The sequence below is a fragment of the Thamnophis elegans genome, chromosome 15 (genome assembly GCF_009769535.1).
Source record: "Thamnophis elegans isolate rThaEle1 chromosome 15, rThaEle1.pri, whole genome shotgun sequence".
Taxonomy (NCBI): domain Eukaryota; kingdom Metazoa; phylum Chordata; class Lepidosauria; order Squamata; family Colubridae; genus Thamnophis; species Thamnophis elegans.
The window spans coordinates 10,345,811-10,486,335 of NC_045555.1; the positions used below are offsets into that span (position 1 = coordinate 10,345,811).

The 140,525-nt window shown below is 46.9% G+C and overlaps 7 protein-coding genes across 12 annotated transcripts; 3 read left to right on the top strand and 4 right to left on the bottom strand.

The window, feature by feature from the left end:
- Positions 1–520: 520 nt before the first annotated feature.
- On the top strand, positions 521–6,011 carry LOC116518701 (natriuretic peptides A-like). The gene is made up of 3 exons (XM_032232216.1): positions 521–725; positions 2,785–3,049; positions 5,995–6,011. Exons 1-3 carry the CDS (start codon positions 606–608, stop codon positions 6,009–6,011), a joined length of 402 nt encoding a protein of 133 aa, XP_032088107.1. The 5' UTR covers positions 521–605.
- A 6,953-nt stretch (positions 6,012–12,964) lies between these two features.
- On the top strand, positions 12,965–19,228 carry LOC116518702 (natriuretic peptides A-like). The gene is made up of 3 exons (XM_032232217.1): positions 12,965–13,253; positions 18,160–18,393; positions 19,208–19,228. Exons 1-3 carry the CDS (start codon positions 13,146–13,148, stop codon positions 19,226–19,228), a joined length of 363 nt encoding a protein of 120 aa, XP_032088108.1. The 5' UTR covers positions 12,965–13,145.
- A 4,807-nt stretch (positions 19,229–24,035) lies between these two features.
- Positions 24,036–61,608, bottom strand: CLCN6 (chloride voltage-gated channel 6). The gene is made up of 23 exons (XM_032231794.1): positions 61,467–61,608; positions 60,695–60,754; positions 59,304–59,369; positions 55,563–55,628; positions 54,494–54,560; positions 54,188–54,294; positions 52,726–52,852; positions 52,561–52,628; positions 50,490–50,548; positions 49,119–49,251; positions 47,888–48,001; positions 45,876–46,042; positions 43,286–43,415; positions 40,568–40,697; positions 37,900–38,053; positions 37,613–37,772; positions 35,870–35,976; positions 35,576–35,762; positions 33,505–33,662; positions 31,918–32,074; positions 31,611–31,718; positions 30,162–30,287; positions 24,036–28,499 (listed from the first exon to the last, which is right to left on the bottom strand). The coding sequence occupies exons 1-23, from the start codon at positions 61,548–61,550 to the stop codon at positions 28,419–28,421; spliced, it is 2,616 nt and encodes an 871-aa protein (XP_032087685.1). The 5' UTR covers positions 61,551–61,608; the 3' UTR covers positions 24,036–28,418.
- A 5,270-nt stretch (positions 61,609–66,878) lies between these two features.
- On the top strand, positions 66,879–89,046 carry MTHFR (methylenetetrahydrofolate reductase). Of its 6 annotated transcripts, none has more exons than XM_032232027.1 (14): positions 66,879–66,997; positions 69,098–69,276; positions 69,623–69,838; positions 72,689–72,958; positions 73,528–73,766; positions 73,854–73,964; positions 77,148–77,341; positions 78,715–78,965; positions 79,865–79,999; positions 80,466–80,646; positions 84,276–84,458; positions 87,233–87,334; positions 88,106–88,225; positions 88,741–89,046. In XM_032232027.1, the coding sequence occupies exons 2-14, from the start codon at positions 69,245–69,247 to the stop codon at positions 88,954–88,956; spliced, it is 2,250 nt and encodes a 749-aa protein (XP_032087918.1). In that variant the 5' UTR covers positions 66,879–66,997; positions 69,098–69,244; the 3' UTR covers positions 88,957–89,046. The 6 variants fall into 6 exon arrangements, with proteins under 6 accessions (XP_032087918.1, XP_032087920.1, XP_032087919.1 ...); XM_032232029.1 differs by having other exon boundaries at positions 69,645–69,838; XM_032232028.1 differs by having other exon boundaries at positions 69,221–69,276.
- Positions 89,047–95,548: 6,502 nt separating this feature from the next.
- On the bottom strand, positions 95,549–99,516 carry LOC116518607. The gene is made up of 2 exons (XM_032232118.1): positions 96,890–99,516; positions 95,549–96,776 (listed from the first exon to the last, which is right to left on the bottom strand). The coding sequence occupies exon 1, from the start codon at positions 98,969–98,971 to the stop codon at positions 97,796–97,798; it is 1,176 nt and encodes a 391-aa protein (XP_032088009.1). The 5' UTR covers positions 98,972–99,516; the 3' UTR covers positions 95,549–96,776; positions 96,890–97,795.
- A 5,984-nt stretch (positions 99,517–105,500) lies between these two features.
- Positions 105,501–125,575, bottom strand: AGTRAP (angiotensin II receptor associated protein). The gene is made up of 5 exons (XM_032232361.1): positions 125,425–125,575; positions 112,931–112,965; positions 111,578–111,689; positions 108,936–109,131; positions 105,501–106,047 (listed from the first exon to the last, which is right to left on the bottom strand). The coding sequence occupies exons 1-5, from the start codon at positions 125,449–125,451 to the stop codon at positions 105,935–105,937; spliced, it is 483 nt and encodes a 160-aa protein (XP_032088252.1). The 5' UTR covers positions 125,452–125,575; the 3' UTR covers positions 105,501–105,934.
- Positions 125,576–128,457: 2,882 nt separating this feature from the next.
- DRAXIN (dorsal inhibitory axon guidance protein) lies at positions 128,458–139,199 on the bottom strand. The gene is made up of 7 exons (XM_032232218.1): positions 139,172–139,199; positions 136,185–136,622; positions 134,480–134,571; positions 134,273–134,390; positions 130,477–130,554; positions 130,245–130,334; positions 128,458–128,570 (listed from the first exon to the last, which is right to left on the bottom strand). Exons 1-7 carry the CDS (start codon positions 139,197–139,199, stop codon positions 128,458–128,460), a joined length of 957 nt encoding a protein of 318 aa, XP_032088109.1.
- Between the last annotated feature and the right edge of the window lie 1,326 nt (positions 139,200–140,525).

A 140,525-nucleotide genomic window follows, 5' to 3' on the forward strand; every position in this document is an offset into this window, starting at 1 on the left:
ACTCACAGGAGCTCACTCCGTTATGCGGTGCTAGGGATTCGAACTACCGCTACTGTCTTAGCCCCTGAGCCACCGCGTCCCTCAAATAGGCCATATATGGTAGCGATAAACAACGTTGGGACACTAAAATGTCTGCCTTCTTTTGTGCCTTTTCTATACAAGGAAGTTTTCTCCGGGAGGCCTTTTCTCCCATTTGGGAAAAATGAAACACCGTCGTCCCACAAAGGCCATGGACCTGAAATGGGCGGTGGGGGGAGGAAATGTGAAGAATGCCCAGCCGAGGATGGTTTGTAATCTCCACTTGTTGGTATCAACCCGGACATCCCAGCAACATGAAATCATTGACTTGTGACTTGCATGCCTCTCAAAACAGCCGCTTCCCCCGTGACACCTAATAAAGGGAATCTTCTCTTTTGGGAAAACATGGCATGCCAGCCCCGGCCCTGGAATGCGCTCCAGATAACCCAGGAAAGCAGAGCTGGCTTTCCGAAGGGTATATAAGAACTCGCGGGAGGGAAAAAGGCCAACAGAAGACCAAGGCGCCTTGGAAGAGAGAGAAGGTTAAGAAGCCCACTCTGAAAACAGCCGACTCTCGATCGCCAAGCATGGATGCTAAGGGTTCATTCCTCATCATGGTCACCTTGCTGTTTTTTCTCGGCTTCGAGCGTACGGCGGCTCACCCCATCCATAGCCTCAGCCCGGCCGAGGAGCTAGCTAACATGGAGGTAAGAGAAACACGCTTCTTGGGGTTCCCTGGACTTGGGGAATTATCCAGCAGGCCCTGGAAGTTATTTCGGCAGGAATTTTCTTTTGTCTGATATGGCGTAGGTATCTCCTGCTTGGGCAAGAAGACCTCCAAGGTCCCTACCAACTCTTCCTGTTATTCTGCCTCGCAGTAGCTGCAGGTCTCTTAGGTGAGAATCCTTTGCGGGGCTATGACGCCTAGAGGAATCCAGGTTCAGGAGCAGTTGACCCTAGAGGAGAGCAGTCGATTTAATACCCAGATTGGCCGACTCCATCGGAAGCAGGGAGTTGATGTGGGAAGGAGGTGTTCACCTTTGGCGGAAAAAGCCAGAGATAAAGAGATTGGACAAGCATTTTATCTGAAATGGAATAAGGACTCCTGCTAGAACAAGAGGGGTTGGGCTAGAAGACCTCCAAGGTCCCTTCTGACTCTGTTATTCTAAAGAAAGGACTGGCGTTGCTCTCAAGGACTCCAGGAAGCAGGACTAGCACCAGTGGTGGATTTCAAAAATTTTTGGAACCTCTTCTGTAGGTGTGGCCTGCTTTCCGGGTCCACTGGTGGAACCTCTTCTAACCGGTTCAGTAGATTTGACGAAGCGGTTCTACCGAACTGGTGCAAACTGGTAGGAACCCACCTCTGACTAGCACCAATGTTAAAGGTGTTGTAAAACATGGGGAGAAACTCCTGAAAAACACATGTTCTCTCCTTCCTTCAAATTACTTTAAGGCAGAGTGGGAGCATCGACAGTTAAGGATCCCAAACAGAGGAAAAGAGGGGGGGGGGGGTTTCTTATAAACAGGGGGAACAACGTTGGGGACAGTCAAATATGCCCCAAGAAGTGCCAGCTTCAGTTCTATTTTTCTCTAGTTTGCTTCAAAATGGCAAATTCCTGACTCTGCAGGGCAGTTTTAACTACCAGAATCAGAATAGAAAACTGCTGGAAGGGACCTTGGAGGCCTTCTAGTCCAACCCCCTGCTCAAGCAGGAGATGCTATACCATTTCAGACAAGTGGCTGTCCACTCTCTTCTTAAAAACCTCCAGTGATGGAGAGCCCAAAACTCCTGAAGGCAAGCTGTTCCACTAGTTAATGTCCTCACTGTTAGGAACTTTCTCCTTAATTCTAGGTTGCTTCTCTCCTTGATTAGTTTCCACCCATTGTTTCTTTTCTTGCCTTCTGGTGCTTTGGAAAATTGGTTGACCGCCTTCTCTTTGTGACAGTCCCCCAAATACTGGAATACTGCTATCATGTCCCCCCGCTAGTCCTTCTTTTCTCTAGACTGGCCATACCCAGTTCCTGCAACCGTTCTTGTGTTTTAGTCTCCAGGTCCTTAATCATCTTAGTTGCTCTTCTCTGCACTTTTTTTCCCCAAAGTCTCAACATCTTTTTTGTAATATGGTGACCAAAATTAGACATGGCATTCCAGGTGTGGCCTTACTGAGGCTTTATAAAGCGGCCTGAACGGCCATCTCTTGCTAAACTGAAATCAAATTTAGCAGGATAGAAAAACGTGGATGCTAGTATCCAGTGAGAATTCAATTTAAGGCGCCATTAGTTACCTTATCTAATAACTTATCTAGTCTTATCTACGGGACGTAGTGGCTTAGTGGCTAAGACACGCTGAGCTTGTCGATCAGAAAGGTCAGCAGTTTGGCGGGTCGAATCCCTGGCGCCGCGTAACGGAGTGAGCTCCCGTGACTTGTCCCAGCTTCTGTCAACCTAGCAGTTGGAAAGCACGTAAAAAATGCAAGTAGAAAAATAGGGACCACTAATTTTGGTGGGAAGGGAACAGCGTTCCCTGCGCCTTTGGCGTTGAGTCATGCCGGCCACATGACCACAGAGATGTCTTCGGACAGCGCTGGCTCTTCGGCTTTGGAACAGAGATTAGCACCGCCTCCTAAAGTCGGGAACGACTAGCACATGTGTGCGAGGGGAACCTTTACCTTAATGTTCTACAAAGACAATGGGTTGGTTTTCTTTGCAATAGACATGGCTGCCATATTCTGCAACTGACACAAACCTTCTCGGTTTCCATTCAAGGTTCTCCTGGAGAGGTTGGAGGAGAAAGTGGCCTTGATGGAGGACTTACAGGGCAACCCCGAAGACTCTGACACCCAGGGGGAGCGCCAGGCCGAAGAGGACCTGAACGATCAGCCCTTAGCCGATGATTTCCCCGTCTTCTCCGACCGAACGGCTCTGCTGAAACACATGAGGGGGATTCAGACAGCCAAAAGCATGAGGGAATCGAGCTGCTTCGGACGACGGTTGGACCGGATCGGATCCGTCAGTGGGATGGGATGCAAAGGTGAGTCCGATCCTATTTTCTTGATCCACGATTTAAGCCTATTCAAAGGAATCCCACCCCCTCATTTACGAGAAAAGAAAATACAGTTCCCTTCCCGGATTATAATAAAAAAGCTCACATCCTCCAAAATGAGTCAAGTTAATATTATTTTAAGCTGCCCAGAATTATCATCTGGCAAAGAATGGGCGGCTAATAAATTTTACAAATAAATAAATGTGAGTTTTGACCCATTTTATGATCACATTTGGTCATAAAATTGCCCTATTTTCCACACTTGCCACATTTGTTTAGTGAATCATTGCAGTTGTCAAATTAGTGATGGGGTTATTACTAACAATGGATGGAAACTAACCAAGGAGAGAAGCAACCTGGAATTAAGGAGAAGCTTCCTAACAGTGAGGACAATTAACCAGCGGAACAGCTTGCCACCAGAAGTTGTGTGTGTATGTGTGGGGGGGTGTTCATCACTGGAGATTTTTAAGAAGAGCCTGGATATATCATTTCAGTCACTTGTCTGAAATGATATATCATCTCCTGCTTGAACAGGGGGGCTGGACTAGAAGACCTTCAAGGTCCCTTCTGGCTCTATTCTGAATTTGCTTTAAAAAAATAAAGAATTATCTACAACCGCAGTATTTCAACACCCACGTTGGAGATAAAGTAGAAAAGTGAGCTTCCGTTTTACGTTCAGGATCTCATCACTACTCAGAAGTTGACCCTCACACCCAAATGCAAATATTAACTCTTTAAAGAGAAAGGGACACTCAAAAAACAAACAAACCAGGGTTATTTCAAGGGAATAAGCAGCTACGGAAATAGCTGTCAAAGCCCCAAATTAGCCCTGATCCGATTCAAAAGCTTTGTTTTTCTTTGCAAACTTTCACCTTTTGTCACAAGGACCTCCTGTGTTAAAAGCCACTTTTAAAACGATCCTCTTTCATGCCTCATTATTTTTACAAGGAAGTCTGTCTTTAATTTAGAAATGTAAGGAGGTTTTACACTTAGGCAGGAAAAAACCAAAGGTGCATAGTACAGATTAGGCGAGACCTGGCTCAAAACCGGCAATTGTGAGAGGGACCTTGGAGTCCTAGTGGACGATCCCTTAAACATGAGCCAGACGTGTGTGGCAGCAGCCAAAAAAACTAATGCAATCCTTGCTTGGACCACGTGAAGTATTAGTACCACTTTATAAAGCCTTAGTAAGGCCACATCTGGAATACTGCAACCAGTTTTATTCACCATGTTACAAAAAAGATGTTGAGACTTTGGAAAAAAGTGCAAATGAAGAACAATTAAGACGATTAAAGGCCTGGAGACTAAAACATATGAAGAACGCTTGCAGGAATTGGATATGGCAACTCTAGAGAAAAGAAGGACTAGGGGGGACATGATAGCAGTGTTCCAGTATTTGGGGGACTGCCACAAAGAGGAGGTGGTCAACTCATTTTCCAAGCACATGAGGCCAGGACAGGAAACGATGGGTGGAAACTAACCAAGGAGAGAAGCAATCTGGAATTAAGGAGAAACTTCCTAACAGTGAGGACAATTAACCAGTGGGACAGAAGTTGCCACCAGACGTTGTGGGTGCTCCATCGCTGGAGGTTTTTAAGAAGGGATGGACAGTCATTTGTCTGAAATGGTATAGGGTCTCCTGCTTGAGCAGGGGGTTGGACTAGAAGACCTCCAGGGTCCCTTTCGGCTCTATTCTGATTATGTCCCAGAGGTGCTTTTTCAAAAGAAAACGGCACTCTTTTCTTTTTTTTCCTTGAAAACATTTCACTTCTTACCCAAAAAGCTTCTTGTGATGTGATCCCCTGTTGCCACCATCTGACAAGCAAAGTCAATGGGCAAGTCTGATTCACTTAGCAACCGGGTTACTAATTCAACTACTGAGGATTCCCTTAACAATTGTGGCAAGAAAGATCGTAAAATGGGGCAAGGTTTCACTTAGCGTCAGAATAGAATAGAATAACAAGAGTTGGAAGGGACCTTGGAAATCTTCTAGTCCAACCCCCCGGCTCAAGCAGGAGACCTTATATCATTTCAGGCAGGTAGCTGGCTAGTCTTTTCTTGAAAACCTCTAGTGATGGAGCACCCATGATTTCTGGTGGCAGGCTGTTCCACTGGTGAATTGTCCTCACTGTTAGGAAGTTTCTCCTTAATTCCAGGTTGATTCTCTCTTTGATTATTTTCCATCCATTGTTTCTTGTCCTGCCCTCTGGTGCTTTGGAAAAGAGGTTGACCCCCTCTTCTTTGGGGCAGCCCCTCAAACACAGGAATACTGCTATCATGTCCCCACTAGTCCTTCTTTTCTCTAGACTAGCCAAACCCAAATCCTGCAGCCGCTCTTCGTATGTTTTAGTCTCCAGGCCTTTGGTCCTCTTAGTTGCTCTTCTCTGCCCTTTTCCCCAAAGTCTCAATATCTTTTTTGTAATGTGGTGCCATTAGCCTAACCTTAAACACTCAAAGAGCCACAAAGGTCCTCACCAGAATCCCGCCCCCATTCAATTCTGGAGCCAACCGGAAGTCCAGTTCCCCCACCATAGAGTCTCTCCTAGTGCGGCATCCTTTTTCTTCTGCTGACTGGAACTCCAGTTCCCCCACCATAGAGTCTCCTCCTAGCACAGCATCTTTTTTCTTCTGCCGACTGGAACTCCAGTCCCCCCCACCATAGAGTTTCCTCCTAGCGTGGCATCCTTTTTCCTTTATCTGTCCTAACCCAAAGCCCTATCAAACGTGGAGCCAACCAGCAACAGGGAGCCACAGCAGAGGGATGAAAGAGCCACATGTGGCTCCATAGCCATGGTTTGCTGACCCCTGTCCTATCCCTAGCCTAAAGCAAACGCTCCCTCTTCCTGGGACCACAAATACCCTCTTGACATGGTGTCATTCCCAAGAGTGGCTTTTTCCTCTCTTAACCAACTTTGTTTTTTGTTTGCTTTCAGGATCCAGAAGACACTAAAAGCCGCTCCTTCACGTGGGGTGTGAATTTCCAAAGATTTTTTCCAGCCTGTGGGCGCTAGGAGAGAGAGACAGAGAGAGAGCGAGAGAGCGCTCCCCCTATTTATTTATTTATTAACTTATTTATTACCTGCCTTTGTTTGCTTCCCCCCCTTTTCCCTTTTCAAAAAAAAAGAACAAAATTGTTTTCTTATTTTCAGCACAGAGAAACTTAGCCTGAAACGATCATTAAAACTACGATTATTTTACTCTGTTTTGTGGTGTGGGATTGCCTTGCACGCTTTCGACTCTCCTGCTCGCTTTGCATTTTAAAGACGTTTGTCTTATCTCTTTTCAAAACAAGACATTTGCACAGTCCAACTGCCTCAATCCACCTTCCCGAGGTCTCTATGGGTAGTCCTTGACTTACAACCAATTCTTCGGACGTCAGGGACGACTAAATTGATAATTTTAAATCCCGCGGACCACTAATATGATCTGCCTAATGACCGGCTGGGTGGGTGTGACTAAGTGTTCATGTGACTGGGGGCGTGGCCAATTTGGTGTCACTCACATTGAGGGGCGCCTCGCCGGTCTCTACTCGCCCCTCCTCGCCTTCCCGCCTGGGCTCCTTAGGGCCCCAATAGGAAGCAGTTGCTGGAGCTAAGCAGCCACCAGCAGAAAGAGTTGGCAAAACAGCTCAGTTCAAATTGGATCTGGTCGAGAAGAAGGCTCAGCAGAAGCATCTCACTGAGGATTAGGAGGATAGGCTTTCTAAGCAGAGGGAAGACCTGCGGGAGGGCAAGGCCAGGGATTGGCGCCTGGAGGCTCAGTGGGTTGAGATGGTCAACCAGTTCCAGGCCATGATGCAGTCCCACTGGAACGAGGCCCTCCGGCTCTTCGCCACCAGCGGCTCTTCCCTCCAGCCTTTGCCCAAAGCCCCCCACCAGGAGGCTGAAGCAGACCCCAAGTCGGAATTTCTGCCCACTCTGACCCCCACAAAAAGACCCCGAAGGGGGAGACTCTCTGCAGCAACACAAGCATTCATTGCACGTATCCGTCCCAGGGGCCGTAATTTGAGGACTCCTGTTTTAGTGCAATATAAAAATGCAAATAATGGTTCTGCGGACCACCAAAATATTCTCGCGGACCACCAGTTGGTGACCGATGATTTATTGACCGTTCAAAGTTACAACGGCCATGAAGAAAAGGGACTTAGGGCCAGTTTCACATAAGCTTTGTATCAGCCCCATGGCCACGTGATCAAAATTCAGACACTTGGCGCCAAATGTTGGCAATGTAATCAAATACCGGGCACATATTATCACATGTGGTGGACGTGTCGAAAAGCAAAAAGAATTATGGACAAAAGTGCATTTGAGGTTAGAAAAAAAGGTTAAGGCAGCATATAGATTACTGTATAAGCCAGAACTATTTTTATTAGGCATAGTACCAGAAAAATATGATAAATGGAATGTACCGTATTTTTCGGAGTATAAGACAGACGTTTTTCCCTCAAAAAAGAGGGTGAAAATCTGGGTGCGTCTTATACACTAAATACAACATTTTTGGCCTCCCGAAACCCCGCCCCCCTTTGCAAAAATGGCCGTGCATAGCCTTTAGGAGGCTTCCAGAGTGCTCCTAGGGGCTGGGGAGGGCAAAAATGAGCGGAAAATGGGCACATTTTTGCTCGTTTCTGCCCCTTCAGTCCCCCAGGAGCACTCTACAAACCTCCTAAAGGCAATGCATGCCCTTTCTTTGACAAAAAACAGTCCCGTTTTCCCAAAAAAACGGGTCATTTTTGGGAGGTCTGCAGAGTGCAAAACCTTTTTTTTTTAAATTTGCCTCTTCCAAATCTTGGTGCGTCTTATACTCCAAAAAATAGAGTATATTTAATATTACATGTTTTTGACAGCTGCAAGATATTGTATTTTCACAATACCTGAAAAAATGAGGAAACACCTATCAAAGAAGATATAATAAAAAAAAACCAATATTAAGACTGTGCAGAAATGGATAGACTAACACTGAGGATAAAAGGAAAAGAAGACACGGAATATTTTCGAATTTGGGACTTGTTCTTTCAATGGTTGGATAATAGAGGTAAAAACTAGGAACTGAAAAAGCAATATTACCTATGTAAACAAATTGTCCCAGACAATACGTTGTTAATCAAGCACTTATTGGGGCTGCCCCTGAAAAGTGTTCGGAGACTGCAACTAGTCCAGAATGCAGCCGCGCGAGCGATACTGGGTGTGCCAAGGTACACCCACATCACACCTATCCTCCGCGAGCTGCACTGGCTGCCCATTGGTCTCCGAACATGATTCAAGGTGCTGGTTATTACCTTTAAAGCCCTACATGGCCTAGGACCTGGGTACCTACGAGACCGTCTCCTGCCACATACCTCCCTTAGGCCAATAAGATCGCACAGGATGGGCCTTCTCCGGGTGCCTTCAGCAGGACAATGCCGGCTGGCGGCGCCTAGAAGTAGGGCCTTCTCTGTTGCCGCTCCGGCCATATGGAATGAGCTGCCCCCAGAGATCCGGGCCCTCCCCACTCTCATGGTCTTTCGCAAAGCCATTAAAACCTGGCTTTTCCAGCAGGCCTTCTGATTGGGTGTTGTTGCGTTCCTTTTTTAACTTCGTGTGTCCTATTGTTTTTGAGTTCCTTTAATTTCTTTTTATTCTGTAAGCCGCCCGGAGTCCTTCGGGATTGGGGGGCATAGAAATCTAATAAATTCAATTCAATTCAATTCAATTCAATTCAAAGAGAAAATATATAAAATATATAAGAAATTGGGGGGGGGATTCGGACCCTTGGCAATACTTATGACCGTTCCTGTGTCCTGGGGTCATGTGATCCTCTTTTGCAACCTATTGCCAAGGAAACTCAAGGGGGATGCCAGATTCATTTAACAATCAGGTTACCCACTTATCAACCGCAGGGATTCACTTAACAACTCTGGCAAGGAAGGTTGTAAGCAGGGGTGGGTTGCTGCCGGCATTGTTGCCGGTTCGCTGCGCGTGTGCTTTGCTGCTGATCCGCTGCGCGCACATGCACAGTTAACTGTAAATTGTTTTGCGCAAAATTACTAAAAAACATGCCAGCAATGGTAACGGCAACCGGGGAACGGGTTGGGGGGGGGGCGGGGGAAGGGGCGCGGCCAGACCAATGGTTATCCAACATCTTCTTAAAAACTTCCAGTGTTGGAACATTCATAACTTTAATCGATTGCTTTGTTTAAAGACAAAAACACAACTACTTTTGTTTCTACTTGGGAAACCACTTCTGGACTTTGTGCTCGAGGTGGGGGGAAAAATGAAACTTTGATTTTGGGTTTTAGGCAGTTGAGTTGCTAATTTGTTCCTCTTAACCCCCCCCCCCCAATCAAGGATTTAAGGCATCTAATTCCCCACCATCTCTCTATTCATTTTCCTCTGCTTCCGAAGTCTAAAATACAGGTAGTCCTCGATTTATGGCCACAACTGAGCCCAAGGTTAGTAACCGAGATATTTTTAAAAGTAAGTCTGGTCTCATTTTACAGCCTTTCTTGCCACAGTTGCAGGAATCGCCGCAGTGGTTCAGTCAGTCATACAGTTGTTAAGTGAATCGGGCTTTCCCCTTGACTTGGCTAGTCAGAAGGCTGCAAAAGGGGGTCACGTGACTCCAGGACACTGCAACCTGTCATAAGTATGAGTCGGTTGCCAAGTGTCCGAATTTTGATCACGTGAATCCCCGCCCCTGGATGCTGCAACGGTCGTAAGTGTGAAAAACGCTCATAAGTCACTTTTTTCAGTGCCTTTCTAAGTGTGAATGGTCATTAAACGAACTGTTGTAAGTCGGGGACTATCTCTCCTTCCTGATCCTTTGGGCCTATCACTGCAAAGGATGGATAAATGGATCCCAAACTACAAGGGGAGAAATCTGGGTGATTGGGGGGGGGGTGTCCTTGCCCCCAGCATCGGAGAGAGTCTGAAGTGATACAAGAATGCCGTGCCTACAACCCAAAATCAAAGATTCATTTTTTCTCCACCTTGAGCACAAAGTCCAGCAGTGGTTTCCCAAATAGAAACAAAAGTAGTTGTGTTTTTGTCTTTAATCAAAGCAATAGATTAAAGTTATGAATGTTCCAACACTGGTAGTTTTTAAGAAGATGTTGGATAACCATTTGTCTGAAGTGGGGGAGGGTTTCCTGCCTAAGCAGGGGGTTGGACTAGAAGACCTCCAAGGTCCCTTCCAACTTTGTTATTCTATTCTATTCTATTCTATTCTATTCTGGGGTGGGTTCCTGCCAGTTCTAACCTCTTCTATAGAAGAGGTTCCACAAATCTACAGTGCCGTTTAGAACCAGTTCCAGCTCCCTCCCCCCGCCCGTCCGCACATCATCAAGATGAAGAGTGAGAGGAGGAATTCTGGGAGTTGAAGTCCACAAATCTTAAAGCTGTCAACTTTGAACACCCCTGGGGGTTATTTTTCCTAAAAAGTTAGGGGTGCAAGGGTCTTGTAACTTGACAGCTTTAAGACTTGCGTGCTTCAAATGCCAGAGTTTCTGAGCCAACATTTTGGTTGCTAAGCAAGAGCGTTGTTAAGTGAGTTTCACCACATTTTACAAGTTGGCCATGCCCACCCAGTCACATGGCTGGAAAGCCACTCCCACAAAGCAGGCCACACCTACAGAAGAGGTTCTAAAAATTTTTTAAACCCACCACTGATTCTATTGTATTCTATTGTATTGTATTCTATTGAATATCAGTTGAATAGAACCATCTCTGCTAACTCCCATCAACTCCTGCAACCATTCGTCCATTGTGGGAATCAAAATGTAGGATGGTTGTTCTAGAAATGGCTAATTGATACTATTACCTAAAAGTAAAAAGTTGAGGTTTAATGTTATTATCATTTATTCTACTGCACCAAAGGGTGTGGGAAGTCAACAGCTTTTCTTTCTTTTTCTCTTTCTTCCTACATTTTTCCCTTCTCCTATCCTTCCGACTGCTTTGTTTGGCATTTTTGTACCTTATATTATTCATAAAATAAAAAAATAATTACACTTAGGCAAGAAAAACCAAAAGTACACATATAAACTGGGTGAAAGCAGCCTTAATAGCACACACTAAAATATGAAACAAATAACATATAAGTCTTCAACACAATATTACTAATACTTCAATTAGTAATGTATGAAGACACCGTTGTCTTCATACATACTAATTATATATTATTATTCTACTCAATATTTATATTTACATATATAACATCACATTCCATGTTCACAAATCCTAGTTATTTCTTCTTCCACATTTCGTTTCCAACCATTGGTAAAACCTATTCCATATATCATATTCTGACTCTCCTTTGTTTTTTAATTCTAGCATCAATTTATCCGTTTTTGGACAAACAAATATTTTTTTTATTATCTCCCTTTCTAAAGGTATATTTTCATTTTTCCACTGTTGAGCGTATACCATTCTTGCTGCCGTTATGATGTGTAATATTAAATATATTGACTCTTTACTACCGTCTTCGGTTACGATTCCTAGTAAAAATAGTTCTGGTTTAAATTCTAACCTTGGTTCCAATCATTGCTTCCAACCACATCCGGATCCCTCGCAAAAAACTCTTTTGCTTTTCTGCACTTCCACCACATGTGATAGTACCGTATTTTCACCCATATAACCCGCCCACGCAAATAACCCGCCCACGCATATAACCCGCGGGTTTTCCGGATCGTGTAAATATCTTCCGTATACCCCGCCCACGCATATAACCCGCCCACGCATATAACCCGCGACGAGTAAGAGAGAAGGGAAACAGCTGAGATGGGGGTGGAAGAAACGGAGAAACAAGCCTGCGCAAGCTGGGGAAGAGGAAAGGAACGGAGGAGAAGGAAACAGCTGAGATCGGGGTGGGGGAAGAAACGGAGAAACAAGCCTGCGCAAGCTGGGGAAGAGGAAAGGAACGGAGGAGAAGGAAACAGCTGAGATCGGGGTGGGGGAAGAAACGGAGAAACAAGCCTGCGCAAGCTGGGGAAGAGGAAAGGAACGGAGGAGAAGGAAACAGCTGAGATCGGGGTGGGGGAAGAAACGGAGAAACAAGCCTGTGCAAGCCTCCGATCGTGTAAAATATCTTCCGTATACCCCGCCCACGCATATAACCCGCAGGGGGGCGCTGTGCATGTAAAAACCGCATATAACCCGCGGGTTATATGGGTGAAAATACGGTATGTGCCTGGCATTTGGTTCCATTTGCTGTGAGACCTGAAAGCCATCTTTTCTTTTTGGACTTCAGCTCTGCCACACTTTCTACTGTGGGAAAAGAATTATGCAGAATTGGGTGAAGTGCAGCCATAACAACATTCTTTCTTAGAAAATCAAGGTCACTTTTGTTTCTGCACTTGGCCGGAGGTGGATGGGAGGACTCTGTCTTCATGGCAGTGGAAGATTGGGCTATGTGAGGGGACTTGTGGGTGTGGGGTCTTGAACTTTCAACTGGGTGGGAAAACCTGGAAGCTTCCAGATGTGGGTTTTCCCAGGTGTGCCAACATGACATCTCTAACATAGTGGAACTTTGAGGAAAGTCAAGCCTTGGAGTTTTATTTCATTGGGAGTGGGGGTTTTTTGGAACCCTGACATTTACAGCATTTCGGGGATACATTATTGAACATTTTGGCTTGTCGTGCTGGGGGAAGGTGCCACCATCTGCCATGGCTTGTGGCTGGGGTATCTAGGCAGGCCCATGTCCCCCAGCCAATTGGATTTTCCACTCCTAAAACCACCCCTCTCTCTGCCACAAGACTGTCTCCTAAAGCAGATACAAGAGGGATTTTTTAGAGCTTCTTTCACACCTAGGAAGTGTGAAAGCTCTCCAGACAAGGACCAAGGAATGTGTCTGTCACGGGTCCTCCGCTGGTGCTTTTACGGTCTCCCCGTTGGTCGGAAACCGCAGAAGAGTGCTTTCCGCCCCACGAAGATCACTTTAAAAGGGAATCTTCTCCTGGCTCCGGTGTCCGAGATCCTTTATCGAGTCAGGGCGATGGAATGTGGGGTTCATTCTTCAGGCATGAGCTTTGCCGCCCAAAAGATATAAAGATAGAGGGCGCGGAGTCGACACCACTGCAGGCAGAGGAAGGAGGAAGGCTAGGGTCCTGGAGAAGATGATGGATTCAAGGATTCCTTTCCTGCTCTCCCTGTTCCTTACGGCTCAGCTCCAAGGTCCATCTGGGGCCCAGCCCATCTCTTGGTCAGAACTAGCAGATTTCAAGGTAAGGACCATCTGGGGTTGGGTCAAACCTGGGAGAAGCCTTGGAGAACTTGGGGAGAACCTCAATGTTGGTGAACACTTGCTTGGCATACATCGTCAGTCTATAGACTGGTTCGGAGAACAGGTGATGGGAAGAGACATCTCTTGAAACGATACTCTAATTGGCTGTCACCTTCTAAATTCAATCAGAATAGAGCTGGAAGGGACCTTGGAGGTCTTCTAGTCCAACTCCCTGATCAAGCAGGAGACACTGTACCATTACAGTCAGGCGGTTGTCCAGTCTTTTCTTAAGAGCCTCCAATGATGAAGCACCTACAACTTCTGTTCCACTGGTTAATTGTCCTCACTATTAGGAAGTTTCTCCTTAATTCCAGGTTGATTCTCTCTTTGGGTAATTTCCATCCATTGCTTCTTGTCCTGCCCTCTGGTGCTTTGGAAAATAAATTATGGTGGCCCTTCAAATACTGGAATATCGCTATCACATCACCCCTGGTCCTTCTTTTCTCCAGTCTGGTCATACCAGTCTAGAAAAAAAGGTAATATTGATGAATAGGAGTCAATGCCCAATGCTACGATTTCTGTCTGGCCTTGAAAACCATGGACATACTTATTGGAACCCAGAAAGGATCTACTCCATGGGTTAGTCTCTAACAGGCCACAGAACTGTCTGTGATGCATGTGTGAATTGGCCCAAGATAAGGCATTCTAGCGCAGTTGAGAAAAAGACCATTCAGTTTGATCTCGCCTTGCTTTGAAGTCATCTTCTCAAGTCTCCAAATCTACTACTCAAAGGCAGTTGTAAATATATTTATTAGATCAATACAGACAGAGTTATGGGTTCATCAGACATACTCCTGTTCAGCAGCACTGAAAATCTGGCTACGACACCTTGGTAGGAGCCATCAAGAATCTCCTCTTTCCCGGGAGCATGTCAAAGAAATGATGGTTGCCTGGGCAAAAAATTTCGGTTACAATGTGGAAATTGGCTAAGTGGGAAAAACTTTGGATACTTAATCAGAAACTAACAATGGCTACAGCGTATAAAGAAAACCTTTATAAGATGTTCTATAGATGGCATCTCCCTCCAGCATGGCTCTCCAAAATGTTTAAAAATCTGGATCCAAATTGTTGGAAGTGTAAAAAAACACCAGGCACTTTTTATCATATGTGGTGGACGTGCAATGAGGCAAAAAATTATTGGAAAATGATTCAATCATGGTTAGAACAAATGGTGGGAGACCAAATCTTGTTTAAACCGGAAATTTTTCTCCTAGGTATAATACCAGAGGGGTATATGAAAGATAAACTTTATCTAATTATACATGTACTAACTGCGGCTCGCATAACATGCACAATATTGGAAAAAAGAAAATACACCATCAGAGCTAGATATCATCAGAAAAGTGTTGGCCTGTGCCAACACTAGGCTCACTCTTGAACTTAAAAATAAAGGGGAATCAGAATATTTTGAAGTCTGGAATAGATTTTATGACTGGTATAAGTCAACGTGACAAGACTGGAACAAACTGTATATACTGTGATTGGACAGAAGGAATGATAATGTAATTAGTAGGCTAATTGTTAATAGTTGTGACTAGCTGCATATACTGTGAATGTATAGTCACTCCGATTTCGCGGTACTGCATTGTTTTAAATGTAAAAATAATAAAAATATATTGAAAAAAAAAGAATCTCCTCTTTCCCAAACTATTGTATGAAACTGGAGGCTAAAACGTACAAAGGACAATTGCAGGAATTGGGTATGTCCAGGGCTCTGGAGCCGCATGTGGATCTTTCATCCCTCTGCTGCGGCTCCCTGTCGCTCAAAATATGTGATCCCCAACCGCCAATGTGCGGCACCCGCTGGCATGCGATTTATTGAACTTTTTGACCCTGGGTAGGCTAATCGTGGATAAATCCAAGAAAAGAAGAGTTCCAAAAGAAAACAAAATGTTCAATTCAACTACTAGTTGAACTAGTTCAACTACTAATTGTTCAACTACTAATTCAATGGCTAGTTTTGTGGCCACTCGGGAAATAGTCACGTTTTTGTGGCTCCCGGTATTTTCTTTTCTGTGGGAAACAGGTCTAAATGGCTCTTTGAGTGTTTAAGATTGCAGACCCCAAGTCTAATGTAAAGGGCTAGGCATGACTTGATAGCATCCTCCAATATTTGAGTGACTGCCCCAAAGGAGAGGAAGGGGGGGGGGGTCAACCTTTTCTCCAAAGCACCTAAAGGCAGGACGGGAAGCAATGGATGGAAACTCATCAAGAAGAGAAGCAACTTGGAATTAAGGTGAAACTTCTTGACAGTTGAGGGCAATCAATCAGTGGAATGGCTTAACTCCAGAATTTGTGTATGCTCCATCCTGGAGGCTTTTAAGAAGAGATTGGGCAACTATCTATCTGAAATAGTATATGGTTTCCTGCATGACCAGGGGTTCGACTAGAAGACCTCAGATTCTGTTATTCTGTTAAAACTAAGGAAATGAGCACAGCCAAACGCTGAAAACAAATGTTGACTTTTCACCGCAACTAGTAAATGGTCGAAATCATACCTGGACAGCTTTGTTTTTTTTCCCCCCTTGACATGCCTGTTCATACTCTAGAGTAGTGACTCCTAATCCTTTGGGCACCAGGGACCAATTCTGTGGAGAGAGATTTTTCTGTAGACCAGAGGGTAGTGGTGGTGTGGTTTCACATGCTCCCTTCATCCCACGGATGGGGCTTTGTGTCAGGCCTGCCGACATATTCCTTTTAGGATCTTTAGCCTGCCACACTCTCTATTATTTTACTATGCTGTTTCATTAGTGGGGTAATTGGGAGGAGGAAGAGTAAGGAGTAGAATGTGTTGTTGTCCTGGCCCCAAATTGCTGGAAGTGTAAAAAACACCCGGCACTTTTTATCATATGTGGTGGACGTGCAATGAGGCCAAAAGTTATTGGAAAACGATTCAATCATGGTTGGAACAAATGGTGGGAGACCAAATCTTGTTTAAACCAGAATTTTTTCTCCTAGGTATAATATCGGAGGGGTTTAAGAAAGATACACTTTATCTAATTATACATATACTTACTGCAGCGCGCATAACTTATGCACAATATTGGAAAAAAGAAAATACACCATCAGAGCTAGATATCATCAGAAAAGTGTTGGCCTGTGCGGAAGCCAGATAGGCTCACTCTTGAACTTAAAAATAAAGGGGAATCAGAATATTTTGAAGTCTGGAACAGATTTTATGATTGGTATAAGACAAGGTGACAAGACTGTATATATTGTGATTGGACAGTAGGATAGACAATGTATTAAGTAGGCTAATAGTTAATGGTTGAGACTAGCTGTATATAATGTGAATGTATGGTCACTTCGACTTTGTGGTACCGCATTGTTTTAAAGGTAAAAATAATAAAAATATATTCCCCCCACAAAAAAGAATGTGTTGTTGTCAAAATAAAACATTCCTTTCTAGAAGCCCAAGGTCATTCTTTGTCTCTGCACCTCTGCACCTGACCGGAACTAGATGGGTGGAAATGCCAGCGTGGCAGTGGGAGATTGGAACACTGACATTAACCCGAATCTGAAAACTTCCTGGGGTTCCCACCCAGTTGAAAGTTCATGATCAAGTCCATCACATGGTCCACAGCCACAAAAGTTACCAAGTTGGTAACGTTGTTGATAGGCCGCCACTATGAATTCCTCAGATTCATCATAGCTCCAAGAATGCAGGAATCAATTATCTTGGGGCTTGCATGGCTGGACAAGTGGGCACCTACAATAAAGTGGGAGGATGGCAGGGGTGGGTTCCTGCCAGTTCTAACCTCTTTTGTAGAAGAGGTTCCACAAATCTACAGTGCCGTTTAGAACCAGTTCCAGCTTCCTCCCCCCGCCCGTCCACACATCATCAAGATGAAGAGCGAGAGGAGGAATTCTGGGATTTGAAGTCCACAAATCTTAAAGCTGTCAAGTTTGAACACCCCTGGGGGTTTTTTTCCTAAAGGATTAGGAGTGCAAGGGTCATGTAACTTGACAACTTTAAGACTTGCACACTTCAATGCCAGAGTTCCTGAGCCAATGTGACTGGAGGAGGAATTCTGGGAGCTGAAGTCCCCAAGTCTTAAAGCTGTCAAGTTTGAACACCCCTGGGTTTTTTTTTCCTAAAGGGATGCAAGGGTCTTTTAACTTGACAGCTTTAAAACTTGCGTGCTTCAAAAGCCAGAGTTTCTGAGCCAACATTTTGGTTGCTAAGCAAGAGCGTTGTTAAATGAGTTTCACCATATTTTACAAGTTGGCCACGCCAACCCAGTCACATGGCTGGCAAGCCATTCCCACCCGGTCACATGGCCGGCAAGCCACTCCCACAAAGCAGGCCACACCTACAGAAGAGGTTCTAAAAAATTTTGAAACCTACCACTGGAGGATGGTGTTAGAAAATTGACTAGTGGCTTTCGGCCATTACCACCAGTGGAGCCAAAAGGCCACCCAAGAACATTGAACCCAACAGCCCAGACCGTCCGGAACCTGCAGTACCTGCAGCAGACACCAAACTCCCAGGGATCCAACAAGTACCAAAAGACTTGGCGGAGATGTTCAGTGAGGAAGATGGCAACTATCTTCCCCCTCACTGGTCTACAGATGTGCCAACATGTCTCTCTTAATAAATTAGAAGTTTGAGGAAAGTTCTGCCTTGGATTCTTGATTTAATTTTGGATGATATTTGGAACGCTGATACTTTGCTTGTTTGCGCGGCCCAGTTTCTGGCATGCTGCAGACCGCTGCCGGCCCACAGACTGGGGATTGGGGATCCCTGCCCTAATGGGAATACAGACAACCACTTCGGTAGAGACCGACTTTAATGGAAGAGTTTGCAAAATGTGTTATTTTTTGTTTCCCCCTTTTTTTGCTCTTAGGATCTTCTGCAACGGATTGAAAGTAAAGTGGCGTTGGCAGAAAAGGAAGAAACTGAACGAGATCCGGGTGACGCCAACGAGGAACCGGTGGGTGATGCCACCCAGCTCCTCTCGTCCTGGGAAGGCGAATACTCAAGACCCCCAAGCGACGGCACCAACTGGCAACCTCCCGAAAGAGCCCCAGCAGCAGCCGTGCGGAACAAACTGAGGGGCTTCTTCAACGCCCCCCGCAGGGTATCCAACTGCTTTGGACAACGGCTGGACAGAATAGGGTCAGTGAGCGGACTCGGCTGCAACAGAAGACACGTAAGTTGCAACGCGGGGAAGTCTGCGATGTTAGCTCCATTGCTGGGGGAAGAATCAGTTCAGCATTTGAAGCTCTGTGGGCTGGCAAAGCATCCAAATCATGGTCAAATGCCAACTCCCAAGAGGGCTTATCCCAAGAGAAGATAAATGGGAGTTAAGAAGCGGTCAAGAATGATGGACGGGGTCAAGTAATCTTCGGTAGTCCCTGGTTGTGAAGATGAGGTGGCTACTGGCGAGACTTGGGTGACTAGATTTGGATGGTCAGCCGCCAGCAAGAGCGGCCTTGTCTGTATTTCTGCCATCTGTTAGAAATGGTGTAGGGTCTCCTGCTTGGTCCTGGGGGTTGGACTAGATGACCTACAAGGTCCCTTCCAACTCTGTTAATCTGTTAAATCTGGGCTAAAGCTTTCAAGAAGAGACTAGACTGCCATCTGTCAGAAATGGTGTAGGGTCTCCTGCTTGTGGGGGGAGGATTGGACTAGATGACTTACAAGCTCCCTTCCAACTCTGTTAAATCTTATTATTCGTAGCACTGCTAAAGTAGTACTTATTATATTATTTTCATACAATAATTGTTTGGGGGTGGTGGTTGAACAATCTGAAACTCTTCAAAGGGGTCAAATGGGCAGAATTTGGTGGGGGGAGCGAGTCTAAATAAACAGAAATGAGTTATCTTAAAGGCGTTTGCATTTATAAATGTATTTCTAAGGGTCAGCTTTTTATGGGCATCTCTTCTTTCCAGATAAATGGAGAATTATCATAAGGAGGGAGAGAGACCTTGAAAAAGAGCTTCAAGAAAGGCAGGGTGGGGGGGAAATAGCCAGTTTTCTGCTTCATGTTTGATGCGACTATTCATGTGTTTTGATTTCTAAACTGCCGTACTCCTTACTGTAAACTAAACTAAACTCAAAATCTAACTTCAACACAGGAATGCAATTTCCAAACATTGGCTGGTAATCAAGGCAAATCATATTTGTTTTCCTTTATTTTTTTTTAACAGAAGTGAAACTTTGGAAGACATCACCTTGTAAGTCATCAAAGGTGTTTTTGTTTCATTATGACTTCAAGATTCTGCCTGCCAAGCGTGTGTCACACCGGAAAAATTTAATACACCGATCCTAGATTATCAGGATTTTTGCTCCAGCTGAAATATACCCCCACGGGGCAATTTTGAGCTCCAAGCAAGTCAAACACAGCATCTGTAAGCCAACCATTCAAGAATAGGAAACAAATCTAACATTTCCCCTTAATCATGTGAATGTAAATATGTACGTGCTTTTCTCTCTATGAATTTAATGTCCTGGATAGTTTGAAATCAGGAATTCTTAAATTCAGCACCAAGGACAGAGACGGGTGTGAATTCTTTCCACCCTGCCCAGTTTTTATCCATAAACAAGCTGGATACCCGTGCTTCGCTAAGAAACGATGTGATCAGGCCTGATAATTAATAGCAATAGCAATAGCAGTTAGACTTATATACCGCTTCATAGGGCTTTCAGCCCTCTCTAAGCAGTTTACAGAGTCAGCATATCGCCCCCACAGTCTGGGTCCTCATTTTACCCACCTCGGAAGGATGGAAGGCTGAGTCAACCCTGAGCCGGTGAGATTTGAACAGCCGAACTGCAGAACTGCAGTCAGCTGAAGTAGCCTGCAGTGCTGCATTTAACCACTGGGCCACCTCGGCTACTCAATTAATGAGTAGTTACGATCGGGGTTGATACATTTGACGCTTAAAGCTTGAAAATTAATGTAGAATGGGTAATTCCCTAGCATCAGAGCGTGTTAAAAGGCAACTGGCAGTTGGAACAGAATTCCTTTCAAGTGGGAAGGGTGGGGGGGTAGAATGTCTAACTCCTTAGCATCGACACATGTTAATATAATACAGTATAAAAAATACTTATGATCCAATGGTCTTTTCGAAAAATCCTTTCTTAGCGAGCACCTAGAAGCCAAGAGAAACATACATGCCAAATTTCAAGTTTGTAGGCTTTACATTTCTGGAGATTTTGTGATGAGTGAGTGGTATTTGAATTTTTTATACCGTATATAGATTAAGAGAGTGCAGCAATATCTTACTTTCTTCCCCATAAATAAAACCCACTGAAGTACAAAGATAGAGAGACTGCAAAGGGGAATAATATTGTTTCCCAAAATTACCCAGACCAAGAAAATCCCCCTAAAATGACTTGTTGCCAAAAAAAACTCTACTCAGATTTTGGGTTTGTGGGAAAATTTGAAAAAAACATTGTGCCTCCTCATTCTTTGAATTTTTAAAGGAATCGGTTTTGAGATAATTTTTTTCAACCCTTCAAGTTTGAACGGACGCATCAACAAGCATCGTGGAATTGTTAGGATACAGGGAGATATTTAATTATGGGTTCTATTTTATCTGCACGCAACAAAGGCTTTGTGGAACACCAGTATGATTAAACAAATAAGATTTTAATGACCCGTGTGTCTAGCTACCTTTCTTGGGTTTGTGTGTGTGTGTGTGTGTGTAAATTATTTATGTAACTCCACATTTCAACTGACTGTGGGGATTGCACAAAAAAAGTCATTCTAGTTTAAAGTTGTTTGCTGCTTCAGAGATATCACTAGGATTTTTTTTTTCCCAAGAAGGGAAAATTCCAGTTGGCCAAAATTGGCCAGAACTCCGGAACACCTGGGCTGCTGAGCAATTTCAACCAAACTTGGTACACTGATAATTTACTGTCTGGAAACAAATACTGTGGGGGTAAGACATCCCTAACACCCCTTGGTGTGTGTGCGTTGCAGCATAACTCTGGAACGCCTGGCCCGCTACAATGAAAAGGAATGAACTATATCTATAGTGTCAAATCACAGTATTTTTGACAGTGATAGGGTGCATTTTGAATTCAAGGCGTGTGTGTCTGTGTGTGTTCGTTCCAGCATTACTTTGACTTGACACTATAGATATAATTCATTCCTGTCTAATACAGGATTAGCATAAATAAATACCCTTACAACACAGGGTTATCAGCTGCTAAGAGGATAAAAACAGGAAAATTATAAAGGCAGGTGGGCATCTTTCCTGAAAAAAACCAACAAACCTCAAACCAACTATCTTTCTATTAAAAGTGCTTATTCAGGATGACAAATGACCCAGTGATTGTGCACATATAATACAGGAAACTCGACTACGGTAGTTTTAAGCCTGGTTATATTTTTTGTTTTTCCTGCATGGGAATTTAAGGCCTTGTGCAAACTTGGGTACGGATTGGTTTGTGATTTAAACACAAAGTGGGCGAGTTACGAATATCTTATGGACGTAACGTTCTCAAGAAGCGATGGGAGAGAAAGTTATTCACTGATGGAAAAACGACTGTTGTTGTTGTCTCTGGCTAATAGGTACATGGGAACTGAAGGCCAATGCAAAGCAGGCGGGGAGAAAAGTAAAGCAAGCCTGCATGTTCAAAAGCACTCTATCTTAGAATAGCATATCGTGGAAACTAAGAGAGAATGGTTACAACTCAATTTTTTTAAAGCATTCCAAGAAGCCTTTAAAGCAGGGGTTACAAACTCAAGGCCTGTGGGCCAGATGCGGCCCGCAGGGTGCTTAAATCCGGCCTGCAAGGCCAGCAGTGAAATATCAAAGGACCAGCCTGCTGTACCTCTGGTGCTAAAACGGGCTGCGTTTTACCCCTCCATGGCCTCCTGTAGCACTCTGCCGGGCGAAAAAGGGCCCAGAAACAGGTTGAAAATGGCTGGCAGAGTTCTGCAGGCGGCCATGGCAATGTTTCCTCTAAGCTGCGCACCTGCGCGGCTGCGCAGGTAACAAGAAAAGACCGTGCAGAAGTTTCAAACTGCAGCACAGTGTTTTTTTAATGTCTTTAAATGTGACTGAAAATATCCCCCCTCCCTCTCTTTTCTCTCTGCACCAAACTCTCTCCTCCATCTGGTGATTGGTGAAATCAAGGAAGAGTCTGTCCGGAGACCGATGCTGCTGCAGAAGAGAGAATTCCCATTGGTCCTCTGGGGCTTTGTCACTTCCTGGGAAAACTGGATTCGCTGATTGTAGCCTGCGTTTCTCTGCACATCCGGGGCTTCTCGGGCATTGTGTTGTCTGAAGTCTGGGCTCGGCAGTCTTTCTCCGATCCCTTCGCTTTGGGGAGAGAGGGAACCAGCGTGGAATTGGACTGCCTGAGCCAAAGGAGTCCACGGGATCTTGAGACTTGATTTTTGAGCAGTACCAATCCTTTCCACTCTTTCCTTTTCCTTTCTGTCCTTCTTCCATTTCCCTTTCCTTTCTCTTTTCCTTTCCTTTCTTCTATCCCATTTCCTTTCCTTTTTCCTTTCTCTTTTCCATTTCCTTTCCTTTCTTTTCCTTTCCTTTTTCCTTTCCCCCCTTCCTTCCCTTCCTTCCTTCCTGGGGGCCTGAGGGAGAGGGTGGGGACCCTTTTCCTCCTTGGCCCCTCCCCAACATCTGCTCTAATGGCAATTATGGCTAAAAAGATTTCAGGTGCTCAGGCAGGAAAATGTGCTGCTCAAACACTATACTTTTTCACACACGCTGAAAAAAAAAATAGAGGGAACATTGGGCCATGGAGGGTGAAAACGAGGTGCAAGGGTGGGAGGGGCAGGCACGGACCTCCCACGCTCTATTTTGGCTAGCAAGGTGCTGCAGGAAGCATCCACTCCGCCGCCCCCCCTCGCCGGCCCATGGAGAACTACAATGCTGATCTAGCCCTCGAAGAAATCCAGTTTGACACCCCTGCTTTAAATATCTCTGGAGATGAAAATGCTGGTTTCTGTATATATATATATCTAAACGTGTGTGTGTGTGTGTATTCCAGCCTAACTCTGGAACGCCTTGAACAATTTCAATCAAACTTGGTACACAGATGATTTACTCTCTGGAAACAAATACTGTGGGGGTAAGACACTCCTAACACCCCCCGAGGTGTGTGTTCTGTTAAGATACAGCCTGTTGTGCCTTAAAATGCCTTCTACTGTACTGCTGTAAAATGGCTTCTACTGTACAGCGCAGTGGAGTTGCCAAGGTAACGCCTTCACAGTAGTCCACAAGGGGACTCCCTCTGGTAGGGGGAAAATCCAGCATTAGAAATTACGTTTGGTCCAGACATTTCCCCGCTATAAATAAGTACCTGGACAACACGGGGTTAACAGCTACTATAAAATAAAATAAAAATGCAACAACGCTTAAACATTGCAGGAGGGTGGGGGGTGAAGTGGTGGGTTGCAGGCAGTATGCCCCAGTACGGGCGTTCTGGAGCCTGCCCGGAGCATCGGATACCATTCCGATATGGTGCTCCGGAGGGCCCACCTGAGCTCCTTATCTGTCTTTTAAGTCTTTGACGCTTCCGCACACACTGCGTACAGCACATGTGTGATGCTCCGCTGAGCAGCTGGAGCATCGCAGAGGCTCACAGAAGCGGTAAGATGCATGCGCTCGCTGTGCGCATCCATGTGGACAAAACCGGGCACCGGTACGGTTGGAACAGGATCCGGAACCCACCCCTGGGTCTGTGTGTGTATGTGTGTGGAATCAAGAACGGCAATAAAGAGTCACAATGACAGAGATCGAGGGATGGATGGACCCCAAAGACATAAAGGAGGAATTTTATTGTGTTGTGTTTTTTTTTAAAGAGAAGGACCATGATTATAGAATACAAGTGCTCAAACCAAAATAATAAAAAAAATATATCTAGCACAGTCTCTGCAAGGGAATGCTTATTAAAAACAAAAATGCACACAAAATTAGTTGCCTGCGATTCGGCTCACGTTGACAAGGGAAAGTGCAATTGGAAATCAAAATATTCATAAGAGCTTATAAACCAAAGAAATGCCCCATGTGCTTCTCCCTCTGGAATGGATATTAATACTGTTTAAGGGACGAGAGAGCAGAAATAACGAGAATTCCTAGACTGTCCCAATATCCATGAAAATCCCATGACATGAATTCTGTGGGCCTATCGACCCAAAACTGAAGAGCGTCTAGTCTATGGCTCTGGAAGCACATGTGGCTCTTTCATCCCTCTGCTGTGGCTCTGTCACCAGTCGGCGCCACAATTTTGAAAGGAGCCTGGTTGGGGGGGGGGAAGCACGGTGCACCAGGAGGAGACACTATGGCAAGGGGTGAGTTTCCCCATCAGCTCCACAATTGATAGGGCTTTCGGTTAGCACAGGTAGAGGAAAAAGGACGCCGCACTAGGAGACTCTATGGTGTGGGAACCGGACTTCCGGTCAACAGAGGAAACCACACTAGGAGGAGACTCTATGGTGTGGGAACCGTCATTTTAGTGTCATTTTACGGGAATCACATTCTCTTCAATCAATTCTATGATTTTAAGCCATGGCAAATAAGAACGAGAAGTCCTCCCGCATCTTTTTCCAATCCTGAAAGGCGTTAATGGCATAATTGGAATCTTTAAATCTTTGATTATAGTGCACACATTATAACACAAACGTACCTATCAACTTAGGAGAAAAAAGACAGTTGTCATCTGGATTGTGAAGCGAAAACCTGCTAACAAACGGAGCATCTAGTTTATGACAATGGACCATAGTGTTGCCTGAATTTCTAGGGCTACCTTACTTGTTTTAAATAAAAAAAAAAAATTATCCCCCCCCCCCCAACTATTGGGTAATACAGATAACCCCAGCTGAGAATCTAAGATTTGACACTCTAATGCTGTGATGGCACACCATCACCAGCTGATCTTCTAGTTTCCAACGTGCCAGCCAGCTGGTCTTCGCGGGCACCAGAGCGCCGGAAAACAGCCCCCAAACCAAGCCATTTTTGTGCCATTTTCCGGGTTTGAAAACAGCCCCACCAAAATGGCTTGAAAACGACCTAAAAAACAGCCTGAAAAATGGCCCAAAAACACCACAAAAGCAGGCTATTTTGGGGGCCAAAAAACAGGCATGTGCATGCCAGTCGGTGCCTGCACATGCGTTCCGGTTTGGGCACTAGGTGCTGAAAATATTCGCCATCACTGCTCTAATGTTTTCAAGCTTCTAGAAACGTGGAAGAAAGCTATACAGTAACTGGCCAGCAATCATACAAAACTGGTGAAAAAGTATTAGCTTGGCGTTTTTCCCCCCCTCATCCCCTTTTAAAGCATTAAAGTAGATATTGAATAAATTCTCTCCCTCCCTCAGTCTCTCTCTCTCTCTGTTTTTGGAATTCTTAAGGCAAAGCAGAACAAAACAACTTTTAGGGGAGGGGGGAGGATATTGGTCTCTTCCCCCCCTAATACAAACACACAAGAGATGCGAACAAAATGGTCCTTTATAGCCACCAGTTTAGAATCAAATGCCCGTTGGCCCAGTTCAACAAAGTAAAAAAGAAACCCAGCCAGAATAATTTTGGTCTTGTGAAAAATTCAAGTGGCAAAGGGAACGTGGGACGGGTTGATGCCATGAAAGACAGGCCCATAGAGAGAGAGAGAGAGAAGAGAGAGAGAGTTGCTAACAGGGCTGAAATGGGACCTGTTCGAACCAGAAATGGTTGTAAAGAGGGCATGGGAAGGTAATACCTTGGAAAAGGAAAAATGACTTATATATTTGTGTGTGTGTGTGTGTTTAAGGTCAAGAGTAGGAGGCGGCCAAGAAGGAGCTGCAATGTTGGTTGGGTTGAGAATGGAGCAGGGAAATATTAGAATGGGGGGGGGGGGAGGAGATAAAGAGGTGAACAACAACAAAAAAATCCTTGCACAGGCATTCCTGTCTCGAGTAGACAGAACCAGTATTTTAAAAAATTGAACTTCCGCTCGGTGCACAGACCAAAATAGGTAGATAATCTTATTACTGGAAAGCGGAAAGAGGAAAAAACTAAGAAACAAACACAACTAGACTGGATGGGAGACTTAATTAGCATGGGAGCACATTGGAAACTGTGCCAAAAACACACAGCTGTGCCCCCCCCCATTCAGAATATCAAATTATTGCACTGCCAATAATCACATCTGCAGGCAAATAAGCAAAGGGATCGTTACGTTTGGTCACCTTGCCAAATTTGACTCTTCTCAAATTGCAACCAAAAACTGCAGGTTCCTGCTCCGCTGGGAACCTGGGAGAGGGGTTTGGCTAGATTTTGAGTGAATGAACCCCTGCCCACAAAACGGGCAGCATTCCTATTCTCCAGCAGAGACCCCCTGAGGGAATGGGATGGGGGCAGCTGCATGAATTAAGTCCTCTAACTGGGGGGGGGGGCCAAAAGAGTTGGGCCCAGGTCTCCCTCTCCTCCCAAACATCGAGGACTGTGCTTTATCAAGGCTGCATCAGCTCTTTTCCGCGGCTCAATTTCTGCTTTCCCTTGAAAGGAGATTTATGCAAAGGTTAAACACACACACACACACAGAGCAACCCGAAGCTACAAAGACAGGAGCCTGCCGGAATCGCCCAGGACAAGAGCCAGTGGGATGAGGCTTGTTAAGAAGGCCAGACCGGTCTCAGCCAGCTCAAGGCTTCGTGTGAGCCAGCCAGGCAGCCAGGATGGAAAAGCTCTTGAACACAGCTGCTGCAGACATCCCTCCCCTTCCCGATCCATTCCGGTCCTACCTGGGTATCCCTCGGAACTATTAAAAGTGTCCTCCCCTGCCTGCCGCTCCCCCACTCCAGTTGGAAATTACAATCCTTCTGCAAAAACCAGATTTGTTGGGAGAGGGGAGGGGAGTGCCGTGCAGGGAGGGTCACGCCAGGGCAAGGAAAACATCTACCGCCTGCAGAGAACAAAGTTGTCGGTTGTCAACAATGTACCCCACCCCACCCCGCCCCCTCCACCCTCTTCCAGGTCATGTCTGGCTGAGACGACAGGAGAAGTTATTTGGGGACACCCTGCACAAGGATTGGGAGAGAATGTCAGAAACAGCCAGAAACAATGGGAAAAGGGTGGGGGAGGGAATTGTCAGATAGCAGGAAGGAAGCACAGAGGACAGGATGAGTGGGGGGAAAAGGGGGGGGGGGTGGAAATCAGACAAGCTGGAAAACAGCATGCAAAGCGGGGCTGTTAGCGGTCGAAGAGAACATCACCAAGTTTGGTCCCGCGAGACAATATATCCCCTCCACCCCAAAAAAACAGTATTGGTTCCTTCTGCACGTTCAGAATCACTTGGCAATGAAATGTCTCTGTGTTAGATTTTTTTTTAAAAAGGGGGGTGTGGGGGCTGAGTTTGAAGCTCAGCACCCAAAGGAGGGGAACGTGCTTGAAATCTGGCTAAACAGCTCCCCGTACTAGCGACAGCAGCTCCGATGCTTTAACGCCCGACCACTCTGGGTCTCCCCCCCCCCTCCTTCGCAAAGTTTTGGACGGGATCCCAAGGGAGGATTCAGGGCTCAATCTGAATCTCCCCGAAGCGGGAAAGATGTCCGTGGCGCCGGTGATGGTGGTGGTAGGGTTGATCTCAGAAAGACGTCAAGACGGAGAGAGGCATACAAAGCAGAACGTCAAAAGCCCAGTCAGAAAATTATTGTTGTTGTCCAATTTCAACCTTACCGAAGGCGGATGACTTAATTAAACCGAGAAGCAAGTAGCTAAGTTCGAAGTGAAGATCACGGTGTTCCAATTGGCTCAAAAAGAGGGAAGTCTGCAAGATTTGCAAAAAACTTCAGCAAGGTAAAGAGGAAAAAATGACATTCTTTCCCTCTTTCTCTCTCGAATAAAGTAGAGATGTAATATTTTCGGGTGCCCGCAGGGTTGGGCAATGAAGCATTGGAATGGTTTGATCCGAACCCATGGAGAGAAGTGCATGGCTGCTAGAACAAGAAGAGGACAGCCAGTTCTCAAGATTTCCTACATATTACGCTTTTTCCCTTCCCTCCTGGCCCGAAGGATGTACAGTTTACGGCTTAGACGGCGACGGGCTTGACGGGCTCGTTTTGTTGACCTAAAGTGCACACGGTGGGCCCAGGAATCCCAAGGAGGAGGAGGAAGGGGTATCTCAGGAGATGGGAGGAGGCAGGAGACGAGGTTAGATAGTGTGGTAATGCTGGCGCAGCCTGGCCTGGAGGAACTCATGGGTCAAGTTGTGTCGAGTAATAATGCCCACAATCTGGAAGAAAGAGGAGGAGGAGAGAGAGAGAGAGAGAAAAGTGAATTTGTCAAGTGTGAAAGCAAAAAACAAAACATAACGGCAGAAGGGCCAAGAGGACTCGGCTTTCCTGAATCGGGGAGACGTCTTTCCAGCATGCAGGAAGTTACTCAGCTCCCTTCTGGTTTCACTCCACCCCACCCTGAACGGTGAACAGTGCTCCCTCTGCAGATTTGGAGAATATTCCTTTCCCATGAACCTTTCCGAAATCAGTGGGCGGGTAATCTGTCTGTATGTGGATCACGAGGAGATGGGAGTCCTCCTCCATAGAAATCGGTGCAAGAAACCCACGTTCCAAACAGGAAAACCCCACCCAAATACTTTTCTCCTTTCCCCCCTCCCCAAAAAAGTTATTTTGAAATGTCAAAGCATGATCCTCCCTCAAACTAAAGCAGAGCTAGAAGGGAAGCGAATTCTGCTGTCCAGCAATGTTCCTTCCATCTTAGCATGCATGTTCCCCCACACATGCATGCTACTCATTCCCGACTCTAGGGGCCGGTGCTCATCTCCGTTCTAAAGCCGAAGAGCCAGCGCTGTCCGAAGATGTCTCCGTGGTCATGTGGCTGGCATGACTCAATGCCAAAGGCGCACAGAGCACGGTTACCTTCCCACCAAAGGTGGTCCCTATTTTTCTACTTGCATTTTTTCATGCGCTTTCAAACTGCCATGCTGGCAGAAGCTGGGAGAAGTAACGGGAGCTCACTCCGTTATGCGGCGCTAGGGATTTGACCTTTCTGATCGACAAGCTCAGCGCCTTAGCCACTGAGCCACCCTTTGAGCCACTGCATCAAAACATGATCGTCCCTCAAACTGAAGCAGAGATGGAAGGGAAGAAGGGAAGCGAATTTTGCTGCCCGACAATGTTTCTCTTGGAATTAACCTAATACTAGTTTATGCCTCTGAGTAAAAATTCTAAAGCAGGGGCGGCAACTTGAAGGCTTGTGGGCTTCAACTTGGCCTGGGGAATTCTGGGAGTTGAAATCCATGACCCTTAAAGTTGCCAAGGTTGGACTCCCCCTGCTCTAAAGCTGCCTTTGCAGCAAGTGGTTTCAGGAACAGACACACAAGTTACAAGCCAATGACATTTGTTTCTAGGGCCATCTGAGAGCTTCAGCCCCATCTGTGGGCCTGCAGCGACATCTAGTGGTGAAACCTCAAACTTTCACCTTGGCTCAACTTTAAAGGTAAAAGGTTTCCCTCGCACATATGTGCTAGTTGTTCCCGACTCTATGGGTGGTGGTGGTGGTCATCTCTGTTTCCAAGCCAAAGAGCCAATGCTGTCCGAAGACATCTCCGTGGTCATGTGGCTGGCATGACTAAACGTCAAAGGCGCACGGAACGCTGTTACCTTCCCACCAAAGGTGGTCCCTATTTTTCTACTTGCATTTTTACATGCTTTCAAATTGCTAAGTTGGCAGAAGCTGGGACAAGTCACAGGAACTCACTCAGTTATGCAGCGCTAGGGATTTGAACCACCAAACTGCCAATCTTTCTGATCAACAAGCTCAGCGTCTTAGCCCCTGAGCCACCGTGTCCCAATGGCTCAACTTTAAGCAACTGCAAATTACAAATTGGATCAGAAAAGAGGAAAGTTTCTTCCAAAGACACCGCAGACAGACTCACCTCCCCGACGGCGTTCACCACCGGCAAGTGCCTCAGCCCCATCGTCCGGAAGAGGTTGAAGACTTGGGAGATGTGAGCATTAGGCGAGATGGTGAAGGGAGAAGGGTTCATGTAAGGTGTGACGTCCTGTTGGGGAGAAAGCAAGCTCGACTTTCAGTTCAAATTTGTATTCGTTTATCAAAATATAAAATGTGGAAGGCAAAGAGAAATGAAAATGCTTTTCTTTTTCTTTTCTTTTTCCCCCTCCTGTTGTGGTTGCTCCACAGGCCACTCTGTTGCCAGCAGCCTGTGGAGCTGGCAGCAGAGTCAGACAGTGAGGAGGTTGGGGAGGAAGATGGGCCAGTGCTGGGGTCTTGGGAAGGCTCGGACGAGGGCTTTGCATTGGAGGCAGAGAGGGCGCCAGGGCCATCTGGGAATTATGTGCTGCCTCTGGAGCCTCCAGAGTCGGACATCAGTAAGGCAGAAGAACAGGGGGAGCCTGTTCCCAGTGCGTGTATGCGCAGAGCTGCCAGAAGGCAAGAACAGTTAAGACAGAAGGGGTGACTCAGGAGTAAGTCTTGGAGGTGACTGGCCCCTCCCATAGGACATAAAGGAGGCACATGAGCCTTTGCAGGAAGCTACTTGGTTCATGCTGGTGAGTTTACCTTCTGAAGCTCCATTTTGACTCTTTGCTTCATGTGGTCTCACCAAGCTAATTGCCAATGAAGTCTTTGGCAGCGTTTCAAGGAAGATAAAGGTGGGTGCTTATCAGCCTTATCCCGAAAGACTTTGGCAGCCTACTGTAGGACTCTTTACAACTGTTTGGGACTCATTACGGGCTGTGAATGAACATAATTCACAGCCTTTGAAATAAAAGGAGGGTTTTGGGGACTAAGCGTGAGCTTTTTACTGTTATCAGGAAGCCGAAGTCAGAACACTCTCCTATTTTCCCTTTATTTTTCAAAAGCATATGGCTTTCAGAGAGGAATTTATTTAGGCGAACAAAATACCCCAAAGCAGTGGTGGATTCCTCTCCCTGTCGCTACCAGTATGGTGCTCACGGGGCCGTGCATCCTTTCGTGCACACGCACTGCGCACGCATGCACAATCCACTGCCCCTGTGACACCCAGTTGCTTGTTGGAGCTTGTACAGGCACTGTGCGCTGTGCACGTGTGCGCAATTGGCTGGTTGCTTTAAAAACCGGTATAGAACCCAGGCGGGTGGGCCAAACGAGCCACCATGTCAGCTGCTCCCGGCTACTACCGGTATGCCCGTACTGGCCGGAACCCACCACTGCCCCAAAGTTTGCATTATAAGTCTCTAACCATTTGTCCTCTGTGTATCCAGGTCTGGACAAACTCCAAAAACAAACACAAAGGTATGGAAAACATAAAAATCCCAAGACATGCAGAAGTGTCCTTTCTGGGAAACACGGTAGAAACCGCACAACTGCAAGGAGAAGGCCTTACCACGATCATGCGTGGATTCAGGAGTGTGAGATCTAAGTCATGGATGTCCGGATAGCGTGGGTAATCTTCTGACATATCTGCATACGACAGACGAGGCTGGTTGGCACTCTAAGAAGGGGCGAAACAAGAAGAAATAAAGACATCCCTTTTCTAACGCGCTAAAACACATTCTAACAGAGTCTCTGGTTTGTGGGGGGGGGGGGGGAACCCAATTGGGACATTAATGCAAGAACCTCTCCTATCCCAGAAAAATCTGCTGGATTATCATCTATGCAGACAGCCCGGTCACTCCTTAGTCGGAACTCACTGATTGATTCTCTGCATAGCAGATTCCTCGGACAAGTAAAGTGACCAGCTGTGAGCGCAGGATCAGGCCGTGGAAAGTCAGAGGCCGGAAGCGTTCCTCCATCGTCCACTCCTCGCTGGGGGACTGGTCTGGATACAGGTTGGGATACGGAGTGTATCTAGAAGGAACCATACAACTTCATTTCGGATGGATGGATGATGCAATGGAAGGACTAAAGGAAGGGGAGATTGGATGGATGGATGGATGGAAGGAAGGAGGGAAGGAAGATAGATATATGATGGAAAGGGAAGTGGGATGGATGGATGTAATTGTTGGATGGATGGATGATGCAATGGAAGGACTAAAGGAAGGGGAGATAGGATGGATGGATGGATGGAAGGAAGGAAGATAGGTAGAGATATGATGTAAGGGAAAGTGGGATAGATGGATGGATGTAATTGTTGGATGGATGGATGATGCAATGGAAGGACTAAAGGAAGGGGAGATAGGATGGATGGATGCATGGATGGATGGATGGAGAGAAGGAAGGAAGATAGGTAGAGATAAGATGTAAGGGAAAGTGGGATAGATGGATGGATGTAATTGTTGGATGGATGGATGATGCAATGGAAGGACTAAAGGAAGGGGAGATAGGATGGATGGATGCATGGATGGATGGATGGAGGGAAGGAAGGAAGATAGGTAGAGATAAGATGTAAGGGAAAGTGGGATAGATGGATGGATGTAATTGTTGGATGGATGGATGATGCAATGGAAGGACTAAAGGAAGGGGAGATAGGATGGATGGATGGATGGAAGGAAGGAAGATAGGTAGAGATATGATGTAAGGGAAAGTGGGATAGATGGATGGATGTAATTGTTGGATGGATGGATGATGCAATGGAAGGACTAAAGGAAGGGGAGATAGGATGGATGGATGGATGGAAGGAAGGAAGATAGGTAGAGATATGATGTAAGGGAAAGTGGGATAGATGGATGGATGTAATTGTTGGATGGATGGATGATGCAATGGAAGGACTGAAGGAAGGGGAGATAGGATGGATGGATGTAATGGATGGATGGATGATGTAATGGGAGGAAAGAAAGGAAGGAAAGAAGGAAGGAAGAAAGGTAGAGATATGATAGAAGGGTAATTGGGATGGATGGATGTAATTGGTGAATGGATGCATGATGTAATGGAAGGATTGAAGGAAAGATAGGATGGATGCAATGGAAGGAAGGGGAGATGGGATGGATGGATGGATAGAAGGAACGAAGAAAGGAAGTGACATGATGGAATGGGAGGTGGGATGAATGGATGTGATCGAAGGAAGGAAGGAAAGGAGATGGATTGGTTGCATTTATCAGTTTCTGAGACATGTCCACATTTTTCTTCCTTACACAGTCCAGGAAGAGCTTTAAGGCAACTCAAGCAATGAGCATCCATGAAAGACCTATCAAAAACCAGCTGGCCTTTAAGTGCCAAACTCTTTGATATCTAAGAAGGAATCTACTAATCCTGCTGGCTGGATCCGGTGGCCTCTCCACACAGGCAGCCATGGGTTTGCGCACCTCACGACACAGAGCGTCCCCCTTCCCCATGCTCACTTCCGCTCCAACATCTGCTGCAGCATGTCCTCCGTCTCCGGCGGCTCCTCGGCCGCGTTGTGATCATCGCACACATTTCTCAACTCGCTGGAGGGATACGACTTCATGGACTGGCTACGTTTACGCTGCTCGGCCGCCCGAGTGAGAATGCTGGATTTCTGGAACAGGGAAAGCGGGGACTCCGTTTACCCAAGGATCATTTCGGGAGAACCTCCAAGCCCTCAGAATCAAGAACAAGATTCACCTGTTTATCCTAAACACACTGGGTTTAGAATATTTTAATTCCTGGTAAATCTAAAACAGATTTAAAAAATGACTCCATATTGACTGAACCGGATTGGCACAACCATCTCAACAAAAAAGGGTTTGCTACTAGATTTTTCTAGAGAATTTTTTTTTTCAATTTCTCAGTTGAGCCTGTAGATCTGATATTCCCTCCGAACAGAATACTTAATTTTGGAATCTCGATTTGAGCCAGCCATTGCTGAAATCCTGTTTTGCTTTCATTCAAATGATTGTTGTGGCCCGCCAGCGGCCAGTGGAGCTGGCAGCAGATTCGGAGAGTGAGGAGGTTGGGGGGGGGAAGATGGGCCAGTCCTGGAGTCTAGGGAAGACTCTGATGAGGGCTCTGTGTCGGAGGCAGAGAGGGGGCCACAGATGTATGCTAGTTATCAGCTGCCTTCCGAGTCGGACATCAGTGAGGCAGACAAACAGCTGGACTCTGTTCCCAGTGTGCGCATGCGCAGAATTGCCAGACGAAGGGAACAGCTAAGGAACAAGGTCGACTTGGGAGTAAGGCTGCAGGTGGACAATGAATAGCCCCTCCCAGAGGAAATAGAAGAGGAGCGAAAGGGGAGTGGAGTTTGTAGGAGACCATTAGTTCGCTTCATTGGTTCGTGACTCTCCGAGACTCCTGGCCAAGTTTTGCAGATATTGGCCTGGCAGCTCTCCAAACCAGGTAAGGTCTGTGACTGTAAATCCTCCCTTGACCTTGCCGGTTGTGAATGAGCAGAATTGACAGTAAATTAATAAAAGGGGTTTTCGCCGGGACCAGGAGTTTGCTTCATGCTCGTGGGAAGCCTCAGCCAGAACACTCATGTTTTAACAGGCAACATTCATGCAGGACTGACCGACCAAATTCTTCAGAACGGGGAAATCCAGTTGTCCCTTTATCAGGCTTGGAGAGTGGCCAGGCCGATATCTTTCAGATGCCGCAATACTTGCAAGAATGCACGAATGAACTCATTGTCTCCTGCAAACTCCACTCCCCTTTCGCTCCTCTTTTATTTCCGCTGGGAGGGGCCATTCACCTTCCACCTGTGGCCTTACTCCCAAGTCGACCCCTGCTCTTTAGCTGTTCCCTTCTTCTAGCAACTCTGTGCATGCGCACACTGGGAACAGGCTCCAGCTGTTTTTCTGCCTCACTGATCTTTGACTCTGAAGGCAGCTGATAACTGCCAAGACGGCCCTGGCCCCCTCTCTGCCTCCGACACAGAGCCCTCATCAGAACCTTCCCCAGACTCCAGGACTGGCGATGTTCCTCCCCAACCTTGTTACTGTTCAAATTTGCTGGCTGCTGGCGGGCCACAACACCATCCAAGAAGGGACAGGAAAGGAGAAAGGGAAAGAGGAAACACAAAGAAAAATAAGAAAAGACGGGAAGAAAGCAAGGAAGGAAAAAGAAGGAAAGAGGGGAAGGAAGGAGAATGAAGAAGGAAGGAAAAAGAAGGGAAGGAAGGAAATTATAATGAAAGGGAGGGAGGATCTGAGGGAAGTTCTATCTTAGCACTTGGCCACTTCAGGTGTCCCCCAACACAAGTGACATTATTGAGCTGGCCACCCCCAGCCCACAAAGTCAAACACAACCCTGATGCAGCCCTCAATGAAATCAAGTTTGACACGGCTGCCCTAATTAGACTCCTAAACTCACAAAGTCAGTGCATACTAAAACACACAACGTATCAAACTGAAAATACTGGTGTGAGTGAAATCTGAGCAAGGGAGTCGATGATCATTACTTGCCGTGGATTCTCCTCCAGAGGAACAAGGAAGTCACCGATCGAAAACTCACCTTGAATTTAATATTGTTGCTGATAAGCTGGTCCCACTTCATAAATTCCTTCTCGTAGGCCCGGTTCTCGGTCACCACCGGAAAGGCATGATGGACCGTGGTGCGGAGAATGCTGACCAGGGACTGGATGCGGGTGTGGGGGTAGACGTACATCAGGTTGGGCTCCATGATGTCGCTCGCTCTGAGCCTTAGGGCGACAGAAAGATTGGGATGAAATCAAAAGCTTTGGAAACAGCCAGACAAGATGAGTCCCAGCTGGCAGATGTTCCCAGCCTTAAGATCGGCCGACATTACTTGTCCATCTCTGCTTTGACTTCCCACTCCAGCAGGGGGACGCCCCGCAAGGCTACATAGATGTCGTAAATCCCTTTGTTGAAGAGGTCACCCGTCCACTTGGCCACCTGCAAACAGAAGGGGGACAGGCAAGAGTTGATCCTTTCCAACGGCCTTCTGAACTCTCTTGGCTCATCTGGACTGAAGAAGTGATTTGGAGGAGTAACGAAACGCCTCCGCTTTAATCAACTTTGATCCAGTTGCCCTAATTTAACCTTTTAAGATACTTTTGGCCTGGATGACTGAGTCTTCATTTAGGGAGTGGGTGTGGCGGCCTAAGGATGGGAGCCCTCGCCTCACAATCAGGGGGCTGTGAATTCGAAGCTAGGTAGAGGCAGATATTTCTCTCTCTGGTAACAATGAGAATATATCTGCCGAATAAAACTCTGTATTGGCAACCGGAAGGCATCTGGCCATTAAATCACTCCACTAGCGCCATTCAGTTCCCCAGACTCCAGCCCGCAAGGGATTATGGGGTTGTTAAATGAAGATGATGATGACTGAATCTTCATTTACATTTTTTTCATTCTGGGGAGAAACCACCCCTGTAGTCTGTATGGCAAAAGTGGGTTCATTCCAACGAGCCTCTGAACTTTCTGCCTACCCAAATTCTCATATATATATATATATTTGTATTGTGCATATATGTGTGTGTGTGTGTGTGTGTGTGTGTGTGTTTTTAATTTGTGCTGATAAATAAATAAAGGGAGACTAGTATAGATCTATTTCAAGCTATTTAGCTCTCATCAGCTAGCCATACCCTTACTGGGATTTGAACCTAGGCTATATTACATACTAGGCAGAAATCTTAGCCATTAGGCCACAGGCTCTTATCCTCTTATCAGCACAAATTAAAAAAACAAACACAAATATAACAAAGGCAACAGTAAAAATATTGGGTTTCTGTCGTGATGGACTCTTGTGACGAGCCGATTGACAGATGATGGAAGCAGTTAGCTTCCTCCCATAATTGGGGCTTACCAGGGGTTGTAAAAAATCTAATATATATATATATATATATATAGATATATATATATATAGATAGATAGATGTGTGTGTGTGTGTGTGTGTGTGTGTGTGTGTATGATGTATGTATGTATTTAGTGTCACAACCCCTGGTATGCCCAAATATGGGAGGAAGCCTACTGTTTCCTTTCTCTGTCTATCAGCTTGTCATAAGAGACCATCCAGATAGAAACCCAGTATTTTTACTGTTGCCTTTGTTACATTTGTGTATACATATATATATGTTCGTAGTTTTTCACGGGTGTAGGTATGCTGGTGTTGTATTCGAGTCTTTTCCCATGTATGATTGAGACATGAGACCTCGCTGTAACGTTGCCAGGACAATCTCAATCTTACACAGGAAAAGACCCGAATACAATAAGACCAGCATATATATAGGCCCAGTATATGTATATGTATATATATGGATAGAATAACAAGAATTAGAAAGGACCTTGGAGGTCTTCTAGTCCAACCACTTCTCAAACAGGTGACCCTATACCATTTCAGACAAGGGGTTGTCCAGTCTCTTCTTAAAGACTTCCAGTGTTGGGGCATCCACAGCTTCTGGAGGCAAGCTGTTCCACTGATTAATTGTTCTAACTGTCAGGAAATTTCTCCTCGGTGCTAAGTTGCTTCTCTCCTTCATCAGTTTCTACCCGTTGCTTCATATTTGAATGATGCAGACCCCAGACTCACCATCAGGGTGATCATGATGGGCAACCCGTACGTGATCTCGTTGGTGGACTCGATCAGGATAACGGTGAGGCTGATGGTCATGCGGACTACCCCGCCCAGGAAGGCAGCCGCTCCGATCAACGCAAAGGTGCCAGAGTAGACGTGATCCAGGCCAATGTAGCTGGGAGGAAGGAAGGAAGGAAGGAAGGAAAGAAGAGGGTTACGAGGTGGTCTTCGGAGCCAAGGGGGAGTGAGGGCTAAGTCTCTGCCCGGGGGAAAGCAAAACCCACGAAAGCCAAAGAGGGCACCTTTCCAGCAGGTTGGCCACCAGGCGTCCGTAAGAGGCCCCGCAGAGCAGCGATGGGACAAAAAGACCGCTCGGCACAGAAATCCCATAAGTCCAGCAGGAGAGCAAGAAGTAGAGGAGGAAAAAGAGAGAGAGGGTGACAGGGCTGAAGGTACCTGGAAAACAGGAAGGGAAACAGGAAAGGGGGTTGAACAGCAGCTGAAGACCAAAAGCCAAGCCCAGCCAGCACCTCTTTGGCTTGGAGCGACCGTCTCATCCCACTGGGATTGGACTGTACCTCCAGGAGGCCTGCCAGGGTTCCTGCCAGCCCGATTATTCCCTCTGGCCGGGTCCAGGAGGAGGACTTTTCTCAGCTGTGGCTCCTGCCCTCTGAAACACCTCCCTCCCCCTGCCTGATATGAGGTCGGCCCAAACCATACTGGCCTGAAGACTTGACTGTGCCTGTCGGTTTGCGGGGACCCGCGCAATGGAGGGGGGTTGATTGATTAATAACAGATCCCACCTCCGCCCCGCGCTCTCCCCAAGTGCCTTTGATTTTAATGTCTGATTTTAACTTTATGTCACTGTGAGCCACCCAGAGTTACCCTGTGGCCGGGGTGTCAAACTCATGGCCTGTGGGCCGGATGTGTCACACGCTGGCCCATGCCTGGTTTAGCGAAAGGGGAAAAAGTCGTGATATGTCGCGCGATGCTGCCATGATGATGTGAATTTGATACTCCGGCCCTAGGGTAAGATGGGCAGCCAATAAATTGTATGTTTGTATGGTGTTTTCCTGAAAATAAGACCAGGTCTTATTTTCCTTTTGGCCCCAAAATAAGCACCATGTCTTATTTTGGGGGGGATATCTTGCCCGCTTACCTAAAGACTACTGCAGCCAGGCTTCCCACGCCACGATACCTGTTGCGTTGCTGCCCGACTTCTGCGGCCACTTGCAGATGGACATCGTGTGGCTCATCGTGCTGGTGCAGCTGCTGGCAGGACACTGTGTGGTGTGTTGTGTTCTTGCGCGCACAAGTGACTTCACCGGTGCAATGAGCCTTGCGTTCTGCCACGAGCAGCTTCACTGGCGCAATGAGCCTCATGGCATCCGGGGTGTGGGAGGCCTGGCTGCGGCGGTCTTAACAATAAGCGGGCGCGGGGTGCGTGGGGCAGCTCCACCCCCCCCCACTCCGCTTGACTTTTACGCCTGTGCCTCGCCTTACCTTGTACAACCAAATGGTGGGCGGGGCTTAACCAGGACTTATTTCAGGGGTAGGGCTTATATTAGGCACAGGTGTGAAAATCGGGCTAGGGCTTGTTTTGGAGGTAGGTTGCATTTTCCGGGAAATACGGTATGTATGTATAAATCAATCGATCGATCGATCAGCTTGCAAGCAGTTTAGGCCAGCAAAATTAAGGTGGCACTGGTTCAAACCCAATACGAGCATAGGGGTGGGTCAGTGGTGGGTTCCTCCCGGTCCGGTCCAGCCATACCAGTAGTAGCCGGGAGCAGCTGACAGTGTACTGGTACGGTGGCTCGTTTGGCCCACCTGCCCGTCCGCGTTTTTTAAAGCAACCGGCCAATTGCGCACGCGTGCACAACATGTGGTACCTGCGCAAGCTCCAACAAGCAGCTGGGTGTCATAGGGGCAGTGGCATGTGTGCATGCGTGCGCAGCGTGTGTGCACCAAAGGTCGAGCGGCCCAGTGAGCATCGTACCGTTAGCGATGGGGAGAGGAACCCACCACTGGTGTCAGTGGAAGTTTACTTAATTCTAAGATCAATTCAGCCAACAGCTTGTCTTAATCTCCCAGCCAATAGGGTGATCCGAATGGATCTCCACGAGAAGACGGACAACAGGAAAGGTCTGTTTTCGTGCCAGAGAAAGCAAGACAGGGTAAAGTGAACTGCTAGCCAAGTCCCACGGGGGTGGGGGTGGGGGGCAGGGAAGGAGGACTTACAACCTGCACAATTTCCTGTGTTTTCACACTCCTTCCAAATGGTTTAGGTGCTCTAAGTGTGTGAACTGCCTGGAAGCTGTTGGCCACCTTGGAGAATTTATTTACCATATTTTTCGGAGTATAAGGCACACCAAGGTTTTGGAGAGGCAAATTAAAAAAAAAAAAAAAAAAAGTTTTTGCACACTCTGCAAACCTCCCAAAAACGGCCCATTTTTCGTGAAAATGGGCCCGTTTCCCCCCCCCCCAAAAGGGCATGGACAGCCTTTAGGAGGCTTATAGAGTGCTCTTGGGGGCTGGGCAAAATTGAGCAAAAAATGGCCCATTTTTCGCTCATTTCTGCCCAGTCCCCAAGAGCTCTCTGAAAGCCTCCTAAAAGCTATGCATGGCCATTTTGGTGAAGGGGGCGGGGCTTCGGCAGGCAAAAATGCTGTATTCAGTGTACAAGCTGCACCCAGATTTTCCCTCATTTTTTTGAGGGAAAAATGTGTGTCTTATACTCTGAAAAATACGGTACTCCTGAAGTTCCTTAAAAATGCATGCCCCTCAAGCCAGGAATTCCAAGGCATGAAAACCCCAGTTCCTTGAATTTCACCTTGGATTAGATTTCTCCAAATTTCTAACCAGGAGCCCCTGCCCAACCCATCGAGGAAGGCAAGCATAAAAGCAGAGAAAATAGCCCGTTCTTTTCCGCGCAGCTCCGGTATGAGCAGAGCTGGGTCAGGGACTTACCCTCCTGGTGAAACAGTTGTAAGATGGCCGACTCTTGAGGGTTGAAGAACAGGGTTGCCATGTCATTGTAAGTATTATTGTGACAGAAGAATGTCTTGATGCTTGAATTCACCTCCTCCGATGAAGAATCCTTGGCAGAAACAAGTACCGCGTTTAACTCAGTTTCCAAAATCCTGTCCAGCATCCCTAAAAATTTACCCTCCCAAGGTCCCTGGATGGCTGCACCCTTTCGAGATGGAACCTTCTCTCGGGAATGTTCTAAGGTTTCTATCTCTTGGTTTCAAAATTCAATATTTTTCCCGCTAAGTGGAAATACAGGCAACCCTCGATTCATTTAGGGACCAAAGTTACAACAGCACTGAAAAAGAGTGACGTATGACCATTTTTCACACTTAATAATCATTGCAGCATCTATTCGTGGCCAGAATTCCAACCTTTTGACAAGCAAAATCAGCAGGGAAGCCTGATTCACTTAACAACTGTGATGCTAACTTAACGACTGCAGGGAGTCACTTAACAACCATTAAAGGGACTGACCCTGAAGAGCATCCGGAAGCTGCAGCTGGTACAAAAGCAGTCCGCCTGGTTTTGTGCATACCCTGGTGTGTACATGTATCACCTCTGATGTGGGAATTGCATTGGCTGCTGATTTGCTTCTGGGTTCAATTCCAGATGCTGGTTGTCCCTGTTGTGGGACGTCAGCAGAGCTGGCAGCAGACTCAGACAGTGAGGTGGTTGGGAAGGAACATGGGCCAGTCCTGGAGTCTGGGGAAGACTCTGATGAGGGCTCTGTGTCGGAGGCAGAGAGGGGGCCAGGGCTGTCTGACAGATATCCGCTGCCTTCAGAGTCAGACATCAGTGAGGCGGAAGAACAGCTGAAGCCTGTTCCCAGTGTGCGCAGGTGCAGAGTTGCCAGATGAAGGGAACAGCTAAGGAACAGGGGTCGACTTGGGAGGAAGGCCACAGGTGGACGGTGAATGGCCCCTCCCAGAGGAAATAAAAGAGGAGCGAAAGGGGAGTGGAGTTTGCAGGAGACAATTTGTTCATTCCTGCATTCTTGCCAAGTATTGCGGCGTCTGAAAGATATCGTCCTGGCCACTCTCCAAGCCCGATAAAGGTCGGCAATTGTGAACTATCTTGAAAGACTGTGGATGGGGACTTTCCTGGAGAGGAATTCAATATCAATTAAATAAAAGGGGTTTATCAGGACGAGCACTTGACTTTGTGCTGCTATGGAAGCCTAGGTCATATCAGTCCCCTTTAAAACCCTTCATGGCTCGGGACCAAGTTATCTGAGGGAGTCTCTTCTCGGTCACATCTACCTGGCCCACCAGAGCGGGGAGGCAAGAAATGTTGCGGATCCTGTCCACTAAGGAGATACATCTGGCAGGACCCAGAAGAAGGGCCTTCTCCATGGTGGCTCCCTCTCACTGGAACATCATCCTTCCGGAAATTAGACTGGTCCTCACTCTCAGACTCTTTCAGAAGGCCCTGAAGATGCGATTCTGCCAGAAGGCCTTCATCAGAAGAGATGAAGCCCTTTAAATGGCTGGTATGAATGTGTGTTGTCACCGGGGAGGGGGTTAATTATTTTACTAAGTTATTAATTATTCTTCTTTTTATTTTAATGTACTCTCATACATTAAAACATGCACATCAACAATGGCTGGTGACCTCTTTCTATCGGTCCACCATAGAAAGTGCCCTCACATATTGCATTACAGGATGGTATATTGGTTTAATAGCTGCGGACAGGAAGGCCCTACAGAGAGAGATCAATTCGGCACAAGAAACCATTGGTTGCCCTCTGACACCACTGGAGGACATCGTCAGATCTCGCTGCTTTAGCAGAGTAAGGAAGATACTCGGAGATGATTCACAGCCTGGTCAGTGTCTCTTTGCACTTCTACCATCAGGCATAAGACATCAAAGCATAGCCAGATGAACAAACAGGTTTAAAGATAGTTTCTATCCTTGGGCTGTGAGACTTTTAAAGACAACCACAATCACTCCATGCACACGCTAGTTTTTTTTCCTTTTTCTTTCTTTTTTCGTTTCCGCTATAAGTTTGCACCAGTGAGGCTAAAACCAATTTCGTTGTATTTATTTTGTACTATGACAATAAAGACTCTGCTATTTCTTTTATATGGTTTTGATATCTCTGTGAGCCACCTGGAATCACCATGTGCAAGCAGGCAGCAAGATACATTTTCTAAAATCAATGCATAAGTACATTCTTGATAAAACCGTTATCAAGAAAGGTTGCAAAATTCACTTAACAAATGCTCACTTAGCAACAGACATGTTGGGCTCAATTGTGGTTGTAAGGCAAGGACTTCCTCTATCTATCCTCTAAAACAGAGATCTCCAGCCTTCGCAACGTTAAGATTTATAGACTTCAACTCCCAGATTCCCCAGCCAGTCAGCATGGTATCCAACCTGCAGCATGGCTGGCTGAGGAATTCTGGGAGTTGAAGTCCCTAAGTCCTAAAGTTGCCACGGTTGGGGACGCTTGCTCTAAAAGGGAGCTCCCTCCCTCCGAGACCCCCCCCTCAAGGTCCCTTCTCTGAAGGTGAAGGACACCTTGTGATGGGGCTCTACAACCGTTTTCTGGGGCAACCTTCAAAAGGGTTTCAAAAGGATTAAAAAAAAACCGAGGTGACACTGATATGCGCATCCATCTTTGAGGTGCGTAAGCATGAAATACTCTCCGCCCACCTGCAGGCTGAAAGAGGAGCTGTTGTCTCCGTGGTCAGCTGAAGAGAGTGGACGGCATTCCCCAAGAACCATCGAAGCGACAAATATCACAAGCGTGGTTGTCAGGCATACTAAAAGGCTCTCCAGGACTCTGCAAAGCAACGTAAAACACATGAGAAACACGTGTGATTTGGAACGCCACGCCGACATCCCGAGAAGTCACAGAGGCTGAGATACCTGTCAGAATATTCATGAACTGGCAGAGACATGGTAACAAGGTCAGCCAACGAACAGGCGTGGTAACAAGTCAGCCCAATGGGAACTATTTGGTGACTGAGAGCCGTGCCAGACGGCTAGGAGCCTGGGTGTGGCTTACCTATTGTAGCTCTGAGTCTGTGCAAGAGAACTAATCTAGTCTGCTCTCTGAATTGAAGCTGGAAATCTCAATCTCTCCTCTCTTCCACATTAGAGACTCCACTACTGGTATTGTATATTTACTTATGTGTTATTATGTATATAAAGAAGTGAATGAATCCTGCTGAATCAGTTATCTCTGCGTGTGCTTTCCGGAGGTGATTTTTCTGCAACAAGCTCTGAAAAATACCCACCGCCCCTCCGTCCAGCTGAGCTAGGGGACCCCAAAACCCTTGATTTGAGGTGCAGGTAGTCCACAAGGGAGCCCAAAACCTCTGTTGTTAAGTGAGACATATGTTAAGGGAATATTGCCCCGTTTTATGACCTTTCTTGCCAAAGCTGTTAGGCGAAGAGAATCTGGCTTCCTCGTGGACTTGGCTTGCCAAAAGGTCGTAAAAGAAGATCACAGCGATGGCCGTAAAAATGGAACCAGTTGCCGAGCATCTGAATTTTGATCGCATGATCAGGGGAAGGCTACAAAGGTTGCAACGGGTGAAAAATAGTCCCAACTCACTTTTTTCAGTGCTGTTGTAACTTTGAGTGGTCACTAAATGAACTGTTGTAAGTGGAGGACTAACTATAGTGAACATGAAGATGCACTGGTGAGTTTTCTCTCCATGGCGCCCAAGGCAACATGGGAATAGTGTCCCTCACCCTTGCCCATAGCTACCCCTGTATACAGAAAATGAAGTACAGGTATCCTCGACTTACAACCCTTCTGTTTAATGACCAAACTTACAACAGAGCTGAACAACGTGGCTTATGGCCATTTTTCACACTTACAAACCACCCACATGGGATCAAAATTCAGACGCTTGGAAACCGACTCATATTTCTGACCGTTGCCATGTCCTGGGGTCATGCGACCTCCTTTTGCGACCTTCTTGATAAGCAAACTCCATGAGGAAGCCAGATTCACTTAATGACGTGTTATTGACCTAAGGAGCACACAGATTCATTTAACGACTGTGGCAAGGAGGGTGGCAAAATGGGGCAAAACTCACTTAACAACGGCCTTTGCTTAACAACAGAAATAGGGGGGGCTCAATTGTGGTTGTAAAATGAGGACTACTTGTATAGCCCCTTCCTCTTCACCCCAATACACTCTGGTACCCCAACAACAGCCATTGTCACAAAAGTCCCTGCCTTCTCTTGGTTTATACAGCGTAAAGCAGAATAATGAAGTTGGAAGGGACTCTGAAGGTCTTCTGGTCCAACCCTCTGCTTAGGCAGGAAACCCTACACCATTTCAGACAAATGGTTGTCCGATCTCTTCTTTAAAACTTCCAAGTGTTGGAGCATTCACAACTTCTGGAGGCAAAGGGCCAGGCTTCAAAGTGTCTTGAAAGACCAAACACGGCAGAAAGATCAATCAAGCAGAATAGAGTCGGAAGGGACCTTCGAGGTCTTCTAGTCCAACACCTGCTCAGGCAGGAAACCCTCTACCATTTCAGACAAGTGACTGTCCAGTTCCTTCTTAAAAATCTCCACTGTTGGAACCTCCACATCTTCTGGAGGCAAATTGTTAAACTGAATAATTGTTCTAACTGTCAGGAAATTTCTCCTTAATTCTAGGTTGCTTCCCTCCTTGTTTAGTTTCCATCCATTGTTCTACCCTCAGGTGATTTGGAGAGTAGCTTCTCCTCCTCTTCTTGGGGCAGCCCCTCAAATATTGGGACACTGCTATCATGTCTCCCCTAGCTCTTATTTTCTTTAAACTAGACATAGCAATAGCCCATAGACTTATATACCGCTTCACAGTGCTTTTACAGCCCTCTCTAAGCGGTGTAGAGTCAGCCTCATTGCCCCCAACAATCTGGGTCCTCATTTTACCCACCTCGGAAGGACGGAAGGCTGAGTCAACCTTTGGTAAGAATCAAACTGCTGGCAGTGGACAGAGTTAGCCTGCAATAACACTTGCACTTGTAGACCCCTTCATAGTGGTTTTACAGCCCTCTCTAAGCGGTTGACAGAGTCAGCCTCTTGCCGCTAACAATCTGGCTCCCCATTTTACCCACCTCGGAAAGATGGAAGGCTGACTCAACCTTGAGGCTGGTGAGATTCGAACTGCCAAACTACAGTCAGCCGGAGTTGCCTGCAGTCCTGCACTCTAACCACTGCGCCACAGAGGATTATCCCCAATTCTAGCAACCGTTACAAGCCAATAACCTCCAAGCCACTGAAAAGGTCCCGGTACCTGACCAGCTTGGGCTTGGGGTGCACGTTCCTCATGCGGTATTTTGCCAGCCTCTTGTTGATGCAGTTGAAGGTGGCCCCTAAGAGGCCCCCGCCGACCCCCATCAGGATGAAGAAGCCCAAGTCCACGATGGTCCACAGGTGGCATTTTTTGTTAGACTCTGGACACTGGAGACGGGGGGGGGGGGGGAACGGGACGGAGAGACAAGACAAAGGTAAGTGGTGCGAATTCCTTGCATGTTTCATGGCCGCAATCCAGCTCTCTCTAACGTAGCCCTGGAGACCTGCTGTTGTGGCCTATCGGCCACCGGCCCCTCCAGCAGATGAATCAAAGGAGGAGGAAGAGGAGGTGTGGGACTCAGGGTCAGCATCAAAGCTCTGAGGGGGAAGAGGGAATGGGAGCTGTCAGAGAGAGACAGAGGCCATCCGTCAGCCCTCAGATGGAGAGTCAACAGCCTCCAGGTCAGGAGGTGGCTGATGAGGAAGAGGAGGAACAGCTGGGTCCAGTGCCTGACATGCAGATGCACAGAAGGCAGAGGAGAGGAGAACAGTGGAAATCTATGGGTCGGTTCTTGGGACAGAAGAGCCACCGCTGCTAGCGAAGCCCCACCCTAGCTCTGGGGATAAAAGGCAGAGGAGAGGAGAGCAGTGGAAATCTATGGGCCGGTCCTTGGGACGTGAGAGCCTCTGCTGCTAGCGAAGCCCCACCCTAGCTCTGGGGATAAAAGGCAGAGGAGAGGAGAGGAGTGGAAATCTATGGGCGGTTCTTGGGACAGAAGAGCCACCGCTGCTAGCAAAGCCCCCGCCCCCCCCAGCTCTGGGGATAAAAGGCAGGAGGCGGAGATGAATAGGTGTGGCAGGCAACTAGTCATCTCCCTGTTAGCCTGCGGTGAGAGAGAAACTGTTTGCTGGGGCTGCCGGTGCTCCTAATAAAGGAACCTTTGAGTTCAGTTCAGAGGAACTTTGTCATGTTTGGGGAGCTGGGTGAGAACACCTGCATCAAGGAAGGCTCTGAGGCCATTTTTAGTTGGGGTTTCTTGTCTCAAAGGCCACCTCCTATCTGGAAACCACAGGGGAAGAAAAGGAGACTGAATTATTAAGATAAAGGTTCTTCTCGCACCTATGTGCTAATCGTTCCCGACTCTAAGGGGCAGTGCTCATCTCCGCTTCAAAACCAGCGCTGTCCGAAGACGTCTCCGTGGTCATGTGGCCGGTGTGATTCAATGCCGAAGGCGCACGGAACACTGTTGCCTTCCCACCAAAGGTGGTCCCTATTTTTTCACTTGCATTTTTTACGTGCTTTCGAACTGCTAGGTTGGCAGAAGCTCGGACAAGTCATGGGAGCTCACTGCGCTACGCTGAACTGCCGACTTTTCTGATCAACAAGCTCAGTGTCTTAGTCACCGAGTCCCCGTCTGAATTGTTATTAGCTGAGGACATTTTCCTACATGGGTTTTTAGAAGAAAAAAATAGTTTTCTGTTGTGGCCCAGCAGGAGCCGTTGGAGCTGCCGATGGACTCCGATAGCGAGGGACCCTATGAGTCAGCTCTGGAAGATGTGGAGGACCCTGGGCAGGGTTCGGACTCTGAGCAGGGACCAGAGAGGCTGGTTGGCCACCAGGAGGCGCCTGAGGCATGGAGCAATGGGGAAGATCAAAGGGAGTTTGTCCCTGACGGAGAAACGGAGGCAGCAATTACGGAGACAGACTCATAAGAGATAATCAAGCCCAGGTGGTTGTGGTTTGGCTCCTCCCAAGAGAGTATATAAGAAGAGACTTTGGGAGGAGACCTTTTGCAGGACACAACCGTTCATACCAAGCTGGAGAAGCTCTTGTGTGTATTGTATCTCTTATCTGTGGGAGTCTGGGTTGCTGCCAACATCTTGCCTGTGAGTAATTACTGTGAATAAAGCGTGGCTAACAGTAAGCCTGTGTCGGCGTTAATCACCGGACGGAGGGGAGTCAGAATAGTTTTCTAACCAAGGAAAAGAGATTCAGAGACAAGTAAGGCCTACCTTGAACTCTCCGAAATTCAGCAACCCCGGCAACTGGAAAGACCCCCAGCTTCCAAACTGAATGCCGGAGCGGAAGAAGTTGAGGGTGAAGGTGGCGGACATGGAGCAGAACAGCTGGAAGGAAAAGACACACACATTCACGTCATTTCTGGAAAATGTGTGGCCATTTTCTAGGTCCCAAAAGCGAGCTTCAACTTACGATGTTCGTTCAGTGACTGTTTGAAGTTACAACAGTACTGATGGGGGGAACAACAACTGACGACCGTTTTTCACACATATAACCGTTGCAGCCTCTATTCATGGCTACGTGATCAAAATTCGGGACACTTGGCAACTGACTCATATTTATGACGGTTGCAGTTTCCCAGGGCGATCCCCTCCTTTTGCGACCTTCTACGAAGCAAAGTGCATGGAGGAAGCCAGATGTCACTTATCCATGCTGTTACTAACTGAACAACTGCCAAGATCCATGGAACGACGGAGACAAGCCATGTCATAAAATGGGACAAACTTCACAGAACAACTTGTCTCGCTTAGCCACAAAGATTTCATGTGGTCGTAGGTGGAAGATTGCTTTTCTATGCCGTGTTCGGAGCAAAACGTTCTGCTAAGTGCCCTCTGTTCTGACTGAGGTTTCCCGAGAGCATGAAGCAAACTTCTTGTCCTGACAAAAACCCCTTTTATTAATTTCCTGTGAATTCTGCTCATTCACATCCAGCAAAGTCTTTCAAGGGAGGATTTACAGTCACAGACCTTCTCTGGCTTGGAGAGATGCCAGGCCAATAGCTGCAAAACTTGGCAAGGAGTCTCAGAGAGTCACAAACCAATTCAGCGAACTAATGGTCTCCTGCAAACTCCCCTCCCCTTTTGCTCCTCTTCTATTTCCTCTGGGAGGGGTCATTCACCGTCAACTGCAGCCTTACTCCCAAGTCAACCTCTGTTCTTTAGCTGTTCCCTTCGTCTGGCAACTCTGTTGCATGCACACACCGGGAACAGGCTCCAGCTGTTCGTCTGCCTCACTGATGTCTGACTCTGAAGGCAGCTGATAACTGGCATTTGGCTCTGAGTCCTTCTCTGCCTCCAACACAGAGCCCTCATCAGAGCCTTCCCCAGACTCCAGGACCGGCCCATGTTCCTCCCCAACCTCCTCACTGTCCGAAACTGCTGCCAGTTGTGGTGGCGGGACACAACACCTTCCAGGAACACGAGACGGCTGAGAGTTTGGTCTCACCACTTTCCACGTGAGGCCCTGGTTCCAAAAGGAGGAGCCTTCTTCCAGGCTGAAAAGCGTCCCTCCGATGGGCGCCCCGAAGGCTGCAGCCACCCCAGCGGCCGCACCAGCAGAAACAAAATCTCTTTTGTCCCTAAGAAGAGAGGGGGGAAAAAAAACAGAAGGCGCCTGAGGAAGAAAGAACGAATAGGAGAGCAGCATTGTATTTTCCACACCCCACTGGGAAGGGCAACGGGCGTGTTTTAAGACCCTGACGGCTAACCCTTTTCTCCTCGCATGCTGAAATTGGGCGTGTGCTCGCAACAGTATGCACCCACACCCATTAAACAATGTGCCCCACCCGCTGTGCATGCATGTGTGACCCCTCTGCGCTCCCCTTGCCCATGTGCACTACCCCTCCATGCTCCCCATACATGTGTGTCCCCCTCCCCCTTCCCCCTTTTGGACCTAGCAGGCCTTCCTAAAGCCTCCTAAAACAAAACAAAAAAAATGAGATGCCGGAAATCAGGTGGCTGGTGGGAGTGCATGCGCATGCAGTGTAGCTGAGCTGAGTGAGGGCTCGCGTGCCCGCAGAGAGGGCTCCACATCCCCCCTGTGGCATACGTGCCATAGGTTCTCCATCGGGGTTTTAAGAAGTACATTAAGTGGCTCACAAAAGATAGAACAGGGTAAGACCTTGGAGGTCTTCTAGTCCAACTCCTTGCTCAAGCAGGAGACCGTATACCATTCTGAAGAAATAATTGGCCAATCAATTACTCGAAAAAGACCCAAGGGGGACGTTCTAGTGATACACAGATGGTTAAAACTGCTGCCAGTTGTGGTGGCGGGACACAACACCTTCCAGGAACTATCTTCTCAGAATTTCTTACTGTCCATGCTGGCTGGAAGCTAAACCATTTTCTGCTTAGTCATGGTTTGTCAGGAAAGCTCCAGGCAATTAGATTCTCAGAGTAGCAAATATGGCTTTCGATTCAGATCTGGATAGCTTTAAAACAGATTTTGGAAAGGAGTTCACTCATAGTTCATAGCCACAACCTGTTAGGGACCCTCAAAAATAACAAGGGAGTAAAAAAAAAATGCAGGTGGTTTTATTCACTGTGGAGTAGCTGGAAACTTTTTAAAGAGCTGAGCAGATTTCACAATTACAAATTTTAAAAGAGGAGGAAAATAATTCGCTTTCCCATCCATCGGTGTCAGTCGTGGCCTGACAGCTGATTGGCACTCAATCAAGAAAGCACCCATTGATGAGAGGGTGCAATTGCTTCTCTATAAGAGATCCAGCATGGCAACCCAATAGCTAAATTTTCACCACTGTGAAAAAAAGCAAATCTGAAAACATTCGGGGTTCTCTTACACAGACAGCCACCGTACCTGTCACTTCGGAAATAGGGGAAATTAAACTGGATTTTCCTTAAAGAGATACTCTGGAACTGCACAAAGAAAGAAAGAGAAATTCAAGAAAGAGGATACCTATTTGATTACACACATAACTACAGCAGCAAGAATTGTATTTGCCCAAAATTGGAAATCAAATAAGCTACCAACAGATGAAGAGATAATAAAAAAAGATATTAGATTGTGCAGAGATGAATAGGCTGACAATGAAAATAAAGGATAAAGAGAAATCGGAGTACTTCAAGACATGGGGAAGATTCTATGATTGGCTAGAGAAAGGAAACTAGGAAAGAAAATAGGGAGAAGATATAGAACCCAGATGAGGCACTGTTAAATGGAAAAGGGGGGAAGAAGGGGAAAACAGAAAAGAAAATATTAAATATGTAAGTATACAGCCAAAAGCGAGATATAAAGGGGAGGAAAATATAGCTAGGATAGATTAGCGAAGGTAAGGGAATAAGAAATGATAACCAATTATATTTGGGTCTGCGGAAATACCATCCCAAGGAAATATAAACTGAGGCTGGAAAGAGACACCTACAATAATAGAAAAGAAAAAGAGAAAGAAAGGAGGAGAACATGAAAGGAAGATGGGGGAAAGAAGAAAGAGGCAAGGAGAGGAGAATGGAAGGGTGAGGAAGAGAATGAGAGAGGGTAGGAAGGGGAAGAGGAAGAGGAGGAGCAGGAGAAAGGCAAGGGAAGAAGGAAGGGGAAGGAGAGGAAGAAGGAAGAAAGTAGAGAAGGGAGGTAGGGAGGGAGAAAAGAAAGGGAAAATGAGGTGGTGTTACAACAGGAAGAAGGGATGGTAAATAAAGCAACCCAAAAGGTATATTATGACCTATTAAATGAAATAACAAATGTATAAGAATGTTAAATGTATAGAAGAATAACAACTGTGTGAATGTATACTTAAAATGCTATGTAAGAGAATAAAAAAATAAATAAAAAAGAGAGAAAGAAAAAGTTAAGTGAATGATGAAGGATAATTGCTGCCTTGCCAAGTTTTATTTATATATATATATATAAACCCAGACAAAATTCATAGGGAGTGATACTACACAGGTAGTCCTCATCTTACAACAGTTCATTTAGTGACCGTTCAAAGTGAAAGTGGCAGTGAAAAAGGAGACTTAAGACCGTTTTTCACACTTACAACTGTTGCCGCATCCCCGTGGTCATGTGATCAAAACTGAGAGGCTCGGCAACTGACTTCTATTTATGACCATCCCAACATCCCGGGGATCCGCTTTGGTGACCTTCTGACAGGCAAAGTCAAGAGGGGGGGGGCAGATTCACTTAGCAACCGTGTGACTAATCTTAACAGCTGCAGAGATTCACTTAACAACTGGGGCAAGAAAGGTTGTAAAACGGGGCAAAACTCGTTTAACCAAGGTCTCACTTAGCAGCAGAACTTTTGGCCACAATTGTGACCATAAGTGGAGGACTACCTGTAATTAGCTAAAGTGTCCATTTTTTTTTCTTTTTGGAAAGAAAAACCTGAAAAGGCGATGAACTCTTCTTAATCTCACAACTGCAAAAGCAGACACAAAGCTCACACATCTGGGGTCAGGGATCAGCGCCCGTTCTAGGTTGGCCAAATTCTGAAACACGCAAGTGGCAGAACTGGGATTTTCCTGTCAGAAAATGTGCCGCTCAAACACTATACTTTTCTGCTCACACTGAAAAAAAATTAGAGGGAACGTTGCCCAGGGGAACTTTGCAGGCCTCTCAAACTCTCTGCATGGGGTGTGTAGAGGGTTTGGGAGGCCTGCAGAGTGCAAAAACCTTTTTTTTAAATGTACCTCTTCAAAATTTTGGTGTGTCTTATACTCCGGTGCATTTTATAGTCCGAAAAATACAGTATTTTCAAAAAAAGGGTTTCTGTCGCACTGGGACAAGCCCAATGGTGGGGTTCAAATAATTTAACAGCCGGTTCTCTGCCCTAATGATTCACCAAACTGCTCAGAAAGTTAACAATACCGGTTCTCCCGAAGTGGTGCGAACTGGCTGAACCCCAACACTGGACGAGCCTTGCACTCACACTCACCTGAGGTAGGCCAGCCCCAACGATAGCGCCGCTGTGGATCATGGGGCCTTCCTTCCCTACAAAAAGACCTGGGAGAAAAGATACGGCCGGTTATGGGAAAAGCCAGCTCCCTTCCCAACGCCAGAAAGACCAAAGACTGAGAATAAGTGACGGTTTTGGGGTTACCTCCAGCCACGCTGAAAAGGACCCCCAGGGCTTTGCAGATCAGAGTCCGAAGGCGCACGATCCCGGGGACCTTGACTCCGTTCAAGTAACACTTGATCTCTGGAATCCCAGATCCGGCAGCTACTGGCTGCAAAGGAAGGCACAATGCAAGCCATTTATAAAATGTTTTATAGATGGCATTTTTCACCCACAAGATTGGCAAAGACGTTTAAGGACAATTCTGCTAAATGTTACAAATGTAATCAGACACCTGGCTCGTTGTCAGGCCTGCAGCCAAATTCCTCTTGGATCTTTGGCCTGCCACACTTTCTATTATTCTACTATGCATTTTCTATTGTGGGAAAATGGGAGGGGGGAATTGTACGGAGTGAGATGCGTCGTAGCCATAACAAAATTCTTTCAAGAAAGCCAAGGTCATCCTTTGACTTTGCAACTCTGCACCTGACCAGAACTGGATGGGTGGAACTGCCAGCATGGCAGTGGGAGATTGGACCATGTGGTGGACTTGTGGGTGTGGGGGCAGGATCTTGAATTTTCAACTGGATGGGGAATACTGGCAAGCTTTCAGATTCGGGTTTTCCCAGATGTGCCAGCATGGCGCGCGCGCGCACAAACACACACACATACACAGAGCCATATAGATAGATAGATAGATAGATAGATAGATAGATAGATAGATAGATAGATAGATAGATAGATAGATATAGATTATATATCTCTATCTCTATCATCTATCTATCATCTATCTATCTATCTATCTATCTATCTATCTATCTATCTATCTATCTATCTATCTATCTATCTATTTAGTGTCACAACCCCTGGTATGCCCCAATTATGGGAGGAAGCTAACTGCTTCCACTCTCTATCGGCTCGTCACAAGAGACCATCACAACAGAAACCCAATATTTTTACTGTTGCCTTTGTTACATTTGTGTTGTATTTGTGCTGATAAATAAATAAAGGGAGACTAGTATAGATCTATTTCAAGCTATTTAGCTCTCATCAGCATTCAAATCCCAGTAAGGGTATGGCTAGCTGATGAGAGCTAAATAGCTTGAAATAGATCTATACTAGTCTCCCTTTATTTATTTATCAGCACAAATACAACATATATATATAGCTGATAAGGAGTCGAACTCTGTGGCTTAAGGGTTAACACATCTGCCTAAGATGCAATACAGCACAGGTTTGAATCCCAGTAAGGGTATGGCTAGCTGATGAGAGCTAAATAGCTTGAAATAGATCTATACTAGTCTCCCTTTTATTTATTTATCAGCACAAACACAACACAACACACACATACACACACACACACACATATATAAAATAAACTAATTTTTAAAAAGTTGATAACTCTACCCAAATTTCAACTCTCGTAAGTGCCATCTATCCTCTGACCCTCTTACTGTTGATTGTAAATGTATTCCTTGTGAACGGAGAACCTGAAGGGGAGCCTTACCTGGATTAAGACAAAGAGGCTGGCCAGGAAGATGAAGGTGAGGTTGAAGCCCAGCAGCTCCAGCAGGGAGATGGCCAGGCAACCTTTCTCGCTGCAGTCCTCCACCGCTACAGAAACGGAGTCAAGGAAAGGAAGGAGAAGCACCAACTGATGTTCATGAAAAAGTACCTGGCCCAAGAGGAGAGTAACTGCTTGGCCCCAAACACTGGGCCCGGCCCAGGCCAGCAGGAATCCTCCAACGGAGGTGACTGGAGTTCTCTCTCCCCCGTCAACTTTCAAGACCACCACTCAAACTAGAAAAGATACAGTTCTGAACCACATGGAATTTGATTCTGGTGAAGAGGTGGACGAAAAAGTCAACGAAAAGGCCCACCTGCAGAGGGAAGAAGGAACAAGGCAATTTATTTATTTTTTTAAAAAACCCAACAGTATGGGCAATCCTTGACGTACAACGGTTCATTTAGTGACTGTTCAAAGTTACAAAGTTGGAATGCAGTACTGCAGGCTATTTCCGCTGACTGCAGTTTGGCAGTTCAAATCTCACCAGGCCCAAGTTTGACTTATCCTTCCATCCTTCCGAGGTGGGTCAAATGGGGACCCAGATTGTTGGGGGCAAGAGGCTGATTCTGTTAACCGCTTAGAGAGGGCTGTAAAGGCACTGTGAAGCGGTATATAAGTCTAAGGGCTATTGCTATCTTCCTTCCTTCCCTCCATCCCTCCTTCCTTCCCTCCTTCCTATTAGAATGCAGTATTGCAAGTTAATTCTGCCAATTACCAGCAGTTCGATCCTGACCGGCTCAAGGTTGACTCAGCCTTCCGTCCTTCCGAGGTGGGTAAAATGAGGACCCAGATTGTTGGGGGCAAGAGGCTGACTCTGCCAACCGCTTAGAGAGGGCTGTAAAAGCACTGTGAAGCGGTATATAAGTCTAAGTGCTGTCGCTACTGCTACAACAGCACTGGAAAAAAGTAACTCATGATCATTTTTCACACTTACGACCATGGCAGCACTTGATTTACATTTGGATACTTGGCAACTGACTCATAATTATGACAGCCGCAAGGTCCCAGAGTCACATGATTGACCTTCTGACAAGCAAAGTAAAATGGGGATAATCAGGATTCACTTACCCACCACGTGACTCATTTAAGAACGGGGGTGTGTGATTCACTTAACAAATGCAGCAAGGAAAGTCATAAAACTCACTTTCATAAATGTCTCACTTAGCAACATAAATTTTTGGGCTCAGTTGTGGCGTAAGTCGAGGACTACGTATATGTTGCCTACTGTCTTACGGTTTGCTTGTTATCTAACTGCACACTAAGGAAAAGATGACAAGAGCAGGCCTAACTCGGAGCAGGCCGCCCGTGGACCTACCATCCCCGTGCAAACTCCGATGGCAAAAACCATCATCCACTTCACCGCTTCATAGCGCTGGCCTTTCTGAAAGGGAGAAAGACAAAGGCAAACATCAGGTTTCTAGATCCCATGGCTGCTTTGGGAAGATGTGGTCGCTTATAACACTTGCTTAAACAAACGGTCATTTAAAAAGAAAAGGTTTAAAACCGGACGTCCCAAAGAGGGTTTTGCTTTTTTCAGGAGGCAACTGGACCTCCTTGTTTTTCCTTTGAAAATGTTTTGCTTCTCATCCAAGAAGCTTCTTCAGCTCTGATGGGACAATGGGGAATGGATGGATTTATGCTCCTTGCAGACAGCTGGTCATTGGCATCCTTTGAGAGCAGGCCTGTCAAACTGGCGACCCATCCGGCGGGCCGGATGGGTATCATGCACAGGCCATGCTCACCCTACCTCCGCAAAGGCATTAAATGTTGTGATATGTCACGTGACACGATCAAATTTGACACCAACTGTTTTAGAGAGTCGTTGAGGCCACTTGGAGGAAGGGGTGAAATTCAGCAAATTCTGACAGGTTCCGTAGAACTGGTAGCGGAAAACTCCCTTTTGGAGGTGGTTGGCCATTGCTTGCTCCCCGGGGCTGGGAAAGAGGGACCGGCATGAGGTCCCCTGGATGGTTTTGGCCCTAAGAAGAGGGAAGCTCAAACCTCAAACAACCAGCCATTCAGAAGACCAGGGAAGAAGGGATTTTGAATCTTAAAATCATTCAAGCGAGCGGCACAGAGGTTCCTCCCCAACCTCCTCACTGTCTGAATCTGCTGCCAGCTGTGCTGGCAGCTAGCGGGCCACAACACTCAGTCATCCAGGTCATGGTTGTTCCAAAGATCTTTGAGAATCTCTTTTCTAAAAATCCTTCGAATGATGTGAGAGTATGAACCTATTTCCGGAAAAACTGCAGACTACAGGAACCATTTGCACAAGTTAGATGACCCTGAGGAGACACAGACAAACCTCCAAGTGCCTCAATGTCCCGCTAAAAGAATGCAAATGACCAGCTCTCTGCAAGGAGCATAAAATCCTTCTGTTCCTCACCATCGTCCAGTCAGAGCTGAAGAAGCTTCTTGGGAGGAGAAGCGAAATGTCTTTCAAAGAAGAAACAAGAAAGTCCAGTTGCCTCCTGAAAAAAGAAAGCACCTTTGGGGCAACCGTGATCTGAGAATCTCTATAGACATTGAAAACCAGAATTGCGTTTTCACTTTCAGCTCCAAATCGTGCCTCAGAGCATTTTGATAACCGCATTGTGCCAATCAATGGTCTGACTGCTTTTCCTTCCATCAACATTCCCTGGGTAAAGGTCGGACGGGGCACCTGGGGTGTGGATGATAAAAAGTTTTGTGTTGGTCAAATCCACGCCAAAACACACGGTTCAACTTTGGAAGTGCAATCAGACCTTCCAACTCAGCCTCCTCCGCAAAGATTAGATTAGTTTACAAAGAGAAAAACTATCTACAGCAATCAATGTTTGGTCGCCACGATGTAGAAAAGATGTGGAGACTCTAGAAAAAGTGCAGAGAAGAGCAACAAAGAGGATTAGGGGACTGGAGGCAAAAACATAGGAAGAACGGTTGCAGGAACTGGGTAAGTCTAGTTTAATGAAAAGAAGGATTAGGGGAGACATGATAGCAGTCTTCCAATATCTCAGGGTTTGCCACAAAGAAGAGGGAGTCAAACTATTCTCCAAAGCACCTGAAGACATTTACAAGACGCAATGAGTGGAAACTAATCAAGGCGAGAAGCAACCTAGAACTAAGGAGAAATTTCCTGACAGTGAGAACAATTATTCAGTGGAACAACTTGCCTCCAGAAGTTGTGAATGCTCCAAACGTCCAATGGACGTTTTTAAGATGTTGTTGGATATCCATTTGTCTGAAGTGGTGTAGGGTTTCCTGCCTAGGCAGGGGGTTCGACTAGAAGACCTCCAAGGTCCCTTCCAACTCTGCTATTGTATTGTATTGATATATTCCCTGACCTGAAAACCTTAGCAATTGAATTAAAAAAACACATGCATTGTTCTGTACAGTTGATCCTCGACCTACAACAGTTCATTTAGTGACCAATGCATTTCAATGGCTCGGGAGGAGGGGAAGTGACTTATGACCATTTGCCACATTTACAGCCATTGCAACATCCCCATCGTCCCCTGATCAGAATTCAGATGCTTGACAACTGACTTGTACTTATGACAGTCTCAGCGTCCTGGGATCACACAATCCACCTTTTGCAACCTTTGGACAAGTCAACGGGGAAGGCAGATTCATTTAAACAACCGTGTGATTAATTTAAGAAACTGCAGCATTCCCCTAACAATGGTGTCAAGAAAGGTCGCAAAAATCAGCTAACGGGATGTTAGCAACAGAAATGTTGGTCATTAAGTCGAGGACCACCTGTAATTACTCTTGTTCTTTTACCTACACACCCACAATGCAATGCATCCGCTCCTGTGACCCCTCCCCCGCCTGCACACATGACACACACACAAACACACACACACAAACACCCCGTGGCCCACTCAGCCTCCTGCACCACAGCACATGTGTTTGTTTGTGGGTGTGTTTTCGCCTTCCCCAGGATCCGAAGACTTTCCTTGAGCTTCCGGGAGGGTGAAAATGGTCTCCCCCAGGCTCCGGAGGCCAGAAACAGACCCATTTTCGGACTTCTGGAACTTCTGGGAGGCCTGTTTTTCACCCTCCCCAGGTTCTGGAGGCTTTCCTTGAGCCTTTGGGAGTGTGAAAACGGCCTCCCCTGGGCTCCGGAAGCCCTCCCTGAAGCCCCCTGGCATCAAAAAGGGAGCACAGGGGATGCACTTCACCCTCCATGCTCCTCCTGCCCTCCCCCCTGTGCATGTGAACCCCCCCCTATGGATGCGCATATGTGGTGGAGCTGAGTGACGGCTCGCGTGCCCGCAGAGAGCACCATTGTTTCACCATCACGGCAGTAGAACCTCCGGTCGTGAATGCTTCTGACCACAACCCAATCGGGTTCCGGCCAAAAAATTCAGAAAAGGTTTGAGTCTGTTCATTAACACAGGGGTCAACAAAGTGCGGCTCTGGAGCCGCATGTGGCTCTTTCCTTCCTCTGCTGCGGCTCCATCACCGGTCGGTGCCACAATTGAGGCGCGAAGAGAAGCACAGTGCGCCAGGAGAAGACTCCATGGCAAGGGCAGGGTTTTCCAGTTGTCTCCACAATTGATAGTGCTTTTGGTTATGACAGATAGAGGAAAAAGTACGCCGCTCTAGGAGGAGACTCTACGGTGGGGGAACTGAACTTCTGGTCAGCTCCAGAATTGAACGGGGGGCTTCCGGTTAGGAGCTTTGTGACTCCCAGTGTTTTTTTTCCTGTGGGAAACGAGTCCAAATGGCTCTTTGCATGTTTACGTTTGCTGACCCCTGCATTAATACATACTCAGGTGGCGAAGAAGCGCGGCAGCGGCTGATTTCCCTTTCCGCAACATTTTTTTTTCTTTGTATCCGGCAAATTTTGAGTCACGACCAAATCTAGCTCTGACCAGTCATGGAACGAATTATGGTCGTGACCGGAGGTTCTACTGTGTGGAGAGAAGTATTCGACCTGTCACAGTAATGTTAACACGCTTTGAAGAACATTCAAAACTTCCTCTCTCCCCAGGAATGCAAGTAGCCTTTCACAATTTGATTTATTAAACTCATAACCCACCGCGATCAAAAGGCTCCCGTTATGTCTTACCTTGTTATCCAGACTTTCTAGGACTTCCAAGTATGGTTCGTTGAGGCACCGATCATAATCCAAACTCTGGAGGGGAAAAATAAAATGCCAATACTTTTAGAAAGGCTACCCAACCGGAAGAGACAAGCAGGCGATAGCCAACATTACGCCAAGCCATGTAACATGCAATCCAAACATCATACTACAGGTAGTCCCCGACTTACAAGAGTTTATTTAGTGACTGTTCAAAGTTACAGCAGCACTGAAAAATGTGACTTACGGCTGTTTTCCCACATATTTATGACAGCTGCAGCCTCCCAGGGGATCACCTGATCCCCTTTTGCAACCTTCTGACAAGCAAAGTCAACAGGGAAAACCAGATTCACTTAACAACTGCAAGCAGTTCACAACAACTAGGGCCAAGAAAGGTGGTAATAAAGTAGAGCAAAACTCACAACAAATGTTTTGCTTAGCAACCAAAATTCAGGGCTCAATTGAGGTCGTGAATCAAGGACTACCTGTATGTTCATACAGGTAATTCATCATAATTCATCAACCCTAATTTTGAGTGCTGCAAGAAGCTGGCTGCTAAGTAAATGAAGCCACCTGCTCTGGAGTAACTGAAAATGCCACCCTAAAATCACTTTAAAAGTAAAGGTTCCCCTTGCGCATATGTGCTAGTCGTTCCTGACTCTAGGGGGCGGTACTCATCTTTGTTTCAAAGCCGAAGAGCCAGCGCTGTGCGAAGACGTCTCTAGTCATGTGGCCGGCATGACTCAATGCCCGGAGGCACACGGAACGTAGTTACCTTCCTATTTTTCTACTTGCATTTTTTACATGCTTTCGAATTGCTAGGTTGGTAGAAGCTGGGACAAGTAACAGGAGCTCAGTCCATTATGCGGCGCCAGGGATTTGAACCGCCAAACTGCCAATCTTTCTGATCGACAAGCTCAGCGTCTTAGCCACTGAGCCACGCGTCCCTTTAAAAAAAAATCACTTTACAGTGACTAAATCTACTTGTCCAAGCCATTTTCTTTCCAGCTGTACAAAAAAAAATTGCCATTCTTTCAAGCTGTGTTGTTTTTGACCCTCCTGTCCTGCCTACAACAATCCCAAGATTTCTTTGTGGTCTCCATTCCAAGGATACTCAACTCTGGCCTTGCTTAGTTTCCCAACATCGATTAAAGTCACAGAGTTTGGCAAAAAAAAAAAAAAAAAAAAGGCTCATTTAGAAGGCTCAAGGAGACATACTCGGAGATGAAACAGCTTTGGGTGACTACTCCTAACTTTATTTTTAGTCTTTTAGGGGTGAAGCAGCCACTCCCAGCAACATTTCTCTCTCTCCCCCCCTTTTTTCTCCAATGTTTTCATGTTCTTTCTAACAAACGAAGCGCATTTTTGAGGCATTTCACCTCATAGTCTTTACGGGGCAGAATTGCATCGTCTTCATCCTCGGTCTCTCCAAGGATGGTCTGCAAAATAAAAAAATAATTAACAGATCAATACAATAAAGGCAAACCAGGTACATTCATAACAGGTACATGACTAATATTCGGGGGGGGGGGGAGAAGCAAACTAAAAAGCAAGATTTTGCATGAAGTGCCTTGGGAATCCAGGCCATGCTGAGGTCGTTACTTTGCAAATGCCACTTTCTGTTTTTATTTAAAGTTCTTATTGGTTTTTATTTCTGTCATTTTCTTGTGTAATGGTCTCACCAGACACTTTATAAATATTTTTTTTACATTTCTTTTAAGATGGTTTTTAAAAATCTTTTAAAATATTTTTTAAAAAATTCTTTTAAAATGTTTTTTAAAAAATCTTTTAAATGTTTTTAATTTTTTCTTTGAAAATATTTTAAAAAAATTTCTTTGAAAATATTTTAAAAAATTTTCTTTGAAAATATTTTTAAAAAAGAAAAATATTTATTTATCTTTTTGTATTTGGCCCCCCCTTCCAAACCCTTAGAAAATGGGCAGCCCATTTAGAATGAACCTCTTGGTTCAACAATGAACTCTGTATGTGCTCAGAGGTGCCCTCTTCGCTTTGCCATGAGGTAAACAGCAAATAAAGTGCTACCAGACCCAGCCTAATTTGCATATGCAAATGTAATACGCCCCCACCCCCAAATCTGCTGAAAAGAGGGGGGTCCAACAAGGAAAGTCCTCCCCCCAGCCCACCCCTCACCAGCTCTTCCGGAGTGCGGCTCTCTCTTTCCCCACAGCAGCAGCAACAGCACCCGCAACAGCCCCCCCGGCACCCCGCCGCCATCGTCGCCCCTTAAGGAGCCCACTCTGGTGGCCCCCCAAAAAACCAGCCCGCCCTCGCGCATGCGCCTCGTAGAAAGATTCAACCCACCCCCCACCCCAAGCCGGCGCAGAAAAGCGGAAGGAGGAGGGCGTTCCTTTAAGAAAGCTTTCCGCTCATTGGAAACGGCGACTTCTGGGCGGAAGTTATTCGTTCGGCCATCTTGAAAGTGGGCCGTGAAACAGGAAGTGGAGCTGTAGAGCTAGGAAGAGGAGGGGGCGGGGAAGTGAAGAGATGCACCCTTTTGTGTCTAGGAACCTTCCTCAAGAATGACCATAAGGATTTTTTAAAATATTATTAGTCGCAGCATTTCTCACAGAGTCCACAGGAGTTGGGAAACCAATAAATTTAAATAAATAATAATATGACATAAAATAAATGTGGGTATATGCATAATTCTGTATTTCTCTGTATTTATTTATTTATTTATTTATTATGTTATGTAGTGTATATTAGAGGTGGTGACCCTTTGAGAGCTGTATGCAATTAAATTTCATTTTAATGTATGCCTAGCGTACGTTTAAAGTAAAAATAAAGTAATTATTCTATTCTATATTCCTTACTCTATTGTTGTTATTCCAATATGTCCATATTGATATTTTTTCTCAAATAATTGGGCTTGAGTTTGTATATTATCCCAAAGCAATATTGATTTTCCTGTGAGAAAATTTAGAGCGATTTATGAGACACAGCCCAACGTTAAAAAAAAACCAAAAAACTAACAAAGTGGACAAAAAGCCAAAACACATATTATTACCCATGGTGTAACATTGACAAATCAATTACAACAGTATATTCTGTCCTTTTTCATTCACATTTTTTGTTCTTGTCTATTTTGTAAAGAAAGTTGTATTTCTATTTTAAAAAATGACATTTCGTTTCATACAGCTCTTAAAGGGTCACCACATCCAATATACATTACATACACATGACAAAATAAATAAATACAAAATTATGCATATACCTACATGTATGACACAGAGAAACAACACAGTCTAGTTCGGATGTATACATGTACATATGAAGAAAAACAAATCTGTCTGGAAAAATATGTGGGTATATGCATAATTTTGTATTTATTTTATCATGTTTATGTGGTATATTGGAGGTAAGAGTTCCCTCTGAGAGTTATATGCAATTAAATTTCATTGAATACAATACAATACAATACAATAGAGTTGGAGGGGACCTTGGAGGTCTTCTAGTCCAATCCCCTGCTTAGGCAGGAAACCCTATACCATTTCAGACAAATGGCTATCCAACATCTTCTTAAAGACTTCCAGTGTTGGGGCATTCACAACTTCTGGAAGCAAGCTGTTCCACTGATTGATTGTTCCAACTGTCAGGAAATTTCTCCTGAGTTCTAAGTTGCTTCTCTCCTGGATTAGTTTCCACCCATTGCTTCTTGTTCTACCCTCAGGTGCCGTGGAGAATAGCTTGACTCCCTCTTCTTTGTGGCAGCCCCTGAGATATTGGAAGACTGCTATCATGTCTCCCCTAGTCCTTCTTTTCATTCATCTAGACATACCCAGTTCCTGCAACCGTTCTTCATATGTTTTAGCTTCCAGTCCCCTAATCATCTTGGTTGCTCTTCTCTACACTCTTTCTAGATTCTCCACATCTTTTCTACATGGTGGCGACCAAAACTGAATGCAGTATTCCAAGTGTGGCCTTTCAATGTATGCCGATTAGTGTACATTCAAAGTGGCAATAAAGTTATTCTTTGTATTTTAACCTTCTGAATAAAATAAAAAATGAAGTTGAAAAAGAAAAACCCTAAGGAAATGAAAGAGATGCACTGACAAGGGCCTTTGTGGCAAATTAAACCTTTATTATTATAAGCACTGACCAAGAGGAGGCATTGCAACAATATCCTTTTTCAATAGAAACCACCTACATCAGTGGTGGGTTTCAATTTTTTTAGAACCTCTTCTGTAGGTGTGGCCTGCTTTGTGGGAGTGGCTTGCCAGTCAAGTGACTGGGTGGGCCATGTGACTGGGTGGGAGAGGCTTGCCAGTCATGTGAACTGGATGGGCGTGGCCAACTTGTAAAATGTGGTGAAGCTCACTTAACAACGCTCTTGCTTAGCAACCAAAATGTTGGCTCAGAAACTCTGGCATTTGAAGCACGCAAGTCTTAAAGCTGTCAAGTTACAAGACCCTAACCCTTTAGAGAAAAAAAAACAGGGGTGTTCAAACTTGACAGCTTTAAGACTTGTGGACTTCAACTCCCAGAATTCCTCCTCTCGCTTTTCATCTTGATGACGTGCGGACGGGCGGGGGAAGGAGCTGGAACCGGTTCTAAATGGCACTGGAGATTTGTGGAACCTCTTCTATAGAAGAAGTTAGAATTGGCAGGAACCCACCTCTGACCTACATTCTATGGTACAATGACACGATAAATAAATAATAACACGATTTAAGTTTTAATTCAACCTTGAAAAACATGCATTTGGCTGTTTTTGCTGCTTTCCTTTAAATCAGGCAAGTTCTCTCTCTCTCTCTCTCTCCTGTGCCTTTTTAAAACCTTTCCAAACAGCCTTTCTTCATATGAAGAACAGTTGCAGGAACTGGGTATGTCTAGTTTAGTGAAAAGAAGGACTAGGGGAGACATAATAGCAGTGTTTCAATATCTCAGGGGTTGCCACAAAGAAGAGGGAGTCAAGTGTTGAAAGAAAAGTCCTTCTTGGTTCAGTTCCAAGTGGGGAAAAATTCACTGGAAATACAGAGGCTGCTTGGAAAGATGGTTTTAATGGTGGATAGGATCACATGGCTTGAGCTCCACAGAAAAGAGGGATCAGATGCTTCCAGATGTTGGGTGAAAAAGAAAAAGAGAGGGAGATGCTGAAAGTTCCTGGTTTTATGCCCTCTCTGACCTTTGATCTCGATCTTGTATTCTGATGGGTTGTCAGACTCCCATAGGGCCATGCAGGGGCAACTCTGTAGGCTGTGCTTTGAATCCAAGTTTGGTTGTCTTGATGGCTGATGTAATTTTCCCAGGTGCCATGTGGTGAGTTTCTGTGGAAGGCCAATCCTACCTTTGTTATGTAGAGTAGACTAGCTCAGGCTTTAATGGCTCGTTGACAAAGGGTGGAGGGGGCAGGGAGCTACTTTGTCTTTAAAAAACATGTTCCTCCCTTTTCACATCCAGGGAAATAGAATATTCTGCCTTCTTAATATTTCCCAGGATATTTCAGTTTTCTAGCAGAGGGGTGGGGTTTTAACTTCCTACACAAGATATTCTCCAAAGCACCTAAGGGCAGGACACAAAGCAATGGGTGGAAACAAATCAAGGAGAGAAGCAATTTAGATCTAAGGAGAAAGTTAGAACAATTAAAACAGTAGAACAATTTGCCTCCAGAAGTTGTGAATGCTCCAACACTGGAAGTTTATAAGATGCTGGATAACCATTTATCTGAAGTGGTGTAGAGTTTCCTGCCTAAGCAGGGGGTTGGACTAGAAGACCTCCAAGGTCCCTTCCAACTCTATTATTCCAGCTAGTTAAAAGAAGGACTAGGGGTGACATGATAGCAGTGTTCTAATATCTAAGGGGCTGCTACAAGAGGAGGGGATCAACCCCATTGAAACATAACCCTGTCCACCAGTTTGCATGTCTGGGTTGCTACGAAAAATAGGCCAAAGGTTTTCAGATAGGCTGGGTCTGTGTACACTTCCAGCCAGACTCCAGATGTCACAACCACTGAAGACTTTTATGGCACATTAAAGAGAGATAAACCTGCCTTATCTGGTTAATCAGTGACCTGAACTATTATTATGATGTTCTTGTGGTCTGAGGTTACCTGATTTCAAGCCAAAATCATTTTATTTTTGGCTCTCTTGCAATTGTTTTGTATGCAGGCTATAAAAAAAGATGTTGAGACTCTAGAAAAAGTGGAGAGAAGAGCAACCAAGATGATAAAGCTAAAACATACAATGAACGGTTGCAGGAACTGGGCCTGGCTAGTCTAGTGAAGAGAAGGACCAGGGGAGACAGGATGGCAGTCTTCCAATATTTGAGGGGCTACCACAGAGAGGAGGGGGTCAAGCTATTTTCCAAGGCCCTGTAGGAAGTTAAAACCCACCCCTCTCCTAGAAAATGAAACATCCTGGGAAATATTGAAAAGGCAGAATATTATATTTCCCTGGTTAAGAAATGGAGAGACATGTTTTTATGCAGGAAACAGACTCACTCTTAGTAGTCCCCACCTTTGACAATGGGCCATTAAAAGTCTATTCTACATAAGTCTATTCTACATAGGTCAGTCTATTCTACATAACAAAGATCTCCCCCTTCAGCTCCAGGGTGATGGGATTAAGGCATGATAGTATTAGCCCTTTACCCATCTCACCCCAGGACACCTGGGAAGAAGCAATGTTCAACCAAATGTAGACTCACAGCCTGCATGGCCCCATGGGAGTCTGACAACCAACTTCAGCATCTGGGTCTCTTTTTCTTCTTTACCCAACCTCTGAAAGCATGTTATCCCCTTTTCTGTTCAGGAGCTCAAGCCATGCGGTCCTGTTCACCAATAAACCATCTTTCCAAGCAACCTCCATGTTTCCAGTGTCTTTTTCTCCACTTGGAGCTGAACCCAGAAGGACATTTCTTCCAAGAGCACCTGAAGGCCAGACGAGGAATAATAGATGGAAACTGAACAAGGAGATATTCCACCTAGAAATAAGGAGGAATTTTCTGACAGTGAGAACAATCAACCTATGGAACAGAAGTTGCCTTCAGAAGTTATGGGAGTCTCATCCCTGGAAGTTTGCAAGAAGAATGGAGTGCCATCTGTCAGAAATGTTGTAGGGTCACCAGCTTGTGTGTGCGTGCGGGGTTGGACTAGATGACCTACAAGTTCTCTTTCAACTCTGTTCATCTGTAAACATGGGAGGGGGGTGCTTTGCAAAGCGTAATGTGCTGCTTGCTGCCCAGACAATTGGTGGCTGAACTGAACAAAGAATCATTTATGCTGCAAAATTAAGGCAGATAAGGAATTAAAATGATTTGGATTAGATTCTGGGCTCCTTGCTTATCAAGCAAAGGAGAGGGAGAAACAACAACAACAACCCCAGATTTGTGGTTAACCACGCAATCACGTGCCAACAATAACAACAACGCATGATAGACGTCTGGTATTTAAAGGGAAAAAAAGGGTAAAATGACGTCAGCGCTGCCCTGTTGGAAGCGGGCACCGGGCCAGAAGGGGCGTGGCTTTCATTCCGAAGGGGCGTGACTCTGCCATTGTATTTAGACGCGGAGATTTAAACCAGGCGGCCACGAGGGATTGCCGAAGGGTTGTTGCGCATGCGCTCTTCGTCTCTCTCGCTTTCTCCTCCCCCTCCTTCTCTTAGGTGACTAGGCGTCCGCAGGTGTGCGCGTGAGACTGTGAGGGGAGGGTCGCCGCGAGGAAGGTGAGTGGGGGCGCGCGCATGCGGAGCATTCCATTTATCCCGACCGTGGGGGGGGGAGGAGGAGGCGAAAAGAGTCCTTTTCTGTGTAAGCGACTGGCAAGGGAAGAGTAGAAGAAACCATTAAGGAATGGAGGGGGGAGAAGCAAGTATTCCTTTCCTTTTATATAAATATATCTGGGTCTGGAGTGGGGCGAAGAAGGGGTCCAAAAGCATTTTTTTCCAGCGGCCACAAAATAATGCATTTAAATAATAATAATAATAAAGCTGAATCTCTTCCCCCCGTTGCGCATTCCCTATTATTATTGGGAGTTAATATAATTTTTCATGCCTATAATTCAATGAAAATGGTCCCCTTTTGCAGGCGAGCGACTCAAAAGCTGGAGAGAAGCCTGCGATTTTTTCTCCTCCTTTGCAAAGTTTTTCAACCTCCCTTCAGCGCTGGAGACCCTGGTGCAATTTCCCCTCCCTTTCCAGGAAGGGGAAAAAAACCCTAATAAGAATGGCAAAAAGATGATTTTCTTTTGTCCCACCCTAAAAAGGAAACATTTCCTTGCCATAAATAAATAAAGCCTCCAGGTTTATAAATAGGCGACAGATTTTTGCCCCCTTATATGGGTGGGCTGAGAAATGGAAGACAGGGGACAGATGGTGGGGGGGCGACCTCCAACTTTGAAGCTCTGACTTCCTTTCAGATTAACAGTTGAAAGGGACCTTGTAGATCATCTAGTCCAACCCCCCACTCAAGCAGGACAAATGGCAATCCAGTCTCTTCTTGAAAGCCTCCAACTTCCGAAGGGAACTTCTGTTGCATTGGTTGATTGTTCTCCCTGTCAGAAAATTCTTCCTTACTTCTAGGTTGAATCTCTCCTTGGTCAGTTTCCATCCATTATTCCTTGTCTGACCTTCAGGTGCCTTAGAAAATAGCTTGACCCCCTCCTTTTTGTGACAGCCCCTCATTTTTTACGTGCTTTCGAACTGCTAGGTTGGCAGAAGCTGGGACAAGTCACGGGAGCTCACTCCATTACGCAGCGCTAGAGATTCGAACCCCCTAACTGCTGACCTTTTCTGATTGACAAGCTCAGCATCTTAGCCACTGAGCCACCCTGTCCCTCTCTTAGAAGGACTTTAATAATCTTTTATCAATGAATAATAAGAATGTAATAATATTATTGTTATATACTTTATTCATTAAACATGAAATTCAGTCAACTGAACTGTTGGAAGAAATGTCCTTCTGGGTTCGGCTCCAAGTGGGGAAAAAGGCACTGGAGACATGGAGGCTGCTTGGAAAGATGGTTTTAATGGTGGACAGGACCACATGGCTTGAGTCCTTAACAGAAAAGGGGGATCACATGCTTCAATATTGGTGGAGAAGAGAAGGGAAGGGTGAGATGCTGAGTCCCTGGTTTTATGCCCTCTCTGGCCTTTGATCTTGATCTTGTATTCTGATTGGTTGTCAGACTCCCATGGGCTATGCAAGGGCAACTCTCTAGGCTGCGTTTTGATTCCAGGTTTGGTTGAGTTCTCAGATGCCATGTGGTCAGTTGGGTAAAGGGCCAATATTATCATGCCTTAATCCCATCACTCTGGAGCTGAAGGGGAGAACTCTTTATTACGTAAAGTGGACTAGCTTGGCCTTCTTAATGGCCCATTGACAAAGTGGGGATGGGCTGGAAGCTACAGACAGCTATTCTGTCTTTTAAAACACGTTTCTTTCTTTTCACATCCAGAGAAATATTCTGCCTTTTCAATATTTCCTAGGATATTTCATTTTTTCTGGGAGAGGGCTGGGTGATAACTTCCTACAGAACGTTTAAAGATGTGTCACAAATACCATTGACTGGTGCTAATGGTTGCTGCCAGTGTCTTAGGTATCAACCAGATATCTTCTTAAAATATATGATGTTCCTAGTAGCTCATTTTTTTGCAGTTCCGCTGTTGTTTTTGTTATTATATGCTTCATTCCTTAAACATGAAACTCAAGTCAACCGAACATTCAAAAATGTATCACAAATACCATTGACTGGTGCTAATGGTTGATATGGGTTTCTGCCAGTGTCCTAGGTGGTATTATTATTATTATTGTTATTGTTATTACAGTAAAGGCCAGGAAAAATACGTCCCCTCTATCATGCCTGCTGTGAAAGAGGAATTTAAGGAAATTTGAACCCAAACAAACTTCCAGCTTTTTTTTTTTTTTTTTTTTGCCATTTGGATTTGCGGGAGACAAAACTTTGGACTTGCCCGATGGAGCTAGCTGAAAAAACGCCCATTGCAAGGTGGGTGCCGTGTTTATTTTATTTTATCTTGTTTTTTTTTAAATGCATGCTTGGGATCTGGTTTCCTGCTGTTTCTTTGTCTGAGAGATAATCTCGCCCTCAAGACAAGCTTCCCAAAGCTGCTTTCCATGCTCAGCAAACAAGGGGAGTGGGGATGGGTGGGGGGGGGGGGCTTTCTCTGGGAAATCCAGCTCCCCATTGGTAGAGACACCAGGTGCCTCCGATTGGCCGGGGGGGGGGGGGGGTTGGGGGGGGGGGTTGGGGGGGGGCTTTAGATAAGGGGCTGCCTGCAGGTTGTTTCCTTTGCATATTGTGACACCCACAAGGTGTGACTCTCTTCTTCGGGCAATTGGCTTGCATTTCTCCAGACTTTTGGGGAAGATCTGATCCAGCAGCATGGGCTGGGTTCAATCCACCAAGTAAATGCTAGGATGAACGTGGCCTGTGAGCCCCCCACCCACCAAGAAATTAGCAAACTGGAAGGGCTGAATCCATCCACCAAACTGGAGGGAAACCCCAAACCCCGGTGGAAAATTACCCAGAGGGACAACACCCACACCAGGTGAGCGAATGACTGCTTAGGATCTTAGTCTCTTTGCATCCCTTTTTTCCTTGACTTCCTCCTTTGATGGGGACCCTGGAAAGTAGCCGGGCTTTGCCCCTTCACCATTGGAAGAAACTGGCACAATTTGCAAGGCTGGTTAAGGGCCGAGTAAAATGCATTGTGTGGCTGAAAACGTAAATGCATCGTGGCTGAAATTTCTTCTTCAATTTTTGATGCTCCTTCCTGCCATTTTTTAATTTTATTTTTTTAGCCTGTGTACATTTGCAAGTATGCCTTCTCGTAGTTATTATTCTTAACACATTTTAACACTTTAAAACATTCCCTTTTCCATGTAAAAAATTAAAATATGCAATTGGGATTGCTTTGCTTACCATTGCTTACCATCCCATACGCCCACTCTATTTTCCTTTCCTTTTCTCCCTCCTTCCCTTCTCTCCTTTCTTCTTTCCTCCTCTCCTTTCCCTTTCCTTCTTCCCTTTCCCTACTCCTCTCTACCTCTTCTCCTTCATTCCTTCTCTCCTCCTCTTCCTATCCCTCCCAATCATCCTCTCCTTTCCTCTTTTCTCCTCTTCCTCTCTTCTCTCCTCTCTTCCTTTCCTCTTCTATCGTTGTGGTTGCCTATTTCCCTCTTCTGTCTGGTGTATTTTCGGGATAGTATTCCAGCAACCTTGCTTCTGACTTTATATTTGCAAATTTTACATTCCCTTTTCCTCGTTATATTTTCCAAACTGTTTTTTACCTATGTCTCATTCTTTGTTTGTTTGTTGATTGTTTGTTGTTTATTGGATTTATATGCCGCCCTTCTCCCAAGGACTCAGGGCGGCATACAACATTAAAAAAAAAAACATATTACAAAAGTTGAAAAAAAATAGAGTATCCAAAAAACAAACCCAATTAAGATTAACAATAACATTTAAAAAATTCAATTAAAATTAACAATAATCATTTATTTTATTCTGTTCAGGCCAGGCCGGCTTGCTGGAAAAGCCAACTTTTTAGGGTGCATCGGAAGGACTGGAGGTCGGGGATTATGCAAAGCTCCGGGGGGGGCAGCTCATTCCAGAGGGAAGGTGCTCCCACAGAGAAGGCTCTCCCCCCTGGGGGTCGCTAGACGACACTGTCTGGCCGATGGCACCCTAAGGAGACCAACTCTGTGGGATCGCACTGGGCGGTGGGAGGCTACCAGTGGCAGTAGGTGGTCTCGCAGGTACCCTGGGCCTAAGCCATGGAGCGCTTTAAAGGTCATAATTAGTATCTTGAATCACACCAGGAAGACAACCAGTGCAGGCCGCCTAAAAGGGGCAGAACATGGGACCACCTAGGCGCCCCCATGATAACCCGCGCAGCTGCATTCTGGACCAGTTGAAGCCTCTGGGTGCTCTTCAAGGGTAGCCCCATGTAGAGAGCGTTACAGTAGTCTAGGCAAGAAAGGACGAGTATTTGAATATATGTATTAGTAGTTTACTATTTTTCCAATTCCCTCCTCCTTCCCCCTTTTTTTCATTTAATAGTGTAGGTTTCTGGGTTTCTATTTCTCTCTCTTGCTTTCTTTTCTATCTTATTCATATTCTCTCTCTAACCAATGATAAAAAAACAGGGAAGAGAGAATGGGGAAGGATCCCAAACAGAAATGGCAGGAAGCCTTTTCTGTTTGGGATCCTTCCCCATTCTCTTCCCTATTTTTACTTGTGTTCGGTTGACTGGGGGCATTGATCTCATCAGTGGCAGTGTGATTATAATCAGCCCAGTGCTGATCCGATGCAGAATCACTCAGCGCTCCTGAGCTGCAAAATTAGGACTGCCTCCCCTCCCCCCCCCATGCCTTCCTTCACAGGGTCAGGGAGAAGTTGTGCCGCAAATCGCTTTTTAAAAAAGATTTCCAGTGGGTTTCCTAGAGTAAAAAAAAATTGTCAAACCGCTAGCTAAGAAAATCCCGCTTGGATGAAAGCTGGGAGAAGTTATTAAGCCACTTTAAGCTTGGGTATGAGATAGGCAGCGTATAAATTTAATATAGAAGGAATTCTAAGATTAGATTAAATTTGGATTAAATACAGATACAGCCATTCGCTTGGCGACCAGTAAAAGTTAACAAAAAAGACTCGGGACTATTTTTCGCACGATCGTTGTGGTCGCGTGATCAGAATTCTGACGCTTGGCAATTGACTCGTAGTTACGACGGTCACAGTGTCCCGGGGTCTTGGGATCCCCTTTGGCGATCTAACAAGCAAAGTCAATGGGGAAGACAGATTCACTTAACAGCCGTGTTGCTAGTCCTCGAGGTACGACCACAATTGAGCCCCAAATGTATGTTGCTAAGTGAGCTATTTCTTAAGTGAATTCTGCCCCATTTTACGACCTTTCTTGCCGCAGTCCTTAAGTGAATCACTGCCGTGGATCATTTTAGTAACCAGGTTGTTAAAGTGAATCAGGCTTTCCCGTGGACTTTGCTTGGCTGAAGGTCGCAAAAGGAGATCATGGGACACACACACCCCCCCCGGGACACTGCAACCGTTATAAATTCAAGCCAGTCTGTCATAAATATGGTCGTAAGTGTGGGAAATGGTCATAAGTGACTTTTTTCCAGAGCCATTGTAACTAAATTAACCGTTGAATGTCAGGACTACCTGTAGGTGTAGTGATTCACTTAACAACTGTGGCAGGAAAGGTCGTAAAATGAAGAAAAACTCACTTAACAACGGTCTCGCTTAGCGACATAATTTTTGGGGCTCAATTGTGGTCGTAAGTCGAGGACCACCCTGTAAGGGAAATAGTTTTCCACTCTGAAGGTGAGCCAAGCATGACTGCTAGCTCAACTGGAGCCTTCTGTTCTCCTCCTTGTTTCTCCAGGGCCTTCACCATGGCCAACGAGTCCCATTGTGAGTTTCCTCCGGTGAGCAACGGCCTCGGCGGCTCCCGATCCGATGGCGGCAACAGCAGCAGCAGCAGCGGGGAGAGCTCCCAAAACAGCTCCCGTTGCTCCACTCCCATCCTGGACATGGAGCGTCACGAGCGCCTGCGGGAAAAAATGCGCCGGCGTCAGGAATCCGGAGACAAATGGTTTTCCCTGGAGTTCTTCCCTCCCCGGACGGCCAACGGAGCCGTGAATCTCATCTCCAGGTGACGAAGCAGCTCGCGGAGGGTCAAAGTTGATTTATTAAGAGCCGCGGTGGCGCAGTGGTTAGAAGGCGGTACTGCAGGCTACTTCTGCTGACTGCCGGCTGACTGGCAATGAGAATCTCGCCAGGTTCAAGGTTGACTCAGCCTTCCGCCCTTCCGAGGTGGGTAAAATGAGGACCCAGATTGTTGGGGGCAAACCACTTAGAGAGGGCTGTAAAAGCATGGTGAAGCAGCGGTATATAAATATAAGTGCTATTGCTTCCTTCCTTCCTGGATGACAGAGAATCTCCATAGACATTTGAGTAAGGCATTTGATAAAGTAGACCATAACCTATTACTAGATAAAGTAGAAACAATTAATCAGTGGAACAACATGCCTCCAGAAGATGTGAATGCTCCAACACTGGGCGTTTTTAAGAAGATGTTGGACAACCATTTGTCTGAAATGGCATAGGGTTTCCTGCCTAGGCAGGGGGTTGGACTAGAAGACCTCCAAGGTCCCTTCCAACTCTTATTCTGTTCTAGATGTCTACCAGCTGAAGATGGCCAAATTCTTTCATTCCTCACAGGTTCGACCGCATGGGGGCAGGTGGCCCCCTTTTCATCGACGTCACTTGGCATCCGGCTGGCGATCCGGGCTCCGATAAGGAGACCTCGTCCATGATGATGGCCACCACGGCCCTCAACTACTGCGGGCTAGAGACCATTCTCCACATGACCTGTTGCAACCAGAGCAGGGAAACCATCACCACCCACCTGCAGAAGGCCAAACGCTTGGGGCTGAAGAATATTATGGCGCTACGAGGAGGTGAGGGACAGCTACGAGGCGGTCTTTCCTTCCACGGGAAGGAAGAGCCGTGTTTTCTGAAGAATGTGGGGTCGTCTTCTCCCGCAGATCCTGTTGGGGAGGAATGGGAAGAAGAACTGGAAGGCTTCAACCACGCTGTGGACCTCGTGAAGCACATCCGTCAGGAGTTTGATGATTATTTTGACATCTGCGTGGCAGGTGAGTATAGATGAGCTTCATGCAAAACTCTCCTGATCTTCTCAAGAGTCGGTCCCTCTTTTCTAACCAGCGGTGGGGATTCTTCAGGTCATCTTGGGCTCCTGGCAATGGCCTGGACCAGTCCTCTGCTATTTTGGGGGGCAAAGTTTTCATAACTTGTTGGCCATGATCTTCTTGGGTTTGAAGGAGGGAAGTTCACCTAGCTGGCTTTGTTGTTTTGACCTAGGCTTCTCAAAAGCACATTACTGACTTGTCGTTCCGATAAACCCCCTTTTATTTAGTTTAAAGGGAATTCCTCTCCAGCAAAGTCCCGGCCAACAGTCTTTCAAGAGATTTCACAACTACAGACCTTTGTCAGGCTTGGAGACCTGCCAGGCCGATAATCTTCCAAACGCCATGCGGTAGTAGCAATTACTTGGCAAGAAGTCAGGAACAGATCTTCCCCCTAATGAATTGAACTCTTTGTCTCCTGCAAACTCCCCTCCCCTTTTGCTCCTCTTTATTTCCTCTGGGAGGGGCCATTCACCGTCCACCTGTGGCTTTATTCTCCAGTCGACCCCTGCTCTTTAGCTGCTCCCTTCGTCTGGCAACTCTGCGCATGCGCAGCCTGGGAACAGGCTCCAGCTGTTCTTCTGCCCCACTGATCTCTGACTCCGAAGGCAGCTGATAACTGTCAGACAGCCCTGGTCCCATCTCTGCCTCTGACACAGAGCCTTCATCACAGCCTTCCTGAGACCCCAGGACTGGCCCATGTTCCTCCCCAACTTCCTCACTGTATGAGTCTGCCGCCAGCTCCATTGGCTGCTGGCGGGCCACAACAGCAATGGCCTGGCCCAGTCCTCTGCCATTTGGGGGGAGGGGGGCAAAGTTCTCATAACTTGTTGGCTATGGTCTTCTTGGGTTTGAGGGAGAGAAGCTGGCCTAATAACACCCAGCTGGCTTTGTGTAATTCAGGTTTCTCCACTTCTCAAGCTTTTATGTCCATTAAGTGAAATTTATCTTTCGTTACCGGTCCGGTGATATACACCGAGTCTCCATTTGTGTCCTGGTAAGTTAGGACTCTCTAAGACGGGTGTCGGCAACATGCAGCTCCGGAGCCGCTTGTGGATCTTTCGTCCTCCTGCTGTGGCTCCCTGTTGGCTGAGCCCACCATTGGCTGGCCCCGCCCCTCGCCCTCCCCTTCCAAGCACTCCTTGCCTGGCCTTAGAGATAGAGAGAGAGATGAGAGACAGAAAGAGAGAGAGGGAGGGAGAAAAAAAGACAGAGATACCTGTTTCCAGGAGCCACAAAACCTGGGTAGGCGGGCTGGGGGGGTGTTATGTGACTGGGTGGGAGTGAGTGATATCAAGTTGGCCACAACCACACAGTTTTTGTGGTTCCTGGTGTTTTCTTTTCTGCGGGAAAGGAGTCCAAAATGGCTCTTTGAGTGTTTAAAGTTGCTCTAAGAAAACCAGATGGCCCTGGCCTCTCAGTATGCAAGTTTCCAGAGTGAGATTCGTGAATTTCTCCCAGGTTTCCGACGTTTGATTCAAAAACCTCCCTTCTTCTGGATTCTTCCTGGATCCCAGATGAACTGTGGGGGGAAAAAGAGGAGGTTTTGAGACCAAGAAAATCAGGTTCTCTGCTTCCAGAGCAGGCCGCGTGGACGAAAATAAAGGCGAGGTCCCCGATTTTACACAAATCAAATCCCGTAAAACAAGTTTCTCTGAGCTGTCAAGGCAGCTGTGAATTACGCGGAGGATATTTTGATAACTATGTTGGAAGAAATGTCCTTCCGGGCTCAGTTCCAAGTGGGGGAAAGGACACTGGAAACATGGAAGCTGCTTGGAAAGATGGTTTAATGGTGGAGAGGACCACATGGCTTGTGTCCTGGACAGAAAAGGTGGGGCCAGATGCTTCCAGATGTTGAGTGAAGAAGAAAGGAGATGCTGAAAGTCCCTGGTTTTATGCCCTCTCTGGGCTTTGATCTTGATCTTGTATTCTGATTGGTTGTCAGATTCCCATGGGGCCATGCAGGGACAACATGCAGACTCATACAGTGAGGAGGTTGGGGAGGAAACATGGGCCAGTCCTGGAGTCTGGGGAAGGCTCTGATGAGGGCTCTGTGTCGGAGGCAGAGATGGGACCAGGGCCGTCCGACAGTTATCAGCTGCCTTCAGAGTCAGAGATCAGTGGGGCAGAAGAACAGCTGGAGCCTGTTCCCAGAGTGCGCATGCGCAGAGTTGCCAGACGAAGGGAGCAGCTAAAGAGCAGGGGTCGACTGGAGAGTAAAGCCACAGGTGGATGGTGAATGGCCCCTCCCATAGGGAATAAAAGAGGAGCAAAAAGGGAGGGGAGTTTGCAGGAGACAATGAGTTCAATTTATTAGGGGGAAGATCTGTTCCTGACTTCTTGCCAAGTAATTGCTGCTACCGCATGGCGTTTGGAAGATATCGGCCTGATCAAGGTCTGCAGTTGTGAAATCTCTTGAAAGTCTGTCGGCCGGGACTTTGCTGGAGAGGAATTCCCTTTAAACAGGTTTTGTGTTTTGAGTCCAGGTTTGGTTGAGCCTTGCTTCTTCCCAGGTGCCCTGTGGTGAGATGGGTAAAGGGCTAATACTATCATGCTTTAATCCCATCACTCTGGAGCTGAAGCGGGAGGACTTTGTTATGTAGAATAGACTGGTTCAGGCCTTTTAATGGCCCATTGACAAAGGTGGGGGCTATGAAGAGCGAGTCTCTTTCCTGCCTAAAAACATGTCTCTCCATTTCTTAACCAGGGAAATATAATATTCTGCCTTTTCAGTATTTCCCAGGATATTTCATTTTCTAGAAGGGGGTGGGTTTCCAGTGCCTTGGAAAATAGCTTGACCCCCTCCTCTTTGTGGCAGCCCCTCAAATATTGGAAGACTGCCATCCTGTCTCCCCTGGTCCTTCTCTTCACTAGACTAGCCAGGCCCAGTTCCTGCAACTGTTCATCCTATGTTTTAACCTCCAGTCCCCTCATCATCTTGGTTGCTCTTCTCTGCACTTTTTCTAGAGTCTCCACATTTTTTTTTATAGCCTGCATATAAAACAATTTGCAGGAGAGCTAAAAATAAAAAGATTGTGGCTTTCTAGGAGAGGGGTGGGTTATAACTTCCTACAAGAACCTAAGGGTGAAATCAGGCTTGAAGCTCACTGTTTTATCTCTTTCATTTTGGAGGCTATCCTGGGGGACACCCCGAGGCCGAGAGTTACATCACTGACTTGAAACACCTCAAGGAGAAAGTGTCCGTAGGAGCGGATTTTGTCATTACTCAGCTATTTTTCCGGACGGAGACCTTCCTCAAATTTCTAAGGGACTGCCAGGCCATCGGTATCAGCTGCCCCGTGGTGCCGGGGATATTCCCCATCCAGGTAAAGGTCTCCCGCATACCTAACGAATGTCGTTGTATTTAAGTAGAATGACAATAAAGATTATACTATACAGGTAGCCCTCAAATAACAACTATCCATTTTAAGGACCATTGGGAGGTTACACCAACACTGACAAAAGTGACCGATGACCGGTTTTTCACACTTAACGACCGATGCAGCGTCCCCATGGTCGCGTGAGCAAAATTGGCAACTGACTCATATTTACGACGGTTGCAGTGTCCCCGGGGTCATGCGATTTCCACCTTTGGCGACTTTCTGACAAGAAAAGTCAATGGGGAAGCCCGATTCACTTAACAACCGGGTTACTAAGTGATCAAGTGCAGCGATTCACTTAACAACGGCGGTAAAGAAAGTGGTGTCATGGGACCAAACGCACTTAAGAGCTGTCTCGCTTAGCCTCAGAAGTTTTGCGCTCAATTGTGGCCATAGGCTGAGAACTACCTGCACTATAATAGGTAAAGGTAAAGGTTCCCCTCGCACATAGGTGCTCGTCGTTCCCGACTCTAGGGGGCAGTTCTAATCTGTTTCCAAGCCGAAGAGCCAGAGCTGTCCGAAGATATCGTTGTGATCCTGTGGCCAGCAAGACTCAATGCCGCAGGCACACAGAACATGGTTACCTTCCCACCAAAGGTGGTCCCAATTTTTCTACTTGCATTTTTACGTGCTTTCAAACTGGCAGAAGCTGGGAAAAGGAATGGGAGCTCACTCTGTTACGTGGCGCTGGGGATTCCAACTGTCAAACTGCCGACTTTTCTGATGGGCAAGCTCAGCGTCTTAGCTACTGAGCCACCGTGTCCCCTGCACTATTATAGAGCAACTCTGTTTAAAGGGATGTAGTGGCTCAGTGTCTAAGACGCTGAGCTTCTTGATCAGAAAGGTCAGGAGTTCAGCGGTTCGAATCCCTAGCACCGCATAATGGAGTGAGCTCCTGTGACTTGTCCCAGCTTCTGCCAACCTAGCAGTTCGAAAGCATGTGAAAAATGCAAGTAGAAAAATAGGAACCACCTTTGGTGGGAAGGTCACAGTGTTCCATGCGCCTTCGGCATTTAGTCATGCCAGTCACATGACCACGGAGACGTCTTCAGACAGCGCTGGCTCTTCGGCTTTGAAACGGAGATGAGCATTACCCCCTAGAGTCAGGAACGACTAGCATATATGTGTGAGGGGAACCTTTATCTTTACCTCTATACCACAAGACGCCTCAGAGACACCTTGCACCACGAGATGGGTGGTAAATGAATTTGATAAAGAAATAAGCCCGTTCAGGCAATCTCTCTGTCAGTGTTTCCCAACTCTAGAGCCATTTTAAGAGAGATGTAGGCCTTTCAACCCTCCATCTTGGTTTCTTTCAGGGTTATCACTCTCTGCGCCAGCTTGTGAAGCTCTCAAAATTGGTGGTGCCTCAGGAAATCAAGGACGTCATTGAGCCCATCAAGGACAACGATGCGGCCATCAGGAACTACGGCATTGAACTAGCCGTCCAGATGTGCCGAGAACTCTTAGACAGCGGCCTGGTCCACGGACTGCATTTCTACACCCTCAACCGCGAGGTGGCTACCATGGAGATCCTCCGACGGTTGGGCCTCTGGAAAGAAGACCCAAGGTGGGTCTGTCCAGAAGGTGGGATGGCCAGATACCTGGGGCTCAGCCTTGGCTTGGTGAACAAGCCCCAATGGTCTCCTTTCCAAAGCACGTTGAGCCATAAATCAATCACCCTAACGTCTGGATTGGCCTATTCCACTGAGCCAAACTCAGATGAGGAATTTGGTCTTTTTAAGACTCCAAACTTAGCCACTGGAAGACTTTGTGGGACTTCAACTCCCAGAAGTCAATCTGGCTGTGGAATTCTGGGAGTTGGTCCACAAGTCTTAAAATTGGCCAAGTTTCAGAGGAATTCTGGGAGTTGAAGTCTATGAACATTTAAAAGTGGGCATGTTTCTGGGGAATTCTGGGAGTTGAAATACGCAAGTCTTAAAGATGGCCCAGTTTCTGTGGAATTCTGGGAGTTGAAGTCTATGAAGACTTAAAGTGGGCACGTTTCAGGGGAATTCTGGGAGTTAAAGTACGCACGTCCTAAAGATGGCCCAGTTTCTGTGGAATTTAGGGAGTTGAAGTCCACCAGTCTTAAAGTGGCCAAATTTCAGGGGAATGGTGGGAGTTGAAAGTCTTAAAGTCGCCAAGTTTGGAGATCTTGGCTATGAATAATAATAATAATGAATAATAATTCATTAATTCCTTTGACCTCACTTCCCCTTTAAGCTGAGTTTGGAGTTGGCTTGCTTTAAAAAAAAAATGCCACTGTTGACATCCAGGAGAAGGCAGGATAGATTGCAAGATACAAATTATGAAAAACAGAACCAAAATTTCAAAAATCCTGAGGGAAGATTCCAAACTAACTTACTTCATTTCACAACCAAGGGTAGTTCAGGATAGCCCTGGAAAAGTCTGATCTAGAGTTTGAACTGTTTTTAATTTTTCCATCCCTGGTATTCTCTATGCCAGGCGTCCCTTGCCATGGGCGGTCAGTGCTCACCCCAAACGGCGCGTCGAAGATGTCCGGCCTATTTTCTGGGCTTCCCGGCCGAAGAGCTACATCTATCGGACGCAGGAGTGGGACGAATTCCCCAATGGACGATGGTGAGTGTAGTTCTCTTGTCCGCTGATGCAAAACGAAATAGCTTGTACTGGAAAACAGTCGTGCTTAAAAAAAAATCACGTCAGCTCCTTATTCAGGATTTGGTTGTCGGATTCTGTTTTTATATACATCATATATAATCCCCCAAATTTTAGCATAAATTATAGATAGATAGTCCTCTACCTCCAACCACAGTGGGTTGATTTCTGGTTAGCCCATTTCTCACAGTCCAGCCTGCCATGTAAAGGGAGGCTTCCGACGACTCATCTTTGGAAAAAAATAGCAGCAAGTCTTATTTTTTTTCCAACGCTCCCTAGGTTGTTTTCACATATTTATGAATTAATCTGTAGTTAATTCGTTAATTTAAACATTAACTTAAAGGCAACAATCGACCAAGACGATAGAGAATTTCCTGCTTTGGTTCTTCTGTCTCTTCAACCTCTTGTCAATTTTCCCCCAAATCCCCAGGGGCAACTCTTCGTCCCCCGCCTTTGGGGAGCTGAAAGACTACTACCTTTTCTACTTGAAGAGCAAATCCCCCCGGGAAGAACTCCTGAAGATGTGGGGAGAAGAGCTGACCAGCGAGGAGAGCGTCTACGAAGTCTTCAGGTGCTACATCGCTGGAGAGGCCAACAGAAATGGACACAAGGTGAGCATTCATGAAAAGCATGGACATTTTCTGGTAAAAGAAGAAGATGGATGGACGTTGGCCATGAGAAGACAAAGCCAAAGTTGGCTGCTTTGGTGGAGAGTTCCTTCTTCAACCATGTATCTCAACCTTGGCCGCTGGTATCTAAAACCAGATAAGCTATCTAAAATGTATAAAGCAGCGGTGGGCACATTCACAGACAATTAAAACTGTCAAAGAAACATGCCGCGGTGACTGGGGAACCGGTGCGGGGTGTGTGTGTGAGCCTGCAGCCCTTGCCGGTTCAGTGACCCTGTCGCAATTTTCATTACTAGTTCTCCCGAACTGGTGCGAACAGATAGCAACCCACCTCTGGTATAATGGTAGGTCAAAAAATTATAGACTGGACAGGACACTAGAATAGAATAGAATAGAATAGAATAGAATAGAATAGAATAGAATAGAAGGCTAGGGTAGGATGGAGTGGAGCGGAGCACAACGCAACAGAACAGAATAGAATAGAATTAAAAATTAAGAATAGAATTAGGAATTAAGAATTAAGAATAAAATTAAGAATTAAGAATAGAATTAAGAATAGAATAGAATTAAGAATAGAATAGAATTAAGAATAGAATAGACACTAGACTATAAATTACACTAGACTAGAGAATAGACTAGAAACTAGACACGACACTAGGCACGACACTAGACTAGACACAAGACTAGACACTAAATTAGACTAGATTAGAGACTAGACTAGACTAGACACGGCACTAGACTATAGTCTACACTAGATTAGAAACTAAACATGACACTAGACACTAGACTAGATTAGATTAGACTAGATACTAGACTAGACTAGGGACTAGCAATAGCAATAGCAGTTCGACTTATATACTGCTTCATAGGGCTTTCAGCCCTCTCTAAGCGGTTTACAGAGTCAGCATATCGCCCCCACAGTCTGGGTCCTCATTTTACCCACCTCGGAAGGATGGAAGGCTGAGTCAACCCTGAGCCGGTGAGATTTGAACCGCTGAACTGCAGATAGCAGTCAGCTGAAGTGGCCTGCAGTACTGCACTCTACCCACTGCGCCACCTCGGCTCTAGACACTAAATTAGACTAGATTAGAGACGAGACTAGACACGGCACTAGACTAGACAGGACACTAGACTCTAGACTCTAGTCGAGACTAGACATGACCCTAGACACTAGGCTAGACTAGACACTAGACTACTGTGTTTCCCCAAAAATAAAACAGGGTCTTATTTTCTTTTGACCCCCCCCCCCAAATTGTGCTTGGGCCTTATAACCCGGGGGGGGGGGTGTTATTGGTTTGGGGTTGCCGGGTGGCTGCTCTCTTGCGAGCGGGCGCCCGAAGAGCTGGGCACAGCCTCGGGCAAACGGCTGTGTTGCACTGTCACAGCAGCGCAACAAAGCCGCCATGAGGTGGCCATGCTCATGAGCAGCCACCCGGCAACCCCCCTTTCTAGCCAGGCAGAGCGCCACTCACCGACCATGTAATACCTCAAAGGTGCTAAGCCGCGTGGTGCTCTGCCCGGTTGGAAAGAGAGCTTGCGCCAGCACTAGTTCTGCCTCCAGCTCGCGTGCCTCACAGCCTCACCATGCCCAGCTCTCCCTGCAGGGCTGTGCCAGAGTACCACTGCCGCCGTGGCCCCCCTGCCACCGCTGCCCTGCTGTCACTCCCGCCGCCATGCTCTGAGAATAACCGGCTCTGAAACTCTGGAGATCTGCTGCCGAGTCTTCCGGCAGCGGCCGCTCTGGGACTACGCTCTATGGTTGTGAGCTGGCTGCGGGAAGACTCTTGAGTCTTCTGGCAGCGGCCGCTCTGGGACTATGCTCTATGGTTGTGGGCTGACTGCGGGAAGACTTTTGAGTCTTCTGGCAGTGGCCACTCCGGGACTATGCTCTATGGTTGTGGGCTGGCTGTGGGAAGACTCTTGAGTCTTCCGGCAGCGGCCGCTCTGGGACTACGCTCTATGGTTGTGAGCTGGATGCGGGAAGACTCTTGAGTCTTCTGGCAGTGGCCACTCTGGGACTACGCTCTATGGTTGTGGGCTAGCTGTGGGAAGACTCATGAGTCTTCCGGCAGCGGCCGCTCTGGGACTATGCTCTATGGTTGTGGGCTGGCTGCGGGAAGACTTTTGAGTCTTCTGGCAGCAGCCGCTCTGCAACTACGCTCTATGGTTGTGGGCTGGCTGCGGGAAGACTCTTGAGTCTTCTGGCAGCAGCCGCTCTGGGACTACCCTCTATGGCTGTGGGCTGGCTGTGGGAAGACTTTCTGTCCCACCAGAGTCTTCCAACAGCTAGCACACAACCATAAAGCATAGTCCCATAGCGGTCGCTGCTGGAAGACTCGGCAGCGGATCTCCGGAGTTTGGAAGCCGGTTATGCTCAGAGCATGGCCGCGGCAGTGGGGCTGTGGCATCGGGGCCACGGCAGCAGCAGCGCCATGGCCTGGCCCTGCAGGGAGAGCTGGGCATGTTGAGGCTTGGAGCCACGCGAGCTGGAGGCAGAACAAGTGCTTGCGCAACCTCTCTTTCCAGCTGGGCAGAGCACCACGCGGCTTAGTGCCTTTGGGATATTACTGGGTCGGTGAGTGGCGCTCTGCCTAGCTGGAAAGGGGCGTTGCCGGGCGGCTGCTCGTAAGAGCAACTGCCCAGCAACCCCCCACTCCAGCTGGGTACAGTGCCACCCACCAACCTAGTGGTATCCCAAAGGCATCAAGCAATGTGAGCGCCTTTGCCCCCCCTCCCCCTGGCTCGTACGGCTTTGCGCCTTTGGGATATCGCTAGGTTGGTGAGTGGCGCTCTGCCTGGCTGGAGAGGGGGGGTTGTCCAGGGGGCTTATTATTAGGGGAGGGTGTATATTTTTGCCCACAGGAAAAATATGACATGGTCTTAATGTTGTAATTCGGGGAAACACAGTAGATTAGACACTAGATTAGACTAGAGTAGAGACTAGAGACTAGACTAGATTTGAGAATAGACTAGACACTGCAGAAGCTCTCGGTGTCCATAAAATTATATTCATCAAGAATCATAAGATACAAGACAGTGATACTCATAGGATACTAGGATACTAAATAAGCAATCAAAATTGTACTAGGAAACTAAATAAAAGAATTTAAATCTTAAGATACAAGCAACATGGTTACAGCCATAAGTGGGAGGAGATAGGTAATAGGAAGGATGAGAAGAATAATAGTAATACAGTCTTGGTAGATAATTTGACAGTGTTGTGGGGATTAGTTGTTTAGCAGAGGGATGGCATGGGGGAAAACTGTCTTTGTGTCTACATGTTCTGGTGTGCAGTCCTCTATAGCATCGTTTTGAGGGTAGGAGTTGAAACAATTTATGCCCAGGATGTGGGGGGTCTGTAGAGATTTTCACAGCCCTCTTTTTGACTCGTGCAGTGTACAGGTCCTCAACACTGCAGGCTGGGAGTAATTAATTTTTTTTCTGCAGTTCTAATTATCCTCTGAAGTCTGTGTCTCTCTTGTTGGGCCAAACCAGACAGTTACAGAGATGCAGGGAATTCTGGGAGTTGTAGTCCACCCGTCTTCCAAGGACCAAGGTTGATGAGAGAAACACACTTCTACAGCTTTTAATCTATTGTCCTTTTCCCCAAGGTCACCTGTTTGCCATGGAACGATGACCCTCTGGCCTCTGAGACCAACCTCATGAAGGACGAGCTGGTTAAAGTCAACCGGAGGGGCATCCTGACCATCAACTCCCAACCTAACATCAACGGAAAGCCTTCCACGGACCCCATTGTGGGTTGGGGACCAGAAGGTGGCTACGTCTTCCAGAAGGTAGCTGCTCTGACCTAGGCTTCCCCAAAGCCGAGTCCTCACCGCAATAAACCCCTTTTATTTAATTGAGAGTGAATTCCTCTCCAGCAGAGTCTTTCCTCTCCCACAATCTTTTAAGATAGTTCACAATTACCGACCTTTGTCAGGCTTGGAGAGTGGCCAGGCCGAGATCTTTCAGATGCTGTGATAAGTGGTAAGAATGCAGGAATGAACTAATTGCCTCCTGCAAGCTCCACTCCCCTTTCGCTCCTCTTTTATACCCTCTTGGGGGGGGGCATTCACCTTCCACCTGTGGCCTCACTCCCAAATCGACCCTTGTTCCTTAGCTGTTCCCTTCGTCTGGCAGCTCTGCGCATGCGCAGACTGGGAACAGGCTCAGGCGGTTCATCTGCTTCACTGATCTCCAACTACGAAGGCAGCAGGGCCCCCTCTCTGCCTCCGACACAGAGCCCTCATCAGAGCCTTCCCCAGCCTCCAGGACTGGCCCATGTTCCTCCCCAACCTCTGTCCGAATCTGATGCCAGCTCCGCTGTCCACTGGTGGGCCACAACAGTAGCCTCCTTAATCAACTTGGTTGATTCTTTGTTTCTGTCCCTTTGGGTCAGTCTTGATCCCTGGGAAAACTCCTTTTTGGAAGTGGTTGCCCATTGCTTGCTCCCCAGGGCTAAGAAAGGGGGGACCGGCATAAGGTCCCCTGGCTAGTTTTGGACCTAAGGAGAGGGAAGCTCAAACCTCAAACAACCAGCCATTCAGAAGACCAGGGAAGAGGGGATTTTGAGTCTTAAAAATCATTCAAGCGAGATTAAACAGTAGCACAGAGAATAAACAGTATTAGAGAATATCATGGGGGGGGGGGTCAACAGAGGATAATCAGCCCCACTGAATTTTAAGCTCATTTGCAAGCCTGTTTTTGCTGCTGGGAGGTCCATGAATGACACCCCAGAGTGAAGCCCTAGAGAAGACAGCAGTAGGTTGTCCCAAACTACCCATAGCAATAGCACTTACTTCACAGTGCTTTACAGCCCTCTCTAAGCGGTTGACAGAGTCAGCCTCTTGCCCCAAACAATCTGGGTCTTCATTTTACCCACCTCGGAAGGGTGGAAGGCTGAGTCAACCTTGAGCCAGTCAGGATTGAACTGTTGGCAGTGGACAGAATTAGCCAGTAATACCACATTCTAATCACTGGGAGGGAGGGAAGGAAGGAAGGAAGGAAGGAAAATAGCAATAGCACTTAGACTTATATACCGCTTCATAGTGCTTTTTACAGCCCTCTCTAAGCGGTTGACAGAGTCAGCCTCTTGCCCCCAACAATCTGGGTCCTCATTTGACTCACCTCGGAAGGATGGAAGGCTGAGTCAATCTTGAGCCAGTCAGGATCGAACTCCCGGCAGTGGGCAGAGTTAGCCAGTAATACCACATTCTAATCACTGGGAGGGAAAGAAGGAAGGAAGGAAGGAAGGAAGGAAAATAGCAATAGCAATTACACTTATATACCGCTTCACAGTGCTTTTACAGCCCTCTCTAAGCGGTTTACAGAGTCAGCCTCATTGCCCCCAACAATCTGGGTCCTCATTTTACCCACCTTGAAGGATGGAAAACTGAGTCAACCTTGAGCCAGTCAGGATCGAACTGTTGGCAGTGTGCAGAATTAGCCTGCAGTACTTCACTCTAACCACTGAGAGGGAAAGAAGGAAGGAAGGAAGGAAGGAAGGAAGGAAGGAAGGAAGGGAGATAGCAATAGACATATACCGCTTCACAGTTGCTTTTACAGCCGCTCTCTAAGCAAGTTTACAGTCAGCCTCATTGCACAAAACTGGAAGAGTGAAGAGGTCCCTTTCGAGGAGAATGTGATTAGGAAAATATTAGAATGTGCAGAAATCAATAGATTAACGCTGGGTACCAAAGAGAAAGAACAAACTGAATACTATATGACAGGGATGGCCCAAACTGCAACTCAAAACCCACTTATTTATCGCAAAGTACCAACACGGCAATTTAACCTCAATAATGAGGTTTTACTACCTAAAATAATGATAAACAAGGCAGAATTCTGGTAATTGTTCTAAGCAAAATGTGATAAATGCACTTTCCCCCCTGCTTTTGAAATAGCAACAACAAAAAAGAAAAACTTTTGTAATATCATTTCTCTCTTTCCCTTCTTCCCTCTCTTTCTCTCTCTCTTTCCCCCCACCCTCTCTCTCTTTCTCTCCCTTCCCCTGTCTCTCTTCCCCTCCCTCTCTCTCTCCCTCCTGTGGGAGAAATGCGATGGAGCTGGGCAACAGCACATGTGCCCACAGAGAGGGCTCTAAGTGCCACCTCTGGCACAAATGCCATATGTTCCCCACCACTGCTATATGGCATTTAGTTATTTTATGGATAATTGCAGAACAAAAACAGAAGCGAGAAATAAATGGAGATTAGTGAAACATAGAAAATAAGACAAAGATGTAAACAATATGATTTTTTTTACTAATATGTCTGATAAGACTGTTGTGTTTAATATTACTATTATATTCTTATTAGAAGATATGTTAAGAGGGAGAAATGAATAGGTTTATTATGCTTATTATTGTTGTCAGATTAGAGAATCAGTATCAATATAATGAATACTGTGAAGTTTGATTCCTATTGCACAGAGGTATTTGTAATCAGACAATACACTGTTTAATGGAAGATAAAATGTTTCAATTAAAACATTATATATAAGAAGAAGAGAAATTGCTGTCCTATTCTCTCCTCTGCACTCTCTCCCCACCCCCCGCCCCCCATTACAGGCTTACTTGGAGTTTTTTACTTCCACCGAGAACATCAAAGCTCTTCTCACGGTTCTGAAAAAATACGGGCAGCGGGTGAATTACCACATCGTCAACGTGAAGGTATTCTGGAATTTCTCAGGCCAGTGGCCCCCAAACTTTGGGGCACCAGGGACCGGTTCCGTGGAGAGAGGTGTTTTTTACGGACCGGAGGGAAACGTGGTTTTCCGTGCTGTCTGCATCCCACGGATGGGGCTTCGCTTGTTTGCGTGGTCCGGTTTCTGGCACACTGTGGCCTAGTGCTGGTCCGCCGACCGGAGGTTGGGGAACCTCTGTCTTGGGCCCCTCAAAAGCAAGCATCTCCCCATTGATTGGAAAATAGAATCCGCTCAACTCAGCATGGTTAGAAAAATAATAACAGAATAACAGAGTTGGAAGGGATCGTTCTTTCTATGTTTTAGCCTCCAGCTCTCTTATCATCTTGGTTGCTCTTATTTGCACTCTTTCTAGAGTCTCAACGTCTTTTTTCTATCATGGCGACCAAAACTGGATGCAATATTGCGAGTGGGGTCTAATAGTTGGGTGACCGCACAGCTCTCCATGGCATTCATCTTTTTTTAACGACCCCATAATCCCAGCGGAATGGAGCTGAGTATTTACTGGCCAGATGCTCTTCCTGTTGCCAGGGCGGAGTTTTGTTCGGCAGATATATTCCCATGGTGCCCAGAGAGAGAAATATCTGCCTCTACCTAGAATCTCACAGCCTCCTGATTGGGAGGCGAGAGTTCCCCCTCTAGGCCACCGCACCAGCTCTCCATGGCATTGACCTACAAAAAATAAACCCAATGGCCAATTTTGCTCCTCGTCTTCAACATTTTCCTGTTGCTTCTGCAGGGAGAAAACGTGACCAATGCTCACGAGATGCAGCCCAACGCTGTCACATGGGGAATCTTCCCCGGAAGAGAGATCATCCAGCCGACAGTGGTGGATCCAGTTAGTTTCATGTACTGGAAGGTAAATTTATTCCTTTTTCCCCACCCGTAGATTTCTGGTTTGCCTATTTCTCGCACCTGCAATCTAAAGGGAAGCTACCAACGACTCGTCTTTGGGATAAAATAGCAGTTGTGTGAGAAATGGTCCTAAGTCCCTTTTTTCAGATTCTAGAAGGGTGTTTACATTTGGTTCTTCCTTCTGAAACACTCCAGAAGCCAAAAATGGGTGGGGGGAAGCGGGGTGCATGCACAGGGGCGAAGTTATGCGCACAGGTGCAGGGGGCGGGCCACACGTCGGGGGGTCACATGCGCATGTGTGGGGGGCACGTATAAGGGGTCACACACGCACTGCATTCTGGGTGCATGAGGGCAGTCGCGTGCTCTTTTGGCCCACAGCGACAAAAAGCTTAGCCATCGCTGCTGTATTCATTTTGGGAACTGCGCCCGGACTGACTCCCGTGTTCGAGTCTTGCCATCTCCTGCTGCCTAAGACCTCTTCACGCGGCTAACCCTAACCCTGCTCTCTCCCGTGGGCAGGACGAGGCCTTCGCCTTGTGGATCGAGCAGTGGGCGAAGCTGTACGAAGAAGAATCGCCTTCCCGTATGATCGTCCAGTACATTCACGACAACTACTACCTGGTCAACTTGGTGGACAATGACTTCCCCTTGGAGAGCTGTCTCTGGCAGGTCTTGGAGGACACCTACGAGCAGTTGAACAGCCCAGGAGAGGAAGTGAAGAGCTCTGGATTTTGAAACGGGGACTCAAAACACTTTTTACCTCCATCACAACTAATGGCAGCTAAGAAATCCCAGCAGAGTCTGCTGGTTTTTCCAGTTTTTTTTTTTTTCAAATAAGATTTTTAATGATTTTTGTGCTCCAAACCAGCGGCCCCCAGCTTGGCGGCCTGTCCTGGTTTGTGTGTGAGGCGCACGCACACGCTCACAGCTCCGATGGAGCTTTGCAACACGAGTAGAGGGCGTTTGAGCAAAGGGCAGCTCCCCTCGCACGAAGGAAGGCCGCTTGTGCTCGTGTGCAAAGCTCCTTTTGCACGGAGATTGGCGCGCGGACGCAAGGGCCCACCGCTCACACACGGACGCGTGTTAAGTGGTGCTTCGCGTGCAAAGCATACCATAGTTTTTAGACTGCGAGACGCACTGATGGATAAGACGCGCCAAGATTTTGAAGACGCAAGTAAGGGAAAAAAACGTTTTTGTCCTCCCCGGCTCCCAGGAGCATTCTGCAGGCTTCAGGGCTGGGGGAAGACAAAAATGCCCCCGTTTTTGTGAAAAATGGGCCATTTTTTGCAAAAACAGGGGCCTTTTTGCCTTCCTCCAGTCCTGCTGAAGCCTGCAGAGTGCTCTTGGGGGCTGGGGGAAAGCAAAAATGCCTCAATTTTTGCAAAAATGGTCTGTTTTTCGCCCATATTTTGCAAAAATGGAATGCAGGAGACCAAAAATGGCTATATTCGATGTATAAGACACACCAACATTTCCATGCTCTTTTGTGGGGGGGGCGAAAGGTGCGTCTTATAGTCCGAAAAATACGCTAAAATACGTGTTAAGTGGAGTTTTACATTTGCTCGTTTCTTTGGCAGCCCGGCTTTGAATAAGCTGTGGCCCGGTAGTGCGCCACGGCCCAAGAGTTGAAGACCCCCTCCTCTAAATTTCCTAAAGACCAGACTTTGCGGTCCACCCCCCTTTTTAATTCACCCACTCCCCACACCTATTTATATTGATTTTTGTAAGTTTTGGGGTGGGGGGAAGAGTGACAGCAGTGGCATCTTTGTAAAGGGACGAAAAATGAAATAAAATGACTTACACATATAATGTCCCCGGGCTTGGTCTCAAAAGGGGAATGGTTTTGTTGGAAGGCGGCATAATGGGGGTCTCTGATGCTTAGGAAAAGTTTGCTCCCCCCCCCGCCTAACAGAAGCGGCACTGAGTCCACCTGTCTTAGAATAACAGAGTTGGAAGGGACCTTGGAGGTCATCCAGTCCAACCCCTTCCTGCCCAAGCAGGAGACCCTACATCATTTCTGACAGATGGCAGTTCGATCTCTTCTTAAAAGCCTCCAGGGATGAAGCTCCCACAACTTCTGAAGGCAACTTCTGTTCCATGGGTTGATTGTTCTCACTGTCAGGAAATTCCTCCTTGTTTCTAGGTTGAATCTCTCCTTGGTCAGTTTTCATCCATTATTCCTTGTCCGGCCTTCAGGTGCTTTGGATAATAGCTTGACCCCCTCTTCTCTCTGGCAGCCCCTCAAATATTAGAAGATTACTATCCTGTCTCCCCTGGTTCTTGTCTTCACTAGACTAGCCAGGCCCAGTTCCTGCAATCGTTCATCCTATGTTTTAGCTTCCAGTCCCCTAATCATCCTGGTTGCTCTTCTCTGCACTCTTTCAAGTATCAACATCTTTTTTATAGTGTGGTGGCCAAAACTGGATGCAGGATTCTAGGTGTGGCCTTACTAAGGCTTTATAGAGTGGTATTAGTACCACTCTTGTTCTTGATTGTATCTAGTCAGTGAAAATCAATTTTTTTTACTACTACCGGTTCTGTGGGTGTGGCAGGGGAAGGATACTGCAAAATCTCCATTCCCAGAGAAGAGAGAGAGGAGAGATGAATAGTTAACCCCAACACATTTATTTCTCACTGCTTAATGAGCAAATACAGCTAGTCCTCGACTTACGGCCACAACGGAGCCCCAAACTTATGTTGTTAAGCGAAACATTTGTGAAGTGAATTCCCCATTTTATGACCTTTCTTTTCTCAGTTGTTAAGTGAATCACTGCAGTTGTTTAGTCGGTAACACGGTTATTAAGTGACTCTGGCTTCCCCACTGACCCTGCTTGTCAGAAGGTCACAAGCGGGGATCGCAGGACCCCGAGAACAGTGCGTCCGTCCTGAATGCCAGTCAGCGGCCAAGCGGCCGAATTTTGATCACGTGACCCTGGGGGACGAAGCAAACGGTCGCAAGTGCAAAAAACAGCCCTGAGTCGCTTTTTGCCCGTCAGTGCTGCTGTAACTTTGAACGGTCACTAAATGGACTTTTGTAAGTCGAGGAAAATCCGTAAGGAAACAGCTGGGGGAGGACGGGGGAGAAGACTGTCTGCTCCATTGCAAATGATTCTCTCAAAACAAAAAAGATTGGTTGATCCTCAGCGTGGCTCAGTGATGGGTTCCGGATCCCATTCCAACCGGTACAGTTGGAATGGGCCCGGCGGCGTCCACATGGACGCACGCGCATGCGTCTTAGCGCCTCAATGAGCCTCCATGACACTCCAGGTGCTCAGTGGAGTGTCGCGCAGGCGCTGTACGAACCATGTGCGGAAGCGCCGAAGACTTAAAAGACTAGTAAGGAGCTCGGGCAGGCGGGTGGGCCCCTCCGGAGCACCGTACCGGAATGATAGGCAGTGTTCCGGGCAGGCTCCAGTACACCCGTACCAGGGCGTACCGCCTGCAACCCACCACTGGCGTGGCTCTATTTTTCCTCTGTTTTTTCCACCCCGCGGATATAAATTTACATTTCAAAGTCCAGTTTTCGGAGCGGCTGGGTGTCCCTCTCACCCCCTCTCCATCCTGCAGCTGTTTACAAAAGGGAACCCAAGCCAGATGTTTTCTTTAAAAAATAGTTTTGATTGAACATTTTAATCTTTAAAAACAGAAAGAAAAACACAAGGAGAAAAAAAAAATCAAACATAAAACACATCTAATACTGTAAAGCAATTCTACAGCCTTCTGTATTGGCTTTCATAGTTAGCCTTTCTAGTTCTCCATTTTGCATTGCCTTCCTGTTGCTTTTACTTTGTCCTATAACAATAACAACAGTGGTAGTAACCCTTATAATAATACTAATTATTTATATCACCTTTATCTCTACATTCTCTCTTTTCTGTTTGGGCTTCTGCTTTCCTAGCCACTTATATAAATTCTATTCCAAATTTTATAGAAATCCGATTCTTCTCTTTCTTTTAGTTCTATTGTCACTTTGTCCATCTCTGCACATTCAAATACTTTTTCGAATTATTGTTTCATCTGCAGGTGTATTGATTTCCCACCCACCCCCACCCCAGTTTTGTGCAAAAGCAATCCTGGCTGCAGTGAGTATCTGTATGGGTTATGTATTGAAGTTGTTTATCCATTTTTTAAAAATCTAATAGTCCTAATAAGAATGCTTCTGGTTTTAGTCCAGTTTTCTGAGTGGCTGCATGTCCGTCCATCCTGCAGCTGGTTACAAAAGGGACCCCCCCAAGGCAGATGTTTTATTTGGTCTGGCCACGAGAGACTACCGCCAGCCGACGCCACTTCCCGAAAGCCTGCAAAGAGATTCAGATGAACAAGGTGGGGGGGGGGGGACACCTTGTAGATCATCTAGTCCATTTCATTGAGGGCTGCATCTGTGGTTGATCTTGCCCAGGGGAGGAGGAGGAGGGAAGGGGGGCACTGGGTGAGTGTGGCCAACTGGATGGGCGTCGCCAGCTTTTGACGCCACTCCCCAAACTGCTGGCATGTTTCCTCTTCGTATAAGGAAGCCTGGGCCCAAAGCCACGCTGGCCTGATCTTTCCTCTTCGCATTGCGTAGACCAGGACGGATCTACTGGCTGGATCCGACTATATCGTGGACCAGATTTGTCCTGGGGGCCTTGAGTTTGACACCCCTGATCTAATCCCAACACCCCACCATCACGCCCGGAGCAGGAGATCCTACACCATTCCTGACTCTCAAGAAGAGAGTCCAGTCTCTTCTTGAAAGATTTAGCCCAGATTTAACAGATTAACAGAGTTGGAAGGGACCTTGGAGGTCATCTAGTCTAACCCCCTCCTGCCCAAGCAGGAGACCCTACAACATTCTTGACAGATGGCAGTCCAGTCTCTTCTTGAAAGCCTCCAGGGATGAAGCTCCCACAACTTCCGAAGGCAACTTCTGCTCCATGGGTTGATTGTTTTCACTGTCAGAAAATTTCTACTTAGTTCTAGGTGGAATCTCTCCTAATTCAGTTTCCATCTATTATTCCTTGTCTGGCATTTAGGTGCTGTTGGAAGAAATGTCCTTTTCCATCAAACGGGGGTGGTGGGGGTGGTGGTACTGTCTTTTCCAAAACAGATGCAGTCTCTTTCTTCAGTACACCTGGGATGCTTAATTTGTGGAGGCCACAGCTGGCAGCCCCCACCCCCAAGTTCTCCCTTGGGGAGAAGCCGATCACTCTGTGTCTTTAGCATCAGAGGCTCGGCTGGACTTGTTTTTAGATGGAGGTTTTTAGTTTAGATTAATGGAGTTGGAAGGGAATTTGTGGCTCATCTAGTCCAACCCCCCATCCAAGCAGGAAACCCTACACCATTTCCGACAGATGGCAGTCCAGTCTCTTCTTGAAAGCTTCCAGGGATGAAGCTCCCACAACCTCTGAAGGAAACTTCTGTTCCATGGGTGGATTGTTCTCCCCGTCAGAAAATTCCTCCTTATTTCCAGGTTGAATCTGTCCTTGTTCAGTTTCCATCCGTTATTCCTCGTCTGGCCTTCAGGTACTTTGGAGAATAGCTTGACCCCCTCCTCTCTGTGGCAGCCCCTCAAATATTGGAATGCTGCTATCCTGTCTCCCCTGGTCCTTCTCTCCACTAGACTAGCCAGGCCCAGATGGGCCAGGGTAGCAGAACAAAGGGAGGGCCAGGATACGGGGGTGCTAATTAACTCCCCTCTCCCTAAAACGCATCTTTCTTACTGTTTTGAGCAACTGCGCCTCTTCAGCTTCGTGGAAATGCTGGGCCACTCGGAGTTGCAACCAGCGGCGTCTCCACATCTCCCAGACCCACCGAGCTCCTCTCCACCATCTCTGCGGGAAGAGGCATGGCACTGATGAAGTAACCCCCCCCCCGAACCCTGATTAAAATCATCCCGAAAAGCATCGTCCTATTGGGTCTGTCTCTCTGAGTCTTCCCTTTTAACAACTTTTAAGATGGGGTGGACTTCAACTCCCAGAATCCCCCAGCCTGCCTGCACGAGCGAATCGATAGTAAACCAATTAGCAACCCTCCACTGCCTCCTCCCCATCATGCTGCCGATAGGGTGTGTCCCTTCCCCGTTGCTTAATATGGACTAGAAACTTAACGGCACTTTTAAAAGCCCCGATTCCTGCTGGCTGATATAAAAGACACGGCTGTCCCCGGGAAGTGTGCAAATTACTCACCAGCGTTTGGATCGCCAGCTCGGTCCTGCAGGCGTCTTTCCAAAGCAGCCAGGCCTTGGCCAGCTGGCGCGTGTCCCGCACGCCCTGGAAGCGATGCAGCTGGACGCTGCGTTTCCACAGCCGTCCATATTTGCTCCTGGAAAGGGTGAAGGGTCAAAGGGCAGAGGAGTTAGCCACACAAGGTGGGCCATAACTCCTTGAGCCAGGGTTTAAATACATGGAGAAAAGGAAGTTTGGTTTTGTGAATTGGGCAAGGGGATGGGAGGAGGCATACCTGAGGCACCTGCAGGCACCTGGACCTAATTTTGGTGATGGTGCTCACAGCCATCCAAGGAAATCCCTTAATCTGTTACATTTCCCTTTGTCGCCCTTCAAGTTTCCAGCTCTCATGAGCCAACATGGACAGCCAAACTTAACTGGATTTTCTTCGGGGGAATCTTTGGGTCCCCCAAGCAGCCACAGTCCTTCTTTTTAAAGGAAGTTTTCCCCAAATTTCCTGTATGGATAGTCCTCGACCTTACGACCGTTCATTTAATGACTGTTCTAAGTTACTACAGCACTGCAAAAAGGAACTTCTGGTCGTTTTTCACACTTACAAGCAGCATGGTCACCTGTTCAAAATTGGGGGATGGGGAAGTCAGGTTCGCTTAATGACCGGGTTACTCACTTAACAACGGCAGTGATTCCCTTAACTTTACTTGCCCACTGGCGAGAATTAGGAAAATATGGAGATGTAGCAGGGTTAAAGATTCATAGAGAAAAGACTAAAATGATAACTAAAAATTTGAAGGAAGAACAAAATAAAGAATTAGAAAGAATAATAGGACTGCAAGTGACAAAGAAAGTTAAATATCTTGGAATATGGCCAACTGCAAAGTGCTCAACTATAAAAGAAAATAATTATACAAAATTAGTGCAAGAAATAAAAAAAGATCTAAAATTATGGGGGAAACTACAACTATCATTATTAGGGAAAATAGCAGCGATAAAAATGAATGTACTACTGAGACTATTATACTTATTTCAAACAATCCCCATAAAATTAGGAATTTTTTTTTTACTGAATTGAATAAGATTATATTAAAATTTACAAGGGAAGAAAGCCAGGATAAAGTTAAAAGCTCTACACCGCCCTTACCTGTGCTTTAAGCTTTTGGCGCTTCCATGCACGCGCATGGTGCATACAGCGCATACACAACGCTCTGCAGAGCAGCTGAAGCATTGCGGAGGCTTGCAGAAGAGTCATTTGACGCTAAACACATGCGCGTGTCGTGCACGTGCATTTGGGTGACTCCGGGGCTGTTCCAACCATACCAGTTGGAACAGAATCCGGAACCCACCACTGATGTTGTTTAACCAATGTAGTTAATCTAAAAACTTCCTTGGGGCTTTAACACTGTCTTGAAGGGATTATCAAATCTGCATTTCTAAATGTTGGCCCCTTAGTTTCTACTTGGGGCAGAGAGCTGAGGCTCTGAGTTTTTGTCTTTCGAAAGATGTTTTCTCCTTTAGGGAAAAGAGAATATTCTGCCTTTTCAATAGTACCTAAAATATTCCATTCTTCTAAGAGGGGGTGGGGGGTGTTTACTTTCCACAATGGAAAACGACAGGGTTGCAAAAGGGAGGACTTACGCTGCCTGCCAATTAAGCGGAAGAGGAGACGCCCGGTTAGTGACACAGGTTGGATTTTCCCGGTCAAAACTGCAGTTCGGACAGCGAGAGGTGGGAGCAGTAAGGCTGCTGGATTCTTCAACAGTCCCCAATGAAGTCAGGCCGATGAGGCTGGGCTCTACCGGTTGGACTGCCTGCCCCCAACAAAGAAAGAACACATCCTTAATCCTGGACAACCTTATAAAGCTAATCGAAATTGTGCATCCACTTGAAAAAAATATAATGTTCTTTTGTTTACAGAATGTAGGCCTGAGGGTAGATTGTTAGGCCTAAGGGGACGCTGCAATTTGCCAGCGACGCAACGCGCAACACAAACCTGACTGGCGCAGGGCAAGGCAAGGGAGGAGGAAGGTTCTTGCCAATCCGGCAACGCAAGGAGACAGCCCTCAGTGAGCCTGAGAGGATTCAGACCACGGGTTCTCTGTCGCCATCGTCCGAGAGCCTCCCGCAGCTGTCGCAGGGTCAAACCGCGATGGAAAGCCCTGCGGGAACAAAAAAAGACATCAAGCCTCCATGAGGACTAGAAACCTACCTTTTGGGCAAGAGTGTAGGTTGGGAAAAGCTGGAAGCCAGCCACTTACCCAGCCCGCTGTGCTTCCTGGCATCTTGCCTCCCAAGTTAGAAATGCGTTCTGCAACGTCCTCAGGCAGAGAAGAGAGTCCAGAGTATTTTCGATGTACTTTGGGGGCCAATTTCTTCTGCTGGGGTCCCTCCAGGGCCCTGGAACATTTGGAGACAAAGAGCTTTGTCCGTGGGTCACCCCAAGAAAAGGGCAAGGGGTCCCCCCAAAAGGAGCACCAAGCTGTGACTACGACTCTCATTACTTTACGTACCGCAGGAGGTCGGATGCTTGGCCCCCAGCAGCTCAATCACTGCCATCTTGGCGTTTCTCCTGGCTTGCGCCATTAGGCCCCACTGCCGGAAAGAGGCCCTCAAGGATTGGGCCCACAGGTGCTCCATGGCCGCCTGGCTGTGCCGTTTCCGTTGGGCCAAACTCTGCCAGGCTTCGAAGCACCTTGAAAAACCAAACACAGCAGAAAGACCAGTCTGTCAGGTTTGCGAACGATGCCCTAATTGATTCATGATCAGAAAAGAGACGGAAGGGACCTTGGAGGTCTTCTAATCCAGCCTCCTGCTCCAGCAGGAGACCCTATCCCCGTGCTGGTGAACCGATGGCACACATGCCAACCAACCATGCTTAAAATGACCAGCAGCAGAAGTGAGAACGCGAGAACTGATAATAACCAGGTTTAGTCAAAGCGGAGAAACGCCATCAAATACAGGTAGTCCTCAACTTACCCAACATTTCTGTTGCTAAGGGAGGCATTCGTTAAGCGAATTTCGCTCCATTTCACGACCTCTCTTGCCACAGTTCAATGAATCACTTCAGCTATCAAGTGAGTCCCACGGTTGTTAAGTGAATCCCTCTTCCCCATTGGCGTTACTTTTTAGAAGGTTGCCAAAGGGGATCACATGACACCATCACCACCCCGGGACACCGCAACCGTCATAAATACGAGTCAGCTGCCAAGCATCTGAATTTTCATCCCGTGACCATGGGAATGGTGCAATGGTCGTAGGTGTGAAACACAGCCATAAGCAGTAGTGGGATTCAGCCGGTTAGTATCGGTTCGCTAGAACGGCCCATAAGTCACTTTTTTCAATTCTGTTGTGATTTCAAACGGTCACTAAATGAATTGTTGTAAGTCGGGGATTACCTGTATTGTGAGGATAGCTACTCACCGCCTGATCAGCCTGGTCTGGATTCGAAACGCCAGCAGATGAATCTGCTGCCTTTTCTCCCAGTGGGAACGCCATCTTTTGAAAGCATCACCCAATTTCTTAATTTCCAGCGGGACAAAATATCCTCGGAGGGGACCCCCATCTTTCTGAAGGTACCGTGGCCAGACACGGGTGTTGGTGGGCTGGAAACCTTTTCTGGGACTCTTCCAGATGGTTTCCTCAAAGAGACCGACCTTCTGAAGGGCTGTCGACAGGCTGGCCTCATCCACACTAGAGGTGATGATGGGGTCTCCACCAGGTTCTCCATGCTCATCTCCAACTTCAGGAGCTGCAAAATCTCCAGTGTTCTTCTCCAAGGAGTGACCTAACAGGACCTCTGGAACTCCAGAAGGATCAAGAGTTGGTGGCATCTCTTCGTGAGTGTCATCCATGGACAACCTTCTGCTCAGAGAAGACTCTTCAGATGACGTCTTGAGGGAGCTCTCCAAACTCTTGAGGGAGAAGACATCCAGCGGAAGGTTCTTGAGATACAACTCAGAGCCACAGAAGGTTCCAAAACAACGTTCTTCTGGGTCAATTGTCCTCAGGTAGCTCTGGTCCTTCAACTCATCCTTTTTGTTTGTAGTTGGTGGTGTTCCTGAACTGCTCCTCAGACAACTGTAGTTATCTTCCTGGCATGTCAATAAGGTGGAACTAAGCATGGCTCGCCATTTACTTCTCACTTGTCCAGGGGAACTGCCTTCCACCGAAGACTGGACTTTTCGCACAGCCAAGGCTGAGATCTGTGGCTCGCGTGCTGGTTGAGGAACCCAAGAAGGTGACCGGGATTCATAAGAGAAGGGAGACCTTTCCTTCTTAAGTCCATGGAGGGGCCAGCACCGATCAGCACAGCTTTGAGAAAACCTTATGGGAGTTTGAGGTCCCTCAGGAGAAGAATGACCATCAACCAGACTGTCCAAAGTAAGGGCCGGTCCTGGAGGTGTGGAGTCACTGATCCCCCTGATGGTCATCGGAAGAGGACAATGGTGGGGTGAGGAATGAAGAGATGGACCCAGTGAAAACTGGCTGGGCGAGGAGGACTTTCTCCAGGCCTCGAGATCCTCATAGCTTCTTCTTGGCCCAGTGAAATGCTCCTGTGGTTCTTTCGGCAAATATTGTTCTCTATTTTTCATTCTGGATGAATTCCTGGGAACGTTGCGGGGTCTCTCTGGGAAGCCCCTCAGAGGAGTCCTTTTTAACGTCCCACCTGCCCATCTTCTCCTCTGTAGGTTGGTCTCAAGGTTGGTTTGCTGCTGGACCAAAGTAGTTTTGGCAAGAGTCCCAAGAGGGCAAAAGAGATTGGTTTGAAACAGGCCACCAGTCTGTCTCCTTCCTGACGGGATTCGTAAACCTCTTTCAATGTTTTCTCCAAGATGATTTGAGCCACGGATTCTGGAACCTGTCTGGGTCCAGAGCTCTCCAAGATGGCTTCCTGAGGAGAGTAGATGATGAACGTTGATGTTCTTCTGGATCTTTCTTTGCTCTGGAGAGATGAAAAACAGAAGGGCTGAGTCAAGGAGAAGGACCCAGGGGTGGGATTTAGCCGGTTTGGATTGGTTCGGGCGAACCGGTAGCTTTGACGATCAGCTGGGGAGCGAACCGGTTCGCTTCGACGATCAGGTTTGCCCGCCCACCTGCGCTTTTCTTACCTATATCCTCTCAGCTGATTCGCGCAGCAGCTGTGTTACTCCCCCGAAGTTAATGTGGAAGATGCCAGATTTTTCGAAGTATATGATGCACCAAGATTTTGAAGAGGTACATTAAAAAAAAAGTTCTTGCAGGCCCCCAAACCCTTTGTATGCCTCATTTTTTGGTGAAAAACGGGGCATGTAGAGAGTTTGAGAAGCCTGCAAAGGGGCTGCCCCCCCCCCCAAACCGAGCAAAAAAGACCCGTTTTTTGCAAAAAACAGGGCATGCATAGGCTTTGGGAGGCTTATAGAGCGTCCTTGGGGACTGTGGGGGCAAAAATGAGCAAAAAAACGGCCCCTTTTTTGCTCGTTTGTGCCCTCCCCAGCCCCAAAGAGCATTCTATAAGCCTCCCAAAGCCTATGCATACCCTGTTTTTTGCAGGGGACGAGGTTTCGGGAGACCAAAAATGCTGTATTTTGTGTATAAGATGCACCCAGATTTTCTCCCTCTTTTTGTGGGGAAAAAGGTGCATCTTATACTCTGAAAAATACGGTAAGTTTTGTTAAAACTGCTGAAGCGCATGAAGCACGCAATCACCAAACCGGTTGTTAAACTGGCAGGATCTCACCACTGGAAGGGCGCCATTGTTTCTTCTTCCCCCAAGAGTTAAGACTCTCTATGAATAAGACGTGACCCACTCAACAGTCAAGTCTGCAGGTAATCCTTGACTTACGACCACAACGGAGCCTGAAATTTCAGGTGCCCAGGGAGACAGCCGTTAAGCAGGTTTTGCCTCACTTTATGACCTTTCCCTCCGCAGTCATTAAGTGAATCACTGTGGTTGTTAAATTAGTAACATGGTTGTTAAGTGGATCTGGCGGGCCCATGGACTTTGCTTGTCAGGCGGTCGCAAAAAGGGAATCGCGTGACCCTGGGACCCTGCAACCGTCATAAGTATGAGTCAGTTGACAAGCATTCCAAAAAGGGAACATGTGACTCTGGGACACCACATTCGTCATAAATGTGAGTCAGTTGCCAAGCATCTCAATTTTGCTCAGGTAACTTTGGGCAGGCTACGACAGTCATGTGTGTGTGTGCCAAAGGGTCTTCCGTCACTTTTTTCAGTGCCGTGGTCACTTCGAATGGTCGCTAAGTGAGCGGTTGTAAGTCAAGAACTACCTGTATCGTAGCACCAAAATAAACTGTTTTTGGAGACAAGGATTTGGCATTTTTATCCACCGCTCGAGCCCTTCCTAAGGGCCCAAGATAGGCAACCCGTTTATCCTGGCTGGCACCACATTTCTGATGGAGCCTCCATGTTCAAAGGCAGTTTGCCTCAGATTCCCACAGATTGTGCCTCAGCAAGAAAAGAAAGGCGGATTGGAAAAGACATTTGTCAAGAACAAGATAGAAAATGTTCAAAAGCTTTTGAAGGCCAAATATAAATTATATTTCCCAATCATTTTTCCTACCCTCCCCACCCCAAATTCTCCAGGGCTTACCTTTTGTGACCCCACAGCAATTTAAAGTTGGGGGTATGTTCTCTTTCCTGGCAGCCGCCTGGATCCTTTGGGACAATTCCATCTCTGGGTCGAAGTGTTGGCAGGCCAACCTCGCAGGATTGTTGTGCTGCGACCAAGCTTTGGGGTGGTGGGAGGCCAGGAAGCGGTGTGGCGGGGGGTGGGTGAGCTGTAGCGAGACTGGGATCTTCCCTCTCTGCAAGCGTGGGGACAACTAAGGAAGCAAACAGCATTATAGTAACATTCCAAGTTCTTTCTTGCAAAACATGAGGACTAGAAACGTGGGTGTTCTGACCGAGGCCTCCCAAAGATCATGAAGCTGACTCCTCGTCCCGATAAAACCCCTTTTTATTTTGGTTAAAGGGAATTCCTCTCCAGCAAAGTCCCGGCCGACAGTCTTTCAAGAGATTTCACAACTACCTTTATCAGGCTTGGAGAGCTGCCAGGCCCGATATCTTCCAAACTCCACGCTGTAGCAGTGATTCCTTGGCAAGAAGTCGGGGATGGATTTTCCCCCTAATGAATTGAACTTATTATTTCCTGCAAACTCCCTTCCCCTTTCGCTCCTCTTTTTATTTATTTATGGGAGGGGCCATTCACCATCCGTCTGTGGTCTTATTCCCAAGTCGACCCCTGTTCTTTAGCTGTTCCCTTCGTCTGGCAACTCTGCGCATGGGCACACATCGGGAACAGGCTCCAGCTGTTCTTCTGCCCCACTGATCTCTGACTCTGAAGGCAGCTGATAACTGTCGGATGGCCCTGGCCCCCTCTCTGCCTCCAACTCGGAGCCCTCCTCAGAGCCTTCCCCAGACTCCAGGACTGGCCCAGGTTCCTCCCCAACCTCCTCACTGTTTGAGTCTGCCACCAGCTCTGCTGGCTGCTGGTGGGCCACAACAGTGGGGGCATTGTGTGATGTCTTTCTAGCTGTGAAAATGTTACCTAGGCAGGTGTTCTGTCCCCCCTTCTCCGCTCGTTAACAGACGACAGGCAAACAAACTTAAAAGGAACTCTCTTTATCAGTTCTCGGCTCAGACTGGCTGCGAGCCCAAAAATAAACATCAATCAAGTCTCTGACCAGATAACAGAATGCAAAACAAAACGCTTACAAAACAATGCACTTCTCTAAGTGTCTCTTCGAATCAGGGTTACAGAAAGCAAATCACTTCTCCAAGTGTCCATCAAAGAAACCACGACTGAGGATCAATGAATGTAGAACAAAGAAAGGAACGTTGACTCCTGCAACCAGGGCGTGGCACCATCCGTCCTTTTATCCCCAGAAGATGCCCCTAACGAGCCCCAGCTGCATAGTTAATCTTGCATCCCGAAAAGACTCACAGAAGACTGCTGCTGAGTCACAACAGGCAGGTAAATGAAATGTCGGCAAGAAAACACCACCAAACTCACCTTAGACAATGCAGTATGATCTCTTCCTATATAAATCCAAAAATGGCCACAGCCACCTCTCTATTCTCTATCCCAGTGATAACTAAGCTTTTCTGGACCGATTGCCCAAAGCGCTTGCCTGAACCCCAGAAATGTAATGCGCCCCCCATGCATGCGCCCTGCCTCCACGCATCCATGTGCAATCCCTGCACAGGTGGCTTGCGCATGCGTGGGTGCGACCCCACGCATGCCCAGCCCCCCATGGATGCATATGCGACCCCCCCTATGCACTCCACCATTTCACATGCACAGCAGACATGCGCACATATGCGCATCGGAGCTGAACTGTGGCGACGGCTCGCATGCCCTCAGAGAGGGCATTGCATGCCACCTCTGGCATGTGTGGCATAGGTTCGCCATCCCGGCCGGTTCTATCCTCTTTAAATTCACTGCCCTCTAGATAGCACAGGCTACAGCACCCATAATCCCTTGGAACTAGTCATACTGGAGAGGGATAATCGGCCCATTATACTTTTAAAAGCACTAGGCCCTCTTGGGTTTTTCTTTTAAAGGTTTTATTGTTTTCTTTTAAAGAACAATTTATACTAGTGTACATCGAAGGCCAGCTCTAAAGATATATTTGCAAAATATTCGGGATTCTATCTGGCAACCCTGACACACACAAACACACACACCAAAAAGGGAGAACAATCAAAACGTTTGTTTTTCCTTTGGAAACCGGCCCAATTTTGCAAACTAACATTTCCAAGCCTTTTAAGTCAACAACAGAAACACTATTAAAAAAAAACCCTTTTTTCCCTTTTAATTCATTCATATAAGAGGTTCCTCCCTCCCCCCCCAAAAAGCTGGCTTTTGGTGGACTTATATATGCTCTCTCATTCTCTCTCTCTCTTATACACATCTATCTATCTATCTATCTATCTATCTATCTATCTATCTATCTATCTATCTATCTATCATCTATCTATCTATCTATCTATCTATCTATCTATCTATCTATCTACAATCTATTTATCATCTATCTACTTACCTATCATCTACCTACCTACCTACGTCTCTCTCTCTACCTATCTATAATCTACCTACCTACCACATCCATCCATCCATCCATCCATCCATCACCTCTCTCTCCCATCCATCCATCCATCCACAATCTATCTATGATTCATCTACCTACCTACCTATCATCTATCTACCTACCTACCTTCCTCTCTCTCTACCTATATATAATCTACCTACCTACCTACCTACCTACCTACCTACCAACCACATCCATCCATCCATCCATCCAGCTATCATCTCTCTCTCTCATTATCTATCATCTATCTATCTATCTATCTATCTATCTATCTATCTATCTATCTATCCATCCATCCATCCATCCATCCATCCATCCATCCATCCATCCATCCATCATCTACCTACTTACCTACCTATCATCTACCCACCTACCTATCACCTACCTGCCTACCTCTGTATCTATCTATCATCTACCAACCTACCTACCTACCTATCATCTATCTACCTACTTACCTACCTATCATCTACCTAACTACCTATCACCCTCCCCTCTCTCTATCATCTACCTACCTATTTAGGGAGGGGCAAAGCTGTAGACCCACAAACAGAATACAGAATATTGACAGAATAACTTTTAAGAAAATTTGCAAAGGTGAGGAAGCGGCTCACCTGCGCCACTGTCTCGCTCAGCGAAGCAGATCTGCCTCTACCTGTCGGAAAAGCGAGGCAAGGAGGGGCAGACTGGACGGGGCGGGGGTTTGTGTAATGAAAACGAGCCCCCTTTCCGTTGAAGCGTCTCCCACCACTTCCCTCCCTCCCCGCGCCGACTTTTAAACGGACAAAAATGCAGCCGGGGGACGGGGGGATTCAAGGGGTGTTTGCGCGGCCGCGGCAGCTCCGGGAAGGGGGCCGGCAGGGGGGCCGCGACGGCCGAGGACGGCTAAGCGAGTTTTAGCCCTCGATGCGAACGTTTCTCAAGGAGGAAGACCCGGGATGGAAAGCACGTGTGAAGGAAGGCTTCATCTCCACGGGGCGGAATAAAAATTCTGGAAACTACGAAACTTGCAAAGTGAAAAGTAAGTCCCCCAGGTTGTCTTCCAATCTCTTCCCTTTTTATTTTTTTTTGGGGGGGGGGTTGGACTAAGATGACCTCCAAGGTCCCTTCCAACTCTTGATTTAATTCTGTTAATTTATTCCAGTTTCCTCCTTTCATGGTGTTCAACCACAACACCCATCATTCCCAACCTCGCTGGGAATGCTGGGAGCTGTCATCCAAGCCGCCTCCTCCAGATTCCAGAAAGCAAGGCGGCAATCAAAAGGATATATTAGCAGGGGGTTTCTTAAAAAAGGGTTTTAAGCAGTAAATAAATCTGAAAAAAAAAAAACAGGACTTAAGGGCATCCTACAAATTCATTCATTTTTTTTAAGTCGATGCAGAACCAGGTTTTACAGAGTGCCTGATGGGAGTTGGAGTACAGCTTGGATGTCACAAGACCCCCGCTCCAATTTAGCATTTTTCTTTTATTTTTCTCTCCCAAACTACTGTTTCCATGAGGAAATTTGCAAACTTAACCCTGGCGAAAGCAATACCAAACCACGGAGACCTTTGAAAATGAAAACGGAAAGAGTTGTATTAGTAGGTTAAAGAGAAGAGCAGTATGAATGGTTTGTTAATTCTTTATTAAGAAATAAAGTAATTACAGTATATTGCTAATTGTAGAAAAACATCGAAAGAAAAGCTCTCTGTGTTAAAACGTAATTAGAGAATATATATTGCTTATAGTAAAATAGACTAATGTAGAAATATGAAATTGTAATTTGGAGTAATTTTTAAAGGGGCAAGTGAGGATATTGTTTACGTATTAAGAAAAAGTGAGTATAAAAAATGGAAAATAATGGAAGAAAATAATTCCCCTGAAAGTGAAAACCAAGCTGAGATGTAAATGGATTATGTAAATGAGAGGATGTAAAAGGAAAGATTTTGTCAACACGTTGTTCCTATAATATGTATAAAGTTATATTTTAAAAAAAAATTGAAAAAAAGAAAGAAAACTGATTGAGAAACATTTTATTAAAAAAAAAGCTTGTTTAATTCTTCCCGAAAATAAAATTCCAGAGAAAAAGAAAATTGAAGGCACTTTAAAGCAAATCTATTGGGAATAAAGGAATTGCAGTTGGGGGCGACGTTTGCGATAATGTTCACCGCCTCTCTCTCTCTCTCTCTCTCTCTCTCCGACCTTCAGCCGTTTCTCCAGCCGCCGTCTTCTGCAAACATCAACCAGGCCAGGTCGGTCACCGATGCCACGAGCCACGCTGGACGACATGAAGTGGGGGGGGGAGTTGCTGTGCCTTTTGCCTGCTGAAAAGCACGTATTTTGGGGGGGTGAATTATGGGCCAGGGGTAACTTTCCCTCCAGCGTCTCCTCCAGTCGGAGAATGGCACACCGAGAGAAAACAAGTAAGGTTCCTTTCCAAAGAAGATACAAAGAGGGACCAGCTGCTTCAGCTCTCTGCAAAAGGCTGTCAGTAAGAAGGTGGAGGTGCTCCCTTGCTCGCCACGTCGGGGTACGGGCGCGGCGGGTTTGGAGTATCAATAGACTGGTAGGCACTGGTATCCTGGCTGACGCCAAACACACCTGCAAAGGTGAGATGGAAGCACATTTTAGTGGGCAGGCCTCACGTCCCTCCCAGTCCTTCCCAATTTAGTGTCAATAAATGGAAGTTTTAGGGCAGTTCGGGGTCTGACAGCGTCACCTCTATGCCAAATTAAAGGTAAAGGTTCTCCTTGCACACATATGTGCTACTCGTTCCTGACTCTAGGGGGCGGTGCTCATCTCTGTTGCAAAGCTGAAGAGCCAGTGCTGTCCGAAGACGTCTCCGTGGTCATGTGGCCGGCATGACCCAATGCCGAAGGAGCACGGAACGTTGTTACCTTCCCACCAAAGGTGGTTCCTATTTGTCTACTTGCATTTTTTACGTGCTTTTGAACTGCTAGGTTGGCAGAAGCTGGGATGAGTGACAGCTCACTTGGTTAGGTGGCGCTAGGGATTCGAACCGCCAAACTGATCGACAAGCGTCTTAGCCACTGAGGCACCGTGTCCCATTATGCCAACTTAGCTAGATGTATTTGGTCGGCCGTCTCTGTTTAGGTGCCACACAATTCTCGCAAACCCCAAAAGCTGCTGGGTGGGTTGACTTCAGTTCGGCACAGCCCAAGCCTTATTCGAGGTCAGGGCCTGGAAGCTACAGCCCGTTGCACCACCGAATTAACGAAAATTTGACTCACTGTAGTCTGAAATCATTGAGTAAATTGCAAACAGCAGCCCCGCCAAAAGATGTGTGGGGAACAAAACCTCCCAAGCAGGAGGCAGTCTACCTTAAGGAAGCTTATTCCCCTGGGTCTTTGGGATACGCATAGGTGGGTCCAGAGAACCACACCCAAAGTGGGGCTGAATTGGTTTCAAACTCCAGAGATCTTATCCCGTATAATACGGTCCCATCTTGGAGAATCTGAGAAAAATATAGCTGGGAGCAGCTCCATGACCGATCAGGGAGACATCTGACTATTATGGGATTCCTAAAGCCCAGCAATTGTTGGCAAGGAGTGGAGAATGATGGGACTTGCAGTCCATTCCATATATCACCAGATCATCTTAGGGTGTTTGATGCTTAGATGGACCAAAGAGGCATGGGAATGTGTTTCTGGACCCACTTCCTCTTTACAATTTTTCTAAAGAGCTGGAAATAATGTGTGTGGCTGGGAAGGGAGGCCTGATCCTGCCCAGGTCTTCATGTCTTCTGAAAGAGTGCAAAAGAACATACGGACATTTGCACCATTATTCCTCACTTAATAACTCCTCATGCTTGAGCAAAATCAAGGTTCCACAAAACAGCAAATTGAGGAGGCAACTGATCACACACCTTTACAAAATCTGGCTTTAATATTGCACGTTTTTACAGCCTCTGTGTTATGGGACAGGTATCTAAATAAAGTCCCATTTGTGTTCCCTTGTAGGAGAGGAAAAAAAGCTAGCTTCTTGGAAGAGGATGAAGCTTCTGCAACCACAAAGGCACGCTTGAGATTCAGTGGGCCTTCAGTTATGGCATTTCTAACAGCAGGAGAGGAAGGTGGAGAAGATGAAGGAGAAAGAGAAGGAGAAGCTGGGGAGAAAAGATGAAGGAGAAAGAAGGTGGAGAAGATGGAGGAGAACATGAATGAGGAAGAGGAGGAGAAAGAGATGGGGAAGATAGAGGAGAACATGGGTGAAGAGAAGATGGAGGCGGAAGAAAAGGATAGTTGAGAAGAAAAGGTGAAGGAGGAAGAAGGTGGACAAGGAGAGCATGGATGAGGAAAGAAGATGAAGGAAAAGATGAAGGAGAAAGGCAAGATAGAGGAGGAAGAAAAGATGTAGAAGATGAAAGAAAAGATAAAGGAGGAAGAAAAGATTGAGGAGAGGATGATGATGGAGGAGGAGAACAAGAAGAAGATGATGGGGAGAAAAAATGAAGGAGAAAGAGAAGATGGAGAAAGAGAATACAGAAGGAGATCGGGGAGAAGAACAAGGAGGAGGACAAGAAGGGGAGAAAAGATGAGGGAGGAAGAGGAGACAGAGAAGGTAAAAGAAGATATGACGGAAGAAAAGATGGTGAAGGAAAACTGAAGGCAAAAGAGATGATGAAAGAGAAGTGGAGAAGGAAATAAAGGAGAAGAAGGAGGAAAGGAAATGATGGAGGAGGAGGAGGAAACACCTTGCAAGCAGAAAGCGACAGTCCATGACAAACAACCAATGAATTAAAGAGAAAGTTGACTTCAAAAGCCATCCTGGAAGGGCAAAGTATTGGAAACATTACTATCCCGGATCAACCAGCGGTCCGGTGGGCTCTCCAGCTCTGCAACGGAAGAGAAACCAAATAAAAGATTCCCCCCCAGAATGGGCTTGGCGTGCGGGACAAAAACGGGCAAAACAGAGGAACCAAAGGCCAGAGCAAGCGGGAATAGCAAGCGAAACAAGCCATCATTCTTAGTTGTGCAGGAAAACAGATAGGGGTGGGATTCAGCCAGTTTAGATGGGTTCGGGCGAACTGGATGTTAATTTTAATCTGGTTCGCCAAACCAGTACTTGCAAGGACTGGCTAACCCCGCCCACCCGGCCACGCCTCTCCCTGGAGTCTCCACCCAGCCCATTTGGGATGCCAAGTAAGTGCAGGGCCCGCGTGGGGGCTCCGGGAGGGCAAAAAATGGGCCTACCGGAAGTATCGAAAGTCCGGAAACGGAACCCGAGGGAAGCCGTTTTCACCCTCCGGATCCTGGGAAGGGCAAAAATCGCCTCCCCCTGTGGTGTAGGAAGCCGAGTAGGCCACGCCCCCATGGCCACGCCCACCCAGCAACTGGGCAGAGAACTAGTTGTTAAAATTTTTCAACCCCACCCCTGAAAACAGACCAAGTGGATGAAAACTCCACTCCTTGGGAGACCGGACCGGGCCGAGAACCGGGATTTGGAGACGCGAGACTTTCCCAGCCTACCTAGGTTCAGGGCGTACTCTCCGCCCCGTTCTCGGTACATCTGGTAGGCAAAGAAGCAGGACAAAGGCTTGAGGAGGAGGCTAAAAATGGCCATGCCAGTGCAGAAGCGTATGGTATCGGTCAGCTTCAACAGCTGGTAGTAGAGGCTGAAGTGGACAATGTCGGTCAGGATGGTCAACAGCAAGCCGGTCAGGAACTAGAGAAGGAAACAAAGCCGAAGGGCATCGTCAACAGAGCCACAGAGTTCAAAGGGACCTTAGAGGTCTTCTAATCCAACCCCCTGCTCGGGCAGGAGACCCTATCCCACTTCAAACCAAGCGTTGTCTAATAGCTTCTTAAAACCTTCCATTCATAATTTCTGGAGGCAAGTGTTGTTCCATGGTTAATTATTCTCATGGCCAGGAAAATTTCTCCTATTGTCACAACCCCTTTGGAGCCTGAATATGCGGGGGAAGACGAGGGGGCGGCTTCGTTGTCTTCGGAGGAAAATGAGGAAGGGGAGGGCCACTCAGGCCAGGGCCTTTCAGGATTAGAACAACTTGTAGGCAGGGAGGAAAAGGGGCAGGATGACATGAGAAGCAGAGCTCAGGCGAGGAGCAAGGACCACCCGCTCCTGATCCAAGAGCACGGAGAGTGGAGAGAAGGCGAGAACAGCGCTGACTAAGCAGGCTACTCAGGAGAAGAGTGCCTCGCCCATCTTCACAGGGCACACCTTAAAGAGATGCTGTGGGGAGGGGCATTGAGTTGAACCCCGAGTTCCTGAAGTGTTGAGTGCTGACGTTTGAACTTCCCAAGAGCCCTTGCATTCTTTCCGGCACTCTGGACTAACTACCTGGCTCTTTTGCTTCCTGAACTCCTTGATTTGCTCTGCTGGATTTATTGCTGTGCAGCTGCGGTGTACACAGCGCTGGGTTGGAATATTTGCAGCCAGAGACTGCTTGAAGTGTTTGTGGGGGTTTGTCATCTCTTGGTTCTGGGACTTCTCAGAAACATGGGAGCATTTGGGGACATTTGGAGCAACAAAGGAGCGGTTTGTAGTGCAAGCTGTTTCTGTTATCTCTGGGCCGTGCCCCTACTCATCACACCACAGAAGCTTCCCTCGTGTCTTGTCCTGCCTTCTGGGGCATTGGAGAATCGGTTGACCCAGTGGGGAAATCTCAAATATTTTATTACCGGTTCTGGGGGCGTGGCTTGGTGGTGGTGGGGTGGGTGTGGCTATGTAGTTCTGGGGGCGTGGCTTGGTGTGACTGGGTGGGTGTGGCTATGTAGTCATGTAACTGGGGGATCAAAAGACAGAAACTGGGTTTAACAATGTCCTGCTGGAGCAGGGGGTTGGACTAGATGACCTTCAGGTCCCTTCCAGCCCGGGATTATCCTCTGAAGCTGCATTTGGTAGTCAGGTTTGCAGTCCTTCCTTTCTCTCCTTTTTTCCTCCCTCCCTCCCTCTGTTTCTTTTTCTTTCTTCTCTTTTTCTTTCTCCTTTCCTTCCTTCCTTCTCCCCTCCCCTCCCCTCATTTCTTCCTTTCTTCCTTCCTTTATTTTTTTCTTCCTTTCGCTTCCTTCCTTCCTTCCTTCCTTTCTTTCTCTCCCTCTCTTTCTCTCTCTCTTTCTCTCTCTCTTTCTTTCTTTCTTTCTTTCTCTCTTTCTCTCTTTCTTTCTTTCTTTCTTTGCACCTCCACCCCCACTTTTGGCCTAGCAGGCTTCAGCTAGGGAAGCCTGATGATAACAAAAACGGACCCTCCCCCCCCCACTCCTGCATTTCCAGAGAACTTATAGTAAAAAAAAACGCTTTAATTTAAAAAAAAAAAGTTCCAAAGATCAGCTGTGCAACGTGTGATTGTCGGAGCCTTTTTTAAAAAGAAAAAAAAAATTTTTTTTAGTATTTTTTACTCCCGGTTCTGTGAACCAGTAGCATTTTTTACTAGCGGCTCGGGGCGAACCAGCTCAAACCAGTAGCATTTCACCCATGGGTTGACAACACCCCTTTTATAGGGGGGCAGCCCCTCAAATATTGGAAGACTGCTCTCTTGTCACTTCTGGCCCTTCTCTTCACTAGACTAACCATGCCCAGTTCCTGCAATTGGCATGTTTTAGCCTCCAGTCCCCTAATCCTCTTCGTTGCTCTTCTCTGCACCCTTCCTAGAGCAGGGGTGTCAAACACGATTTCATGGAGAGCCACATCAGGGGTGTGTTTAACCATGGGGGGGGCGTGGCCAGGGTGGGTGTGGCCAGCTCGATGTCACTTGTGTTGGGGGTGCCTGTGGCAGGGGTGCACGAAGGTTTTTTGTAACCAACTGATACACTTTCTCCAGTAAGTAAAAAAGGAATATTTTATGTGTTGTGTTTGTTTTGAAAATTAAAAATAAAATAAAAAACTTTAATAAAAAAATTGTAAGTTGGAAAAATTAAGTATGATCTTTTATTGTCCTGGTACTTAAATACAACAAAATTGGTTGAAAATATGAAATAGGAAAGAAATACGGCTAAAATTGGAAAGGAAAACCTAATGTAAAATGAATTATGTATAGGTGAAAATGTTCAAAGGGGGAGGGGGGAAACCGGACAATACTCTTGCCTACAAAATAATTTTTAATTACGTAACAAAAATAAATTTTTTTTGGGGGGGGGAAATATCCACCCACCATGAAGATGGCATCCACCGAATCTCGCTGCGCAATTGCCCAGACGCCCAGAGCCAGCACAGTGAAGTTGCTCCAGCTGTACGTGTTGGGTAGCCAAGGCGCCATGCATCCCCTGCAAAAGAAGACGGATTTACTCCATGCCCTCTGCCACCCAGGCCTACCTCGCAGGGTTGTTGTGAGGAAAAGTAGGAGCCGCACTCTAAACACCGGCCTGGGAAGGATATAAATCCAAATAGCAAAGACAATGCAGGTTGCCCTTGACGGAGAACTGCCCCTTTAGTGACTGTTCAAAGTGACAATGGCGCTGGCTTAGGGCTGCTTTTCACCCCTAAGACCCCGGGGTGGCATCTTCCCCCCCCCCACAGTCACATGATCAAAATTCAGGCGCTTGACAACTGACTCCTCTATATGACATTGACACGTCTCCTGAGGTCATGCGATCAACTTTTGTGGCCTTCTGACAAGCGAAAGCCAGCGGAGAAGCCAGATTCGCTTAAGAACCACCTGACTGACTAACAAATGCAGGGATTCACTTAGCAACGGTGGAAAGAAAGGTTGCGAAACGGGGCAAAATTCATTTAAACAAAGGTCTCACATCCCGAGGGGAAATGTTGGGCTCTGATGTGGTCACACCTCAAGGGCTGCCTGTGATAATGTAACTTCAAAGTGGTAATAATCAGAATAGAGCTGGGAGGGACCTTGGAGGTCTTCTAGTCCAACCCCCTGCTCGAGCAGGAGACCCTATAAAATTTGAGATAAATGACTGTCTAGTCCAGTGTTTCTCAACCTTGGCAACTTTTAAGTCCTGTGGACTTCAACTCCCAGAATCCCCCAGCCAGCGGTGTGTTTTCTGTTAAGATACACCCTGTTGTGCCTTAAAATGGCTTCTACCGTACTACCATAAAATGGCTTCTACTCTGCAGTGCAGTGGAGTTGCCATGGAAACGGCTTCACAGTACTCCACAAGGGGACTCCCTCTGGTAAAGGGGAAAATCCAACATTAGACATGGTGTTCGCTCTGGACATTGTCCCCCTATAAATAAATACCTGGGCAACCCCAGGTTATCAGCTAGTTTTTAAATAAAGACTGAAAAAAATAAAAAAACTTGGGCCATTTCCTAAAACCGGCCCCTGTCTCGTTGCCAACCAGGTTGCACATTCTCTGCCCCCCACAGGGGTTCTCTGGGGTCCCCCCTTTCCACCGATCTGCAACCGTTTAACCCTATTTATATCCCAGTCAGATGCGCACCGTTATGGGAGAGATCGCCATGTATGGCCAAGGTACCCATTTCAGAATTGTCCGTGATAGTTTCCACAAACCCACAAATTCCCGAGCACAACTGTGTCACTCACCATATGGTCAGGAGCCAGTGAACCAGGACGATGGCCTAAAAGTGAAACAGAAAGAATAGAGTCAAACTCCTTAAAAAAACCCAAAACATTTTAAAATCAACTTTTCTTGTTTCGAGGGTATTCATTGGGAGCCCCGAGGTGCTTTTTCAAGAGGTTTTTTTTCTCCTCTGAAGACATTTTGCTTCTCTTCCGAGAAGCTTCTTCAGCTCTGGCTGGATGGGTGGGGAATGGAAGGATTGATACCCCTTGCGAGACAGCTGTTCATTTGGGGAAACAAAACAACCACTTCATAAACACATGGCTCAACATAGGAGAACAGACCCATCAGGACAAGATTGAGCAGTTCATCTGCATTGAAAAGACACGGGCCCCTCTTTTGAAGACAGCAAAGTCCACATTTTGGTCAGAGAGGACCACTGATTTGAAAGAAGAGGGGTCAAAGAGGCCATCTATGTCCAAATTGAACAGCCCTCTCCCAACAGAGAGGGTTAGGGTTAGGGTTAGGGTTAGGGTTAGGGGGGAAAACATCCTTCATCTCCAGTTTACAACACAGTCCTTTCAGCAGGTCCAAGAATGGCTCCGCACACATTTTCACTGCTCGGGTGACCCTGAAGACAGAGATAAACCTCCAAGTGGCCTCAACGACTCTCTAAAAGGACGCAAATCACCAGCTGTCTGCAAGGAGTATCCATCCTTCCCTTCCCCACCATCCAGTCAGAGCTGAAGAAGCTTCTTGGATGAGAAGCGAAACGGCTTCAAAGGAAAAACCAGAAAGTCCAGTTGCCTCCTGAAAAAGCACCTTTGGGACAACCATGACCTGGATGCTGGAAATCTCCATAGGCACAGATATTGGGAACATTCACTAATGTGTCTTTGTGCCCAAATTTCTATTGTTTCCTCGGTGTGTGTGTGTGTGTGTGTGTGTGTGTGTGTGTGTGTGTGTGTTTTGAAAAAGGGAACTCTTTAAAAGCCCAACAGTTTTGGATCTGGGCTAATCTGGGGGGGGGGGGGGAGGCATCAGGTTGATGAAAGGGGTTGTGCAAAAACGCACACACACACACACACACACGTAGAAAGCTTTCATACCAGTATGACAAATTCACACTATTGCGAGATATTCGTTCCTGTGACATTCCTAGAAGTTTGCTCCAAACTTGGCAACAAAAAAAAACATGCTCTGCATTATTTCACACATTTATTTGATGGGAAAAAAGTCTTGCTAACAAACCCTAATTTGTTTTATGCCGTATATAAAGTTGATCTCAAGCATAATTAGCTCAATGATCAATTCAGTTTTTACTCTAGCATGTTTAATTGGATATTTGTTGAGTGTTTTTATTTGTTCTGGTCTATGACTGTAATAAATTGAATTGACTGAGCTCAAGGAATTATCTCGGTTACGGTGGTGAGGAATTCCTTGAAAACCAGAAAGCCAGGAAGTTTGTATCTTTGATCCCACATGAGCAAGCAAGCAACAATGCCAATATTATTCATTTTGTAAAAATAAATGTTTCACATGTCACATGTTCCCCATGGCTGGCTCTTAGGCAGTTTTTTTAAGAAACAAAAAACAAAATGTAACACAATTAGTCATGCCACAAGATTGCAGATCCAGCAAAGATGAAAATATCTGGGCAGGAACATTAAACCAAGAGAATTTTTAAAAATAACAATTTAGATCCAGAGCGCAATTTCATTTAAGCCCTGTGGCACGAATCACCCTGGTTTGTATTTCCAGAATCACAAAAAGCTACCAGGAAAAAAAAAAGCAATAAATCAATGTTGTGCCTTAAGATTCAGGAATAATAAACCAGTTGCACAGCTGTATATGAGCATTGGCTTGAAACTCAACATTAAGAAAACTAACAACATGACATCTGGCCTTCTCAATTCCTGGCAAATAGATGGTGAATAAATGGAGGTAGTGACAGATTTTATTTTCCTGTGCTCCAAGATCACCGCAGATGGGGACTACAGCCAAGAAATTAAAAGATGCTTACTCCTGGGGAGGAAAGCTATGGCAAATCTAGACAGCCTACTAAAAAGCAGAGACATCACCCTGCCAACAAAAGTGTGTATAGTCAAGGCTCTGGTTTTCCCAGTTGCAATGGATGGCTGTGAAAGTTGGACCATAAGGATGGCTGAACGCCAAAAATGGAGGCCTTTGAACTCTGGTGTTGGAGAAGACTCCTGAGAGTCCCTTGGACTGCAAGGCGATCCAACTGGTCAGTCCTAGAGGAGATCAACCCTGACTGCTCTTCAGAAGGCCAGATCCTGAAGAGGAAACTCAAGTCCTTTGGCCACCTAATGAGAAGGAAGAAAGACTCACTGGAGAAGAGCCTCATGCTGGGAAGAATTGAGGGCAAAAGAAGAATGGGACGGCAGAGAATGAGGTGACTGGATGGAGTCACCGAAGCAGTCGGCATCTCTTAAATGGACTCCAGGGGATGGTAGAGGACAGGAAGGCCTGGAGGAACATTGTCCATGGCATGGGGTCACGATGGGTCGGATATGACTTCGCAACTAACAACAACAACAATATGAATATATCTGGAAAACGTGAAAGCTAGAGAAAAATCCTTAACGCAGCCACATCGTCTCTACATAATCTGGAGAAGTGAAACCATGTTTTAAAAAAACATGTACTTTCTAAAATTCCACCAGACCAGGAAAAGAGGCTTTAAATACCGTAAGCCTCTCTTTTTTACGCCATAAACTTCCCCACAAATGCCTTCCTTCCTGCAGTCAAATCTACATTGAAGCACTTTTTACTTTCTCTTCTTGAACAATTGCACAACCCAAATGCTGTTATTTGCTAATAGATGGTGAAGGGTGGTTTTTCCCCCCTGATGCAACAAAGTTCTTGCATTCTTAAAAAACACTTCTGAGCAAGCCTCAAAACGGCCTTCTTTTGCTTCTAAACTGCTTCTACCCTACCTTAAAATCCTGATTTGTAGCCTGGAGAGCAGTGTTTCTCAACCTTGGCAACTTGAAGATGTCCGGACTTCAACTCCCAGAATTCCCCAGCCAGCGAATGCTGGCTGGGGAATTCTGGGAGTTGAAGTCCGGACATCTTCAAGTTGCCAAGGTTGAGAAACACTGCCGGAGAGCAGTGTTCCCAAATTCGTTTCTGGAGGGACTTTCCGTTTTTTTAGTTGTGGTCTAATGATCTAAGCGCCAGAGCTCTCTGTAACAACATTGCCAAAAAGGCACTAAGAGTTGTTAACCTAATCCTGCGTAGCTTTTTCTCTGGTAACACTGTAACACTAACCAGAGCATACAAAACCTTTGCTAGACCAATTCTTGAATACAGTTCGTCTGTCTGGAACCCACATTGCATATCGGACATTAGTATAATCGAGCGAGTCCAGAGATATTTCACGAGAAGAGTCCTCCACTCCTCTGCTTGCAACAGAATCCCTTGCGCCACCAGACTTGAAATTTTGGGTTTAGACAACTTAGAACTACGCCACCTTCGGTCTGACCTCAGATTAATTAGTACATAAAATTATCTATTGCAATGTCCTACCTGTTAATGACTGCTTCAGCTTCAACCACAACAACACAGGAGCACACAATCGATACAAACTCAAGGTAAACCGCTCCAAACTCGATTGCACAAAATACGACTTCAGCAACAGAGGGGTCAATGCCTGGAATGCTCTACCTGACCTCCCTTGTTACATCCCCCAACCCCCAAAAGTTTAACCTAAGACTGTCTACTGTCGACCTCACCCCATTCGTAAGAGGTCTATAAGGGGGGCGTGCATAAGCGCACCAGCGTGCCTACCGTCCCTGTCCTAACAATCCCATTTATCCGTACCCATTTCATGTATTCGTAGTCTTGTATATGCTTATATCTATTATCTTATACACGCTTGACAAAACAAATTAATTAATTAAAAAAATAAATCAAATGTGGACCACAAAGAGAGAAATGTGTATAAATTGGCATGTTTTCGTACCCATTTCATGTATTCGTAATCTTGTATATGCTTATATCTATTATCTTATACACGCTTGACAAAGCTAACTAACTGAATGAATGAATGAATGAATGAATGAATGAATAAAATGTAGGCCACAAAGAGAGAAACGTGGATATTGGCATGTTTTCGTACCCATTTCATGTATTCGTAATCTTGTATATGCTTATATCTATTATCTTATACACGCTTGACAAAAATTAATTAATTAATTAAATAAATAAATAAATAAAATGTAGGCCACAAAGAGAGAAATGTGGATAAATTGGCATGTTTTCGTACCCATTTCATGTATTTGTAATCTTGTATATACTTATATCTATTATCTTATACACGCTTGACAAAGCTAACTGAATGAATGAATGAATGAATGAATGAATGAATGAATAAAATGTAGGCCACAAAGAGAGAAATGTGGATATTGGCATGTTTTCATACCCATTTCATGTATTCGTAATCTTGTATATACTTATATCTGTTATCTTATAAATGCTTGACAAAACAAATTAAACAAACAAATTAAACAAACAAACAAAATGTAGACCACAGAGAGAGAAATGGGGATAAATTGGCATGTTTCTGTACCAACAACCTGCTGTTAATTCTCGTTCAAAAGCCCTAATTTAAACAGGAAAGAAGCGTAGCGTGATGTATTTATCATGCATTTTTTTCTTTTGAAGGAAATAAAAATCTGATTATATGAGCCAGCAAGTCTTTTTTTTTTTTTTTAGAGAGCTCTCCGTCACAGAAGTTTCACCCATAAAAAGAAGCGCTCAGCTAATTAAAATCCACCCAGGGCGTTTTCCGAGGGCAACGTTATTAAAATGAAAAGCTCCAGTGAGTGCACGCACAGTCCACACTCGAGCAATTTAATTGCCCCCTTGCGGCTTCCAAAATTAAAATGGGAGCGGGAGGGCTGTGCGAGCGACTACAGGGAGGGAAATAAATGTTTCATAATCCTTAATTGCGTTTTCCCCATAAAAACCACAACATTATAAAAAAACAAACAAACAGAGAGGGCAGCTTTTACAAGCTTCAAGATCGCTTTGCAAGCGTTTCCCATTGCAAATTGCTTAGCACATTTTTTTTTTTACGGATGTTTTTCACGCCTGCCCGACACCCTGGAGGCTGTGCAATTATGGATTTTAATTATTATTTATTGAATGTATTTATATGGCCACCCAACACACACACACACACACACACACACACACACACACACACAGTCACCTTACCCAAATAGTGTGCATTTGCCATCCCATGTGCCAGTTGTTCCTTTTCCTAGATCCAGACGTCACTCGCCGTGCCTCAATCGCCTCATGGCTTGATTACTGCAGCACCCTCTACCTGGGGCTGCCCTTGAAGACAATCTGACGGCTTCAACTGCTCCAGGCTACAGCAGAGCAAGTGGCAACTGGCAGGAACGGGTGTCTTCTCTGTCCTGGCACCTGCCCTCTGGAACGAGGGTATCCTGATGATGGGAATGGCTCCTAGCGGGCCAAGGTTGGGTTGCTGGTTGTGTTTGTATACGTTTTTCCTCTGCGTGTGTATTATTCGCTATACTCACAATCCTGTTTACTGCTATAGGGTAGCCTCTGTTTTTGATTGTATACTGGTTTTGTATTTAGCCTGCAAGTAACCCAGGATTGGTTTGAGGAAGGAAGGGAAGAAGGAAGGAAGGAAAGAGGGAGGGAGGGAAAGTATATGATGGCTGGGTGGAAAGAAGGAAGGAAGATATATGATGGATGGATAGGTAAAAGGAAGGAAGAGATAGGATGGATGGTTGGATGGAAGGAAGTAAAGAAAGAAAAAAGAAGGAAAGAAAGAAAAGGGAAGGAGGGGAGGAAGGAGGAAGGAAAGGAGGGAAATTATATGATGAATGAATAGGTGAAAGAAAGGAAGGGAGAAAGGAAAGAAAGAAAAAGGAACGAAGGGATAGGATGGTTGGATGGCTGGAAGGAAGGAAGGAAGAAAGGAAAGGAAGAAAAAGGAAGGAAGGAGGGAGGGAGGGGAAGGGATATGATGGATAGATGGGTGGAAGGAAGGGAGGAAGAGATAGGATGAATGGATGGTTGGCTGAATGGAAGGAAGGAAGGGAGAAAGGAAAGAAAGAATGGAAGAAAAAGGAAGGAAGGAGGGAGGGGAAGGCATATGATGGATAGATGAGTGGAAGGAAGGAAGGAAGGGATAGGATGGCTGGAAGGAAGAAGAGGGAGGGAGACTGAGGAAGGAAAGAAAGAAAAGGAAAAAGGAAGAAAGGAAGGAAGGAGGAAGGGAGGGAAAGCATATGATGGCTGGGTGGAAAGAAGGAAGGAAGGTATATGATGGATGGATAGGTGAAAGGAAGGAAGGGATAGGATGGATGGTTGGATGGAAGGAAGGAAAGAAAAAAAAGAAGGAAAGAAAGAAAAGGGAAGGAGGGAAGGAAGGAGGAAGGAAAGGAGGGAAATGATATGATGAATGAATAGGTGAAAGAAAGGAAAGGGAGAAAGGAAAGAAAGAAAAAGGAAAGAAGGGATAGGATGATTGGATGGCTGGAAGGAAGGAAGGGAGAAAGGAAAGAAAGGAAGAAAAAGGAAGGAGGGAGGGTGGGAGGGGAAGGGATATGATGGATAGATCGGTGGAAGGAAGGAAGGAAGGAAGGAAGGAAGGAACGAAGAGATAGGATGAATGGATGGTTGGCTGAATGGAAGGAAAGAAGGGAGAAAGGAAAGAATGGAAGAAAAAGGAAGGAAGGAGGGAGCGGAAGGGATATGATGGATAGATGGATGGAAGGAAGAAGAGGGAGGAAGGAGACAGAGGAAGGAAAGAAAGAAAAAGAAAAAGGAAGGAAGGAAGGATGGACAGAAGGAAGGGAAGGAAGGACGGAAGGCCTTCAAAGGAAACCTTCAGAGAAAGTGCCAAGGTGCTTATCACAATCCTAGAGACCAGCTTTTCAAAATCCTCCATGCGCACGAACAAAATTTAAACCAGGGAGTAAGAGCATAAGAGCACCACATACACACAAACATACAGGCCAAGAATGAGGAAGGAAAGGAAATTTGGGCAATACTCCGGGAATCATCGGTCTGACTCTTAGAGAACGGATGAGTCCAAGACAGGTAAAAAGAATATGGCAATTCTCTGTTGTTTTTTTTCACCACCCGTTTTGCGTTTCCCTTACTTTTCAGTGCCATGCCTTACTTGTGTGGCATCTAAACCACCTGCCTGAAAACAAATGACTCAAATCCATATTTCCACACACAGGGAAGAAACAGCCCAGCCTGGGTGGGGGAAACTCCATGGCTTCTCTGTCATTTTAGACAATTGTGAATTTTTTTGCCGGATGCTCAGATGGGCTGCTGAGTTAATAATTTCACCAAGGCCAGTTTCTGGCGCAGCCTCTAAAGCCAACCAAGCAGAAACAGAACTCCTCGGGCCTTTGCACAATAAATAGTCTTCCCACGATTTCAAGGTAGACTGCCTCGGAACAAGGAGGCTCTCTTCGCGTCTACAGAGATGCTCCCTCACCCAGCTCGCGGGGGTCCCGAAGGTGTTTTTTTTTTTTTCCAAAAGGCAGCTGGACATTTTCCTCTTGAAGACATTTCGCTTCGTATCCGAGAAGCTTCTTCGGTTCTGATTGAGGTTCGCTCAGGTCATCGGTTCAGTCAGAACCGAGGAAGCTCCTTGGATGAGAAGTGAAACATTTTCTTTTTTTTTTTAACAGTTTATTTATATATTTTTCATGACGTACATACGTAAGTGCTTAAGGAAGAGTATATTTGTCTGAATCAGTTTTTTTTATAAAATAATACTCTTCCCACTCCTAATTTCTACCTTTACTATCCAACCATTTATCAAACAAGTCCCATGCTCGAAAATACTCTGTGTCTTCTTTTTCTTTTATTTTTAATGTCAATCTATCCATTTTTGCACAATCTAAAATTTTTTAAAATTGCGTCGTTTTCTGTGGGCGTTTCCTCATTTTTCCAAAATTGTGCAAACACAATTCTTGCTGCTGTCAAAACATGTAATATTAAATATAAAGGTCAAGGTAAAAGTTCTCCTCGTGCCTACGTGCTAGTCGTTCCCGACTCTAGGGGGCAGTGCTCATCTCCGTTTCAAAGCCGAAGAGCCAGCAGTGTCCAAAGTCGTCTCCGGGGTCATGTGGCTGGCATGACTAAATGCCAAACGCGCACGGAACGCTGTTTCCTTCTCACTAAAGGTGGTCCCTATTTTTCTACCTGCATTTTTACGTGCTTTCGAATTGCTAGGTTGGCAGAAGTTGGGACAAGTAACAGGAGCTCACTCTGTTACGCGGCGCTAGGGATTCGAACAGATGAACTGCCAACCTTTCTGATCGACAAGCCCAGTGTCTTAGCCACCACGTCCCTTACAATATTAAATATAGGTTCCCTTTATTATACTTTTCAGGCGTTATGTCTAGCAAAAATATTTCTGGCTTATAATCTATATGTTGTTTTAACATTTTCTCCAACCATGTATATATTTTAGTACAATATTTCTTTGCCTTTTCACATGCCCACCGCATATGATAATACGACGCTGGTGTCTGGTTACATTTCCAACGTTTGGCGGGCATACTTTTAAACATCTTTCCTAGTCCTCCCAGTGGTAAATGCCACCTATAAAACATTTTGATATAATTTTTCTTTATAGGCAGTTGCCATTGTCAATGTACAACTTGGAAGCAAAATATTTTCAAAGGAAAAAAAATAAAAGAAAGTTCAGTTGCCTTTTGGAAAAAGCACCTTTGGCTCTATTGATTCAATTTTAATTTTTCCCCCCCCCAAAACAAACACAACACATAAAACCTTCCTTCCTTACATACTGTAGAAAGTGTATCAGTTGGTTACAAAAGGTTTTCGTGCATCTCTTCCACAGTCATCAAACATAATTCATATTAACTCAAGTATTTTAACACAAATATTTCTACGTGTTACCCTTGTACCTCCATTTATATTTGACTATAATTATTTAAACATCCTTCATCATAAAATATACCCAGATTGAATACATAACCACCTACTGGCATTTCATTTAATATTTCTAAAATCCTCCAGAAACACTGAATTTACGTAGGAGGCAGGGCATCCCAACACCGACAACGCGGGAAGAGGTGAGATTTTTTTTCTTTCGTGAGCTTCTGTTTCGTGGTTTGCAGGGAAACAGCAGGTCACGAAAGAAATGCCACAGAGATCTGAACCTGGGGTGAGGGTGTGCGTGCCAGCAGAGAGGGCTCTGCATGCCACCTCTGCCTCGCATGCTATAGATTGACCATCATGGCTGTTAGGGCAGAGGTCTTCAAACCTGGCAACTTTAAGACTTGTGGACTTCAACTCCCAGAATTCTCCAGCCAGCATAACTATGCTGGCTGGAGAATTCTGGGAGTTGAAGTCCACAAGTCTTAAAGTTGCCAAGTTTGGGGAGCGCTTCCCTTAAGGGTGTACTCTAAATTATCAAAACCCAATTAGTATTTTTTTTTTAAACCCAAAAACAATTATTGAAACATCTCTGCTGATCAGTGCTGCTTCTCTTGCCTCTTCGTTTGCAGAAGGGCTAATTAACAGCCAGGCCAAGCTAAGAATTAAGGCAACAAATCATTGTCCTTCCCCCCACCACCCCCACCACCCCACCCCCTGGCCATACATTATAAAGTTAATCATTGTTAGTCTGCTTCATCACTGGAGGCTTTCAAGAAGAGACTGGACCGCCGTTAATCAGAAATGGAGTAGGGCAGTGATGGTGAACCTTTTCGGCAGTGCCCAAACCGGGAAGCCAGAACACTGGAAATCTGAAAACCAGAGATGTTTTCAAGCTGCTTTTCTGCTGTTTTTGGGCCAAAAACAACCGAGAAAATGCCCCAAAGTGCAGCCTGAAAATGGCCTTGAAAAATGGTCTGGTTTTTTGGTGTTTTTCAGGCCATTTTCCGGTGCTCTGCTGCCTGCGAAGACCAGCTGGCTAGAAGCTGAGGTGGCACAGTGGGTAGAGTGCAGTACTGCAGGCCACTTCAGCTGACTGTTATCTGCAGTTCAGCGGTTCTAATCTCACCGGCTCAAGGTTGACTCAGCCTTCCATCCTTCTGAGGTGGGTGAAATGAGGACCCAGACTGTGGGGGCGATATGCTGACTCTGTAAACTGCTTAGAAAGCCCTATGAAGCGGTATATAAGTCTAACTGCTATTGCTATTGCTACTTGTGCATGCCGGAAAGCAGAAGAGCAGCTGGTGATGGGGCACGTGCCCACAGAGAGGCCTCTGCATGCCACTTCTGGCACCCACGCCATAGGTTCGCCATCACGGGTGTAGAGTCTCCTGTTTGGGTGGAGGGTTGGACTAGATGACCTATAAGGTCCCTTCCAATCTGTTCATCTGTATTCTGCTAAACCCAGGCTGTGCCTCAATCCCAGGACTACACCGAGAACAAGAAAGTGTAACTCCTCACCAACAAAGAGACCCATTTTTATTCAAAGGCACACAAACTGTTCCCCCCCGCCCCGGCCCAAGGTTTTTGTGATTCGGAAATACAGTGTAACAGCACCACAACCCTGGAATCTCTGCGGAAACAGATTGTCCTATTCCCAAGGTTACACCCTGCCACAGCCTCCCTGCATTTCAAAAGTCAACCCATCCATTGTAGGGTCCGATCCTGCCTTGCAGTGCTGGCTTCCTATCAACAGGACAAAATTCAGCTCCACAAGAAGAAATTTGTGATACCAAATTAGGGGGAGAAGATTTAAGTCACCGTTTCTCAAAGTGGACCGCTTGAAGAGGTGAGGACTTCAACTCCCAGAATCCCGCCAGCCAGTTCTGGGCAATTCTGGGAGTTGAAGTCCGCACTGCTTCGAACGGTCAAAAGGATGAGAAACAAATGTTTATAGCCAGAGTTCGGAGCCCACAAACATTTGTTTTCGGCTACAATGAGTGCAAACCATCACTGATAAGTGATGCAAAGTGGTGTATTCCCCTTTCTAACTGGGGAGGAGACTGCCCTGACACACCTGTGTTATCTGTACAACACAGGTGTGTCAGAGGCCCTGTGCAAGCACACACAAGGAAGCTGGCCCTTGGAGATGGCCCAAGAGAGATCCAAAGTCCCCTACTCCAAGTAGGGAACCAAAATCCCCTACTCCCAACCGTTCTAGGCTGCATCAACAGAGGGATAGAATCAAGATCACGTGAAGTGTTAATATCACTTTATTATTCCTTGGTAAGGCCACACTTGGAATATGGCATCTAGTTTTGGTCGCCACGATGTAAAAAAAGATGTGGAGACTCTAGGAAGAGTGCAGAGAAGAGCAACAAAGAGGATTAGGGGACTGGAGATTAAAACATATGAGGAACGCTTGCAGGAACTGGGTATGTCTAGTTGAATGAAAAGAAGGACTAGGGGAGACATGATAGCAGTCTTCCAGTATCTCAGGGGTTGCCACAAAGAAGAGGGAGTCAAACTATTCTCCAAAGCACCTGAGGGCAGGACAAGAAGCAATGGGTGGAAACTAATCCAGGAGAGAAGCAACTTAGAACCAATGAGAAATTTCCTGACAGTTACAACAATTAACCAGTGGAACAACTTGCCTCCAGAAGTTGTGAATGCTCTAACACTGGAAGTTTTTAAGAAGATGTTGGATATCCATTTGTGGTGTGTAGGGTTTCCTGCCTAGGCAGGGGGTTGGACTAGAAGACCTCCAAGGTCCCTTCCAACTCTGTTATTCTAAGAGTTTTGAGCCTGAGTCACCCACACACACCCACACACACAGCTTCCTCACTCAGTTTTCCCCCCACCCCCACCCCTCTATCTTGCACACTTGCTTCCTGCAGTTAAATGTGTGCGAGATCTGCTGCGGAGCACGTGCCAGGAAACGTATGGCTTGGAGTCCACCCATTCACAAGACTCCTTCCCTTCTTCCCACAGCTGGCGGGGTGGAGGGGGAGGCAAGAGTGCCAACCTTGCAGGGGTGTCAGGTGGATGAAGACGCCTCCCAGCAAGCCACCTGAACCCCAACCGCCAAGCCTTTGCTTGCTTGCCTATGGACTTTGTAGTCACACCCCCTTTTGCAAGCCTGGCGCGCGCGTGTCTTTTCCGCTTTCTTGCCCGCGGCTCTCCTCGCCCCTTCCCCCTCTTGGCTGACTTGGCAAACCCGCCGGCCCCGGGGCTCTGCTCGCCCTGCGCCCCTTCCCACGTTCTACAACGCCCACCCAAGGCTCTCGGGACGGCAGGGAAGTAAAGGGGGGCGGGAGGCAGGCATCCCACCCACCCATCTTCCGCGTCCCTCCCACCCGCTGCCCTGCGAGGAAGCGGGGGTCCCGCGTTTCCCTCCGCAAGCTTAGAACCCCCTCTCAAGTTAAAGGGGGTCGTGGGAACGCGCCCACCGCGGGGCTTCGCGCTCCCTCCGCACCTGGAATGGTAGAGGGTCTCTGGAGCCGGGGGTTGGATTAGAAGACCTCCAAGGTCCCTTCCAACTCTTGGTTTATTCCGTTTACCTGGCCAGGTGTCGGTCTCGACCTACCTTCAGGTTAACGGCGGGGATCTCCATACCGACGGAGCCTGTGCAGCTACCGCCGCCGCCTTCCCCTTCTTCTTTCACGGCCGCCCCGCCCCGGCCTGCCTCCTTCCTCCTCCGGGAAGGGGCAGCTCCAAAGTCCGGCCCGCCTGCAAAAAGGAGCCACTCCGGAGCGACGCGTTCCCGAAGCGGCGAGCCTCTGAGCTTGTGCAGAGGGCTCTCTCTCTCCCCCCCCTCTCTGCCACTGTCTTCCTCTCCCTCTGTCTCCTTCTCTGTATCGCTCCCTCTCTCACTGCCTCCTTTGCCCTCTCTCCCTCTCCCCCTTGTCTCCCTCTCTCTCACTCTCCCTCCTCCCCTCTCTGCCTCTCCCCCTCCCTCTTCCCAGTCTCCCTGCCACTGTCTTCCTCTCCCTCTGTCTCCCGCTCTGCCTCCCGCCCTCTCTCACTGCCTCCTCTGCCTCCCTCCCTCCCCCTTTTCATGTCTCTCTCTCCCCTCCCTTCCTCCCCTCCCTTCCTTTTGTCTCCCTCTCCCTCCCTCCCTCCCTCTGTCCGTCCCTCCCTGATCTCTCTCCCTCCCTCCCTCTTCCATCTCTCCCTATTACCCCTCCCTCTCTCAACCTCCCCTCTCCCTCCCTCTTGTCTCCCTCTCTCTGTGTCCCTCCCTCCTTGCCTCTCTCCCCCTCCCTCTTCCCTACTTCTCCCTGTCTCCATCTCCCCTTCTCCCTCCCCCTCTCTGTGTCCCTCCCTCCTTGCCTCTCTCCATTCCCTCTTCCCTACTCATCCCTCTCCCTGTCTCCCTCTCCCCGCCCCCCTCTTCTCCCTCTCTCTGTGTCCCTCCCTCCTTGCCTCTCCTCCCCCTCCCTCTTCCTACGTCTCCCGTTCTCCCCCTCCCGGTCTCCCCCCCTCCCTTCCCCCTCCCCTCTTGTCTCCCTCTCTCTGTGTCCCTCCCTCCTTGCCTCTCTCCCCCTCCCTCTTCCCTACTTCTCCCTGTCTCCCTCTCCCCCTCCCTGTCTCCCTCTCCCTCCCTCCCCCTCTCCCTCCCTCTTGTCTCCCTCCCTTTCTCACTGCCTCCCTCTCTGTCTCTCCCTCCCTTCCTTCCTGGGAATCAGCCATTGTCACATAGTAGCATTCAGATTAATAACATTGGGAAATAACCTTATTGTAGCGACTGTCACTAATCATTTTTACTATCTTTTTACTAAACGGTACATGGGGTACTCCTTGAATTGCAACCACAATTGAGCCCAACATACACGTCGCTAAGAGAGACAGTTGGTCAGTGAGGTTTCCCGCTTTTGACGCTTGCCTCGGTTGTTAAGTGAATCGCTTTGATTCTTAAATCAGTCACCCAGTTGTTAAGTAAATCTGGCTTCTCCAGCCACTTGGCTTGTTAGAAGGTTGCAAAAAGTGATCACGTGACCCCTGGCCACACTGCCACCGTCATAAATGTGAGTCGGTTGCAAGCATCCAAAATTTGATCACGTAACCAGGGGATGCTGCAACGGTCAAGTGTGAAAAATTGTCATAAGTCACCTTTTTCCATGCCGTTGTAACATCAAACTCACTAAATGAATCATCGTAAGGTGATGACTATAATGGGAGGAGGGGGGGAATTGTGTTAGAAGAAAATACTCTGTGGCTTCTTTTTCTTTTATTCTTAACGTCAATCTATGCATTTCTGCACAATCTGCATTTTCTTTTTAAACGACATCATCTCCGGTGGGTGTTTCCTCATTTGCCCAAAATTGTGCAAACAGAATTCTTGCTGCTGTCAAAACATGTAATATTAAATATAAAGGGAAAGGGAAAGGTTCCTCTCGGACATACGTACTGGTCGATCCCGACTCTAGGGGGCGCTGCTCATCTCCGTTTCAAAGCCGAAGAACCAGCGCTGTCCGAAGACGTCTCCGTGGTCATGTGGTTGGCATGACTCAACGCCGAAGTTCCATGGAATGTTTGTTCCCTTCCCACCAAAGGTGGTTCCTATTTTTCTACTTGCATTTTTTACGTGCTTTCGAATTGCTAGGTTGGCAGAAGCTGGGAGAAGTCACAGGAGCTCCCTCCGTTAAACTGCACGAGGGATTCGAATTGCCGAACTGCAAATCTTTTTGATCGACAAGCTCAGTGTTTTAGCCACTGAGCCACAGGGTTCCCTACACCCATTGTGGTGCTTATGAATATTTACAGAATACTTTTATTTTTGCAAGTCTGGTGTTCACACACAGATTCACCCACAAAGTTTGCCTCCCTTGGAGAAATCTGCAGGGCGATAAATCATCTGCAGTTGTGTTTGATCTTCCCTAAAGATAATGTTTTCAACCTTTGTTTTAGCAGCCTTACGATGGAAGCACATCAAGGAAAGGAGACCCAGAGGTGATATTTTGAGAGGCAAAACTATTTAATTTCAAACCGAAACAATGCAGGCCAGACACAAGTTCTAGTCCCAGAGTTCTCCAAAGGAAGGGGTACAAAAAGACAAGCCCAGCAAGAGAGAACCCCCCCCCCCAAATAAAGGGTTTTTTTCTCTCTCCTTTCACTCATGTGCTGCGAATCAAGTTTCTAGACCTGGTGCTTTTTTTTTTTTTTAAACACAGCTAAACACTGCAGCAAAAAATGGTGATTTTTCAAGAGTGCAAACATTCCTTTCTAGCCCTTCAAAGCAATTCAGTTTTCCAGCTTTTCATATTTTCTCAAGGAATACTTGGCAGCGGGAGGGGGCCTGTTGCACCTCTGGATGAGACACTGGCTGAACCCCAGTCTCTCTCTCTTTTCTTTTTTTCTTTTTTGCAAATCCTGCCACGCTCGGCTCCCCTTCTCTGCCTCCAGTCTCTCTCAGGGCAGGGAAGGAGCTATCGCCCGAACGCTGACTTGCAAAGAGACACATCAGGCAACCTCCGACCTTGGGAAGAATTTATTTCAGAAAGTTCCCCCCCCCTCCCTCTTTTGATTCCAGTTGTGCCTTTGAGGCCAGCCCACACCCAAAGTTATAAATTAATCGTGCCCACTTTGGTGCCCCTCCCATTAGTCTCTCTCTCTCTCTCTAGATGTTAAGGAAAGACCCCTGATTGGCATCCGCAGAGTCCGGCTCCACACAGCGGCCTCTTCGTCGGACGACTCTGCGGTTCCGGTGGAATTTGGCGTAACAGCGGAGACCTAGTGTGGGAGAGAAAAACATTGAGCAAAGTTTAAGGGGAAAATGTGTTGTGGCCTAACTCCAGTAGCTGAATCAGAAGAGGATAAGGAGGAGGTGTGGGAATCAGGGTCAGCATCGAGGCAACCTGGGACCTCCGAGGGGGAAAAGGGAATGGAGCTGGCCGAGAGAGAGAGAGACAGAGGCAGAGGCAGAGGCAGAGCCTGGGCCGTCCGTCAGCCCTCAGATGGAGAGTCAACAGCCCCAGGTCTGGAGGTGGCTGATGAGGAAGAGGAGGAACAGCTGAGTCCAGTGCCTGATGCATGGATATGCAGAAGGCAGAGGAGAGGAGAGCAGTGGAAATCTATGGGCTGGTCCACGGAACGGAAGAGCCACAGTTGCTAGCGAAGCCCCATCCTAGCTCTGGGGATAAAAGGCAGGGGAGAGGAGAGCAGTGGAAATTTATGGGCCGGTCCTTGGGACAGAAGAGCCACCGCTGCTAGCGAAGCCCCACCCTAGCACTGGGAATAAAAGGCAGAGGAGAGGAGAGCAGTGGAAATCTATGGGCCGGTCCTCGGGACGGAAGAGCCACTGCTGCTAGTGAAGCCCCACCCTAGCACTGGGGATAAAAGGCAGAGGAGAGGAGAGCAGTGGAAATCTATGGGCGGTTCTTGGGACAGAAGAGCCACCACTGCTACCGAAGCCCCACCCTAGCACTGGGAATAAAAGGCAGAGGAGAGGAGAGCAGTGGAAATCTATGGGCCGGTCCTCGGGACGGAAGAGCCACTGCTGCTAGTGAAGCCCCACCCTAGCACTGGGGATAAAAGGCAGAGGAGAGGAGAGCAGTGGAAATCTATGGGCGGTTCTTGGGACAGAAGAGCCACCACTGCTACCGAAGCCCCACCCTAGCACTGGGAATAAAAGGCAGAGGAGAGGAGAGCAGTGGAAATCTATGGGCCGGTCCTCGGGACGGAAGAGCCACTGCTGCTAGTGAAGCCCCACCCTAGCACTGGGGATAAAAGGCAGAGGAGAGGAGAGCAGTGGAAATCTATGGGCCGGTCCTCGGGACGGAAGAGCCACTGCTGCTAGCGAAGCCCCACCCTAGCACTGGGGATAAAAGGCAGAGGAGAGGAGAGCAGTGGAAATCTATGGACCGGTCCTTGGGACAGAAGAGCCACCGCTGCTACCGAAGTCCCATCCTAGCTCTGGGGATAAAAGGCAGAGGAGAGGAGAGCAGTGGAAATCTATGGACCGGTCCTTGGGACGGAAGAGCCACTGTTGCTAGCGAAGCCCCATCCTAGCTCTGGGGATAAAAGGCAGAGGAGAGGAAAGCAGTGGAAATCTATGGGCCGGTCCTCAGGACAGAAGAGCCACCACTGCTACTGAAGCCCCACCCTAGCACTGGGAATAAAATGCAGGGGGCAGAGATGAATAAGGGTGGCAGACAACTATTCATCTCCCTGCCGGACAGACTTGTTAACCTGTGGTGAGAGAGAAACTTTTTGCTGGGGCTGCCGCCGCTCCTCATAAAGGAATCTTTTGTGTTCACTTCAGAGGGTTTGTCGTGATTGGGGAGCTGGGTCAGAGCAAAAGGTCTCCGAATGAGGAGGACAATGTCACAACCCCCGGTTGTTTGTACACCCCCTCCTCCCGAGAGATGGACACCCCTCCCCTTGCCGAGAAACTTCTCCAAGTACCTTCGGTGCACATACAGTCATCGTAGCATTTGTTGTTAAGCCCCCGGTTGTGCAGCTTGCAGAGGTGTTCGCGCAAATCACAACAGCTACCTGTGCTGGGACAAACGACCGGCTTTTAACGCACAACCCAAAGCAGCATCGAAGCAGCCCAGCGGGGGAAATTCGTAGACCGATCCCTTGTCTTTCTCCTTTCCGGCGAGGCTAGTCCTCATGAAAAGCTGGCGGCACCCACCTGAGAGGCAGTCCAAGTGATGATCGCAGGGCTCCCCTTCGGCCGACGTGGTCTCATTGCTGCTTTTGTGAGTCCGCCCTGAACAGGGCAACCGAGAGAAAGAAGAGGGGAAACAGGTTAAAAAAGGGGTAAAGGTAAAGGTTCCCCTCTAGGGGGCAGTGTTCATCTCCGTTTCAAAGCCAAAGAGCCAGCGCTGTCCGAAGACGTCTCCGTGGTCATGTGGCCGGCATGACTCAATACCGAAGGTGCACGGAACGCTGTTACCTTCCCACCAAAGGTGGTTCCTATTTTTCTACTTGCATTTTTATGTGTTTTTGAACTGCTAGGTTGGCAGAAGCTGGGGCAAGTGACGGGAGCTCACTCCGTCACGCGGCGCTAGGGATTCGAACCACCAAACTGCCGACCTTTCTGATCGACAAGCTCAGCGTCTTAGCTCCTGAGCCACCGCTTCCCTTCCAATATTAAATAGAGATTCCCTTTATTATACTTTTCAGGTGTTAATGCCTAGCAAAAAAGTTTTCTGGCTTATAATCTTTGTTTAACCTGTTCTCCAACCATGTATGCATTTTTGTCCAATATTTCTTTGCTTTTTTACATATCCACCTGTTGTGGCCCAGCAGGAGCCGGTGGAGCTGCCACCAGACTCCGACAGCGAGGGGCCCTATGAGTCGGCTCTGGAGGATGTGGAGGACCATGGACAGGGTTCCGACTCTGAGCAGGGCGCAGAGAGGCTGGTTGGCCACCAGGAAGCGCCTGAGCCTTGGACCAGTGGGGAGGAGGCAAAGGAGAGTGATCCAGAAGCCAGCAGTGAGTTGTTCCTGGATGCCTGGCAGTGAAGAGCTAATAGGCGTCAGGAACAGTTCCGCAAGTACAGGAGGTAATTGCACTCAGCTGGTGGTCATTAGGCTCCTCTCCAGACTATAAAAAGACTGCTTGTGCACACGCCCCTTTTGCAGAAATCAACGCAGGAACTAATGTGAGCTTGGAATTGTGAGCTTGACAGGCTGGATTGCTGCCACGGCTTATCTGTGCCAGTTTGCTGCCATGGACCTGTCTGTCTGTTAATTAAATGCCGTAACTTATCTTTGGCTCGAAGTTGTGGGTTGGTGTGGGACGAGAGGGGTCAGAACATCCACCACATATGATAATAGGTCCCTGGTGTCTGGTTACCTTTCTAACATTTGGCAGACATATTTGGTAAACATCTTTGTTAATCTTGAACATTTCCAAATGGGGAAAAATAACACCCAAGAAAGTCCACTTGCCCTTTTGGAAAAAAAAAAGACCTTTGGCTCTATTGATTCCATTTCCTCTGAAGGACCAAACTGGTTGGGAGCCAAATGCCCCAATGTTTACCAGCCCTGGGCTCATCTCTAAATTATCTACAAACCAGTGGTGGGTTGATCCTACCATCGCTACCAGTACACATGCGCACTCCATTGCTCCTGCAACACCCAGCTGCTCGTCAGAGGTTGCGCAGGCGCCGTGCGCAATTGGCGCGGTTGCTTCAAAAACAGGTATGGAACAGGGGCGGACGGGTGGGCCAAACGAGTCACAGTGGCCACTCCTCCCGATTACCACCAGTAAGGCCGTACAGGGCTGTACCACCTAGAATCTTTCAGCCACTAAATCGAGAAGAGGGATTTAGAGCGACACAGATTTCATTTAAAACATTTTAAAGTACTCTTCAACATCTTCATCAACGATTTGGATGAGGGAATAAATGGGGAACTCATCAAATTTGCAGATGACACCAAGCTGGCAGGAATAGCCAACACTCCAGAAGATAGGCTTAAGATATAGAAGGATCTTGACAAACTTGAACATTGGGCACTATCTAACAAAATGAAATTCAATGGTGAAAAGAGTAAGGTTCTACACTTAGGCAAGAAAACGAAATGCACAGGTACGGTATAGGTGGTACCTTGCTCAGCAGTAGTAACTATGAGAGGGATCTTGGAGTCCTAGTGGACAACCATTTAAATACAAGCCAGCAGTGTGCAGCAGCTGCTAGAAAAGCCAACCCAGTTCTAGGCTGCATCAACAGAGGAATAGAATCAAGATCACGTGAAGTCTTAATACCACTTTATAAGGCCTTCGTAAGGAAGGCCACACTTGGAATACTGCATCTAGTTTTAGTCACCATGATGTAAAAAATGAGGTGGAGACTCTAGAAAGAGTGCAGAGAAGAGCAACAAAGATGATTAGGGGACTAGAGGCTAAAACATGAGGAACGGTTGCAGGAACTGGGTATGTCTAGTTTAACAAAAAGAAGGACTAGGGAGACATGATAGCAGTCTTCCATATCTCAGGGAAGATATGGAGAGGGGGAGAAGAGGGAGGAGAAGAGGGAGTCAAACTATTCTCCAAAGCACTTGAGGGCAGAACAAGAAGCAATAGGTGGAAACTAATCAAGGAGAGAAACAACTTAGAACTGAGGAGAAATTTCCTGACAGAACAATTAATCAGCGGAACAACTTGCCTCCAGAAGTTGTGAATGCTCCAACACTGGAAGTCTTTAAGAAGATGTTGGATAGCCATTTGTCTGAAACGGTATAGTGTTTCCTGCCTAGGCAGGGGGTTGGACTAGAAGACCTCCAAGGTCCCTTCCAACTCTGCTATTGTATTGTATTGTATTGTATTGTATTGCAGTGCAGTGCGGTGCGGTGCGGTGCGGTGCAGTGCAGTGCAGTAGTGCAGTGCAGTGCAGTGCAGTAGTGCAGTGCAGTGCAGTGTGTGTGTTTGTGTGTGTGTGTGTGTGTGTGTGTGTGTGTTTGTGTAGATTTTCACGGGTGTAGGTATGCTGGTCTTGTTGTATTTGGTTCTGTTGGAGATTCCAAAGAAAAACAATTACCAACCTAATCCAAAAGGTGACACCCCCCAAGAATCGAGACACAGAACAGGACAACCGCATCGCCCTCCTCCCTTACATCAAAGGCACCACAGATAAAATCAACAAAATTCTTCACAAGCACAATATCAAGACAGCCTTCAGCACTGACCCCAAAAATAGCCAACATCTTATGAAACCCCAAAGACAAGATCCAGCTGGAAAACCAAGGAGTCTACGAAATACCATGTGAAATCTGCCCTGTCACGTACATTGGAAAAACTAATAGGAGAATAAATGCACACATCGCAGAACACAAGAACACAGTCAGAAAAAAAGAAAAAAACTTCCTCCCTTTTCCAGCACCTTAAAACTACAGGACATGAAATTGATTTTGAAGGAATCAAATTAATCTCCAAAACAAAACAGAAGAAAATAATTATGGAAGCCATCAAAATAGAGAAACACCCCCACAACATGTATAAACTTGACGATACCTCCTGCCTACCAGAAATCAGCCCTAGTCAACAAACGAACCCCACCCACCACCCAGGTCGTTACAACACAAAAGAACAACGGACACACAGCCAGCACCTCAGCCACACAGGATGATATGAAACAGCCGACCAATCTACCAACATCAACTCCATCTACCAATCAGGATGCAACTACACAGCCAATCAACCCACTTACAGCAACAAAGCCAGCACTCCACACACACCCCACCAAGATTTATAGAAAGACGACAGGTCAGACCACGCCTTACTCGCACAAGTACGAAGCCGAAAACACCAGCCTGAAGATGGCGAGTGGGACCTTGCCGAAACGTTGCCAAGACAATCTCAATCTTACACGGGAAAAGACCTGAATACAACATACCTACACCCATCAAAATCTATGAAAACATATATACAATTCAGCCAGGATCTCCTTCTTTGGGCATCCCCCAGGTGAAAGGGAGTTTACCTTTTTTCCTGTCAGAGGTCCACAGGTCCAGACGTAGGTCTTCGTAGTCCGTCCAGTCGAAGAGAGCCATGTCCAGGGTGGGCATAACATCACCTTCTTGCCATTCACGGAGCTGGGGCTGGGAGGAGATGGCCCGGACGGGAGGAAGGGGATCCTCGATCAATGTCTGGGCCACGGGGCTGGGAGAGAGGTGGGGGCCGAGCCAACTGCAGCTCCTTCCCCTTGGAAGGGCCGAAAATGCTCCACAAGGCTGTCCGGCTTTTTCACCAAGGCCCGTGGTCTCAGCTTGGAGCCTTTCCCTGAAAGAGGCAAGAACCGCAAGCAGGAGAATCTCGGCGGGGATTCTGCCATTCAGAGAGAGTGCTCCTGTCTGTGGAGGGTTTGCAAAGCCCTGCGAGGATGAGCCGCCAATTAGACCCAGGAAGGGCTTTGCGGCCGCTAACCAAAGCACCTTCACTTCAGGGGTTCACTTCACCTGGGCAGGTAGACTGCTCCTTATACTGGAGGAGTGGAGGATTAATGTCAGCCATCATACAGCAGACAGGCATTCTAAAAGCCTGGGGAAGGGACCTCAGAGATCTTCTATACCTACCCTTCACTCAACACCCCACCGCAGGGCAACCATGGCTCCTTTAAGACCGGTGGACTTCAACTCCCAGAATTCCTGTGCTGGCTCAGGAATTCTGGGAATTGAAGTCCATCGGTCTTAAAGGGGCCATTGTTGCCCACCTGTGCCCTACAGAGATGCTGGTGTTCTGACCGAGGCCTCCCAAGATCATGAAGCCGACTCCTCGCCCCGATAAAACCCCTTTTATTTAGTTTAAAGGGAATTCCTCTCCAGCAAAGTCCCAGCCAACAGTCTTTCAAGAGATTTCACAACTACAGACCTTTGTCAGGCTTGGAGATCTGCCAGGCCGATATCTTCTAAACGCCACGCTGTAGCAGCAATTACTTGGCAAGTAGTCAGGGATGGATCTTCACGCTAATGGATTGAACTAATTGTCTCCTGCAAACTCCCCTCCCCTTTTACTCCTCTTTATTTGGGAGGGGGCATTCACCATTCACCTGTGGCCTTGGTTCCACCACAAAACCGCGGAGGACAAAATCGCGCTCGATGAAAGCGCACATTTGACGTCATCACAGCGCGACGAAAACATTGCGCTGTGATCGAAAAATGTAAAAATAAAGCGAAAACCTTACCCTACCCCCCCAAACCTAACCCTAAACCTAATCCTAAACCTAACCCTTAACCTAACCCTAAATCTAACCCTAAACGTAACCCTTAACCTAACGCTAAACCTAACGCTAACCCTTAACCTAACGCTAAACGTAACCCTAACGCTCTAAACCTAACCCTAACCCTTAACCTAACCCTAACCCTAAACCTAAACCTAACCCTTACCTTTATGTGAATCGGCTTGCTTTAATTTTAATTTTATTTCAATTTTTAATTTTTTTCGTCGTGCTGTGATGACGTCAAATGCGCGCTTTCGTCGAGCGCGATTTTGTCCTCCGCGGTTTTGATGGGTCACGCTGGCCTTACTCCCAAATCGATCCTTGTTCCTTAGCTGTTCCCTTCATCTGGCAACTCTGCGCATGCACACATCGGGAACAGGCTCCAGCTGTTCTTCTGCCCCACTGATGTTCAACTCCGAAGGCAGCTGATAACTGTCGGATGGCCCTGGTCCCCGCTCTGCCTCTGACACAGAACCCTCATCAGTGCCTTCCCCAGACTCCAGGACCGGCCCATGTTCCTCCCCAACCTCCTCGCTGTCTGAATCTGCTGCCAGATCCGCTGGCGGGCCACAAGAGGTGGCTAGACAAATGACTTCTAAACTCACCACTTCCTTCATTTTGTCCCCTTCCCTTGTGCAGGACTGGGACCCCCCCTCACTCTTTTCTGCCCCCCTACCTCGGTGTTGTTTCAGCCTCTTCCTTCGCGTATGGCGCCGATGCGCCCGGCCCTGCTTCTTCGCTCTCTCGGGCCCCGGGTTGTTGTGGTTCTCCTGTTCGGGGTATGGGAAAGCAAACCCCACAAAAGCCCCTTTCTGACGGAGGTTGGCCGGCCGATCCAGCCCCGATTCTGTACCCCCGAAGCTGGGACCACCGGTTTCTCTGGAGCCCGGAGACCCGGGCGGCATCTCGTCACGGTCCGTTTGACGGTTACCCATCCCTTGCCTGTGTTGGTACGGGGTAACTCGCATCCAGGAATCCCGGTTTGGGAAACTGTTGTCATTTTCAGGGACATTGGCGGCCATCCGTGGCCTCGAGCTGAGACCCCCAGTGATCATCAGAAAGAGGATCAGTACAGAGAAGAGCCAAAGGGAAGGATGAGCCATGTTCCCCTTCCCTGGAAATAGAAAAAAATAAGGAATTTAGGCAGGGGTGAAATCAACTTACCTTCGCTCCCGGTTTGCAAATGTGCGCGTGAGCATGCGCAGAGCATCAAAAATGGGATGGGCAGGTGGGCGGAGCCTGCTACCGAGCGCACCTGCAAAGGTAAGTAGAACAGCGAGGGGGAGGGGGAATCCGCTGTGCCACATGATTTAGATTCTGGGGACACTGTGACGGTCGTAAATATGAGCTAGTTGCCAAGACTCCGAATTTTGATCAAGTGACTCTGAGGACATTGCAATGGTTTTAAGAGGTGAAAAATGGACATATGTCAATTTTTTTTTCAGTGCTGTTGCAACTTTGGGCCCTAAATGAATGGCTGTAAGTCGGAGACTGCCTGTATTCCGTTGCTGGCATGAAAATCCACCCCCCTCCCAAAACAGCAACAATGGACACTTCGACACTGCTAGATTCTGCAACGACTTTATTCCCGATGCCCTCCATCTGTTACACTCGCGAGATTCGTTTTTCTTGCCATGTCCATGAATACATCCGAACTAGACTGTGTTGTTTCTATGTGTTGTACAATATAGGTGGGCATATACATAATGTTGTATTTATTTATTATTTTGTTGTGCTTGAGTAGTGTATATTGGAGGTGGGGACCCTTTGAGAGCTCTATGCAACCAAATTTCATTTGAATGTATGCTGATTAGTGTACATTTAAAGTGACAATAAACTTGGTCGGTCTATCTGTCTGTCTGTCTGTCATCCATCCATTTCTCTCTCTGTCTCTGTCTGTCTGTCTGTCTGCCTCTCCTATTTGTCTGTCTTTCAGTGGACATGAATCATTTTGCAAAACTTAAAAGAGCATTTTGCAAAAGAATATCTGTCTGTCTATCATCTATCTATCTATCTATCTATCTATCTATCTATCTATCTATCTATCTATCTATCATCTCTCAATCATTCTCTCTCTCATCTATATATCATTCTATCATTTGCATCCGTCTGTCCGTCCGTCCGTCTGTCCGTCAGTCAGTCTGTCTATCATCCTTCTATCATTCTCTCCCCCTCTATCTCTGTCTGTCTGTCTGTCTGTCTGTCTGTCTGCCTATCTATCTATCTATCTATCTATCTATCTATCTATCTATCTATCTATCTATCTATCTATCATCTATCTATCTATCTATCTATTATCTATCTATCTATCTATCTATCTATCTATCTATCAATCAATCATCAATCATCTACCTACCTACCTGTTTAGGGAGGGGCAAAGCTGTAGACCCACAAACACTGCTTTGACAGAATAAGTTTTAAGAAAGTTTGCAAAGGTGAGGAAGCGTCTCACTTGCGTGGCTGTCTTGCTTAGCGAAGCAGATCTGCCCCCACCTGTCAGAAAAGCGAGGCAGGAGGGGACAGACTGGGTGGGGTGGGACAGGGCAACAATGAAAACGACACACACACCCCTTTTCCGTTGAAGCGTCTCCCATCACCCATCATTATCTCTATCATTTCTCTCTTTCTTGTTATTATTCCCTCCCTCTCTCCCTCTCCCTCTCCCTCTCTCATCTATCATCTATTTATTTATCTCTCTCTCTCTCTCTCTCTCTCTCTCTCTCCCTCTCTCTCTCGTCTGTCTCTCTCTCTCTATCCTGTACATTGTCTGAAAAACCCCTCCCTCCAAAAGTCACTTTTTCTAGCATAATTCATTTCCGAGGAGGCTGCCAAGCATTTCCAGGCAACGCTTTGAGGGAGTCAGTGCTTTCCCCTTCTCCGTCCCCAGATTTGTCACGTCTTCCCTTTCCAAACAATACAAACCCTCATTTTGGGGTTTCATTTCCTCCCCCCTCCCCCAGCATCGAGGGAGGCAGCACTCCCCCCTCTCCCCACACAGACCCGGCTTTCAATCCGAACATGTGCGCCAGCCGCCCCTTGGGAAGCCAGCCGGATGCAAATCGGGTCATTAATCAAGTGCGGCGTCCTCCTTGGAGAAGCAGCCCCCACCCCCCTCAGCCCCAGAGGACCAAGTGACACAGCGCCAAGCACCAGCTGTTGCTCAAAATGGGTTTCTTCCCCCCCCCCCCCCCCCGGGGAGCATGCAAGACTAGGCTGGCATTCTTGCTCTGTTTCTACTTCCCAGCTGCTCTGCCTTCGATGCGACACTTCAGGAGGAAACGTGCAGGAACCAGAGCAAGTTGGCACGCTTGCCAACCTGGCAGAAATTTGTGAAAACCTGCCCGCTCTCGGGCAATACCCCCCCCCCCGACATTTCGCTGCCAAAGGCAAAAGCAGTGTTGTTTCGGCCACCCCAAATCGGCCACGAAAAAATGCCTAAATCTCATGTTCCTAAAGGTAAAAGTTCCTCTCGAACATATATGCTAGTTGTTCCCGACTCTAGGGGGTGGTGTTCATCTCTGTTTCTAAGCTGAAAAGTCAGCACTATCTGAAGTCGTCTCCGTGGTCTTCAGACAGCGCTGGCTCTTCAGCTTAGAAACAGAGATGAACACCGCCCCCTAGAGTCGGGAACAACTAGCACACATGTTTGAGGGGAATTTTTACCTTTAGGAACATGAGATTTGGCCGGCATGACTAACACATGTGGCCGGCATGACTAAACGCAGAAGGCGCACAGAACACTGTTCCCTTCCCACCAAAGGTGGTCCCTATTTATCTAATTGCATTTTTGCCTGCTTTCGAATTGCTAGGTTGGCAGAAACTGAGACAAGTAACGGGAACTCACTCCATTACGCGGCGCTAGGGATTCGAACCGCCAAACTGTGACCTTTCTGGTCGACAAGCTCAGCGCCTTAGCCACTGAGCCACCCGTGTTCCCACTTCCCTGTAAGAAAATCTTGATTTCCCAATTCCTTTGTTAAACAAAAATTGTCCCATTTCAGCTCGGTGGTTGCACGGCTGCAAGTTAGGCCTCAACTGGCATCCATTCCTTGGGTGACCGTTCCTAGTTACGACGGCACTGAAAAAAAGCGACCTGGGATGTTTTTTCACACTTGTGTCAGAGGTTAGGAGCCGCCAAGTTTCAGAAAGTCATTGCGATAACCCCGGGTGTGGCGCAAAGCCAACACAGCCGGAGAACCAGCATGAGTCTCCTTATCACCAACTGTGCCCCCAACGTCCCTTTCAACTCTCCGGCCTGGAGAAAAACTCTCCCACCAACCTGTGTAACAGCCTTTGGCTGACAAGACTCCAGTCCAAACGTTGTAAGCAGAAAACGTCCAACTATAAATCCAACAAGGCAAGATAAGGTGATTAATCTGGCAGGGCAAGCAAGATAAGGAGTTCCACAAATGAAGTAGCAGTAGCACGGCAGAAAATCAAAGCAGTTGGGAGGATGCCAGGAAGTCAGATAAGCAGTTAACACCAGATGAGCTCCGTGTTTGTTCCCGACAACCCCCTTCCTATTTGTCTCTCCTTTAAACTCCATCCCCAGGTGTGCCTTGTGAAGGGAATCAGGGCCCTTTCCCCCCTCGTAAGCCACAGAAACGCACGTTGCTCTCTTCGGTGTTCTTCCCTGCGTGCCCTTGGATGAAGAGGGGGTGGATATTGGTCTTCATCTGAACCCCCTCTCCCTTGTTCTATCTCTCCCCTCCTCTGTCCAACTTGACTTTGCCCTTCCCCGTTTCCTCTACTACCAACAGAGCCACTCTCCTGCTCTCTGTCAGCTGTCTGTCTTCCATCTCAGAGTCAGACTCGGATGAGGGCATGACAGCCATTAGCCCTTAAATCAGTGTTTCTTAACTTTGCCCACTTTTAAGAGGTGTGGACTTCAACTCCCAGAATTCCCCAGGCAGCCATGTTGGCTGGGGAATTCTGGGAGTTGAAGTCCATACCTCTTAGAGGCGCCAAGGCCGAGAAACACTGTCTTGAGCGAATATTGTGTGGTTTATTTAAAACA

What these genes read in the sequence shown, in the direction of transcription:
- MTHFR (XM_032232027.1), top strand. Translation starts at nt 69,245, where the DNA reads ATGGAGCTAGCTGAAAAAACGCCCATTGCAAG. An exon ending in ACCACATCGTCAACGTGAAG is followed by an intron (nt 87,335 to 88,105) that starts GTATTCTGGAAT and finishes TTGCTTCTGCAG; the next exon opens with GGAGAAAACGTGACCAATGC. An exon ending in TTAGTTTCATGTACTGGAAG is followed by an intron (nt 88,226 to 88,740) that starts GTAAATTTATTC and finishes TCCCGTGGGCAG; the next exon opens with GACGAGGCCTTCGCCTTGTG.
- CLCN6 (XM_032231794.1), bottom strand. Translation starts at nt 61,550, where the DNA reads ATGGCGGCGGGGTGCCGGGGGGGCTGTTGCGGGTGCTGTTGCTGCTGC. An exon ending in CCCAAGCCCAAGCTGGTCAG is followed by an intron (nt 43,416 to 45,875) that starts GTACCGGGACCT and finishes GTTGCTTTGCAG; the next exon opens with AGTCCTGGAGAGCCTTTTAG. An exon ending in GCTATGCAGAGAATCAATCA is followed by an intron (nt 31,719 to 31,917) that starts GTGAGTTCCGAC and finishes GCCCCTTCTTAG; the next exon opens with AGTGCCAACCAGCCTCGTCT.
- DRAXIN (XM_032232218.1), bottom strand. Translation starts at nt 139,199, where the DNA reads ATGCCGGCCAAATCTCATGTTCCTAAAG. An exon ending in GAGGCTGAAACAACACCGAG is followed by an intron (nt 134,572 to 136,184) that starts GTAGGGGGGCAG and finishes TGCCTCTTTCAG; the next exon opens with GGAAAGGCTCCAAGCTGAGA. An exon ending in TCACTTGGACTGCCTCTCAG is followed by an intron (nt 130,335 to 130,476) that starts GTGGGTGCCGCC and finishes GTCCCAGCACAG; the next exon opens with GTAGCTGTTGTGATTTGCGC.
- AGTRAP (XM_032232361.1), bottom strand. Translation starts at nt 125,451, where the DNA reads ATGGAGATCCCCGCCGTTAACCTGAAG. An exon ending in CACTGGCTCCTGACCATATG is followed by an intron (nt 111,690 to 112,930) that starts GTGAGTGACACA and finishes CTTCTTTTGCAG; the next exon opens with GGGATGCATGGCGCCTTGGC. An exon ending in AGAGTACGCCCTGAACCTAG is followed by an intron (nt 106,048 to 108,935) that starts GTAGGCTGGGAA and finishes TCACCTTTGCAG; the next exon opens with GTGTGTTTGGCGTCAGCCAG.
- LOC116518607 (XM_032232118.1), bottom strand. Translation starts at nt 98,971, where the DNA reads ATGAAAAATAGAGAACAATATTTGCCGAAAGAACCACAGGAGCATTTC.
- LOC116518702 (XM_032232217.1), top strand. Translation starts at nt 13,146, where the DNA reads ATGATGGATTCAAGGATTCCTTTCCTGCTCTCCCTGTTCCTTACGGCT. An exon ending in CAGAACTAGCAGATTTCAAG is followed by an intron (nt 13,254 to 18,159) that starts GTAAGGACCATC and finishes TTTTGCTCTTAG; the next exon opens with GATCTTCTGCAACGGATTGA. An exon ending in TCTTCAACGCCCCCCGCAGG is followed by an intron (nt 18,394 to 19,207) that starts GTATCCAACTGC and finishes TCTTCTTTCCAG; the next exon opens with ATAAATGGAGAATTATCATA.
- LOC116518701 (XM_032232216.1), top strand. Translation starts at nt 606, where the DNA reads ATGGATGCTAAGGGTTCATTCCTCATCATGGTCACCTTGCTGTTTTTT. An exon ending in AGGAGCTAGCTAACATGGAG is followed by an intron (nt 726 to 2,784) that starts GTAAGAGAAACA and finishes TTTCCATTCAAG; the next exon opens with GTTCTCCTGGAGAGGTTGGA.